This window comes from Rhinolophus sinicus, linkage group LG07 (assembly GCF_036562045.2).
Source record: "Rhinolophus sinicus isolate RSC01 linkage group LG07, ASM3656204v1, whole genome shotgun sequence".
In the NCBI taxonomy this organism is placed as follows: Eukaryota; Metazoa; Chordata; class Mammalia; order Chiroptera; family Rhinolophidae; genus Rhinolophus; species Rhinolophus sinicus.
In genome coordinates, this window is record NC_133757.1 from 93,371,667 (window position 1) to 93,515,845 (window position 144,179).

A 144,179-nucleotide genomic window follows, 5' to 3' on the forward strand; every position below is an offset into this window, starting at 1 on the left:
CTTTTCTATTATAACTCTGATTTTTGCTCACCACTCTTAATAGTTGTGGATTTCAGAGGAGATTGGCTCTATCAATAGAATGTTTATTATGATTCATGTAAGCCAGTGACTGATTTAGGGATGGACATTTCACTCAGTCCTGGAAAATTTCTGCTGTGTGTACTTATGAGAAAGATTTCCTTTCCTTAAAATAAAATACAACAAATAAACAAACAAAACTAAGGAGAAATAGTCTTCACATTTTCAGTTTCCAAATGGTAAGCATGAAGAGAGAAGACATGTGGTTGCTTTTGTTGCCTAGAGACCATGAGGGAACCCAACTAAAGGACCAAGGAGAAAATTGCTCTGTTGAAGGCTGGAGAAAAATCTTAGTACTCAATTATGCTAATTATTTAATCATTCTGGGAAACTCCCTCCTCTAGGGTTCTTGTTATGTGAGAAAAAAGAGTCCTAATGGTGTTTAACTCATTTTGAGTTGAGTTTTCTCTTACCAGCAGCCAAAAGCATCCTAACTAAGCCATTTCATTTCTAGTTGTTTGTACAACATGTCTTTATAATTCCCATCTCTTCATTGGTTTGGGAAGTTTTCAATAACGGTAAGACTTTCTAGTAATTAATAAGCCAGGTATCAAATATGATGAGTCTATTTCCAGCAGAAGAGAAATTATTGATTCTCTTTTTAAGTGCTAGTAAATTCAGTGACATGTGCATTTTATTTTAAATATATAAAATGCCATTGTATATGCTCATATCTTAGCAGGTTCTTAAAGTCCTGCTATGTGAGGGAATCCAAAGACAAGACAGTATTTACTAATTCCAAACGTACTGAGAAAAACAATCTCTGTCAAAGTACGTGATTATATACATAGACATGTCAGTCTTGAGCTAAAAAGGACTTTTAAATGAATCACAACATTAATAATGAGAATTGTTCCAAATATTTGATTTTTCTTTATGTTCTCTTTCCTATTTCTGCTAATGACACTATAATTCTTAGTCATCGAGGCTTAAAATCGCCAATTTATTTTTGGTTCTTCCCTCTCTCTTGCTCCAGAAACAATCTGTTGCCAAGCTCCTGATGATTCCATCTTAGAAATAGCTCTTACATTCCTTCCATTTATTCCCCCTTTGCTGCCTCTAACATAGTTCATATCTTTATCAAAGGCCTTCTGAACGGCTCTACAGAGAGCCTCCACTTTCTCTCCATTCATCTGTCTATAGCAGAGGCCTGTCAGGGTGACTCTCTCCTTGGTTAGTCCACGTTGCCCAAGGATAAAGCTCAAGCTCTGCACACTGGCATTCAGGGTCCCAAGAGCTGGCTCCAACTGACCTCCCAAACTCTCACCACTGCTGCCTCACATTCTACATGATAGCCCAAGAGAAGGTCTTTTATTGCTCTGTATCACCTCAACCCCTCATCTTACATTGAGTCTCATCTTCATCTATTCAAATCCTACCTACTTTTCACGATTATCTGAAATTGTCTTTTTCTTCACAACGTTTTGATTTCTCCCAGTCACAAGTATGCTATTCCTCCCTTGAATTTCACTCGGATTTTATCTGTCAGAGAAGGCAGGTATTACTTTTTAGCCATCTGTTAGCGTTATTTACTGTGTATCTTATGGACTTTCGGAAAAGGTGAAGTTCTTCAGGATAGGAACCAGGTCTTGTTCATTTTGTGTTCTCCTTGAAGCCTAATGTTTCCTCGACTGCCTGAAACACCCAGAAAGTAAAGTTGAGTTGTTTTGTGTGTCCAAACCTTATCATTTGATTAATTAAAATGTAATACATTTTTGAAAAAAAGGGGAAATTATTTGGGTCAGCTGGTCAGTAATTAACTACACGAGGACATCTTTAAGGGGTAATGAATTCAGAATCACATTAACTACAAAACAATCTCTGTCAAAGTACGTGATTATATACATGGACATGTCAGTCTTCATTTTGTATTGCAGAGATATTCTTAATCTGAGAGTTCGAATACAGTAGGTTCTTGAAAAGCATCATTTTGTTCAAAGTCGTTTTGTTATAATGCTGACAAGATGCCATAGGAACATAATTCTTGTTTATATCACTTAGCTGACAATAAAATTGGTTTTGTTATACATCATTCTGCTTAAAGTCACAGAACCTATTGACGGTGTTAAGTGACATATATACTTCAGGATTATTCTTAAAATTTACAAATACTTTGTGGTCTTTCATCTGAAGATTATTATTGGAACTTTACAAAAGAATGATGGTTTTACTTTACAGAAAAACACTTTTCAAGGACTCAAGAGATCCTATGCATCAATATCAAGATGAAGAATACTTCTATAAAAACAAATGCCTGTTTCTTCGCTGGGCAGACTCTTCTGCTTATCAAGGTTAGTGCACAGTGGTTCACTTGCAAATAGCGTGATGAGATGCACAATTATCTAGTTCTAGTTTCCAGTTAACACGAGAGGATAGATTCTTGTTGAATCTCAGGAATCTCTAATCAGTTTGTGGAAAAAACAATGCAACACATGCCCCTGCATAAGGGAATTCTGGGAAATCCTAGGATTACTTTCCACATTTTCTTACCTTTAATTTTTTTCCCTGCTATTTAGCTTAAATTTAGTACATAGTGTAAAATAGAAGTAGACCCAGAAGTTATTGGATTAGGAAAACTGTATAGTAAATACACCCTATTCATTTCCATGAAGTTATTACTTATTAGGTAAGAAGATAATGTAACATTATACTACAGTAGGATTTGTTCTAACTCAGTTAGTATAAAGACATTACAAAGGAAGCACTTGATAATTGGTAAAATTAAATTCCTGAGTACTTAGCAATAACAATTAAAATTGTATTTGCACAACATTCTCATAAAAGTAAAAAACAACTGTTCCCACTTTCAGTCCGTATCTGGATCTAACAATTCCTTTATAAGGTGGTGATAAAGAGGTCAAGTTGAGCTCAGAGAAATACAGCAATTAAATAGAAGTGATGTATAAAATGGGTTCAAAAGGATTTCTACCATGTAGTTAAATAGTACCTAGGGTCTAGCCTATCGTGACTCTGCAAATGCTAGAAAAGAGGATTTACATTGACATTGGGCAGGGCTGATGTTATTAATACTTGAGAGCAGCAGCTGAGCCACATGGCCAGATGTCAGATCAGTGGAGAGCTCTGGGATCGAAGACTCATCTCAGATTTGTGTAGCAGTGAATATAGAACTAGGCTGTTCAGGGGAGTGTGACGGAGTGGCTACAAATGGACTCTAGTTAAAATGTTAGGAATCTGGCTATGATTTCCACCCTCACTGCGGCCTCTAGAATGTAATTGAACTTTTGGATGGGGTGGCAGTGTTAGAACCAAGTCAAAGAACTGGCTGATTTGGTTGAGTACATTTCTGTCCACATAGGGTATCATGGAGGACGTGAGAGGGGGTAGGCAGACTTTCATGGTTGCAAATATCAGTCCCACTATTGCAAAATCACATGACATGTGTGTCACATAGTGACAGTTCTGCCATTATAAGATGCATCCTCTTGATTTTCCATAGTTATTCTTTCTGAGAATCATCAGAATGGCTCATAACCCTGTTAGCACTTCTTCCTCCTCCTCGCCTGCCTGTGGTTGCCCTTGGAAAGCTGGGCTGTGTGTATGTGTGAGTGTGTGCACATTGCACACACGAGCATATAAGCTGGTGTGCACAGGAAGTAGGGTACATCGGTACATAAGCAGTTTATCACCTAGAGAAGCAATCCAGAGCCAATAGCTTGAGGCCTCTAAAATGAGTTTTCTCCGTGTATGGAGAACAAGGATGAAAAAGATGACAGTGTTCTGATGATGGTGGCATGTCAGTGTGCAGGTCAGTGGAGGTTATGCTCAGGAAGGGGAGACTGAGAATGCGTTAGTGAGGTCCAGGGATCAGGACAGTAAAGAGGAGTCAGGCTAGTGGAGATAAATTAGGTCTGATCCGCTGAGAAGTTTGGAAAGAGAGGCAGAATTGAGGAAGTATGCAGACTTATCTTTCAAAGGCCCTGGTAATATATGAGAACAAAAGCTAACCCACAGAATTAAAAGCAGTTAATGTTGGGACATTTGTATGTGTCTTAGTGGATGCATATGGTGAGTAAGAATGGCTGGAGGAGACCAGAGATAATTGCAGCAGAAATATGAGAACCAGTGATAGCCAGTATCTCCTGGGGTGGATTCAGTAGTTGCCTGTGTAAACGTGAGCACCAGCCTACCTGTGAAGCATTTGGGTAACTTCAAGATAGGAGGAAAACAAAGGTGTTCATTATGCACTGGGGGCTGATACCTGGTCCAGCTTGCCCCATAACAGGACCAAGATGGAGGGGCATAAAAAGTCAAGGCAAAACTGGATTTCTCTGATGAGGTAGGGGAGGAAATGGTGACTCCTTGAGAAAATGAAGCCCCAACAAACTGCAGAAATCCTTCATCTCCCCATGAATGGCATGACTATGGCTCGTCACAAATAACAGGAGCTGGTTGTGTAAAGAGAAATGAATGAGGGCAATACCAGACTACGCAGTGTCGGGATTCTGGAGTCAATACTGCTATATTGTGCCAATTACAGGCAATGCCTTCTCGATCTTGAAGTCATTCCCTTAATGAGTCACATTTTTCCTGTTCGCACTATGAGATCCATGTGAAGTGCTGTCCTATTTGGGCTCTGAAAGCAAATTAGGGAAGAAAAACTCTTCATCATTTAGGAAAGGAACATTTAAACTCAGCTGTTTGTGGATTAATTTTCCAATGCAGCCAGTCTGCCTTGGTGAAGATTTAAGAAGAAGATAGCACAAGCTCCAGGCACCGGATTCTCCATTCCTATTTTTCACTACAATTTTATTTTGTTTTGTGTTTGAAGTAAAAGAAACCTAGAACAAAGCCAGGGCAATCTGGACAGTTAATATATTATCCTATAACTGGGCCCATTGACTGTCCCTGCCAATGTCTGCACTGCACAAAGGATGTGGTTTGATAATGCTCAGACTTCCAGTGACTGTAAAGTGCTTGCAGAGAACATGATACATAATGACACAGAAGTAATTTCACTGTCACAATTCCTTTCTCTTGAATTCACTGCTGATCTCTAATTATAAAAAATTGTCTTACGGTGACATAACTGCAGTGGACAAAAGACTTTTAAACCGCTCTTTCAAATATGAGGTTACTGTGCAAAAGAAAATTGGAAGAAATTTAAATTATAGTCTATTATTTTTTTAAAATTTGTATTAAATGTATTGGGGTGACATTGGTTAGTAAAATTATGTATGTTTCAAGTGTACAATTCTATAATACATCATCTATATATTGCATTGTGTATTCACCACCCAGAGTCACTTCTCCTTCCGTCACCATATAATTGACCCTCTTCTTAAAAAAAGAAATCCACCCAGAAAAACCATCCTGGGAATGGGGGATGGTTTTAGGTTCAAAGAAATTCTTCAAAATGTGCTTTGTATCCTTCACGTACGAAGACATTTAATCCAATTCCAATAAATTGTGGTTAGCTAGAGGATATATTTGTTTTCATTTAATTAACATTTACTAGAGGCCAGTAATCTTTTACAGTTCCTTGGAAAGCACTGTGGTGATATGAATGCAATTCCTGTCTGTATCGTGTTCACAGTCTAGTAGCTGAAGAATCTATTATGGTCTTGGGAAAAATTACTTAACTTTTTTTATTTTTTAAAACGTGATAGTTTATTAGGTTAAACTGCCTGTAAGACAGGGAGGAAGAAGGGTGTGTACTATTATAGAGAGGAATCCAAAGAAAACACTTAAGTGTTTTCCTGGCTTTATCTAAATACTCTCTGATTGAAAAAAAAATGACAGGACATATTACACCCCACTGTTAATAAATGACTATAAACAATTTGTAAGACTGAAATACAGAATATACAGAGAAAAGAGAGCAAAACGTAGGCATTACAGAATACAATTGGTTATCAAATTTAGAGTATGGTGTGCAGATCTTGTGCTTAGTGCTGAGTTTTGAATGAAAAATACAGAACAGTACTGTTTCTGATGTGGTTTAATTATAAAGAACATTTTTGAATTGATGGAGATCAAGTATCCTAATTAATGTATCATAAAATAAAAATGTATTTGAAAGATGCTTTAATATTGCTACTTAACTGGAAGTCTGTCCTCTACTAGCACGGGGAATAATTTCTTAGAAATGATTTAATAACTTAATTTTTATAACAGGACACTGCTGATTAGCTTAGACCAAAATACTTTAGACATTGAGGTTCATGTTATTGAGGAGAGAACAAGGATAAAACTGGAGGGATTCCTTAACAAGAAATTAGGTAATAATATATATATAAATATTATATATATAATTTTAATGACTGATTCAAGTAAGCTAACACACCATTTCCCATATTTTTAAAAATTCACTGATATCTGAGCATGGCTGGTTCTGGGTAACATATGAAGTAGAAGTGATTTTATAGTTTTCTCATGGTTCCCTTGGGCAACTCCTCTTATGCTTCCAAGAGTTCAGCAGGCGTGATGCTTCCTGGCTGCTCAGGACCCCCACCCGGGCCAGGCCCCCTGGAAATCTCCTTGGAGTCAACGTCACTCTCCTCTTCCTCTCAACACTCCTGTTCCCCTACATGCTCAGATTTCAGCTGGTTGTTAGGTAGAGTCATAGGATTAAACCAATCCATACTATGAATTAATAATGCCTGATGGAGGCTAACTGTGATTACAGTCTAGGGCATTTGCATAAGAAGAGAAAAATGTTACTCTGAAGACACACGACTCTTTCATGGTGGCCTTGCAGTGGTTTTGAATGAGGACCTTTCAAAACTCCTCAAGTGACCCTGTTTAGGAATCTGCCTCTTGTACCTCCCCTTGAGTTGGGTAGAGGCTCTTTACCCTCAACACTGTGGCCAGTTGTCTTAGTTTCAGTGCTTGAGATGGTAAATGACATTTTTACTAGAGCTTTAATGCTTTCGTAATATAACATGAGAATTGATAGATATCTCAATATGGCCTAGGTGCTGGGCACTTAATTCTAAGTCCTGTCTTATTAAGGGAGAAGAGTGCAAGGTTGACAAAATCACCAGTATCACAGAGGTGGTTGGAGCTTTTACTCATGATTTTCTGTCTATTATTCTATGCCCTTAGTTTTGGAACTTTTGGAGGGGTGGTGAGCACTAGACATTTTAAGATACATGAGGGAGTGATTTCTCTTTCCTTGAGACTTTTAAAGACATGTAGAAACCACACCTTTGTTCTATGTTCTGCATCTTTTGGCTGTAAGAGTAGTTTAGGGTGTGAATTGAACGTCACACATCCTCTTGCTGCCTCAGGTCCTCTCCTCAAGGGTTTTCTACAATTTCAAATATGTGGCTGTCCTTCCTTTGTGTTTCAGAAATCATCTGTCTTCATAGCCTAAGTCCTGAGACTATGCGACAGGAAATCAGGCATCAAGAAACTGATCAATTTAAATCTATTTCTATGGAAAACACACATATTATAATTGGTTCCAGGCAAGCTTCAGTTATCTAAGTAGAGTTTACTAATTTAAAAGAAACAACAACGTGTTCGGGGGCAGGCAGTAGGTAGGTGTGCTTACAAAGGAGCAACAGGAGGGATCCTTATGATGTATCCGTTCTGTATCTTGACCATGGTGGTGGCTACAGTCAAGACATGATAAAATTGTATAGAACAGAATGCACACACACAAATGGATACATGTAAAACTGGGGAGACCTGATTAAGACTGGGAAATTGTATCAGTGTTGACACCCTGAGTGTGATAGTGGACTATAGTTTTGCAAGATGTTGCCATTGAGGGAACTGGGTAAAAGGTACAGGGGATCTCTCTCTACTATTTCTTACAACTTCATGTGACTCTTCAGTTATCTTGAAATGAAAAGTCTAGTTAGAAATGTGTTTTGTATTCTAGGCTCAGAGTATTTAGAAAGATAGAATTCATACATGTAACACGAGCAGACATACATGTTCAGAAACAAGTAGTTTCAGGTCAGCTCACCATATACATTTTTAGTCCTAATTGGAGTGAGGTAATTTTATGTTTAGGTAATGGACTGAGTCTAAATTTGGTGTTATAAAGCATAGCTGTCTCTTGAGAGCTCAAACAGAATAATCATGACTACGTTATAATTTTTCTATGCTGGTGAATGTAAATGTTTAATGAAGAATGAAAATAATCTGAAGGCTTATAATTCTATATTTGTATTGATTTTATATTGAGGTGTTTTTTAAAAATCTCAAGGAAAGTGTTTAAAAAGGCAATCCAAATCCAGACCTAAGGACTTGGAGGGAACACATTGTATGTTTTATGTGTTCTTGCTCCATTTTCTACTATACATCCTGTCTTAGTCCATTCAGGCTGCTATAAAAAACAACAACACCATAGACTGAGTGATTTAAACAATAAAGATCTATTTCTTATTATTCTGGAGACTGGGAAGTCCAAGATCAAGGTGTTGGAAGATTTGGTGTCTGGTGAGACCTGGCTTCCTGGTTCATAGACAGCTGTGTCCTCACATGGGAGAAGAGGCGAGGGAGCTCTGTGGGATCTTTTTTAAAAGGGCACTAATCCCATTCATGAGGGCTCTGCCTTCCTGACCTAATCAACCACCAAGGCCCCACCTCCAAATACTATCGCAACCTATGAATTTTGGGTGGACAAAAACATTCAGTCTATTTGTGAGCGTACTATAATAACAATGTCTTATTCTTGTGTTAGAGCAGAAATTCTTCCATTTTAAGCTATGGATAAAACATTTATAGATCATCCAGCTGTTCTGCTTTTATAATCATATTGTAAATCTTTCATTGATTAAAAATGAGTAAAATGTTTGATTAATAATGTAGTCTGGTTATGGAGTTAGTGAACTTGTACAAAACACAGCAATCATCAATTTCAAAGGATTCACAGAAAGTAAAATATAATTTAAGTCAATCACTTCAATCATTATGGAATGAGAAGGTAAAATAAAATAGTTAACATGATACAAGAATAATACATATATATTTTTTAATTTGGGGTTAAATTTTTTTCAGGATTTGGCAGTTTAAGAAATATCATTAATGTATCTAAGTAATTAACTGTAATGACAAAAAATAGGAAAGTTATATTCTGTACATTAAAGTTTAATGATCACAGATTCCCTATGTTAGCTATCATTTATTTTCCCTACAAATAGAATATCATAAATTTTCTGCAATTTCTGAGTTCTTAACACTTTCAAATTTCTTCTTCTTTAGATGAAGACATTTCTACAAACATGATGCCAGGTCATAATTTTTGTGGTGTTTTAGTTTTAAAATAATTTCAGACATCACCAGCATTAAAATTTACCTGTTTTATGATAAACTGATAAAGTGTCTGCTACATGGTGGTAGATGAATTTTCTCGTAGAATATATTCTGGAATCAAGCATTTTTCTTCATGCATAGTAACTTGGTCCACTGGCCGAACAGCTGAGAGAACGCTAGCAAAGAAGCGAACAGGAAACATTGCTGACCATGTGGGCAAGCTGCACAGCTGGTACAGAAGAATTTGATCTTTCTTCAGAAACACTTGTCATGTGTTCCCCATTTCATGTAAAAACCTTGACAGCTAGAATTAGGAATCTTCTTAAGTCTTTGAGAAAACATTGTTCACCCCACCAAAAGCCCAAAGGGAGGAAGTGTGCAGTACCTGTAAACATAATAATCAGACTTAAAACCACAGGCACTGATCACGTTACAGGTCTCCAACATGCATCAGCTTTATATGAATCATGGTAAGTTTCAGGAAACAGACGCTGTACAGCATTTATACTGAACAACAAAAAGTCCCCCAATTTTGTTAGACTTCTGTGCATAAGTGATTTTTTTACATATTCACTGGGATTCCTATTCCACAATGAACTTGAAAACAAGAGTCTATTTAAAGAAAACCCACTCCATTGGTAGTGTGAATTTTTTTGAAAAATTCATATTGCTGTATCATTCTTCATATTTTTTTAACTTATTTTTTATTCTTCAGTACCTTAGGAAAATTGTTAGTTTACCCTTGGAGTCTTCATTTTACCTAATAGTGTAAATGCAATTGGTGCCAGCTCTAATCCAATTGCTAGTTCAAAATACTTTAATATGCCACTTAACACATACGTATATACACTTCCTGTAGGACGTCAATTCTAGTGGTCCTTCAAACCATAATTTACTGAGGCAATTAATCTGCTAGTTTGTTCGTTTTTGTTCTGGCTTGTTTAACAAAATAACACATCCCTTATTTAATGAGCTGTAGCCTTAGGGCATCTCAGGGCTTGGAGGGGGTGGGGAACACCTGATTCACCTGACTTCTGCCAGCTGACAGAAACCATGCACTCAAAAGGGTATGCACCTCTTGGTATATAATTTATGTGGTATCAGGAGAACCCCAAATTGTTGTAAACCTCCTTTATACAAATACATTTATAATTTTAGTTTTGTATTGACAGCAAATTTTATTGTGGCAGGACTAGCTCACATTTTCAACTCAGATCATCAAGAACCAATGTGGTACTACTTTTAAGATTTTTTTGACTTAGAGTTTAAAACCTATCAGCAACAGAATATGCTACTGCATGAGGTAGTGAGCGCCCTATTTGTCAGGTTTTCAAGCAGGGCTGAACTACTACTTGTTAAGCATGCTGTAGGAAAGCTAGGTAAACCAGATAACCTACTTATTTTGTAACTCTACGACTGTATCCTTTAAAAATCACTGATTAACATTAAGCCTTACCTCGCTCCTTTGATTAAAGCCAATGCAGAACATGGCATTCCAAAACCTGCAGAAAAACTTAGCAACTGTTTGTTCTGGGTTTGAAAATATGCACCCATCAAAATTACCATGTTAGGACAAAACTTTCCTATTTTCTCTTTCATGAGGACACAATTATTAATGGTTTTATTGATGCCAGCATAATTTTCTTAAACCCTTTATTGCTTGAGAAAAATCTATGGATGGTTAGTTACATGCATGGTTTACTAAGTAACTCACTCAGTACTTTTGGTTGCCTCTTTAGTCTACAGTAAAATAAGGACAGTGAAATACTTTCTGCCCTTTTCATTGTCTCACTTTCCCATTTGGTGGTCTCCTTTCTTGTTTCCGCTTACATGTCCCACATCTTGTCTTATGTGAGAGGAATGTGGCTTTCGAAGCTTCCTGATTGTCAGAGAAACCTATGTACTTAGCATGTTCTGATTTGACCTAGATTTGGTGTTGTCTAGGTGTTTTGTGGCAGATCTACTTCTCCCGTGAAAAGTTCTGGGTATGTGAGTTTCCTGATTTTCAGATTCTCTACAGTAAGCTTGATGTTACCTGTTAGAAATGATTTGTTGATATAGATAAAAATAAGTTGCTATAAAGTTTGTCAGGACAGAGTTAAGGTTTCTGAATTTGGATAAAGTTTGCAGTTTTACATAAAAGTTATTTAAGTTTTCCTCTTCTCCCCAAGATATGCTGCAGATGCAAAAAGTCAGGATAAGAATTGACTACAGATATCATATCATTGGAAAGAGTAAATCAGGGCACAATGACATGCCTTTCAGGTGGGACACGACACACATTCCGCACACATGTGCAATCCCTTTATTAAAGCAACAATCAAAATACAGGATGGATCACATAATTTTTTTCTACTATAACATCAATTTAAATATTACTCATTTATTTCCACCTTTAAATTATTTTTAAAAAGTGAACACTTATAGTTCACAAAATTACCAGTTTGACATTTCCGCCCAGATAAATTTTTTCATCTCATTTTTCAATTTTAACGAAGGCCATCCAGAACTAGATGTACAGCAAATCAACCATAAATATAAGCCTCTTCTTTGACCCAAACTCACAGTAGACAGATCTATGGTGTCTGAGAGATGCATTTGAAGGCTTTTGCTACTGGTTAAATAAAAATAATTTTTGCCAAAATATTCTTAGAACTATTTGATTTCTATTTTTACATTCTCTAAGAGCTTCAGTTTTGATTGTAGTATTCTAAGTATCAGCTGCCTTAAAAATGACATCTCTAAAGAATCTCAATGATCATTATCACCCTCATATGACATTTTCTTGTATAACAGATAATCACTCAGTCTTTTGGAAAACATAATAAGCAATTCTGTTTTATTTGATTTTTTTCCCCCACCACTGATTTGTTTAATCCAAACCTGATTAATCACTGTAGAAACCCTAAAAAAGTCATTAGGAAAATGAACTTTATCTGCTGAAGGAGTTTTAAATGAATAGATGAACGTAAAAAGGACTAATATCTTGAAGATATCAGGTGCTCAAAGTATGTGTAAGAATATACAATGAGATTTAGTAGATATTTAAAGAGTACCGATAAATTAGTTTAAAAGCAAGGATAGAAACAGGGATAATAGTCTTAAGGGACTGTCAAAAGGTTATGTGAAGACAGGTACAGGATAGCATTGAACTGTGCTAAGTATAAAATGGAGTAGCTGAAAGATACGTTAAATGTTCCATTTTCTTACCAAATCAAACACTGGGAGGAAACCCACATTACAGAATCACAGAGGATACCAGTTAAGAGTTTCAGCACTGATACAACACTGTATTTCAATCTGTGAATAAAAGGTATCTGATTTGTCTTTCTAAAACAGTTCTTCCAGTGGTTGGGACTGATGTTTCTATAGTTAAGCTGATTTGTGTTGGCTGTACTACACTGAGAGTGTACCTGTACAAAACACGCAAATATTCTTTGTGCCTCACATTTTCTTCGTGTGCTAGAGAAGTGAGCAGGTCCTAGATCACCAATAAATAACAATCCAAGCATTAGATTTAAAACAAATTATCAGTCCATTAAATAACTTACATAGCCATAGTTCAATTCAGTCTTTTCATCAAGTTGCTTTCTTATCTCACACTTGCCCTTTCAAGGGAAGCTTAAACAACATAGACAATTAAAAATGAAGCAAACAGTTAAAAAAAGAAAAAGAAGGGAAAGGGATTCCAGAATCCATTGTGAGAGATGTCAGGCCTCTTAGCCTTAGATTTGAAAAACGGAATGCATCTGAGACAAATCATTCTGGATATAATGACATGGCACAATAATGTTTGGGATGGGTGAGAACAATCAGATATATTAAGAATGATTTCTATATGCTATATATTACATTTGGTTCCTAGAGATTTTAGTCAAGTATTAGTATTCCTTTTTGCCAAGTATGATATACAAAAAGATGAGAATAGATGTGCCCTAAAGATACGAAAATATAATATATTAAACAAAACCATTATAAATTACATAGATTTTCAGTATAAAATTTTTTTTCCATTTAGAATAAACACCATCCAAGTTTACAGATCACCTAAGTGAATTAAATATGCACACATATCTGAATCATTTTCAGAATTTCAAGGAAAAAAATTGCTAGAAATATGATGAGATGACACAGAAACCAGAAATCGTTTGATTTTGAGAATGACTACATAAGACTCAAAGGACATGGTGTGGGATTTAGTCTTAAGCTTTTAAAACTGCCCAAATGAGCCTGACGTGTGTGTGTGCACACATGTACACACACTTCTATGAATTTCTATGAAGCTGAACAGTTTATCTTTAAAAATCAGCTGAAAGTCACGAGGTCTTCTACATTTCATGTTCTAGCAGGAGAGTCTTTCTCACTTTGTAAAGACGTTGTGGAATGGATAAGAAGAGTGTAGAATTTCTGGAAGGGGAATATCTCCACTGTAAGCAAATCTCCTTTTAGGTTGGCTATTATTATATCAAGAGCTTTTTGATGTTTTAAAGAGGGGGAAAGTTTTGAAAAATCTATATACTCTCTCTAGTCTAAAGAAGCTAAAACCAAAATTGCATTATTCTTTGGTCACACATTTCTGCTCTTGCTTCATCAAAAGTCTGCCCATTTTAAACTTTTTACCCCTAATCAATGTCTAGATGGAATAGATGTCTTCTATAATCTCCATATGGAAATCTGCACATGGGTTTGGGTAGAATAAAACTGAATAAAATGGCAGAAAGCTCACACAATATCATAAAATGAGCTTAAGTCTCTGTTGTTTTGGACGTATAGATCCATGGTAACAATTTGTTGACCTCCATTAACAGGTGGAAAATGTTTATAGTCTAAGAGTCGGCGATAAGTTTTTTCTGTAACCCAAATATATAAAATCCCAGTCCAGAGAGCCCAAAACAAACAGAAGTCATGGTTTCTCTTGATTGCTCCTTACTGATTCCTTTCTGTGACCATCCACGTCACTTCTAACTAGATGCTAACAGTTCATTCCTGACCAAGAGATGTCTAATTAAGCTCCATGTCTTTCAGATTGCCTTCCACACCAGTTATTTATGATTAAAGACACCCATCAAGGCCGTTTCTAAAGCCAAACCCACTACCCTCAGCTATAGAGCCAGATACATTTGCTGTCAAGTTTAAATAGCAAAAGCAGCCAATCTCATGTACCTATTTTTGCTCCCAATGTTGCTTGTCTCTTCCAGCGGTGCCCATCATGGGAGATTACAGACTTTCTATGAAATTGTAAATGTCTGGGCTAGAAAGGGTCTTGTGACCTATCAGGTACAACTCCTGTATTTTGCAGATGAAAAAAGATTAAACCCCTGAATAAGGAAGAGAGTTGTCCAAGGTCAATTATCCAGATAGTGACAGAGTGAGACTTAACATCTGGGTCTGCTCTCTGATTACCAGCATGGCCCACATAACCTCCCATGGCATGACCCCAACACCTGACGTGGCCATGATCCTTATAACTACTTAAAGTTAGTGTCTCCCTTGCTGCTAAGTGCAAATGAAATAAAACTACTCATTCTCACCACAATTAAATCTAAACTGTAGATTCTTTTTAGTTTAGATTTAAATCTAAACTAATGATTTTTTTGTGGGGGAGAAGATCCACAACTTACTAAGATGCTACGTTTTTCTAAACTGATCCTCTCTGAGTAAGTAACGCAGCATAAAAAAATGTTAGGTGAATCCAGAGATAAGAGGGAAAATCTTTCAAGTAATTGTGAAAACGAGCAAGGATGATAGTATTGGTTTGGTTCTGTGAGAGAGTGAGACCATTTAAATGGTGCTCAGAGCTCACCTAGTCCTGCCCCTCTAGACAGATAAGGAAATTGAAACCCAGACTTGCCCAAAGCCAGGCAGCTGGTACTGGCATAGTCAGGTAAGGTGTTGGCCTTTGGATGACCAATTTTGTCTTTTGCCCATAACATCATTCTGCCTTGCATATAACTACTTTTTTTTTTTTTGTGAAACTAAAAAAGAATTCAGTTAATTTTGGAATAAAATTTGATGGTACAGTTCCCTATACTGTTATCCTAAGCTTTCACTCCCCCTTTGAAGACCAACAAGTTAGCCATACAGTTTTTAAGTGGAACTAGTTACATGACTTTACAGATCCTTACATTTGCTGTCTCAAATCAAGTGTTTGAGTCACCCGATGGCGTATTGTCCCTGCACAACCTTCTAAGGAAGCCAATATTCTACAACCTATAGGGATTCATTGAATGCCTCTGTCTTTGGAAGCAATAAATTTCCTAGATAAAGAATCAGTCTTTGTTTGCAGGATGATGTTACTTAAACATAAAAACAGCAGTTTCCATGGGTAGTGCGCGTATATTGAACCTTTGACAATATCTCCTGATATGTCAGTTGAGCTCAGAATGAGACAGGTAAACACATTTTTATTTGGCTATTAAAGTGCTATTCCTGGGCAAAGTTTTTCTCAGTTTCACAACAGCAGCTTCACTGGAAACAAAAAAGCAATGTATGAAAGCGGGCCTGGGAAATGACAGAAATAAGGAGCCTAGTAACTACTTTGGACACCACAAACGACTTGTAGATATCAGCCTTGGTATCTGGGACTGATCCCAAAGCCTCTGAGGTAAATGTTCTAGGGGAAAATAGGACAAAGTGGCAAAGAGGACTAAACCAGAAAAAGCCATTAGTATTACTATAACAACTACTCCATCATAAAGGAACAGTGGAAGGAATAAAAACTGAGAAGATAGTGCAACAAACCCATATACGTGCATTTGCTATTGTAGCAGACCTATTAATTTTTTAAAGGAAAAGCAATGCAGTGTGCATTGGACAGAGCTCGAACTCAGAATTTACCTTACAGTAGTGTACTCTTTGCCAAAAGGGCATCGCCAATTAAGGTATTTGGCAGAGAATGGGCTCTAAAATTTGTATCACATGGACAGACACCTTCTGTCCAATATTATCAATTCTGCACCCAGATGTTTCCCACGTCCTTTTCTACTGGGGAAATTCCAGTCACATGAACTGCACGCAGATGTTTCCCTTTTAAAATGGCATCACTCCTACCTAAGGGATGAGAGTCTCCTGGTAAGGCTTAGCGGCAAGTGCGTAACTACGTCTGGACTACAGGAGCAGCCCCTGAATTTTCTTGATATGCATAGCTTTTCGGAGTTGATTTTAGACATGGCTTTCATAAATAATGCAGGTGTTTCTATCATGTGCCTCTGCCGGCTCTGTCGTTTCCAGGTGAGCTGCCGGCGGGACTCTATCTGATACCTCTTCAGGTGTAAGCTCTTCAGACGTTAGCTCCGTGGATGTTACATCCGTAGAAGGCTCCGCAGTTTCTGGGGAATGTTCAGCCGACGGTTCTGTCTCCTCTTCATCTTTGACTTCAAACTGTCCCCCCTCTTGGTCGTCCACGTGATCTTTCTTGGCCTGTGGATGAACCGACACCTTGATGGCAATCTGCTGAGGCTGTTCGTGCAGCGATGAGGCGTCCGAGTCGGCGGTGGGGGAATCGCTTCGCTTCAGAGAACTGGGGATCGTGTAGACCTCATGGTCCCTGTCTGTGGTCTCCTGGCCTTCGGGAGTGTGCCGGACAAAATTCTGCCCCTGCTCCTCCAGCCCGACCACTTCCATGATTTCTTCCATGATGGTCCTGCAGTTCATAATGAGAGGAGGCAGAGGCACGCTCCTGGCCAGCTCCTCAATGTAGCGGGCGAACTCCATGGTTTTAAACTGGGTGACTTTGGCAAGCTCCAGAGTTTTGGCTGAGGTGATGATGGGGATCCGCTTGGCGATCTCAAAGGCCTTCTGCAGCTTCTCGGCACCTTCGGTCCTGAAGAACTCGTTGATGGCTTTCTCAGTCTTCTTCAGGTGGCTGCTCATCATGCACAGGCGGGTAATATTGAGGACCATGACGATGGTGAAGGCCACCAGGCAGACCACCATGTAGTAGACGCCCATGTCTCCAGAGGTGAAGACGACGCGCAGGGTCACTGTGTTGTTCACGGTGCCGTAGACATTAGAAGCCACACACGTGTATTTACCTCGGTCTGAAAAAGACACTTTCGTGATGTTGAGGAGGCCACTCTCGTGCATCTGCCATTTTCCTGTCGGGAAGGAGAGGAGAGAATTCAAGAAAGGACCTACAGTTGCCATTGAAGTGACTACGCACACACACATTACTGAAAAGCATCCACTACTAATGGTAACGACAGTGGATATTTACTATGCACCACACGTAGGGGACATGGAGGAGGACCCCATTTAATCTTCACAACAGTTCTGTGGGGTAGGTATACACTCTAGCCCCATTTTATAGGGTGAGAACACTGAGGCCCAGTTAGACTGAAGCACCTTCCCAAGGTCACCAATTGGGAAGCAGTCGAGCTAGAAGATGAACTACCTTAAGTTCAAGAAGCTGTACTCTTAACCACCAAACCATACTGTGTAATTCCAGTGAGAAATAAGAAAAATAAACAATCTGGAAAATACTGTGCTCTTACTAGAGAATTCCTTAATGACAGCATCCGATGTTCTAACCTGCCTGACAGCCTGACTCAATTGAATATATGTTCACTACGGAGTTTAATGCTTCTCAGAATGTAGCTTAGGATCAACATAAACTCTGGAGTAAATCAATTAAATTATAATTATTTACGTGGGTTTCTCATATTTGAGATTGAAGTTATCCTTTTACGACCTCAGTTAATTAAAATATAGTTACGTCATTAATTTTGTGACTCTACAATGACTTGTCTATGCTACTTAAAGTTGCAAGCTAATAATGTGAAGATTCAGAGGCTGGGTGTGAATTAGCATCCATTTGTTTTAGCCTCACAAATAAATTATAGACTCATCAAACTGAAAGTAAGCCTCACACTATACAAAATGCATGGTGATAAGTGCCATTCTTCCTTCCCCCTCTGGCCTGGAAGGCACCTAGTATTGCCCTAGAAAATGAGATTCTGAATCCGATGAAACTCTTTAGTTGGAATTAAGTCTTTGTGTACCTGCAAGTCAGAGGACCCACGGACATCATGAGAATAGGTTTCGCTTCTGGGTCTTGGGTCTGAGCCTTTCTGAAATCCTACCACTTCCCTACTATGTCCTCTGGAGAGAGGAGAGTCCAGGTCAGACTTGTCGGGAGTTCTGAGGAGCAGAGCAGGTAGACATTTCTCCATCAAAGCACTCTAGTTCCCTAAGCCAATGAGAGGAACCTCTCCTGAAAGATGGAGAAATTTAACATGCAGTTTCCTTTTAAGTATTTATTATTGCATCATCTTTTTTATTTGTTGCTTCCCTTCTGGTAGTGACTTTTAATTCTAATGAAAAGTCTGGTATTTCCAAAAAGCAATAAGTAAAATGTTCCTTTTTCTTTCTTTCTTTCTTTTTTTTTTAACTGATGAGCACATAAGTGACCAGGGTCTTAAGGGACTAAGGAATGAAGCAACAGAGGACCTTTATGCTGGCGTCTTCTGCTATAGCATAGTGACGATATTCCAAGGTACAAACCTTTACGGAAGCAGATGGAGAGATGAGTTGCCTTCTGGGGCCTGAAGGCCCTCCTGCTTTGCTAGCTGTGGTGAATCTGGCAGGATGCCTCTAGTAGATGCTGTCACATTACTTTGCTTTCTGAAAGAACATCTGTGAAGAGTGGTTCCTGGTGTCCCTAAATAACCCTTTTCTAACAATTCAGCCAGTGTATTTTCCCCAAGGGTAGCAAACACTGGTCTGGAAAATCGAATGAATTTTCAGTCTCTGTGAAGGTGCATGAATAAACAAACCAAGCACTGAGTCTGTGCAAGTTTCTCTCATTCATTTGGGGCAGGGGCAAGCCTTACACACCTTTCATTCCCTGAACCTGAATTGTGATACGTCAGCTGCAGATTTATCCAAATGTATACTAATCAGAGGCAAGGGAAATTATCAATTCATTTCTTAAATTTTGCATGTTTCATTAAGCAGACTAGAGCAGGCATAGGGGAAAAATCTCTAGTTGACTGAAAACTTATTATAGCTCTGGAAGGTACTGGGTTCCAGAGAATTACTTGTAGACTATACTTGTAGTAGTTTCTCATGTTTACTTCACTTCTTTTATTGGAAAATATAAAAGGCAATAGGGTAGAAGAGGGTGAGAAGGTGAGATGAACTTATTCACCTCCTAATCTCCCTACGGCCACTCTTTTAATGGAGGAATTATCTGTAAATACAAGGACAGAATAGTCTGAATCTGGGTATAGAAGAACAAAAGCAGAAAAGAACACTAAACTAAGAAGGCAGACATCTGATGGTAATATAAACAGCTTTCTCCTCACACCTACATAACAATTTTAGTGATAATTGTATTCTAACTATTATAGAAAAATGACATGCAAAAATACGTATTAATTACAACATACCAATGCTTTCTTCTACTATTTCTTTTTTGAATGCATTTATTTGACCCAAATTGATGATGTATGTCAGGGAGCAAGAACTCAAATGCTCCTCCTCTACTGACTGTTTAAAAATGTTTCTGAACTTGAATTTTATAGTTATTTTCAGGTTTTTTTGTAAGTTCCTACTGACATGTATTTATCTATCATGGTTCCAAGCTATTCAATTCAGATTACAACTTAGACATTTCAGAAGTTTCTTGTCACATGGTGAAAAGAGGCATAGGTTGGAATCAAACCCAACCTTATGGTGACACTTGGGGCTCTTTATGGGGGAAACTGTGAGATTTTCAGCAGATAATTACTTAGGAGCTTATTCTACTTCTTCAGCCCAGGACAGTGGGTCCTTAGACTGACATCTTTTATGTACTTTACCCAATCATTAATTTAGTTTGTTCCTGAAGTCTGAAGCCCAGCCATGTATCTGTGAAGTGACTGTATTAGCTAACTGTAAACTATGACAAAAATGAATCTGTATGTTATAATCCTAAAACACTTGGGTTATTACCAATAATCTGAGCTGCAACACCCTAGTTAAGTGACTGAGACCACATCTCTCCCTGGCAGCCATTTCCTGTTTCCACTCTAAGACAAGGACACTAAGACATTTCTGTCGTTTTCAGTCCTTTTCTAGATTCCTCTTGAAACAAACGTGATATGTATTTTATGGAAGAAGGTAATATTAATGATTCTTCAGCTTCCTCTCAGGTATGATATGACAAAATGCATATGTGACCTGGATTAAACATTCTATTATCAGATTATAAAGCAAGTCTTTGAAAGCCAATACACACACACACACACACACACACACACACACACACACACACATCAAAAGAGCTAATATTCCAACCGCAAAGGTGATACACGCCTATATTTCTTCTTTTTCAAAAGCTGATACGTTCATCACTTCCCAGGAACTAAGACTCTAAATATTTCCTCTCAGCCTCAGCTTGACCTTTCATTAGTGATAAAGATTTCTGCATGTTTTATTACCACATGCAGCCTGAAAACTATGAAGTTGGCACAGACTCTGCTTTGGGCATCCTCCCACATCAGCTTGGTGCCCAGGGTCATGAAGAATTTCCCATGATACCTGCCCACCCGGGATGCTCTTGAGAACATTTCCTATGCTACACATCACCACCATTCACCTCAGCCTATAACTACCTGGCCCTGAGACTCATTCTGGAAGGTCCTGACTTCAGCTGTCAGAAAGTTGAAGAAATAAAAATACCCACAGTGACTGTCACAGGAAACCTTCAGTGATATATACACAAAGCGGGTCTACATAGTCCTGTTCCCATGTATTTTAAACTGTAGTTGAGTGGGAATGTCAGAGTCATGGGTTGAATTGTCATTAAGCTACATCCCTTCAGCAGAAATAAAAACCTAAAATGTCAGCAGCTAATGCCAAGTCAGTTCTTCATGTAATGATTTCAGGGGAAACAAAAGAGGCAGATGTTTAACCATTACTTTCTGACTATAATATGAAAGATTAAGTGTAAAAATATTTCCCTGACACTCTTGATGGTAGTTCACTTATATCCTGTGCCTTGCTCAGCTCCCCCCTTTGGAATGCTCACCGCCCCTCCCATCCTTTCTTTTCCCACTCTGGTCCTGTATGGTGACCAGACTGAAAACTGACACAGGCAGCAGGAGAAAGGCTGCTGCATCTCTACAGGAGACTAGAGTTCACCCAGGAATCCGTCACAGTCTCCCCCAAGAAACTCCAGGCACGAGAATCACATGTGAAAACCTCCCCCGCATAAATAGAGGTGTGGTGGTGACAGTCTGTCTTTTGCATAAAGAAAAGCGAACAGATGTTGTTTCTTAGCTATACCGCAGTGCGTGCTATGCTGCACAACAAAACTGACATTTTTAGAAGGGCAGTGATCTTTTTTTATATTGTGCATGCATGCATTAAAACAATATTATTGAATAAATTGTCTATATACAGGTTCCATGCTAGACTGTGCAAATACAAAGATGATCCCTGACTGCAAAAAGGATCCAGCCCAAACAGGGACACAGACTCCCAGCAAACCACTGGGGGGTCATGGAGCCAATGTACTGTGGTGGACACGGGAACAGGAAGACAGGCTTCCTAGAGAGGTGTGAGGTACTCTCCAGGGCAGGTGGGGGTGGTGCAGGCAGGAAGAAGCTGGGAGTAAAGAGAAAGAACTTTAAAAGCCAGAGAGAGATGGTATGTGTGGGTGGGAAGGTGGGGGGGGGGGGGCGCATATGAGCGATAGAGGGAACCCAGTGTATGCTGCTGCAGCCGACAAACCATTTTTAAAATTAAGAAGCGGTAGGGCAGAGACAAAACTGGAGAAGAATCTGGGGTAAGAATGTTCATCCTGCAAGAGAACAGAAGGCCCTCATTTTATAGGACTTTTCCCGACCTGCCTTATTTCATACCTTAAGGTGCCTTAGGACCTTCCCACGTGCTCCCTCTCTGCCTGGAAAGCTTTCCTCCCTCCCCATGCCCAAGCCCCCTACCTCACACATTCATAGCCCAGTTAAGACACCACCTTTACATCTCACCTTATTCCCTGAGAAAGCCTTCTCTGACCCACAATTAAATCAGCGGAGAAAACTTGAAAGTCCAGAAACAGATGCCAACACCATGTCTACTGAAATTCTAAATCTTTCCAGCTTTTCCTGAGGATTACTGAGCATTAAAAATGAACATTACACCCAAATGCTAAGCTTTTAGACTTTCCCTCAAATTACTTATTAGAAGAGAAGGATTTCTTTTTCCTTAGAGATAGCTTTCTGTGAATGTGTAAACAAAGTTATGTATGGTTTGTCTATACCCCCAATAAGTGGTAGAAGATTAAAACTGTTTACAATCCTATTTATACAGGGTGCGATCAAACAATATGATGAATGTCTAAATAAAAAAATATTATTACAGTAAAAGACACATTGTCATTAATCCCTCTCAAAATACTCCCCCTGGCTTCAAACACACTCATACCGTCATTCTTGCCACTTTCTGAAGCAGTTCTGGAAGCCTTCTTTCATGAGGGTCTTTAAGTGGCGCTGTCGTGGCTGCCTCGATGTCCTGAATTGATTCAAATCGGTTACCTTTCATGGTCATTTTGACTTTAGGGAAGAGCCAGAAGTCACATGGTGCCAAATCCAGTGAATAAGGTGGATGAGGACACACCGTAATGTTTTTATTTGACAGAAATTGCTGTACCAGAAGCGATGTGTGATACAGAGCATTGTCATGATGGACGATGAAGTAAAGACACTCACGAAAGAGGACTTCCAGAACTGCTTCAGAGAGTAGCAAGAATGATGGGATAAGTGTGTTTGAAGCGAGGGGGAGTATTTTGAGGGAGATGAATGGCAATGTGTCTTTTACTGTAATAATTTTTTTTTAAATTTAAACATTCACCATATTGTTTGATCACACCTTGTACTTTGGCTCTTAAGCTCCATACACTCATGCTTTTCAAGGAGGAGAGTTCAATCTGCCAAAACAAGAGGGTTATTTTCCTGAAACCAACTCAAATAAAAATTTTCAAGTGATGAGAGTTCCAGTGAATGTTTATGCAAACGTGAAATACAACATTCATTTGAATGAGTATCGCACTGAATTGACAACTCTTCACGTAAGAATAAAATGCCACGTGTGGCTTTGTGGCTCTAAATGTGGTGCTTATTTTCCAATATGTGAAATATAGGCTACAGAAGAGAAAGGATCTATGCCTTTTTACTAAACATAATTGAAAACAAATTTAGCCCTGCATGGCTGCACCTGTTACAGCACTTCTGCAGTAGATGACAGCTCCTTGAAGCCGCTGCAGAGTCAGGTTGTAAACATTGCGAGCTGCAAGGGCTCTTGTGCCCACCCTCCCCAATCCTCCCAAGGGATCTCTTCAAAGAGTACTAGGGCAGCTCTAACAAGCTATTTCCTACATAATGTGGAGCCAAAGTAGCCTGGGATAACACAGGCTTAGCTGGGCTTTCGGCTCAGGAAGGTGGGGGTGGAAGGATTGTGCTGTTGTTAAGAGCTTGCACTTCTGCTCTCCTTAAAGGTAGAAATAATATCTAAAATGAGCCTACTGTCTTTTCGTTTCCTGGTAAAGGAAATATTTGACACTCCTACTAATTTGATCTGGTAATCTTAATTTTAAAAACAGTGCCAAGTACTTTTAATTCCATGTAATTCCATGCGGGCTAGCATTAGTCTGTTCTGATAGTAGCTGTGGGTCTTCCAAGACAAGAGGACCCTACACTAGGCTCATATAAATAGCTTCCATTTTGGGAATCTCGGCTGTCATCCTTATCAGAGACGGATCTAGAAGGGTCTTTTCATGGCTAAGACTAAGGCATTCTGGGCTCACATCCCAGATGCAGCACATCTCATTAAGGAAACACTCTAAATGGTGGTTAGCTGCCAGGTTGGATCTTAATATGACTCAATTTGGAAAATAAATCAAAGTACCACAAATTAAACCACTTTTACGGGAAAACACATTATGAGTTCAAACAACTCACTTGAAGATCTACTTTGAAATGATTCTTTAGTTAGCTGAAGAGTGCTTCTTTGGATTAGATTAAGGTTTCCCAACTTGGGCACTACTGACATTTTGCCCTGGATAATTCTTTGTAGGGCTCTAATCCTGTGCACTGTAGGACGTTTAACCACAGCCCTGGCTTCTGACTGCTGGATGCCAGTGGCATACTCTCTCCCCTTCCTTCCCCTCCTCCCTCCAGTTATGACAACTAAACTGTCTTTAGCCTTTGCCAAATGTCCTCTGGGGGGAAAAGAGACCCTAGATGAAAACCACTGGGTTAGGCAAATGTAAAGTTCATCCTGTGCATAATGTACTTTGTAATTTCCACATACGCTGTTTTCCAGAGACAGAAGCATATTTCATATCAGTGGGCCCTTTGTACACAAACGTGAGGTTTTAGGAAAGGGGAAGCGAAATGATTTCCTTGCTTTACAAAACACACTATATTATAAAGCAGAGATTTAAGCACTTGGAATCTAGGATTGTGACAATATACTCGTAGGACAATATTACCCATAGAAGCAGTTGCCACTTAGTGACAGCTTGGTATAGTCCAGGAACTCTACTGAGCATTTAATACACAATCGTTTATTTAAGACTCACAACCTCACCTGGTAATAAAAAGAATTGTCTCCATTTTGCAGCTAGGAAAACTGTGGCTCAGAAAAGTTAACAAACTTGTTCAAAGAAAGACTATCATGTGCTTCTTCTGAATTGCCAATAATATTTTCATAATTACATATATTTTGTTTAATGGCTTTTGATAAATTGGTTTTTTTATCTCAAATATTTAGAATGCTAAAAGAGGAGTCAGTATAATATTTTCCTAAGTTAACATTCCACTTCATGCTGATCTTAGAGGCCGAGGATAATTTACATTTAATGCTGTGGAAACGGACCTCCTTCCATTTATATTAAGTAGGTAGGTAGGTGATACACTACAGTCTTAAAACTTGGCTGGTACAGCTTGTTGTCCCTTGCAGAAGTAGTAAAAAGGCAATTCTATTAAAAAAGTCTGAAAAGTAGAGAGATGAAAACCAGTAGTGATATAAGCTAAATGCAAAATTTATAATGATGAATTCCACAGAGCTACTAGAGTAGCAGTTGTGACAACTGTGACAGTAGCTGTAGTTCAGCTCACTTTACTATGTGTATGTTTATTTTCAAAGATAAGTCTCAATTGTTTTGGGTGACAGAATGCTACAAGAATACTGAAAACAAATTCACAGAAAAGTCTAAAACCTAACTTTAAGGAAGATTTTAAACTCACAACAAGCCAGACATGTTTACAAAGGCCCACACCAGCTGATTTTCTTGAAATGCTTGTTATTTATCATCAGATTTATCATCTGTGCATTTAAATGGTTCAAAGTCAGAGTGAGAAGCCACAGAAAAACACACTCGATAATTAGTACCTGAAATAACTGGGACTTTTTCATAGTACTTTTTGACAACTATGTATTTCTACTCAACTCTAGCAAAAGGAAAATTGAAACCAGCACATTTCGTGGCCATTTGTGGTTATTCATGTCATTTGAATTCTGAGCTATTTTTGTAATATGGTTGGTCCTTTAGTGAATGACCAAAAAAAACCCCAAAACAAACAAACAAACAAAAAAACAAAAAAAAGAAAACAAACAAAAAAAGAACACAAAAAACAAAAAAATCACGAAAGTCTTTCTCCAGAAATAGATTACACACTGGCCTCTCCTGATCTTGTGGAACTGAAATGACAAGCACCAGGGAAGGAAAGCAAAGCAGCTTGTGCCAATGACAGGAAATAGCCTCCCCGTTCTGTCTAGGACAAGTGGGGCGGGCATGAAGAATAGCGATCTCATGTTTTCAGCATACACAAGAAAGTGTTCCTTTCCAGGCTAATCACAAAGCAAGTGTTAGTGTGCTTCTGGAGCAACTCACCAGATGAGTTTCAATACATCTGTGTCTGCCATGTATACATGTTACAGCACACACCCTCCCACTATTGGACTGTTATGTAGTTACAATGCCTTTTCCACCCAAGGAGGCTTCTCTCATTCACTCAGTCTGGGCAGATGCTGGCCAACAGTTTTCACCTACTGAGACCTGAAGGATGAGCAGATATTGGCTGGGCCCAGACGGAGAATAAATACTCGCTTGCCTGCACTTTGGTTGTGTCATTTCCTCTCCATTCCTCTGGTTTTTCATCTATAAACATGAGGATTAATAATACCTAACTGTCATCCTACATGTAAGGATTAGAAATAATATATGTAAGTTGCTACAGGGGCTTAATCAATGGTAGTGGTTGTTAATGAAAATTACACTCATTTTGTGAGTTTGGTTGTAACAGTAGTCTACTGTATCTAAGTAACGTTCCAGGACATTAGCATCATTTTTCATACTATATTCAATCACTTCTTGGAGTTAAAAATGAAATACTGCTCCATTTAAACTTCTAGCCTATCATCCTGAAAACTGAAATCTATGTCCATGTTATAATACAGTCATTTTCTCCATTAGAAATGATGGGTTAAAGACTATGGGTCCTTTAATAGGCCACTGTAAGAGTAAAATTCTAATATTTTATGAGGAAGAGTCTCAATTCTACTATTTCCTATGTCTTCTATGTCTTGCTTGGTTGTTAGGTATCGTGTTTTGTATATTACCCCATGTTGCTTATGTTCTGAAATTACTATTATTAGGCATTGTAATTACAAAAGCTGAGCTGGAACATCAAGTACTAGTATCACGAGTTCTTTTTAAAAATCTACAGTGCATCTTCCTTATGAGATTTCAAAACAGCTACCTGATTTGTTAGCAAGGCTGCCAGCTACAAATAGGCTGACAGTGCTGAGTTCTGATGGAGCAGTTCTCTGTGCCAAAGGCTTTCGACTGGCTACCACTGGTTCAGGGGTCACTGGCAGGCTGCTCCTACAGACCACCTGAGCACCCACAAAACAAAAGAATATTGAGCCCAATATAACTGCCATCTAGTCCAATCTCCCAACGCAGAGATGAAGCAGGCAAGGTGCAGAGTCTGTTTGCCAAGACTGAGTCCGTAGTTACAGGACCGTTTCAATAAAGACATCACATGATCTCTTTGAAGCAGTAAGGTACTACTGCTTCAGGACAGCACTCATGATGTCGCGATTGAAATTCAGGTCCCAATACCATTATTTTCCTCTTTAGGACTCAGCATTTAGTGCCTCAACCCCAACTCTTTAATACCCGGGGATGACCTTTGCTCCAGGGTCCCTGTGAAAGGTAGATTCAGGTCTGAGTTCTTGCTCCCCTCAATTCAGTCACATGGATATTCCTTGAAGAGGCAGAAAAGAGCTGATGAATTACAGGGACCTGAGTGTGTATATGTTACCATGGTTACTGCCCCCCCCTTCACAACTATGATGTCACTTCCTTTTCACTTGTAGTCTGGGAGGAAGGAACTGTAGGAATGGGATCCAATTGTGGGCTAGATGGTGTCTCATCTTTCCAATGTCAGTAGTAACGATTCTTAGTCACAGACACCTAATAATACCAGGACCTTGGGAAAACTGAGTAAAAGAGGAATTTGGATTACATTGTTTCTAAGGTCCTTTCTAATTTAAAAATTCTGTGATCCCATAATGTTACATGGTAGGGAAAGAGTGCCCCTCTTCTAGGTTAAACAGCCAAACATACATATGATACATAATATATAATATTTTCATTAAAGGGAAGAAGCTGTATTACGCTGTACCTCCTTGCATGGCTGACCAAAAGCAACGGCAGTGAGAGCATGACAGGGAAACCCCAAGCTCAGGCAGTTACACTTTGGCAGCTTTAACTCTGAGGGGCACAGCTGTGAACCAGAAATATGTAACTGCAAGAAAACTCCATCCACTCAGCTCCTGAGAAGACATAAGGCATTAGCCTCTATTCTTTGTCAGAGCAATTAAGAAAAACACGGCAAAGAGATTAAAAATGTAGGTTTTCTTAGAGCAGAAACTCTTCTGGGGATTGTTCACTGGTTAAAGGGCTGTGGAATGGGAAGGGCGATGTGAGTGAAAGGAGGGCAGAAACTAATAAGCTGCTACTGCAGCACAATGGTCTTTTTACACCCCAGCTCCCAACCCCCTACTTCATCTCACAGGAAAGGCTAGGAAAGCACATTAACTCCTTCAAGTCAATCGGATCAGGCTTGGGTTTGCAGACAATTCTCACATCGACAACAAGAAATGTACTGATTCCCAATGATCCAGGCAATCCTCTCTCTGGTTGGAATTCTTCCTGAAGCAAGCTCAGGTGTTTAGGTAGGGGACTCACACTTTCGGCCAGAACCTCCTTCATTAAAGACCAGGCTACATGCATTCTCTCTCCCCCTTGGCCTCCTCCTCAACAGGCAAGAAACCTCCGCCAGGTCTCTAGAAGCATAGTTAGTAGTGGCTGAGAACTTGCACAGAGACTTCTCTTAAGAGGTGTGGTCTTTAAATCCATAGTCCACAGATTAACATGACATGTAGTGGTGAACAACTGCTGTATTGTATATTCGAGCCAGTTCCATGAAACAAAATCAAACTCCTTTTCAAATGGAAATCCGTTTTACATGCGTCCCCATTCCATGTGTATGCATTAAATTACAAAATGCCAAGAGGCCTTTTAAAAAACTTTCATGTTTGCCCTTTGTCTCCTGAGTTAAAGAGTGAAAGAGACATGAATTACGGCTTTGAATCCTGAAGGATATGTATTTCACTCTCTTGCCTCAGAAAAAGACAAAATGACATCTTTAAATTGATCTGAATAAGGACAACTACCATTCAGTGTGCTGGCTCCATATTCCGTGTTTACATTTTGTGACATTTGACCCAACTTGAGAACCTACCTCCTCCTCTTTCCTCATCCTCTTCTTTCAGCAGCTTGCCAATGGAATTATACCACTTGAACTGTGGGTTAGGGACGCCAGAAACGTTACAATTAATCAAGGCACTCTTCCCTTCCTTGACTATGATATGGTCAGTTCTGGCGATGATTACGGGCACAGAGCCCAAGACCACAGCAGTGCCATTTAAAGTGCTGTTAGTCACATTTTTAGCAGTCGCCAGAGTGGATACTAGGATTAAAAAGGGCACAGAAGGTAAAAAGCACACAGGCAGATGGCTCTTCAATCGATCCATCTTCCTTTGCTTGCTCTGTAAGGCAACAGAGATGATTTGCCAATGGGATCTCCTAGTGGACACCACGCTGTTCAGAGCCGGCCATGGGACACACCTGTCCTAGATCCATAGACTTGGTTCTTGATTAAGAACCTGTTTAAAAAAAAATACGTACATAAATATTAGCATTCGCACTAAAAATATTATTTATAAAATGTTAGAAACCCAGCAAAAATACAAACCTACATTATTTTTAAACAACACACAAATTCAGAACACGTTCCAAAGGTTAAATGACATTTTTCACAGAAATCATGACAAACAATTTTGTTACTTTTGCTCCTGAAATATAGATCTTTTAGTAGGTACACATCTATATATTTCAAAAACCGATTCAGGCTTCTTGTGTGTAGCATGACCAAGTGTTCATCATGGATGAACTGATTGTTCACCTGGGGTGTTCCTTACCCTCTGATCTTCCAGTGAACGTGACTTCCTGTCTGTTTTAGCGGTCACAGCTCTGCCAGCATTGGGAAGGGCCCCACCACAATCAGGCTGGCATTCTCTTAACTCTTCTCCCCCCCCTTTCATGCAACTGCCCATGCTTCTTTGAGCTTCATGCCATCCCGCTCTCTCTGCTTTGTGTAATTGTTATCTACTGACTCCTGATCACTCACTGAATTCCCTGGTTTCAGTCTTCGCCTGCCTCCCAGAGGCTGGGGAATGTCAGTATGTATGAGGTGACATTAGGAGTGGCTGCCCTGCCACGTCCAAAGAGCTAACCTTCACCTGAATCTTTAGCCTCCATTTCATCCACAATCATAGGGCCACACTCTGGACCTTTCATCTCTTCAAATTCTAAATTCTAAAGTTCCAAGGAATTCTGAAGTTCTAAATAACCATCTTTAACTGCCCCCCCTACCATTCCCCCAGATGTCTTACTCCACTCCCTTGACTTTCTACCCTTCTGTTTTGCTCAGTCTCTGTCTCCCTCCCCACCCTCACCTGTATGCTCCAATTCTGTCTCAGTCTAGACCCAATCATGTAGACCACAGTCCCCCACATCCTTCCCTTGTCCTCTGCCACAATGACTGCCAGTAAACAGCTGTGAGCCAGCCAATCACTTGTCCTGGCTCTTACACCCTGGAGGCTGGAGCACTGCAGAGAATCATACACTCATGTTATGGCCAAAATAAATGAACCATCTCCAACCCGAGCCAGGCCTTTGGTGACATTTGGCAATCTGATTCTCAGGGCTTGGTTGGTTCAGTATCTGCTTTCCACAATGCCATGGACACCTTACAGCTTTTGAATCAAGCACCTAAGCCCAGTGGTATTCCTACCCTTCTCAAAAGACACTTTTCTCCTACTCAGACTTGATGACACGGATTCCCACTTTCCCACCTTTTAAAAAGAATCCTGCATTTTATCCTAAATTCCTCCCTTGCCGTTTACTTCAAATTACTCCATTCTGTATTTTGCTTGCTCTTTATTGAAACAGCTCTTGCTCAAGTCACTAGTCACTTCTAGTTGCTAAGTTTTCAGTCTTTCTCTGGCCAAATCTCTGTGGGAATTGCTACTATTAACTGTTCTTTCCCCAAACTCTCTCTCTCTCCACGGTTTCCACACTCTGTTCCTCCTAACTGCTCTTATGATTCTTTACTAGTTCCTCTTCTTCCCAGTCCTTAAAAGGTAGCTAACCCCTAGAGTTTCATCATGGGCCCTCTGTTAACTCACAGCTCATCCTACGGTTCTATTCCTATGCCTGTATTACCACCTCCAACCTAGTAACTCCAGTCTATGTCCTCCATCCCAACTCTTTTCCTGCATTTCAAACTGGTATTACTAACTGTCCACTGGACATCTTTGCCAGAAAGCTCTGAAGGTAACTGAAAATTAACATTCCCAAACCAAACTCTCTTCTTCTTCTTCCTCTTCCTTCTCTTCTTCTCCTCCGCCTCCTTTCTCCTTCTCTTCCTTCTGTTTTCTTTTTAAGTCATCTTATCTTGTAAACACACTACATTTCTTGGATCCCTTACTTCAGTTTAGAGCAGCAGCACCTACACAGGAGTGCATGGGTATTAATCCTCACTTCGACTATTGCCCTCATCCCCTCGGAGCATCAGTAACTACACGTTGTTGAGTCTACCTCTTAAATGTTGTTTGGATTGTTCCATCCTTTCCATCTCCTCTGAGTGAGCCTCAGTTCGGGGCTATCTTCTTACCAGACATGGTGTGGTAGCTTTCTAAAGGTCTGCCTGCCTTCACGCTTTCCCCAGTTCCCAGTCCAGTCCCTCGAACCATTCTGCAACAAATTATATGCTGCCATTTCTTTACTTAGCAACCGTCAATGTTTCTGCACTGTCTATATTATAGAATCTGAATTCCTTACCCTTTCAACTCACTCAAAAAATAATTATTCAACATCTATTAGGCAGGCACTATTCTAGGTTTTAGAGATATGAGAGTAAAGAAGACAGATCTTTCCTGTTATGTGGAAATTATATTCTCGAGAGGAAAAGGAAGTAATAAATTCCATGTAAATAAGAATTATAGCTAATGATGCACACTTTGAAAAACACACCATGATGTACTCAAGTGATGAGTTAGGTGATCTGGTAGAACTTCACTGAGGAGGTGGCCCCTGAGCTGGGGCTCTTTAGGAATCAACCACGGCTAAACCTGGGAGAAGGGCAGTCCAGAAAGAAGGAACATCAAAAGTAAGCAGTGCGCTAACAAGATGGGTCAGAGAAGTAGACAGGTCCAGGTCACTTAGGGCTCTGCAGATTGAGGAGTTTGGATTTTATCTAACGTATATTGGAAAATTTTAAGCAAGGGAGTGATCGATTATGATTTCTTTTTAAAAATCAATTTACTGTGGTATAATTTATAAACAAAATGTACACTTATCTTAGGTATACCTTTTAATGGGTTTTGACAAATTGATACACCGATGTGTAACTACCAAAATAAAAGATTGAGAACATTTCCATCACCACCCAAAGTTCCCGTGTCCCTTCCCAGTTGTATTTTTTACATTGATCCATCCCAATTCTTCTCGCATCTGGCATGAGGTATGGATTGAGGTTCATTTTCCCCCCAAATGGATATCTAGTTGTTTCAGCACAATTTGTAAAAGGACTCTCCTTTCTCTAATAGATTATTTTGGCTTTCGTGTCAAAAACAGTGAGTCTATTTCTAAACTCTTTATTCTGTGTCACTGACGTTTCTGTCTATCCGTATGCCCATGCCACACCGGCCATGCTGTCTGCCTCACTTACCTTTGTATCTGCAGTGTCTGAAGTCGTCATCCCTGACACTTTAGATGCACAGTGAATTGCTGAATGAATGAATCTCTCTCCAAAGGCAGAAATGATTATTCCAGGGCTGTAGACAATAGAGCCGAAGAGGTGCCAGGGGGTGACAAATGGCTTCAGACCACAGATTAGTTCAAGGGGAAGGACAAGTTTTCTCAGTGCTGTAGACTTGCACACTCCCACCTAGATGAGTGTCTTCCTGTGCCAGGAAGGCGAGCACATTACTGCAGCAGCAGGAATCGCATGGCTACGGGAGATAGCACAGGCTGCAAGGGAGTGCAGATACCCTGCTATGACTTTGTCAACGTTCCTCTTTACTTGGCCAAATGTGTTGTTTCCTTTTAACTGGAAAGTTGTCGAATGGTTGATAAGAGAGTAGCCTCAGGTTTTGGGTAGAATGGGCCAGGATCCTGGATCTAACTACCTTTATCAGCTATGTGTTTCTGGCCAAGTACTTATCACGTACAGGACAATTATAATGATTCATGATCAAATGGACATACAACATTTACATACTGCTGGGCTTGATAAACAAGAATTACTAATAATGTATGAAGCATCCTTTATTGAAATTATGCTTCTCAAGTGGATTTTTATTTTAATTTGTATCATTGAAAAGACATGTTTTTAGTTTGGTTTAATTCATTATTGACTGCCATCCCACCACCAGAACTAATAACAAGTGATTTTCAGCACTGGGTTCTTTTGCATGGACTCACGTCTGAAAAGGCATGAGTTGCCCTGCTATAGAGAGACGCTGCAGTGAGCACCTGGAGGGCGGTAGCTGGGGCGGCTCATCTTGACTCCCTGGTGCCTACGTCAGGGCAGAGGCCTGACTACCTTGGAAGAGAATCAGAGACAAGACAAAGTAGGAGCTAGGTTCTAATAAATATGTGTAGTAAATATACTGGAACATTTTTTTTTTCACAATTAGGGAGAATGCAACAAATGGAAAATCAAACTGAGTTTTCCAATGTATAACTCAAGAGCTGTTTTCAAACCAAGGCCAGCCACATTAGTGTTATACTTTCCAAACGCATTGTGCTAGCAAGAATAAAAAGAAGGTGATACTGCTGTTCTATTATATTTGAATGTCAGTAGGTGCTCTGGGCTAGAAACATAGCAACTGTTCTGAAACTACATTTAGTTACGATGTACAGAGAAAGAGATTTTCACGTGAATGCAGGAATGTCGGTTAGCAAACTCATTCCTCCCTCCCCCCATTCATCCTCTCATCCTCTCTGGTTTTGAAAAGTTAACTAAGGTACAGAAAACATAATGTATAATTTATAGGTTGTTCACATCAAAGCATTTTTATTCTGACACTTGCTGTGAACATTTAGTTTTTGAAAATGAGGCATTTAAATTGATTAACACTAATGAATTCATCATTTTTGGTAAGAATCCACTAGATCTCACATCATGCCCTTTCAGTTTAGATATTTTTTAAAAAGTATTTATTATGCGTTGGGCACACTGCTAGGGATTTGGGAGGTGGGGCTGAAAGTCCTCCAAAGCTCAGTCATAGCATAGGCCATGGTCACAGTCTAGGAGGGAGAGAGAGACAGATCATTTCATTATGTTCCACAGGTGGTATAGGCTTAGGGGTGGGTAGGTAGAAGGAACGCTGCCAGTCTGGGTGACACTTAGAATAGGCATTTGTTGATTGCCTACCCAGCATCCATTTCGAATTCCACCTTCCCCTTCTCATGAATCTCACAGCTTAGAGATCCCAGTTCTTCTAACCTTTCCATGGCACTTGCAGCTTGTACCAAACTTCTGACACTCCTCCCTGGCATACGATCTTGCACTTGTTTCAGTTTCGTCTTGAGGAAACTCTTCAATTACAAGGCGAGCTCCTCAATGGCAGGAAGTCTGGCATAGAATTCTGCAGAATTTCCTTAATAACAGGCGCCACCGTCATGCTTACATGCTTGCCCGATGAAGCTATACTTACATGGAGTCGGAGGCAATTGTTTAAGAGTAAACTCACAATGAGTTGCCAGAACATAAAAACACCATGTCACTTGGGACATTTGGGGACATATTCTACAAATGTACTTTGTTCAGCTTGTCAGATTTTACAGGCTGCATTATAAAAAGTTCAGTTAGTAACACTATGTAATATTTTGAAAGACATTTTAGCCACTAAAGAATGAACCACATGTACTATAATCCAACAGTTTAAAATACAGTCCTTCAAAATACAAAGGCAATGGCCGCAGATTCCAAAACCAGGGTTTAACAAAAGCTACAATGGACAGATTGTTAAACTTCATGTGTTTGCTAATGGCCTTTGGGGAAACGTTCCTAGAATACTTCATTTTCTATGAAGAAAACAAAAGGGAAAATAGTTAGCAAACATCACCTGTCCTTTTTTAACTCAATCCCTTTCTTACCTCCCAACAATTGTATTTTATCTAAAAATCTTTAATAATATGCTTCGTTGAGCCTTATTTTTTGTTTCTCCACCTATAATACAACATAACTACTGACCATGTATTTCTGGAATTGGGAGGAAAAGGGCCTCTTGTTAAATGGGTGTTTGAACTAAATGAATATACATTATTGTTTTTTCTTGGCAGTGTTCATGCTGGCATTTTCCCATCAACTATGATGAATAATTTCATAGTTACACAAGTGGATTTTGTCACAACATCTACTGAGAGTTACCACTACTGTCACTTGTGCGTAAATGATGGCACAACCACCAAGGCTGCCTTTGCGTTTGAGACACATTCTTGATAGGTTTCTTCTCATGAAGCCAGGAAGGGAAATCCCAATTTCGTGTGAAATGGACAGAGGCACTAAAATACTAATTACATCCTAAATGCTAACCTCAAAATTGGTAGCCAACTGAGACTATTTTAGCTATGGATATATTTCTGCAACTTCCTTTCCCATATTATCGTTAATTAATGAAAAATATCCACACTAGAATCTTTTTTTAAACAGCATTTAAAAATGATTTTCTTTTGCAATTTTTAAGAAAAATTATAACAACAGAATACTCACTAGCCCATTCTTTCTCCCCTAACGTCTTTCAAGATCAACAGTTTTGAGGTAGATAAGGTGATGTCTGAAAACGGAATACAAGCACCAAAAGTCAAAGGCCAAGAAACTTGTAGAACAAGAATGTTCCTGTTTCAATTACTACAGTTTAGAATCAAATCATTTCACTGCTAAGTGAGCTAAAATTTATCTCAGTGCTCAAAGTCATATTATAGGAAGAGATTCATACTGTCCTTCTATCTTCCCTATGCGTGTTCTAGAATCTATTGGTGTAAAGATTCTCGATGCTTCTAGTCACAAAAAAGTAATTCCTGACTCAGATGACAAACGTGATCATTACATGAAAATATGGAAGAGCATTATTTTTACTTTCAGAAGCACCCAGACAGATCAATTCAATCCAAATCAATACACGTTGATGGAGAAATGTCCCTGTGCCAGGTACAGAGCCAGGAGTGAGGAGTACAAAAGTAAGACACAGCCTTTAACCCTGTCATCCAAGAATCTCATAGAGGAAGAGGGTAAAGTAAAATGGCAATCATAAGACAGTGTGATAACTACCCCATCAGAGAGCTGCCGTGGGTCCACTGTGGTCTAGGAAAGGAAACCCAAATGGTCTGGGGTCCAGGAAGAACTTTTTAAGAGAAGCGACCCTTTAGTTTAATTATAAAGGAGTTCACCAACTAGACCAGGAAAGAGAAGCTGACCCGAAAAGAGAAAGAGCATAGTCAAAGAAACGGTGATTAGAGAGAAACTGGCACAACTGGAGAAAATGTACATAATTAGGCACTGCTAGTGGTGTGCGGAAGAAGGGGGCGCCGGCTGGAAAGGCAGGCTGGCCCCGATAATGCAGGGATGGTATGGAATCGTAAGGATGGGGCACACTGCAGGTTTTGAAAAGGGGTAGTGATATAGCCAGTTTTGTGTTTAGAAAGATCACCTTGTTCATAGTGCGGTTGATGATACAGAGACGGCTAAGAGCGTACTACAATATCCAGGAAGGAAAGAGAGAAAGGGGGGCCTGGACTAAAAGGTAGTGGGGAAGGAAAGACACTGGCAGATCCAAAAGAGGAACAGGAATTAGAATATACGGTATTTCATGACTGACTGACTGTAGAACAAGTTAACATAACACCAGACCTGCCGAGCAGTGGGGCTTATGGTTATACCAACAGCTCTCTGAGGAAAGGAGTGTCTCATTTGCTGAGAACCAATGCCTGTAAGTGGAATACACGTGAATACATGAATTAGGAATTTCAACTAACAACTCCCTTGGGCAGCACTGTCCACTCAGGGCTACACTTGGACGAAGGCTTATCTGATGGCAGTGGCCAAGCAGAGACCATCGTACCTCCCGCCTGGTCTATTCACATCTCTTCCTAGCTTCACAATCTTCTCTCCCTGCAACCCCTGACTGATGAAGGTGTCATGATGACAAGTAGCAGCAGTGACATTTAAATTTATGAACTTGTCATAAATTAAAAGCTGTGCGGCAGCATATCATGGGGAGAATTAGGGTCTGTTTTATGAAAGTAGTTGGCCCCTAGAAGGAAAAAGAAATGAAGGGAAGGCGACCTTATAGCATTCTCGGTACACCCTTTGTTTATTGGCTGTGGTGTTAGGATGAATTCCAGCTACTTAATGGGTAGAACAAAATATATACCCTGGCTTGCTGGACTGCTGTGGATGACCACCAGATGAGCTCTTAAGTTCACTGAACAATTTAGAAGGAGCTAGAACAAAAGGTCTCATTCCTGCTTTATCAACTACACCAATGTTAAAGGCTCTACAGAATTTTACACTTTTTTTTTTTTTTTTTTTTGATACACAAAAGGCACATACTTTTAGATCGGGGGAGGGGGTTATCACTTTGTGAGGGGTTTAAACATCTAACAAGTACATTGTTTTGTACACCTTAAACTAATTTTAAAAAAACTGATCTGTTTTAAATCACTATTTTTCAAACCTAAAAATGAACTATAGGCCCAGAGATACTATCTTTGTAATACTTAATTTTTGTTAGTGCAAAATATTAAGAAACCATTCTTGGATCTTCATCAAATTTTTTTCTATATGGTGTATTTTTCTGATAAAAAAAGATGATTAAAATAAAGCTCTCAGAAATATAATGATTAAAAAGGAAGAAGAGGAAAAGAATTATATTAAAGTCTTTCCTCTACAGATAAAATGATTATCATTAGGCAAGATCAAAACAGGTCTAGCAAACATATTTGTTCACAGAACTAGAATATTAGACCTGGAAAAACTTGGATGTCTTTTTACACAAGTTTTTCTTTATACGACATTAGAAAAGGAGGACCAGAGAACATAAGCAATTGCCCAGAGCCCACAACTCAGTGGCTTAGAACCAGGGTAAAGAGCTCACTCCCAGATTGGGCCTGATATTACATTAAAATCTCTTGCCATAAAGGCAACTTTTAAATTGTTCTAGCAGTTGAGATATGCAATGAGGGCTATTCTATATCTTTTTGAGAAGTTTATTGATGTCTCAGTGTGTATTTATTTCTTCAAATTCTCATTTTAAACGAGTGGTCTGAAATAGAATTAATGTAAATGCTTAATTGATCAAAGATATGTTTCCTCAGAAATCTGATGGTCCAGGGAACAGCGTGAACCCGGGAACTGAATACAAATGGGATTGATGCACTTGGGAGATGATGCCTTTATGCTGCCCAAGCCAATCCCCAAAACACATTACAATGCAGATAAAAGGATTATTATGCTGTCTTGGCATTTTTCTTTATCTCTGACCCCATCATGATCAGATTCTGTGTCCAACCTAAGGCTGGTTCAGAAGCATCTCTAGCTCTGTCTGTCTTGCTCTGTCTCTATCATTAGATATTTTTCCCAGCGTCTCTCCCGCCCCTTTAAAAAAATTGTGCCCTTTGAAAACATTCTCCCTATTCACTTGTGTATATAGGGAGTGTGTATATAGGGAGATTAAATTTTTCACTATAGTCCAATTAGTTTCTGTTACCTGCTAATCTATAGCACCACTGCCAACTTTCAATTCTTCTTGTTTTAATTTCGTCTCAAGCCCATTTCACAAGAAGTTCTTGATGTGTTTCTAGAAGCCTGGACACCTCAATGAGTCAGAACTCTCCTCTGGCCTGGAAAGATGGCCAGAGGATCCCACACACCAGGGGGCTGTTTTATTGAGGAGCTGGCCCCTAGCTGCCTGTCTGCAAGTCCAGGTTGGCCAGCACTCTGTCTGGATGGAGGAGGCAAACACATGTCCCCTGTGCAGCCTGCAGAAACACTGGTCTATAAATCAGAGAATAATGTTCTTAGCATGCTTTCCTAAACACGATTCATGGCCTGAGGCAATGGTGAGTTTGCATTTTCTGGTGGAATCTGGCATACTTGGTGAACTCTTAAGGCCTTAATAGTGAAAGTGCCTTTCTCAATTCTCCCATTTGATTGTCCACAGATGGCTTCCCAAATGGCCAAATACAATGCATTTGTCTGGAACTTGGATGGCAGTTTCCCACAGCAACAAAAGATTGGTTATTCTGTGGTGGGACAGCCCATGATAAAGCTACTGAACTCATTATGAGTGTGAAGTATTAATAGTACCCAGCCAAGACAGAGAGTCACAACAGGAATGCATCCAGCGTACCAAGCAACAGTCACTGTGAAGAACTTGCTGCACGTCTCCCTGTGTCCAGGGAGCTGAGATCATAACACAGTAAAGGGGTGAGATCAGGCTCCTGAGATATGAAATGGGATGGGCTTTGAGGTGAAGGTCAAGAACAGAAATTTGGGGGTAAGTTGTGAAGAGAAGACAAGTTTAGCATTTTAGGATTAAGACCCACAAACTGGGAGTGGTATACTAGCTCCATTCCTCAGTTTTTCCATTTACTAGTAGATGGCCTTTGGCAGTTAGCTGGTACCCCTGAGCCCACACCCATCTCTTAGGTCCCTTCCAAAGCTACTATTCTGTGACTACAACAGACAGGGGGCTGGTGAAAGGAAGAAATGGTGAGGGGTGGAGAGAAGAGGGAAAGAGTAAGGGGGTTTGTTCATGTACAGATGGAAGATTCCCATTGGAGGGAATTCAATTTGGGCAAAGTACTGGGATTGCCAAGCCAGTTGGGACATGGCAGAGGGCCCAGGAGCCAGCTTGTGCCCCATATAGCACATGGTAACTTGTTCTCTATAGGGAATGTAACTTGAGTGTTCCTTATATCCTGGACAATATAATGAGGGAGAAAACAGATTCAAGTTTCCAAAGTCTTTGGACACCACCACCCCATCTGGACTTTCCAGATGCCCTCAGCACACTGCAGAGGTGAATCAGCTCAGATTCTTGCAGGGCTCCTTTACAGGAAGGCAGGATGGGCCAGATGGGAGGCTGCCAGGGAGGAATGCTCCTCATAGTGACAGATGCAGTTCTCTCCATCCAACCCCACTGTTGGGGACGCTCAGAGCAAGGGCTGAGCCTTGCAGCTCACGCCTTGCTACCTGGACGAATGGAGGTAATCACCTTCACACCTGTGGCCATGCCACTGACCCAGACTCTCTCCCTCAGACCAAGGACCACTGGCTGTGTAAATCCTTGCTGTACCACTGAGGGGCTGATGGTTATCACTGCCCCAGTATGAGGCCTTGAAAACTTCGTTTCACTTGATAATTCACTACTGAAAGGTCTGGTGGCTGCTCCTATAATTCTGGGCTATCATTTTTATCATGAAAATTATAAAATTCCTCTATAACAAAATGTGGTTGGTGCTCAAATATTTGTTGACTGTGCTAGGCATGAGGCATTCATTACTTTTTAAAAATTATTTTTTGGAATGGTGAGTAATAATCTGTGCATGAGGAAGCCTCAAAGAAAATAAATAAAACACTAATATTCCTAAGTTATTACAGTGTACATTTCCAGGGGTTTCTCATTCAAGGGTAAAGGCTAGAGGAGATGTTTCTATGGCCTCTACGATATTTGGCCCCTCACTGCCCGGCCCCCCCTGTTTTCGTTTCTCACTCCCCACCAGCTACATGGGGCTCTGCTAATCCTGGAATGTGCCAGGTACACCGCGACCCTTGCACTTGCTACTCCTTCCGTTTGGAACCAGTCCCCGGGGTACCCACAAGGCTCATTCCTACACTTCCTTTCTGATTCTCAGGCCTCTGCTCAAATGTCACCTCATCAGCAAGGCCCTCCCGGGTCATCTTACATAAAACAGTGTGCTCCACCCCTATCAGTCTCTGTTTTCAGGTACCCTGCCTTTTTCTTTGTAGCATTAACTATACCATGCATGTGTGCGTGTGTCTGCTGATATTTACTATGTATTTCTATTGCCCTTTCATTTAGACACATGACTAATTTACTGGACATTTACATTTGCCCTGCGTTTCCTACAGAGTCTACCCATTTCTTAGAAATTCTAGGTAAATATCTCTTTTTTGTAACCACAATAGTAACTGTAAAATATCAACCAAGATTTCTTCATAGCCAGTCTTCAGACATGCCTCCTTTCTGTACAGAGTCCTGAGCGGCAGGGGTGCTCCACACACAGGCTTAGCGGCAGCGGCTAAGACAACACGAAAGGAGGCAGAGGAAATCCAGTCTGTGAGAGCACTGGGCTGCTGTTTGAGATGAGTCAAGTTTATGGGGACTAATTTCTATGCCTGTGTAGGGAGGGGTTCAGAAGGAGTTGTCCCTAGGTGTGCCACTCTGGCATGCTGATTATTTTGATCTGGATACAATCAAGGCCCAGAAAGCTCAGGAAGAACCAATCTTTGACCTTTCCCCTTACTGCCTACGAGGCTGTAAGTTAGTGGACCTGCTCCAGGAAGGGAGATCTCCCCATAGAGAACTATAGTTTAACCTGATCTAGGTGTTATAGGGAGGAACCTAGCAACACCCATTGCATCAAAGTTCTCCCCGTGTCCTTGATTCAAGATGGCCCAACACAAATGTTTGTTTACGAAACATGAAGTCTTTTCATCTCTCTGTGATTTGCCTTACTTCCCTTTAAAGTCCGAGATCCCTACTTCCCTCACCTTAGTCCAGAATGACATATTTTCTTCATTTTACTTTATTGTCTTTGGGATGTTCATGTTTATGTGAATTCCCCATGTTTATCTTGAAAACTTGCTTTTCTCCTGTTAATCTGCCTGATGTCATTTTAATGATTCAACCAGCTAGGAGAACTTAGAGAGAAAGGGGAAAGTTTCCCCAGCCGCATCCCCTGAAATCTACATTCTTATTGCTGCAGAAATGAAAACCAACTTTGGTATTTTATGTTTATGTATTTTATGTTGAAACCAATCCTTATTCCTTGTCTTTTTGGTCGTTTGATTAAGGCCATTCAGAGTCACAGGACAGAACTGGATCCATGCAGGATTTCTTCTTTTATCAGAATAAAGTTTCATCTATTTGAAAAAATATGCTCAATAACTGCTGGAGAGGGTGGTTTAAAAAGCTTTAGTTTTTCCTTTTTTTTTTTTTTTTTTTTTAGTGTCCTTCCTCCTTCACCAGCCCATGATCACAAAGTGGAATTGCACAATGAACATTTCTCTGAAGCACTCACGTCAAGGGTTTTCACTAAGAACTGGATCTTAGTGAGAAACAGACCGAAAGAGATCCAGTACTTTAAACTCGACTTGATTTCATTCTTATTAAGAGTACGCCAAAGTCCCTTATGTGCAGCTAGTGTTTATGGCTCACAAAACACTCCCACAGACGTTATCCCATCTGAGCCGTATGGCTACCCAATGACATGCATAGGCCGATGTGGTTCTATACTCAATGACAGTGAAATAAGCAGAGGCCAAGCCACCAACCCTTGTAGAACCACATCTGCCTCTCAGTCCAGGGCTCTTGTAATTTGAACACAATCACCAATGCGTGACTACCACAGCGTGGGCGATAGTCGAAATACCATAACTACCCAAACCATCATAATTATTATCAATCACCCCTCCAGAAATTCTATTAAGAAGAGGCCTCCAGGGCCTCTTAGCAGAAATGATCCAGGGGACTTTGGGACAGATGATCCGTTACTTAGGAAGTAGAAACTACCACCTCAGTGAAAGAAGGGGAGATGGCCATTGGAGGTAGGGAGCAGATGCCCTACAAAGGCAAGAGGGAATCCAAAGTCTGCTATAGGTCCTGGGTTCAGATGCACAGGGAGAAACGCTCAGGCCCCAGTAAAGCAAAGCACTGGTTATACTCCAGTGTTTTCTGGAAATTAATTTCAAGTTCCTCAAAAGTGTTTTAGAATGGGGAAAAAAGCTTTAGGAAGTCCAACAAGAGCTAGAGTCACTCAGAGACCAAGTAATTCAAGAGTGTCCAAATTAAAGGGACAAACCTTCCCTCCAAATTGGGACTGCCAGCAGGAATGACAAAAAAATGGGCAGGGCGAGGGCAAGTGCAGAAGTGCAGGTGGCTAGTAACAGGGCGAAGCAGCCCAGGGCCTGGCTTCAGCACGAAACAGACACAACATGAAATTAACAATAGCAGCTGAGACACAAGAAAGCTCAATGGTTACTAGAAGTTTTGGGTGAAGCATGGAACCAAGCACGAATGCAGTTTTCATTCCTCTGCTGTGGACCAGGGAAAGTGGGTTTTATGCCGTTAAGAAAGCACAGTTGCTGTACATCTACTCACCTCTGCACAGGGCAGCCTGGCCTCTAGGAAAAGAGTTAGCTGGTCAGCTTGAGATGGTCTCCACTGGTACATATATTATAGAGCTCTCACCAGTTTCAAGAGGGTATGGAAAGTTACAGACCCAGAGCAGATGCATACCATCTTGATTAGGAGAAGTACTGCTTTAATGAACAGGTCAGAATGATTTGAATTAGCCGTAGGCTGCACCCTCCAGCCCTGTCTGAACTGTGTGGGCCCCTTCAATGGGTAATTCAGGAGCAATGTACTCCAACCCATTTATTTACTTAAGGAGCAAAGCCTTCTCTTATACTCTTCCTGGCACCATCAGCCAACTCAAATCCTCAATGGAACAAGAGTTGGGATTGTATTTAAAATCTGCTTAGCCAGCTTCCACTTTCCCACTGATTACAAAGAGTCAACTCAGCCCAGACTCTAAAACAGTTAGTTACCTTGTAAACCAGAATTAGGGAAGCCCACCCTGTACCACTTTCCTTTCAGTCTTACTGGCAAACCCTAAATGCTTCTGCCCAGAAGCTGGAGAAGCATCAGGGAATTAATTTCTTTGATGCCTCTCTTACAAAGTACGTGTCCTGCAATGATGAAGTTCCGACTTGTTCCCTCACACACAGCCCTGCATATAGTCTTTTCTTACTTTAGGTCCCTCTGCTTAAGCTCGTATGGTGGAAGCTTGTCTCTCTCTGGTACTGCAAAGTCTTTGCTTGGTAGGAGAGCCCTTGAGAGCAGCTAAGCCCAAAATCCCTTCACAGGGTGTGCCTTCCACACTTCTGCAGTACCTGACACAAATAACCCAATTCCATGGGAGTTAAGACAGCTCCTTTCCTTTCCTGCCCACATGGATACCTCCCCCTTGTTTATGAGCTCACCATCTCTGCCTGGCATCACTCTAATAGTCTCCTCCCTTGTTAACCTGCCTATAGTCTTGCCTGCCTCCAAGCCACATGCCATGTTGTTGCTGATGGAAGCTGACTCTGAAAGATCTGATGTGAAATATAGTCTGTCTTCATTTTGTCACCAGCATAAAACTAAAGACCTTGGCAGGACATACACGATCTTCATGGTCTGAATCCCATCTATCTCTTTAACCTTGTCTCTGGAGTGTCCCCTTCCCCACCCTTCATCATGTTGCCTTTCTTGAGCTCCTCGGGGCCCCACAGCACCTCTGTGCCTCTCACTATGCTGCCTCCCCTAACGTTGCACATCTGGTAAACCCCTGTTTAGCCTTCAGTCTTGGTTCAAAAGCCCTGCAGGACTCCCCGGGTAGCCCCAGGCACTCTTTTTCTCACTTTATATTTTCACTGTAATTGTCTTTTTGCACATCTGTCTCTCCATTAGATTATAAGCTTTCAAGTTATCAATATGTGTTGAATGAATTGATGTATTAATGGATGAGAGAGGCTTAACAGAAGATACAGATGTGGAGACATTGGTTGTATGGGTGACTGATGCAGTCGTGAGGAAAAACTAAGCCACCCAGAAAGAACACAGTGGGCTAGAAGATAAAGATTGGAACCTAGGGAAAGAAAAGACAAACACTCAGAGAAAGAACAATTAAAAAACAAAACAACAATAAAAAACAAAAGCAATACAAACAAACAGAAAAACATTTAGGGCAAGTGTCCCAGAGACCAAGGCAGAAGAGAGTCAATGAAAGAGGAACAGTTTACACTCAGCTCCTCCTCTGCCATGGAAAACAATAATTATTGCATCACTATATAAGGGAAGTTTAGGTAAAAATCTTATAAAGTTATGCAAATGAAAGCTACACAATATACAGTTTTGCTTTCATTAAGATAAATCCTTATCAAGTCTTACTGTTTCCAGTATCAGATTTTGCCAGTCAAGGGCTTCCTTTACCATGTTGTCTGAAAAATTTGTTTTTCTCTTACTCATTTTTTCTAATACATAGCTCAGTTTCAGTTCAGAGCCACTCTTGTAACACTAAGGTAGAAGATTTCTTCGGTTTAGGTGTTCCAGATACGTGGAGATGTCAATTCAATCAGACAATACATTTTCACTGGACAGATATTAAGACTTTGCACATAAAAGGACTGACTAAATATGTTTGGAAAGAATGACTACATTCCTTATATTTAAATACAGAAGTTAGGTCATCTAATACTGTAGCTGTCACCTACTCCTGGCAAATGGAGCCCACAGCAAATATTACTAATTGATTGTGGCAATTTCTCAGCTGAGCCCACAGCACTGCCATCAACTACTGCCAACTGGTGAGAGTTGGCCCAGATGACACTGCGTCATTCTCAAGTTAACTATGTTAAACTTGAGCTTTCACAGCTCTCTCTGCTCATATCTGCATGGTATGTAGCTAGCAGAGCAGCTGCCTGCTAAGAAGACAATGAGCAGAAGCAAAGTAAGGAAATGTGACTTGGCCTGTCTGTTTCACTTTCTATGTCCTTCTTCTATTAGAGATTGTGAATAAAAATTTTCTTAAGCTATTAATTTCACACATGCCTACAAATGTCATTTCAGATCAAGTCACAGCACTGAATTATACAACACGTTCATTTCAGATCTCTATCCATCACTGACCACCTCTGGTTAGACAGACACCCTTTGTCAAACTGCCCTGTGAAACTTGAGATTTAGTGATACATTGCTTTTTTAGGAAGATGAATCTGGCTGCAGTCGGGTTATTGCATGTTGCTGTTCAAAAATCCTTTGCTGGTTTCCCATTGTTTATATATAATAGGATAAAATCTCAACACCTTTGCCTGACGTCGAGTTCCTCACAATGAAAGGACTACTTCATTCCCCCCTTTACCCTGCTCAGTATTCCATCACACCAAATCCTTCTTTGTATGTGGCTATATTCACTACCTATGGCACCTTTCTGCTGCACTTAAATCACAAATTTAGTGACTTAACACACACATGTATTACCTTTCAGTTCTTTGGGTCATAATGGGCTAATTGAGGAGTTATCAGGGCTGTGTTCATTCTGGAAGCTCTGGAGAGCCTTGGCGTCCTTGCCTGTGCCTCCATTCCTTGGTTTGTGGACCTCTTCCATTTACAAAGCCAGCAATGGCTTGTAGAACCTCTCACATGGCTTCACTCTGATGCTGGCTTCTGCTTCCCTCTTTCACTTACAAGGACTCTTGTGATTACACTGTACCTACTGGATAATCCTGAAAAATCTCTTCATCTCAAGATCTTCAACATAATCACATCTGCAAAGTCCCAAAGTAAACATCTTGGGTTGGGGCGCTATTATTCTAGCTACCTTAATAGTGCTCCTTCTGCCTCCAAAATCTACTTCTCTGCTTAGAAGACTCCTACCCAATGCCGTAGACATTCCTTAAAGTCCTCTGGAAATGCCACTATTTTCATGAGGCCCCTCCTTTTCCAACCCAAGGGGCTCATTCCCATTCTGAAATCTCCTTGGTCCTATGTACAACCATCTTTCCTGCAGCACTCACTTCCCACTATAATTTATTTGTCCTCAAGCATGTTTCTCTTACTGGATTGTGAGTCACTATGTCTTATTCATTTTTGCAGCCTTGGGGGCCTAACTATAAAATATTGGGGGGAAGAAAAATGAATGTGCTATTTTAAAGAGTCAAGACCTCAGGTGGAGGCAGAGGCAAGACCAATACATTCCCAGGACTTTTGTTTTTAGCACAATTTAAAAACTAGTTCTGACAGCTCTTAACTAGTTATTATCACATAATCAACCAAACCCTTTATCCTCTAACCATTCCAGGGAGGTATCAGAGCACATTTAAAACCAGCCACTTGTATCTAAGAACATTTCTAACTTAATGTGACCTGCCATGGATCACAAAATGTTGTCAAAGTTTTAAGTGTCCTCCTGGGCTTGGCCAATAAAGGGCAGGCCGCATCCTAGGCGCTTGGTTAGACATTGAGTTAGGGAAGTGCTATTTGTACAATTTATGAATTCCAAAAAAAGAAAAAAGAAAACAAGACACTTGTCTAACAAATCTGACTGTACTATACTGGAGGTTAAAAGCAACTTTTCCACAATATTTATTTGGTAGTTCAGTATCTAGAAGTCCTTGCATTAAAAAACAGGAACAGAAACTTCAAATTAAGATGAAATAGCCTCATATATTTAAATTGCAAGCCAAACAAGGATTGAATAAATTAAGGTCATGTGAATGGGGGAAGATCTATTTTTAAAGGCAATAGTTCGCTATGAGTATCTAATATCATTAACGACACTACACAATATAGCAATCTAAAGACATGGAAATAAAACGAAAAATTATGGGACTAGCAGTTGAGCTGCAAGAACTCAACAGTTGATATGAAAGAGAAAAAATTATTGCCTTTTTCTCAATTATGGATACAAAGTCTACCTTTCTATTTTTTCTTTATTAGCAATAGTAAAACCCCTCTTCAAATCTAAATCCTGTCAATTTTGCTAGTTTTAGGTTAGGAGAACGTAGAGTTCTTGAAGCCAACAGTGATGTTTAAATTTGTCTTTTGTTAAATTTCACTGTCTTTCTTAACTGGAAAATAAAAATTCGAATTTTTACATCCAGAAGGGGCCTATTGATCTGTATTAAATCTCACATTCACAAATGGGAAACTAAGGCTTAATTGCTTCTTCTAAGTCAAGAAAAACCCAAAGGTGAGGGGAGACGATACTAACTTCTACTTGGGAATGCAGCTTGAGAACACTGAACCTGCTGTACAGGAAAAGCTGTACATATACGCATTACTTCATTGCAGATTTTTAACTTGATGCATTTTTTTATAGAAAAGGGAAGCACAACTTCCCAATATTTGTGCTGGGTTTCGCAAATGTCTAAATTTTTCTATAAATGTATTTAGAAATACATTTAAGACTCCACCAACCAAACCAACCAAACTAATTGCCTAAAAGGAAGGACTGCAGGTCTAATTTGTAGAAAAAGAAATCATGTTGTTGCTATTGTTGTTGTATGGACATTTCAAGCCTTTCCTTTTACTAAATCTCGGTTATGTATAGGCTTAGCATAGAGCCCACTTGGGGGAAACATCCAGAGTAGTTTGGTATTACAGCTGGAGTCATCACAGGCAAGAACAAACATTAAAAGCTGTTCACAACCCAATGAAAAGTCAATGTACCTCCAAAGTCTATTAACGTCTATCAAGAATGCAAACAAGAAGTTTTGTAATAAGCTTAATAAATAAAATAACTGAACCCACTAAGTGGTACTTATGGAAATAGGCTTGAGAATATAGCTTTAGTTAGCGGTAGAACTAGTTCCCACTAGAATAAGGATTGTTTACCTTGCTCTTATTAAATCCAATAATCCTAAGAGTGGTAATAGTACTAAATGTTTTAGAGAGAACCAACAGTAGAAACCACAATGGGATCTACAATTTTTTTTTTTTTTTTTTTTTTTTAAAGTAGAATGCCAGTAGTACCGTTGTTCTAACTTACTCTTTGGAAAATAAATCTTCTTCCATCTTGCATTTCATCCTGAACGATTTTACTATGTTCAGCATAGTAGCAACTGAAAAAAAAAAGTGTCTAATCTAGAAACAAAAGTGAGAAACTTGATAAAAAACATTGCACTTCTGCAACGCTAGGTTTCCAAGTTCTTAATATAAAAACCAAGATAACACAAAATAAAGATTGCCACAGTAACCAAATTTTTCTGTAACAAGTATCCTTAAATACAATGACTATTCAACCACTAAAGGTTATTTTCTACACTGTGAGCAGATAATGGAGCTGCAAACCTTCGTCTTCCTCGTCCTCTTCCTCTTCTTCTTCGTCTCCTTCTTTTATTTTGCTAGCTTTCTTTATAAATCTTGCAAGCTCCAGTTTTTTTGGAGGGGAAGGCAGGTTAATGGCCACGCTTAAAATAAATCGACTCTGCAATTACTTTGTTTTTTTAAGCCGATGATGCGCGTTTCGCCTTTCCACACCATGAAGCTATTCGATGTTAACTTGCTATGGAGTCAAATGCGACAAACTCTGAGAGCTCCAGTCGTGTGGCGGCGGCTCCAGGCACCCACAGCTTCCCGCACTCCTGCAGCATCAGGACGCGGCGCTCTCCCGGCACGAGACCGGAACCCGCACTCTGGGCCTTTGGGGCGGGAACAGTACACCCGCCCCCAGTTTCGGGGAAACTGAGGCACGGTGACCGAAGCGACCTGGAGTCTGGGGAAGGCTCCCGCCGCACCTTGGCGTCCCCTTCCCCCAGGAGACCCGGGAGGCTCCTCGGCAGCGCGTGGTACCGATAGACACCGCGTTCCACGCGGTAGGAGGCTTACGGCATAAGCCCGAAAGGCGGCTGTCCCCAACCCACCGGTCCCCTGGGTCCCACACGGCACGGATCGCCAAGCATCCTGCAATCCCCAGGAGCCTGCTGACGGGACCTCGCCGCGCCTCCCAGCGCTCAGCCTGCGTCGCCGGTTCCGCCAGCCTAAGCGCCCGAGAAAGTTCCGCGGCGACAGCCGCAGCCACGACTCGACCGCCCACCCGGTGCGGGGCTCCCTGCCACCCGCGCCCTGCCGCCCCAGCTCGCCGGGTGCCCCTGCTAACCTGACGCCTCCGCGCCGCTCAGGTGGCCGCCGTGCGCCCCTCGCCATGGCCCGTCTGAGAGCTGCCGCTTCGGCCTCGCTCCGCGCCCGACAGCACCCACTGCGGGCGAGCCGCCTCCGCCGGCGCCCAGCAGCGAAGCCGGCTGCGCCGCGGGCGGCGGGGAGTGCGGCGCTTCCCACCTACAGGAGCCAGAGCTGGCCAGTGCCGAGCATGCCCAGTGCGGCTCGCCGGGCGGCGCGGAGGCGCGGAGCCGGGCGATGTGTCACCGCCGGATTTTTGCAGCAGCCACGGGCGGGAGGCGGTGCGGGGAGGAGCTGCGGGAGTGGCGGACCCTCCCGCAGAGGAGGGCGCAGGGAGTCCCCCATTCAGTCCGTGTGGCCTCTGGGGAGCTTCCTCTGCAACTCTTCTGAGTGTCGCGTCGCACTGTTGTTCATGGACACCCAGGAACAGGTTTTTTAGAGTCACATCCTGGGACACCGGAGAGAACCGACCACCCAAGCCCTGAACCTACCCTGTCTCCAAGACCACCTGTCAAGCTACCTTGCGATCAAAAGTTTCGCCGGCCTTCCTGGGTGACTCTGCTGTCAATTCTAAAGCCCACACAGAAGAGGCTGGAAGAAAACAGCAGGAAGTTCACTGTTGGCTTCTGAGTGATAGGGCTCCAGGGGTATTAAATTTTATTTTTTGATTATGTGTAGTTTGTTTTTTTTCTAATGAACAATATGGTGTTTAACTAAGAAAGGTGGGCTATTCTAAAACACTTGCACAACTCTGGTCCCACGATCGGGTACTGTAAGTAGCCCCCCACCCCTCCTTTCTCTTTTGACTTGTCCTGGACCTTGAATTTCAAGGGCCGAGACCAAGCTCCTCCTCCCTGGCTCCTCTAGGCCCGCCCCCTTGGTTACGCCCCCACCCTGTCTTTTACTCCGGCACCGCCCTCTTCTTCGGTTGCTACCAAAACCCGGAAAGATGGATTCCACACAGTGACGCTGGGGCTCCTGCAGCCAGACTGGGCATGTTCCGCGGCCGGGTCAGGGACTACTGTCAAGGAGAGAGGAGACTTTAAGCAACTCCCAGTTTCTCTCCTCCTTCTTTCTGTCCCTGGCAAACAAAACAAAATAGCGCCTCCGACCCCCTGCCCTGAGCAAGGACCAGCAGAAGTGGGTCAGGACCTGACTGAGCATGCTCCGGGCAGTGCCAGGCTGCTGCACGCGGCTGCATCGGGTTGCCCAAGGTTGTTGTAGCTGCTCTCGCTCATCACGACATAGAAGGTCAGGAGGCCGGTGGAAGCAGGGCCCTAGAGGTGCGCGATAGCCTCGACACGTGGGCAGGTCGCACCTGCCGAGGCCCGTTAGGGGGTGAATGCGTGGGATTTGGTTTACAAGTGAATCAACACCTGATTTCCCCCTAAAAGATTGAAATTAGACATCATATTTTAACATTAGTTTTTATGGCATCTTGAATTTGAGCTCTAAGAACTGTTCAGCCTGAGTTTTTTTTCAGGAAACCTAAATCTTTCATTCTTTTGAAGTATTTAATAAGTGTACAGTTGCACTCGGAACACTAAATTTTCACCTGTTTTATCAAAGATTAAATCTTTATCCTCACTCTCAGATAATTCTGCAGTATTATATTCCTTTTCTTTCTTTCTTTCTTTTTTTTTTTAATTCAGGCAATTCTGCATTCCCTCTCAGACTCTCCAGCCTCCCTTTCAAATTCTCAGACAACCTGCAGAAGGCTCGTCAGGCAGGTGTGGGGAACTTGCTTTTAATTCTCTGTTACAGAAGAGAAGACTGAAATAGAGAAAGCTTACAGGGAAGAGATTTTTTGTAGACTTGAGATGAATAAACTCAAGAACTCAGAGAACCTTGCGTTGAGCCCCAGCAGGTGAGTGGGATTGTTGTCTGTTTTGTCTGAGGAGGCGGAAGACGGGCAGATGGGTCAGCTGCTCAGTGAGGTTTGGTGTGACAGTGGGAAATACCCTGAGTGAGGGTTGGCTTCATTTCAACCTTTTCCCCTCCTGCAGCTCCAGTTCAGCTTAAGTATCTTTGGAGACACCATGTTTAGTGGAAGATCACTCCCTGGAAGAATACATTTACTTAAGTGCCCCCAATCCCAGGGTATTACTGTAGTAACTTGTGCTGGAGTCATCCTTACCCCGGAGCTTTCAGCCTTCATTTTTGCTCACGCCTTTGGGCACTACTCTCGAACTTGCCCAGGTTCGGTAGACATCGCAAATAGTCTAGCCCAGGAAAGGATGGGTAAGACATCTCTTTAATAGTCCATATTACCACTGCACCCCATCTGAAGCTTTATGGTGCCCAGTCTCCCATGAAACGAACCTTTATTGGTTCTCTTACTTCTCTGACAGTTTCTTCTCATCTTCCTTTTCCAGGTGTTTTTCCTTTGCGCCTCCCCTCCCCCATTGCAGGTGTTCTGTTCTGTGGCCTCTTCCCTGCTTGTCTCCCTGAAGGCTCTCATTCACTCAGATGATGGTTAGTATCAAGGTGGTGTTCTGTTGGTGTATGCACATATGGCCGTGATGGTTGTTTGTTGCTGAGATCTTTTCTGGTCCATCAGGTACCTGTTCTGATTACCAGTCTGTATCTATGCCTGACCATTTGTCCATACTAGTTGTTAATATTTTGAATATTATGTTTGCCCCCAAACCATAACTTCTTTGCACATCAGACCCTTACGTGTAATCTACTTAATGGCTATCGCCCTCAGGAAACTTAAAACCACTATCTTCCAAACAGGACTAAGGAGCTGTAGTTTCTCTTCTGCCTAGCTTGGTGACTAGTAACCCCATCTCTTCAGCTAGGCACACCACAAATATGGATGTTATCCTAGCTTCACCCATTTGCCTTTCCCCTGTCATCTAGCTCATCACTGAGACTGTCACCCTGTCCTTACACACCTCTGAATATGGACCTTCCACCTCCATCTTCCCTTTAAAAGGATCCTCTCTCTGTACTCCCTCTAATTCATCTTCTTTGCCTCCTCAGACTTTTCTTTTTAAGCGAATTATATTTCAATATGTCTGCTTAAAATCCTTAAATGGATTCATAGTGCCTTCAGGATAAAGTCTAAGTTTTAACCATGAACAGGCCTCTATCTCCCGCTCCCTATCAGCCTCCAGCTAGTGTCCCCCAATGTCCTGTATCCTAGCCATCTGAATTACTTGTCATGCAAATTTGCACCTCCCTGTTCCTTTAATTCTTCTGTCTCTCCTTTCCCCTAGTTCACCCCTTGGCAAACATTGTCTTTAAGACTCAGTTCAGGCTGGGTCTCCTCTGATCTCCCAAGGTGGCTTCCTTTCGAATAGGTCACCTGGACCATATACCTTGTCTCCATTTTGACACCTAACCTTGATTTATTTTCCTTCGCCTCCTCCACTGCATTGGAGACACTCAGACCTCAAGGGCTTCCCTCAACCATCTTTGTGTCTTTGTTCCCAGTCCTCAATAGAGTTTTACTTAATAAATGAATAATAGACATATGCACCCATATAATATTTAAAATTTACTAATTTTTAAAATTCTTCCTGAGAATTATAAATAAAGTGCAAAGAAAAAATACCAGGATAGTCACATCATATCCAACCTGCTGGGTGGTTATGCGCCTGTGAGTCATATAAGCAAGATCTCAGATTTGACCGTGAAGTCAGTGATTTTCTTCAGCTTCAGAATTCCAGAAGTGTTTTGTGAGCCAGTCTGATGTACTTGTTTTGTCAGTCTGCAACTGCACAAAGCTCAGTATTGTATTCCTAATTAATCCACAAAGTCCATTGTTCCCTCTCATTGTGTTTCCTTACACGGCGTAGTTATAACCTCCTACTTATATGGTTACTTCTTAGAATAGATGCTGTTTATTTTTTCTGTTGAAAGTATGGCACTCTGAGAAGGCAGATTAACCATGTAGGAATGAACGTAATGTTCACAGTTTTACCAGCTCCCATTGTCTGCTGAGAGCACCTAGAGTTAACTGTGGAGGGACCGGCCATCTACTTAGATTCATCTCGGATGATGAACCCATTCCCTGCCTCCTGAACTGAGTGGTCCAGGGGCAGCAATTTTATTAAGCCCTCCAGTTGATTCCACACACTATACTTGAGAAACAGTTGTAAGTTTTATGGATAAAAGGGGGGAAAAGCTATTATTCCAGACGTTCAAATAGCCCCTGATTTTTTTGTTTGTTTTTTGGCAGAGAGATATACCGGGGATGCCAAAAAAATGTATATAAGTGGACACTTTGGTCAGTGTTGCTCAAGCAGTCGTTCACCATAATCAGAAATGTCTAGATGCTGATGGTAACCACTTTGAGCACCTCTTGTAATTGCAGAAGTCAAATGGGACTTGTATTCATCTTTTGTTATTGGTATGTATTGAGTATTACAATTTTAATACAGTTTTCCTTTCTTAAAATGGGTACACATTTTTTTTTGGCACCGTCTGTATGTAGATGGGAAGAGTATTGATCTATAATACTTAAAAAAGTCTGATCCTTGTTTGTGCTCATTTAATAGCCTTGGCTTATGTTAGAGAGTCTGGGGAATATAGTCCAGACGGTATGTAGTAAGATAGCTGCTTGTTTTTCTGTGTTGGACCACACAGCAATTTTACTTGGTGGCTTATGGAGGCCCAGCACTCCTTTGCTAAATTCAGCCTCCTTTGATGGAGTGAGACAATGGAAGTTCTGACCTTACTCCCTTCCTGGAAGAGGACAATTATAGGCATATGACCCTGCATTCGGCTTTTTCCTTGTTCCTGGGAGTCTGAAAGGGCACAATTAGGAAGGAGGATGGGGAAGGAATGAAAGGAAGCAAACACTTCTGTCTGTAATCTTGTGACTTCATGAGGAGAGCGAAGCTTCTTGAAAAGTCTGAGTCAGTATTAGGAAAATAGTCCCTTCCTTAGTATGGCTTTCAACTGAGCACTGATGTTGGTTGGTCCTCTGGAGGTGTGTGTGTGCATGTGTGTGTGGTCTCATCAGTTAGCCAACTGTAAAAATCAGGAGAGCAAAGGGTGGGTCTGTAGCTCACATGGAGCAGAAGACCGAGCTGGAAGGATTGCGCCCCTCCTGAACCTCCCTTTAAGACCACACGAAAGTCCCGCTCTTCCAGACAGTTTGCCAGCCTGGACAGTAATGGCTATAGCAGCCGAGTCTTCCACTCCCCAGGGCTTCATTGCAGACAGTGATTCAGACTTACGGATGTGAATTATTGGCAGCAGAAGGGGATGAATCCAGGAATCACCTCTGTGTGTAGGGACTTTCTGAAAGTGGGTAGATATTTGCACAGGATGGTTAGAAGAGGGACCCTCTTGGTGAAAGAGGTGTGAATCCGAGCTGTGGAGACTTCCCTGGGAAGATGGGGTGAGTCGTAGAGGGGACTCCTTTGTAAAGATTTGATTTTGCAGGTGCTTTGCCCTAGGATTCCAGAAACGTTATGTCTTGCATATGGCGCTTTTAGTTTACAGCTTCCTCGGGAAGGAGGGAAGGCCAAACATTCACTTTCCCACCATAGGAGAGAGAAGGTAGACGCTGGGTCATCCAAGTAATCAAACAAACAAGTGACTGGTCAACAAGTGGGAAAACAAGCATCAAAAGAAGCCAACATATTCTCCAGGGCCATGGCCCACAAGAACACGCCTTTGTCCCCACACTTGGCAGGGAGGCCACGGTACTCACTGGGAACGCTGCTCAGAGCCGAGGGCCTCTCATGTCCAGCTGAGCCTTTGCAGGTTTACTGTGACCTCAGCAGGAATAACCGAGAAACCTACATGACGAGAAGAAGTTCAAAGTGAACACGGAAAGTTGAATTGTGATTTTCTGTGCTGGTGATTTTCAAGCCTCTCTCTTGTTTGAGTCATTATTTACTAGAATTAAGAGGGAAAGGAATTTGATATTTCATCTTGTGGATATGACACCAAAAGTCTTGGTGTGAACACAGGGGCTCCTGCCAGGGCAGAGGCTGTGGAGATGCCCTGAGGTGTGGCCAAAGCAGGGAGGGCAGAGGTCATGGTTGATGATAGGAGATACAAGACCTGATGGACACAAGGAGGCTGAGAAGCCCCGTATGCGGATACCCAGCTTTCTTTCCTGAGCCTTCCCCTCTGCCACCTGGGCTTTGGATAGAGCAGGGAACTGCTATCTAAAGTCCAGGCCCTGTCTTCAGAGACCACATAGTGGGGAGCGTGAGGCCTGGGCCATCTGCTGGTGAGTTGTTACCATGGGGAAGGGCTGAGGTGGGCACTAAACTTTACTGTTGACACTCCTACAATTGTGACTTGAGCCAACCCTAGGAATGAAGTTTCCGAACAAATTGAAACTCTTCTTCCCCCTCACAAAGGACATAGTCCAGATGTGCTCACCTTCAGTATGACCCCACCCTCATCTCCCAAATAACAAATACCATTTCTACCTGTAATTACAGGAATGATTGTGTGTGGTTTGTTCTCCTTCATGGATGAGTGTGCTTATAAATAGTTTCCCTTCTCTTATGGACCATGCAGTGGTTATGATATAACCACAATCAGCCAGCTGGGAGAATAGGTGTTTTTCATTTGGACCACACCTGCTTTGCAGGCATTTATAAGCTCTGCAACTTCTCTTTAGTAGTCTTCTCAATGGAAGCTAGCATAGGTTCTGGCACATAATAGGTGCCAATAAATTTTGTTGAATTACACGCTGGAAATTGGTGTTAGAACTACACGTGGGAGTAACTTGGAGGCAGGCATTTAAAAATAAAAAATACCCATCAGTCACTTGGTTGGTCTGAAACTCCATTCAGACTTTGGCCTCAGTCTGTATGCTACTGATTCTGCTTTTTCTTTCTGAAGTGTTTCAGACCTGTTACCAGCATGTTTCTTCCTGATTTTGGTCAGCGGGCAAAAAGGCAAAGCTGATGATAAATGTGGATAAGACAACCAAATGCACGAAACATTGTAAAGGGACGGTTAAGGAAGAGTTAGGAATAGTCTTCAGTATCATGGTTCGTGGCTCTCTATTGTAGTAGAGCATTTTTGCTATTAATTGTGTGGGACCACATTGCTGCTATTAATGTCAATGAGTCCTTTTGCTTTAATAAACATTTTAAAAGTGTCTTGAAATTAATCATCCCTACATCTTGAGGAATATTGTGATTGCATGTGTGAACTAAACAGGCCAATCTCCTTAGACTGAATAAAAATGGCAATTTGCTGCTCACACGTATGGAATGTGGGGTGCGGTGACTCAGATGTACAGCTAGAATTGCTAATAAGCATAATGACATTGGCTGGCAATGACAGGGAGAAGAGTATAAAAGGACCCTGCAGATGGGTCTTGATGTGATTGATCTCTGCGATTTATCATTCTCTGTGCGTGCCTTGGCCTATAGCACTAATTACTGAAAATGGACTAAACTTGAAACAGGGACTGCCCAGCCTAGCTTTAGGAATCTTCAACTGTGACATGAATATTATATTTAATTACATGAAAAGTCCGCTGTTGCTTATCGCCTGTAAGAAACACAGTAATGCATTCACTTGGAGCAGAACTGCCAGTCATTTCTTCGGCATTTACCAACCTTTCGGTCACCTAGCCCTGGACCCCTATTCCTGAGGGCACCAGGAAAGCAGGATCTATAGACAGCCCTGATGGTGTTAGTGTTACAAAAGAGTGCCAAAATAGTCGTCCTGAAGATTATCACACCCACTCCCCTGCCTGACACTCGTTTTTCAGCTGGACGTTAGTAGTATATTGAAGTTCCTATGCTCTCATTTTAGTACTAGGAGCTTTGGTCCTAAAGGTCTTCATCCTGTTTTCTGTCTCTGTCTCTTATTTTCCCTTGTATTTACTCTCTAGCTATTTATTTTTCTTTAGACTGTGACTTGTTTTACTTGCATAAGGTTACGGGAAGATTCATGAGAAGACCAACGGGGAAATGAGGAACCAAAGTCATTACTGGAAAAATCCGAGAGCCTTCTCAGATCCAAGCCAGTCTGTAGCCCTCACACGTCATTCCTGTTGGCCTGACTTCCAGGAGAGTTCCCAAAGACCATATGCATCAATGATGGAACTGATTCATTTCTTGGAAGATTCTGACTCAGGCAGAGGTTTTTCTTTAAAGAGTAGTTGTTCTCTAACCTAATGTACTAAAAATGTGATATCACAGGCGAGTCATGCAAGTGATGTAATTCAAGGATCATCGGCTTTTTGATGCCAGCATTTTGTGTGAAAAGACACTGTTCTCCCTATTTGTGAGATCCACTTCCAAATGCATTTAATTGTTAAGACACCGTGTTGAGAATGCAGTATTGCCAGCTTCAAAGAGGCTGCTGTACTGTGAAATCCCTTCTTAGGTTCTCCTTGCTCAGCCTCCCCAGCTGCCCCAATGTTCCCCCTGACCCTAGCTCCCCAGGGTCTCACTTCTTCTAGCAGAAGGCCATGGTCCAGCAGACCTCTCTGTGGGCACTTCCTGGGGCCAACAGGCTGAAGGCCAATGCACAGGGTCCTGGGACCTTCTGGGTGCTCAGGGTCACCCTGGATCAGGAGTGCTCTGTCCTGCTTCACATTCCAGCTGCTTCCTGGCCCCTGACTACTGTCCTGAAGGTTGAGGGTGATGGAAGAATGTAATGGTCATTTGCTCCTGCCCTTAACTTCCCCTCAACCTCCCAATTCCTCATGGTGTCACCAGGTTGAAGCCTGGTATTGGGGCTCATGACTCCCCCCTACCCTCTTTTCATCTCTGCTTTCCCAAGCATGGGCTGATGACCTGCTAGTTTCTGGTGCCAGGGCAATGTTACACCTGACCTAGTCCTTTTAAAGTTCCACCTGACATGTGGATGACCCTTGGGGATCTCCTCAGAGCCCCTCAAAAGCTAGGAGGCCTCTAAGACTTGCAGCTCCATCTGGAGTTGTGGTTAGAGCTCCAAGTTCCTTGAGAAGTCTAGAGGTAAGACTGTGGAGTGACAGGAAACAGAAATTTAAGAACCGGGTATGCATATCTTCACTTCATACTCTTGTCAACTGAGTGCAGCTTTTAAATGGAATCGGTATTTTTAATATCTGTAAATACATATTGGTAGTTGTAGAGTGAGAATATTTTTCACTTGTTGCATTAACTCTCAAGCTGTATCATCCTAAACATTAAGCTGAGTATAGAGACGCAGCACGCAGATGGTGAGGTGTGCATGGGGCAATGCTGTATGAGCTCCAGTACGGTTTGCTCTTAATGTCATCACAAGAAATTCGCCATATAACTCATGAGCTTTAGAATGGATTAGAGGGAATATGTTGGACCAGTGAAACTAATATCGAAGATAAGTGGGAAAATCAAGTCTAATGCGTACATTTTAATTTATTATAAAATAAATATGCCAGATTTGTCTAACAATTTAGAAACCTTACATAATTTATTGTGATAGTTCATTTACGAAAGAAGTAGGATGCTTTTTTTTTTTTTAAAGCTATAAAACAAATTGGACAGTGACTCTTATCCCCTGAGTTATTTAGGGCAGAAGATTAATAAAAACATTAAGCATGATGAGTGAATGACTTTCAGTGACAGGGTTATAGCAAATAAATACCAGCAACAACAAAAGTGTAACGAATTGTACATTTTGAAATCAGTCTAAGGAATTTTACTAAACAGCAAATTATATGGTTTTATTTTTATCTAGTACATTAAAATTGTCTAATCATGCTAACTACCTTTAATGTACATTGTCTATGCTCCCAAACTAGTTAAAACCCCTTGAGGATAGAGGCCACGTCTCATTTTCTTGCAGCCTCTGCATCCAAGAAATAGCCTAGAAATATCCAAGAACTATCCTACACATAATGGGTACTTGATAAATGTCTGTTGAATAAAATATGAACTTAATAGTGATTTATACAGTTTTCAAAATAACTGTATTAGAAAAAGGAAGTGCATGAAAGAAAGGGAATGCCTTCCGTTTGAATTGTTGTTTACCTTAAAAATAGAAAAGAATGATTATTTGGCTAGAAGCAGGTTGGTATTAGGGGAGATGGCTTCATGTTGGGTTGGGTTCTAAAATTAGTATATCCTAAAAATTAATCAAGAAAATCCCTGACATTGGCCATAAAACTTAACATGCCTGTTTGAGTATATAATCTACGGAAGGTGCCAGAAAAGTGTATATGCATTTTAAGAAAGGAAAGCTGTGTTAAAATTGAAATAATATATACCGATAACAAAAGATGAATGACTACAAGTCACGTTTGACTTCCGCAATGACAAGAGGTGCTCAAAGTGGTTGCCATCAGCGTCCAGACACTTCTGATTACAGTGAACTACTGCTTGAGCAATATTGGCCAAAGTGTCCACTCGTATACCTTTTTTTTGGCCCCTGCACTATTTCCAACGGAAGGAATGAAAGGAGAGTTTCTATACAAATGTCTGGGAAGTCAGAACCATATATCTTTGGAAATATCTATTAAATTCCCAGGTGAATGGAGGCTAGGCAGAGGCATCCCAAGGTCCCCGCTTGCCTACAGGACTCACTCCACTCTGTCCTAATCTTAAACCTGTATAACTTCAATCCATATCACTATGAGGGTTCAACCTAATAAGAAGTCACATTGTCTGTACCTTATGTAGTAGGCAAGAGTCAGATGCTGATGTCAGAGACTCCACTGTTTTGGTTTTATAAATAGGATTTTTTGGTGTGATGTGAAGGGAAACTGAAAGTCCAGGGCAATTCTTTAATTCAGTTAAATGATTGGAGAGTTGCTATAGCTCCATGCTGTACCCACAGGGCTGGCACAGAGAGTTTTAATCCAGTTTGAACTGTTTGATGAATGCCTGTTCAGTTGGTCACTGCTTTCAGATCACAGTATACTACAGTATATACAGTAAAACCCAGATATCATTTATGTTTGGAATGTAATCTCACTTTGTTTTGGTTTTAGGAAGACTACGTCTAACCATTTTAATGCAGTCACAAGGGAGATTGCGTTAGGCATAGTGGTTTAGTGCAACTTGTCACCATTATTAGAAAAACACGTAAAATCTGGTGGGCTGTCTGGAGTTGATTATATGTCTGAAGTTCATTAATAATGGCTTGGGACAGAAGGTGTATTTCCGTTCCATTTGTGTGAGTGTACTGTACATTTCTCAGCCTTTCCTTTAATGATATCCTTACTAATGTAAGTGCCATCCAGGGCCCTGTTTGAGGTTACATCATGTAGGAATGATCAAAACCCATGAAAGATTTATCCTGAAACAACTCGATGATTTGGATGTCAGGGATCCTGACTTAAGTTTAAGCTCCAAATATCAGTGGCCATTCTGGCTGTTAGCAACGAGATTAATTCCTGGCAATACTATAGAGAGTTTCAGCTACAGAATGGTTTTCTGGGGGTCACAAGAGCACTGAGAGTTGTCATATTGTTGAGTGAAAACAGAATGATGGAGAGCATGGATTTCATGAGCTCCATGAATTGCGGAGCTCTTCTCATTTAATTACACTTGATATCTTCTTACTAGCGTGGACTACTATGAACCCTTTATCCAACAGGCCTGGCGTTCCTGGTGGCAGAGTAGCTGGGCCTCCATTTGCTGAATTTCTCAGGAGAAAGAGCCTTCTACGTACTGTGTATCCTGCCGGTATCCTCTGGCTGGCCTGCCATGGATGCTTCTCTCCTCCCCCCTGTGTATTCCTACTATCTGAGCTGCTCTTCATTTACAAAATGGGTATAGTGGTCCTTCCCTCAAGTGCTGGGTATCTTGAATATGAAAGTGCTGACTGTCCTGTGCCTACATGTTCACTGGCAAAGCTATATACACAACCTACCATCACTTCTGAGGTGACATGTAGCACCATCTTAGCCAGAGGTACAGACTCACAACAGACTGGTCTGAGTCCTGCCGGGGTGGTGTGACAGTTGTGCTCCTATGAGTAATTTAGGTGGGAGAGGACCTTGAAAGGCAAGCAAAACTGGATAAATCCTGTGTGTGTGCTATGGACTGAGTTGTGTCTTCCCAAAATTCATATGTTGAAGCCCTACCCCCCCCCCCCCACAATGCAATGGTATTAGGAGGTGGGGGGTGGGGAGTAATTAGGTCACAAAGGTGGAGCCCTCCCGATGGGATTAGTGCCCTTATAGGAAGAGATAGGAAAGGATCTCTTTCTCTGTGTCATGTGAGAATACAGTGACAAGGCAGAACTCTGCAAGCCAGGAAGAGAGAGCTCATCAGAACCTGACCATGTTGTCACTCTGACCTTGGACTTCCCAGCCCCCAGAGTGATGGGACATACATGTCTATTGCTTAAGTCACCCATCCTATGGTATTTTGCTATAGCAGCCTGACCTAAGACAGTGTTTCCAGAAGGCATTTGTCTAGAACGTAGTGTCATCATTCAGGCCAATAGTCTTACGCTGACTCCTGTCTCCCAGTATGGAGGCATCAGCTTACAGCAGGACAGCTGAATAAGTTGTTTAAGAAGGGGCCGACATTAATGTCATATTAGTGCAGTGTGCTGCCATGATGAGGGGCTGAGTTTTCCTTTTTGTAAGGATGTAATTTAGCAAAACTTTTAGAATAGAACGTGCTGCCATAGAGTAGTTTGTAAATGGTGTATATGGATTTGTGATTCAAATGCAACTGTCCCATACATTTGTCTTTTGAAGAAATAGTCCTGTGTGTGTGTGTGTGTGTGTGTGTGTGTGTGTGTGTGTGTGTTTGGTTGGGGCACACTGTAGGATAATTTATAAGATCTCTTGCAGGAAAGGCCTATGACCATTTGTTCTCAGTGTAATTCTGATTTTTCTCTTTAAATTTTCTAAACCATTAATTTATCAAAAATTTTAGATTTTGTTAGTCATTTCTCACCTCTACCTCTCTTCTTGAATTGCATTTCTCTGTGTAAAAAGTTTATAAGGAGTTACAGTACTTGAATGATTATTTCTCTACAAAAAGAAAGTATTTGCTCAATTACTTTTTATTTCGCCTGTTTTTTACACTCCTTGTTTTCCTGTTATACACATATTTGTCTCTTATCATAGGATTTTTCTGTCTTTCTTATTTTTTAGAAGTATTGTTACCTTAGAGCATACACAAAACAAATTAGAAACACACAAAAAAGAAAACGTTTTCTGCAAAGTGAGTTTTCTCGTGTAAGGAGTTATATTGTGTTGCTGTGCCTGTTAAAGGGGAATGAGGCCAGCAGATAATAAGAATGAGAAATGAGAACTTTTTTCTCCCCTTTCTCTGCCATTTACATTGATCAATTTACCTTAGATTACTTGCTATATGTACAGGATAGCGTCATGGCAGATAAAACCTATTATTTCAGAGTTTGAAAGCACCTGACATTCTAATAGCACAAATAGGCCTACTTTTCCACTAGGTACCTGAGAAAAACTTTCAGTTTCATAAAAGCAGACTTTATAAAATGTGTAACTACACTGTCCATTTCAGACCACACAGTTCATCATGTATATGTTGGCCAGTTGTTTTAAGTCACCTCAAGTCCTTTTTGGAAGTAGGGATTTCAATTAAATAAGTCACCAAAAGAACAAATAGAGGTGGAAAGGTTCTTTTGTTTGTTTGTTTTATATCGGCACAGTACTGCCACCGGAGATGGAGAGTTGTAATGTAAGGATCAGGGGTCAGGAACATTCTGGATCATCTTTCAGTTTGGCAGAAGAAAAGGCCCAGTTCTGGCACACAAAGTGGTCCATACGCCAACTGATGCCCTATTTGACCAAGAACAAGAAGAGTGAGTCGAGGAAAGTAGTGTGAATACCTAGAGTTGGGCTGCTGTTCCAAACAAGCTGATGATCGATAGAGCAGTGTTGCAACCATTCCCCCACATGACTTGGAACCTAGTCACGGTCCCTTTTGCTATTTCACTGGCCTCTACCAGCAGCCACACTTACTTTTAAACTGGCAAAAGAGGACTTACTCAGTCTGAATTTATATAGCCTCTGTAGAAAACAAATTTTCCCCCTAATCTACAATTCTCTTTTTTTGTAATTTTTATTAAATTTATTGAGGTGACATTGGTTTGTAAAATTATATAGGTTTCAATTGTACATTTCTATAATACATCATCTATATATTGCATTGTGTCTTCACCACCCAGAATCAGTTCTCCTTCCATCACCATATATTTGACCCTCTTTAACCTCTTCTACCACCTTCCCTCCCCCTTACCCTCTGGTAATCACTAAACCTAATCTGCAATTATAATGTGCTGCCTACATTTAAATATTTACCCCAGGTTTACTATATATGTTTATACATATGAAGTATTGAGGTAAAGACAGTGAATTTTGCTTGATGTGTATGATTAGTTTGCTAGGGTTGCTGTAACAAAGTACCACAAACTGAGTGGCTTAAACAGACATTTGTCTCATAGTTCTGGAAGCTAGAAGTTCAAGATCAAAGGTGTCAGCAGGGCTATTTTCTCTCTGAAGGTGCCAAGGAATGATCTGTCCCAGGCTTCTCTCCTGGATTCTGGTAACTCCTTGGCTTGTAGCAGCGTAACCCCAGTCTTCACATGGCATTCTCTGTGTGTGCTTGTCTGTGTACAAATTGCCTTTTTTCATAAGGACACCAGTCGTATTGGGTGAGTGGCCCACCCTGCTCCAGTGTGACTCATTTTAACTAATTACACCTGCGACAACCTTATTTCCAAAGAACGTCACATTGTGAGGTACATGGGGTTACGACTTCCACATACAAATTTTGGGGGGACACAGTTCAGCCGATAACAGTGTGATTGACATGAAGATAATCAACTGTGGAGGGTTAGCACCAGTAGGATCCTGGAAGATTATTGGATGCAACCATCTTATTTTGCATATGAGATCAGTGGGAAGTAAAGAGCATATTGTGTTATTTTGAAAATTAAATTAGGTTAAGGGTCCTCCAAATGTTCCATAATAATTAAAGCTCTTTCGTGTTTTCTCATGTCTCTCTGCCTACCCAGATGTGGCCCTTCTCCTCTTCTATCTTTCTCTGGCTCTCCCCCCATCCCAGCTCCAGCTTACCTTCATCACCATCAGGAAATCTTCCTTAGCGATTCTCACCAGCAGACTGCCCAACCCTGCACTTGTAGTCTGCACCACCCAGTTTAGTGACATGGCCCATTCTGACTCCTGATTTTTATTTACTGACATGTGAAATGTATATATACTGCCTTATGTTTTTTTTTTATCATGCCACACATTTATTAGATTCCTAGCATTTGAAATTTTCTGTTTCTGTTTCTAAAAGGAACCCTGATACTTAGGCATCTGAAAGTTTTCTGAGATACAAGTTGTAATCACCTAGAGTTTGAAGAGTAGATGTGTGACTGGGGGCGGGGGGGGGGGGCGGGGGGGTATCAGCCTGTGTAGGGAGGTGACAGTGAGCAGTGAGTAGCTGAGTTAATGCGTAACTAGATGACCATTCCTTACTAAAAAGCCAAAGTAGCTGCCATTTTCCATTTGGATCATGTAAGCCTTCTGCTGGGAATGTGTTTGCAATGATATATTTAGGAATTTTAGAAAGTTCCCAGGGATGTAAGACTGTATTGGTCTTGTCTCTATAATAAGGTTGCATGCAGGAACCTTCTCCTTGCCTTCTTGGTGCCCAACGTACTGCTGGGGCCAGGCCTGCTTGTTAGCTCATTATATTAATTAGTGAAGCCGGACATTGTCTTCATGTAAATAAGGTCAATAGAGAAAATGTGTTATCCTGCTGTGCTAGACTTACCAGATATTTTGAGAGTAAACCGAAATTTACCATGATTGTCCGATAGGATTTGCCATTGTAATTTTGAATAGTATATGAAATAGACTTTTAAATATTGTAAAAAAATTGCAGCCACATTTTAACCTTTCTAAAAAGTTAAAAATAAATTTTATTATTTCTCTAGAATGAATGAAAACTTAAAGATTTTTTAAAAAATTAAATGAGACAGGAGTCCATCATATACAATTAAAGAAGTCTCACACAGGAAGACAAAATATATTAAAGATCTTAATGGAAAAGTAAATATTTAAATATATTACTTCCCTCCACTATGACTTAGAATAGTTTAAACATTATACTTTCTATTTAGTGTGCAGAAATGGCTTGATGATTTTACTGAATATCTACATATATTGTCTTGTATTTTTGCAGTTAATTGAACAAATTTAGTCAACATTAGTTGTGAAACTCCAGGCCATAGAATGATTCAATGATAGTGTGTTCATAACTCATGCTAAATATGAAACGTATTTGTAATTTTGAAATTGTATCACTCAGAATGAAAAAATCCACTGTAATCCTTTCTGCAAGCTTTTAAAGAACTCATCATGAGGCAAGCCTGCCACCTGCTGGTCAAGATTTATTACTTCAGTTTGCTTTTCAAATAAAATCTATGGCTATTTCTGAAGAGTCTCTGATATAGAGTCTAATTTCAATTCAGGCTTCTCTCTCTTGAGTAATCGCCTGCCAAGAATCTATCTGTAGGCGAGAGGTCCCTAAGTGCTGCTAAACCCCTTGCAGAACTAAACTTCTCTGTCTCTTTTTTTTCTGACCAGAACTGCAGAAACATACTGGTAATGCTGCTGTGTCCCCTTCTAGGACCGCAGCTTGTGGGCTCTCCCACTCTGGCTGGCCTTGACCCCAGCCCTGGGGTCATCCATTACTCAGGCCATCCCAGAACCTCAGTCTCCATATTTGCAAAATAGGGCTAATAATTCTGCTTTCAGTTGTTTGGGGCATTACATTAGGTAACACATGAAAGACACTTAGCTTCATTATTGTTACTTGTTAGCCTTTGAGATTCTACTACTATACGTGTCTATCATCAATAGTTAGAAGATTTGCTAAGGTATGATAATATGACTTCACCTCATCTATACTGCCTATTCCATTTTTTTTTTTTAATTCTTGTTTTCTTTCCTTTTGTACTTTAACGACCTCCTTCACTGTCAGACAGATTTTGCAATCTCAGAGACTAGAAATTTAGTGCATCAACACAACATGACGGAAATCATCTGTAGGCTAGAGAGAAATGCCCCCGTGGGCCTTCTGAACATTTGAAGCTCCTCCAGTTTTACCCATCTGTGAATCAGTGTGTGCGCATTCAACCTAACTTTGTATTTGCTAGAAACAAGGGATAATCATCATGGCCATTTCAGTAAAGAGCAAGTGAGGTAATTAGTTCAATAAATATTAATTAAGTGCTAGCCATCACCATATGCAGCTACGGGGAGAGGTACTGGAAATACAGGATCAGGAAAAGAGCCCCTCTCCAGAAGCAGTTCCCCAAAATCTCTTAACTATTTTAATCCCAACAAAAAGGTCGTTTTCCTGACTATTATATAATGTCACATTTGGATTTCCCAAGGTTTCTGTTTTTTCACCTTTTTAGGTCTTACAAGCTTCAAGTTACTGAAATTTCTCATATTTGCCTTCTTTCTTCAGTAGAGTTGACAGCTTTTTCTGCTGGATGGGTCTTTGGCTAGCGTGAATAAATGGTGTTTACTGTGTAATCTAAGCATTTGGCAAGCATGCTCATGTTTTTAAATATAGTGTTTGGCAAGTTCTTGCTACGTGGAAAGTGTGCCATAAATATTTGTTTTAATTATTGAAAAGAATTTTCAAGTTGTCAGGGTACCATTTAATTTTAAAGTGCTCAGTAATTGAAGTTTGGGAACAGCAGACAGAGTGTGCGTCATTTGTGTTCTTGGGAATAAGGAGAAGGTGGAGTAGTGTCTAGGAATTGAGACTGACACCCCAGAGTTTGTGTGTCTCTTGCTTAGTACTGAACCCCTTTGGAACTCACAGTCAACTTCAGGCCCGGGCAGGTCAGTGGTTAAAGCATTAAGAGAGGACGTTGATAATAATTTTATTTTTACTTATTATAGAAGGAGTACATGTTCATTTCAGCTAATCAATAAAAAGATATAAGGGAAAAAACCTCACCTGTAATCTCACTACCCAGAGCTATTGCTTGTTCACATTTTCATGTATGTCACTAGGTGTTTCACAGTGAACACTGCTGAGTGAAATTATTTTACTCCCATTTTTGCTTTTTAAACCCCTTCTACTTCACAAAACTGCTTTTGTCCCCGTGACCAATGACCTCACTTTGCGTGATCCAGTGGGTCAGATCTCAGTCCTCAGCTAATTCACCAGTCGGCGCCCTGGCGTAGCTGGCCATGCTCTCCTACTGGCTGCCCTTTCTTCTCTGGCTGCCAGAGCACCACACAGGCCTGGCTCCTTCTGCCTCGTTGGCACCTCCTCAGCCAACTTGGTCTCTTCTGTTTTGCAGCCTGTCCATGTTAGTTTGCTCCAGGCTCAGTTCTTGAACTGCTCTCTATGATTGGTGATCATTCAAGCTCAAGGTTTAAACACCCTCATTTGCTGATGACTCCCAAATCTTATCTCCAGCCCATGACCTCTGACCTGTCTCCCAAACTCCAGATGGACATTTCCAACTACAGGCTCCACCTCTCCATTTGGATGTTTTGTCAGTCAGAAAAACAGAAGACATGGCTGTACATTCTGAGTCTGAAGGGTTTGATTAAAGGGAACTGGAAGTTTAAATAATGGTGAGAAGGACTAGGGGAGGGGTAGTCAAAATAATTGTTCCTTCTATTTCAGCCTGCAGCAAGCATATGTCTGGAAGCCATGGAAGGGCAGGATCCTCCCACCAACTCTTTCAGGCAACAGCAATAAAATCCTGAAGCTGCTGTGAATAGTAAGTACCTACCAACTATCCCTGATGTGGGCAATTTTCAAAAAGCTCACTCACAATAGTTATTCTCTGGCTTCAATAACTTCCAGAGAATAGGGTTTTAGATCTGTCCTCTCATTGTGACTGACTCTGATGGAGAAAGGGGATTCTGGGAAATGTAGTCCCCTGTCTCTTTTTACCAGATACAGTAGTCCCTCTTATCCGCGGCTTTGCTTTCTGCAGTTTCAGTTATCTGTGGTCAACTGCGGTTTGAAATATTAAATGGAAAATTCCAGAAATAAACATGTAAGTTTTAAATTGCATGCCATACTGAGTAGCAAGATGAAATCTTGTGAGTCCCTCTCTGTCCTGCTCAGGATATGAGTCATCCTTTTGTCCAGCATCTCCATATTACATACGCTCCCCACCTGTTAGTCACTTAGTAGCCATCTTGGTTGTCAAATTGACTGGCTATCAGTATCTCAGTGCTGGTGTTCGTCACCCTTATGGTAGCCGACTTCCACAACATGACATCTGTGTCATTCACCTCACTTCAGCTCATCACACGGGCATTGTATCAGCTCACATCATCACAAGAGGAAGGGTGAATACAGTAAGATAATTCGAGAAATAGAGACCACATTCATATAACTTTTATTACAGTATATTGTTGTAATTGTTCTACTATTAGTTATTTTTATTGATCGCTTACTGTGCCTAATATATAAATTAAACGTCATCATAGATAGGTATGTATAGAAAAAAACATAGTATACAGAGGGTGCCAAAAAATGTATACACATTTTAAGAAAGGAAAAAGCTGTATTAAAATTATGCTGACGGTAACCACTTCGAGCACCTCTTGTAATTGCAGAAGTCAAACATGACTTGTATTCAGCTTTTGTTATTGGTATATATTGAGTATTACAATTTTAATACAGTTTTTACCTTTCTTAAAAAGTGTATGTATAGATTTTTTTGGCACCACTGGTATTTAGTGTTCGGTACTATCCGCAGTTTTAGGCATCCACTGGGGGTCTTGGAGCTTTTCCCTTGTGGATAAGAGGGGATGACTATATAGTAATTCCTCATTTAATGTTGTTGATAGGTTCTTGGAAACTTTAAGTAAAATGATTTGTAACAAAACCAATTTTACTATAGGCTCATTGATAGAAACAAGACTTATGAGTAAGTTCCCTCGGCATATTTCTGGTCACAAAAACATTGCCAAACTTTTAAACAAAGACCCAAAACTTTTCTAATAGTAAACATTAATAAAAATTTGTGAGCTATACATATATTTTAAAAAGATTAAAAAAAACAACAGGGAAAATCATTATTTTCCAACCTGCTTATTCCACATCAGGGTTGTGGGTGGCAGGAGCCTCTCCAGCTAGTGGTGCAAGGCAGGGCCCCACCCTGGACAAGATGCCCATCCATCGCAGGACACATCACCCACACCCACACTTACTCAGACTGGGACAATAAAGACACACAAGTCACCTAATATGTACATCTTTGAGATGTGGGAGGAATCTGGAGTCCCCAGAGAAAGCCCATACAAACAGAGGGAGAACGTGCCAACTCCAAAAACCAGTGGCCCCAGGCCAGCGGGAATTGATTTTTTTTCTCATCAACATTGTAATGAAATGAGATAGAAAAAAACGATATTATTGAAGATGGACCTGCTGTATCTTAGAAGAGGGTGCCACCGATAATGTGTTGAAAACAATCTAGCACAGATCTGTAGTAGACTTCTGAAAAATAACGCATGCAAAGCTCAACTTCAATTCTTTCTTCTCCAATCAGCCTCATCCTTTGCCTTCATCTTTGTTATTCTCAACTCCATCCCGCAGTTGCTTAGGTCAAATACTTTGTTTTTTGATTCCTCTCTTTCTTTAACACTTCCTAATCCATTAGGATATCCCATTGGCTCTATTTTTAAAATACTGGACACTGACCTCTCCTCACCATCTATTCTGCCCTTTCTTGGATCTGAGCCCTCATCTTCTTTTGCCTGAATTACTGCAATAACCTTTAAACAGGCCTCCCGGCATCTCTTCCCATTCCCCTCAGCTCAGTAGCCAGAGCCATTCTCTCAAACGGGATATCATATCTCTCTCCTAGTCAAAATCGCATGATGGCTCCCCAACCCTAATAGAATGAAAGCTAAAGTCCTTCCAATGGCAACAAGATACTCTCGCCACCCCACTCTCCTAAAGCACTCCGTCTTGTTTGCTCTGCTGCAGCCACACTGGTCTCCTGGCTGTTTCTTGAACAGACCAGGCTCAAACCTGCTGTGGGGGCTTTCTGCTCCCCCAGATACCCACTTGGCTAACTCCCTATCTTGAATCTTTGCTCACCTTCTCAAAGGACAAGGCTAACTTTTCTACTTAAAACTGCGACATGCCATTGTGCCACAAGACATGTGTGGGCCATGTTATATTGAGGTCCTTTCAACACTGTTGATAAATCGATCTCTTGAACAAGGTCCCAAATAGACCTGTGCTATATTCCGTCTTCAGGGAAATAGCTCACTACACCTAATTTGGGAAATTTGAAATACGTTAAAATTATAAATATAAAAACAAAGAAAAACAACAACAAAAAACCTGCAACCTGCCTCTCCCCAGCTCTTCCAAACCTTCTTTTGCCAACCCCTACCCCACCCATGGCACTTTTTACCTTCTCACATACTATATAAGTCCTTATTCATTATGTCTGTTACTTGTGGTTAATCTCCCATGCTGTATGAAAGCTCCATGATAACAAGGATCTTTATCCACTGATGTGTCACAGACATTAGAACTGTGCCTGCAAATATGGGCATTCAGTAAATATTGGTTAAATATACAGATATATCTTTTTGTTAAGCGAAAAAAGGGATCATATTTTATAAACTGTTTCATAAAAACGCTTGCATAATATTTCTTGACTATATTCCCATGGCAATAGACATACAACCCTAATATTTTTCACTAACTTCACTCCATGCTGCTCTATGGCAATTTTCATTAGTTTAATGTTTAGTTAATGAATATGTTTGTTTTAATGGTAACCTTTTTAACAGCTTGAATGACATGTAATTCACATACCATAAAATTCACCCATTTAAAGTGTACAATCCAATGGTAACACATATTTATGGAGACCCTGCTATCTGCCAAGCACTCTGATCAACTCTGAGGATACAGCTGTGAAGAAAATGGACAGAGTTCCAGTCCTCACAGAGATTGTGGTCTGGGAGAAGGGGACAGGCAGACATTACCTAATAATTGCACAAATAATTACTGATTGTGCTACTGAGGAAAAGAGACAGGGTGCTATATGAGCAATTAACAGAAGGCCTTTAGCCTAGTTTGGGAGCTCAGGGCAAGTGTTTCTCAGAAAGTGGAATTTAAACTGAGCACTACAGGGTGAGTGGGAATTAGGCAGGTGAAAGAAGTAGGGCCATGAGGGGGCACTAGAAAGAAGGTGGTTTTGACTGGACAGCTAGACTGTTTCATTCTTTCACTAACACGGGGGTTGCCAAAAGTATGTATACAAGTGGACACGTTGGTCCACATTGCTAAAGCAGTAGTTCGCTGTCATCAGAAGTGTCTGGATGCTGAGGGTAACCACTTTGAGCACCTCTTGTAATTGCACAAGTCAAACGTGACTTGTATTCATCTTTTGTTCTTGGTATGTATTATTCCAATTTTAATACAGTTTTCCTTTCTTAAAATGTGTATACGTTTTTTGTTGTTGTTTTTTTTGGCACCCTCTGTATTTGCTGAAATGAAGGTCCTTAAATTATTTCCTTAAGATAAATTGTTGGAACTAAAGTCGTTAGGTCAAATGTGTGCAGATCTGTCCTCCCTCCCTCCTCTTTGTTCTTAATTTTTTGCTATGTATCACCTTGCTGCAAGGGTGGTGGTTTAGGTGGCTAGGGAATTGCAGAGGGAAGACTGCAATTTTGTTGCTTCCTTCCTGAGATGATTCAGATGGGGTTCACGGAGACTTGGAAAAGAAGACCCTGTGGCAAATCCCAGCCTTGTGAACTGAGGCTAATGGATAGTTGCAATGCCAGAAGCATGGAGGACATCAAAAGATCTGGACCTTCAAATCAGGTTCCAGTATTTCTGCAGTGTAAGAAATGTTTTTATTTTCTCTTAGTTTCTTCCTTAAACCATTAAGAGCTCCATTAAGTTGTAATTTTGACTGCTTTTTCAATGACTCTAATGAACACATTAGGTATTATATTCTCTGGGCAATCTCACTATTTAAATACTAAGTGTTACTGAAATTATGACCATATTTCAGGTTAGTATTTAAATTTTAAATTTCTGCTATAAATTCCAAGTTTAAAAAAAAGGCATAAAACAGTTCACAAAAAAGCACATGAAACAAAATGGGAATTTAAAAATCTGAAAGCAGGAATAGGAAAGAAAAGCAATTTAGTTAAGTCAGGTGAATAAGAGAAATAAAATGAGTTTACATATTCAAATTATATGAGAGTAGGGAGCCTCAATTGATAAGATAGCCTCTTTATATTCAGTTTTTATTGAAAAATTATTTTGCGTCTTTCTTTCCTCAGATATCTGCATTAATTGCCCCTCACTTTATTCAGATCTTGCCTTAAATGTCATGTTATCAGAGTTCTTTCCAGATCACCCTAATTAAAATAGAAGGTCCTGTCTGAAGACTTAAGTGGTCTCCCTGCTTCTAAATTTGCTCCATTCTGATCCATTTTTAATGCTCGGGTCAGAGTGAACTTCTGAATTCCAAAGTTGGCTCATATTCCAAAGTTCAGAAGTCCAGAGTGAACTTCTGAATTCCAAAGTTCTCCTGCTTTAAACCTTCCAATGTCTTCCCATTTCCAAAGAATAATTCAAATTCATGTGTGGCCTGCAAGGCCCTGCCTTGTCTGGCCACCCCCTCACCCTTATCTCTCTGGCTTTTTATCTTTTACCACTTTCCTTTCTTTGTGGGCTGAATTGTGTCCCCAAATTCATATGTTGAAGTTGTAACCCCCAGTACCTCAAAGTGTGACTTGGAGATGGAGTCTTCAAAGAAATAATAAAGTTAAAATGCGGTCATTAGAGTAGGCGGTAATCTCATATGACTGGTGGGACTGGTGTCCTTACAAGAAGCAATTAGGACACAGCTTTGGACAGAGGGAAGACTTGAAGATTCAGGGAGAAGACAGCCATTTACAGAGGCTGCGGAAGAAACCAACCCTGCTGACACTTGGATCAGCCTCTGTGAGAAAAGCAATTTCTGTTGTAAGCCCTTTAGTCTGTGGTACTTTGTTACAGCAGCTGAGCAGACTAGTACACTTCTGTTGACTCGTTAGCCACTCTGAACTCTCTATAGTTCCTAAAACAGGCCAAAGCTGTCTCTTCTCAGGTCCTTTGCAGTTTAGGTTCCCTCGGCATTGAGTGCTTCACACAGATGATCTGCACAGCACCTTTCCTCTGCTTTCTGCTCGCTGCTCATGCGTCACCTGCTCTGGGGGCCTTCTCTGGGAACTCTATTAAAAATAGTACCCCTGCGTTATCATCATCTATTCCTTAACCTTATTATTTTCTTTGTAGCACTTATCACTACGCAATATATTTCAATTAAGAGTTTTTTTGTCTGTCTTCCTTCACCAGCCCTTGCCCCCAACGTAAGAATTGATTTTGTTCTATATGTTGATTGCCTAAAATAGTAGGCACTCAATCAATATTCACTGACAGTGAATAAAATGAATATATGAAAATCTAAATCCTGAAGCTTAAAAGTCGGATAACTGTAAAGGCATGCTCATCAATACATACCATTTACAAATGACACTCTTAGTTGAAATTAGGTCCCAGAAAAAGGAGTTATGGTATTTGACTTCAGGAAACTAAAAATCATAATAAATCCATATCACCAGTTAAAAGTAGATGTTTAGTCAATATTTGATTTTCATTAAGATTTTTAGATTCTCTAAAAATTTACTTTTGATAAAGTTAATAATTGCCACCCACTGAAGACTTAAGTAGCATTTGAGAAGGAATTTTGAGATATACCATGCTGTAGAAGTATTATAGGGAAGCATGAAAGACTTTCTTACATGGAGGGGAGGAAATTCCTAAAGTGGGCAAACAAATATTCAAGTTTAAATCAGAAGAGAAGTGACAACAGTTCTGTTAGGCCAACTTGAAATAGCCATACTGAATACTGCCTAGACCAGGTGTTGCAGCTGCTTCAGTTCACTGTGGACCATGAATGGTGACACCATGGCTGCCAGAAATAAACAACAGAGAGTGACAATAAAAAATTAAACCTATGTAATTTTTGACCAGATTCAAATTGACTTTGGTTATATGGATATGGCTCCCACTTTGATTTTCCATTACAGAGTAGTTGTCACCCACGTACCATCCTGAGATATATTTTGTACCATTGCCTTCAAAAACCTCTGTTTATCCAACTGAAAAAAAAACTGTGACTAGTTGGCTGAAGATATTAAAAACAACTTTATTTTTAAATTATAAAAGGGCCACGTTAGTGAATATTTTGGAAATAAAAACATTACCCAACTGTTGCCTTTTTGAGAGATGTCGTCTTAGTATTGACAGAGTTGTAATTAAAGTATAAGTACACTTATACCCTGATCTTTCATTCCATTTTATCTATATTCATTTTACCATAAGGCTTCATAAAATGAATGATACTGCTTCCTAATGGTTGTCTAAATCTTAGTTACGTGTATGAACCATAACTGACATAACCATTTTCTTATTGCAAGACCTTTAGTCACAAAACTGTGACCACAACCCCCAGCCAGCATTTTGCTGTTTTAAATTACAATTACTATCTTTGTGTTTTTTAGTTTCTGCCATCTTTTGGGTTATTCTTTACGGTAAATGAATAGAAGTGGGGTTCCTGGTGGGTGGAAAGGTTAACTTAGCAGCTCTGAGTCATTCAAATGGGGCACATTCCAGAAAGGGCTGTTTTCACGATGCCCTTAGCTGGGAACAGAACTCTGGGAATATTCTGACCGATAAGAGTGTTTTGCATGCCATGGATCCTGAGCCATGCTATAACAGTTTTTCCAGGTGGTATATACTGACAATGTGATTTATGGTGAACACCTGCTTTCCCTCGATGGATTTGGAGCTTCAGTAACTGCTGCCAGTCATGTAGGCACAATGGACTGACCCTCAATAAAAACCCTGGACAGCCAGGCTCAAGTGAACTTCTCTTGTTGACAAGACTCTACACTCATTTTCACACATCATGTCTGAAAGAATTACGCATATCCAGTGTGACTCGGCTGGGAGGGGACCCTTGGAAGCTTGTGCCTGGTTTCCTGCAGACTTTGCCCTATGCACATTTTCCCTTTGAGATCTTACTATACTCTTTTCCTGTAATAAACTGTACCCGTGAACACCACAAATTCTGAATCTTTACAGGGAACCAACCCCTGGCCTGGTTGGCATTCAGTTGCCGATAATGGGTACTTCTCTCACTGGTTAAAGCAAAACGTGTTTATGATTATGTATTCTGTGGTTTCCAAAATTGTTGGGATGGCTGAGAAAGTAGACGGAACTTCCAGGAATAATTCATCGCTAGCTCCAAAATTTCATTTTGGCAGAAGCAGAAACCACCAAATCAAGAAACTGCTTGCTGCAAAATCATGTTGCCTCAGCTATGCCAGCAAAATGGATGCCTCGCTCCCCTCTTAACTCAGTTCTGAATCCAGGCATCTGAATGACAGAACGTAAATCATATCTGGAACTGTTGCTGCAGGGGCATCTCAAAATGCTGTATTTCACTTTTGCAGTGCTCAAAGACACAGGAAGGAAATTAGAATTTATGCCAAGTGAGTCAATCCACAGTACATTGTGTTAAAGACTGTAAACATTTTAATGTATCTCGATACTGCCAAGTTGCTTTCTGAAAAGGCTGGAAAAATTCACAATGGCAGTGACAAAAAGCAAGGCTCCAGTTTTATACTACTTTAAAAAAGTAGATTAAAAAAAAAAAGAACATCCAGTAATAAGGGGCAGCCTTATCATCGCCTGTGTTCTTTCACTGCCTTTCTCTCACTCTCAGTTGTTCTTGGAAGAAAAAGATTCCTATAGATTGCGCTTACAGGCAATCTCCTACATGAAAGCTGGGGATAATAAATGAACTTATAAATCAACTATTCTATGTTGGTGACTTAAAAAACAACAACAAACAAACAACAAAACAAGGCACTCATTTATATAGTGCATGGCTAAGCAATTTTAATTATTGTTGAAAACTACTGAATAAAGTAAGTGGAAGTCTTATTTTACTTTTATTAATCTCTCTAATTTATACTTTCTTCTTTTTATCTCAGGTTCCTCATCTCAGGCCTCCTCCAGGCTCTGCGTTTCTCCACTGGTTGCTTTAGAAAAAAGGACTTGGGCTTCGAACCAGCTGATTTGAACTCTGAGGTGAGATTTTTGCTCACAAACTTCAACTGTTGGAAGATATAACGTCTCATCTAGAAGCCAGGAAAATAAAAACTATCTATGATGCAGATGTTTGTATACACAAAAGATGGCATAAAGGACAAAGATATAAATTTCCTAATTTCTTAGAGCATCTTCTAACTTTACAATTATTGGATCTTGGAACACTATAGCAATTTCTTACACAGCTATGGAAAACTTATACAGGATATTTATGATACACTATTATAATGAGATGTTATTCTTTTACACGTTACACGTATATGCACAGAAAAACATCTAAAAGGATGAATGATAAATGCTGACAGCAATTATTAAGGGGAGAGTGTGAGACAGCAAGTGGCATTTACTTTATTCCTTCTATTTCCTGGGTTGTTTGAAAAATTTAAAGTGAGCGTATGTTACTTTGTTAATCACATGGGAAAAATAAACCTCTTGAAAGGTGACAAAGAAAATAATTTAAAAAGTATATCCTAAGTACCTCAAAGGTGGATTTAAATTACATAACTGGTAAGAATGTGTTTTTGAAAATTGTGCAGTATGAAAAGGCAGTGCAGTAAATTTCTCTAAGTTTCAATCTCTCCTTAGACTTAATAGACCTGATGCCTTCAGGTATGTTTTAATTTCAGAACTTTATTTTAAAGGGATTTCTATGACATAACATAAGGTCTGTGGTATTTTTACTGAAAATCATTTATAATGGTCAAATTTTAGTAATCTTTGCAACAATCTTTCATTAAAATTTCCTAAAGAATAGAAAAATAGTTCACATTATATACCATTTGAACTTAATTCTTTTCTTACATTTTTGAAATAATTTACTGTAAAATGTTAGTTTCAAAGAAAGTTTGTGGAAAATTATAAAGCAACTACAGAGTTCTTTACAATAAAATCCCAGATAAAAATAATTTATTTTGCAAGCTGAAAATTTATCAAAAGGTATAAGTGGATTATAAACATATTTTGGCAATCTGGTGGATTTAAGGGCATTTTAAAAGTTGTCTAGTTAAATTACTACAGAAATGACATAGTTGATGAAATCCAACCTGTTTAACATCAATGATCATTTCTTCCTGGCAAACCATAGAAATAATCTATCTGAAAAATCTATGAGTACTATGAAGAGATTGATGTCTTCATAAAGATTCTTTTATAAGTTCGGCTAATCTCTGGAAGGCCTAAAATAGAAAATAGATAAGAATTAATGAAATGAGGGTGCTATTTAGGAAAAGTCTGCCATAAGCTTAAAAATTCAAACAAAGAATATCCATCTAAGATAGGGGTAAGATAAGGCAATGAAAAATCAAGTTTAACCTCAGTCTTATCTTGGTAGGATAGCATCGATGTCATAATATATGTGGAAATAAACATATCAGAGTCCCAGAATATTTGTTGTTGTTCTTATAGCCCTCAAGGTCATCATTTTCTATATTATCTGCACCACATATTATTTTATTTTTTCATATAATCTCTCACCTGCATATACATTCTGTATAGTTTCAATTGTCCAACTCTATTCTTATATAACAGCAAGAGATAGCTTATGTAATGACATGAGAAAACAAGTAAATAAAGAACACACAAAGAACCAACCCATCTGTTGGGATAAGTATAAACTTTTCCTAAGGTTAATAGCACCATTAAATTTATGGCTCTTCTTTTTAAATTCTCAGATACATAGTCTTTAGGAACTTGTTTCTTTGCTTCTTGTTACTTGGTTAAAGCTATACTTTGTGATTAATTTGAAAATATTATTCTATTTGATCCTTGCATATATATATATAATATATGTATATATGTGATATATGAGATATATATCATATATGTATATGAGATATATATATCTATATCTCATATATATCTATATCTATATCTATATCTATATCTATATCTATATCTATATCTATATCTATATGAAGAAAATCTCTTTCATTCCTTCATGGAAGTAACATGAGCCAAAAGTACAAATTCATGAAGCCATCATTCTCTTTCATTGAGGAAAAACAAAATCTATCTATCTATCTATCTATCTATCTGTCTATCTATATTTTTTCTTCAATGAAAGAGACTGATGGCTTCATGAATGTGTACTTTTGGCTCATGTTACTTCCATAAAGGAATGAAAGAGATTTTCTTCATAACATATTATTCAACTAACACAGTTTAGTAGGTCTGAAAACTATTCATGCAAACGATAAAATATAACTCCAACTTGGTCTCTTCATTTGTCTACAGAAGTCTGGAAACAAAGTAAAATGTGTCTTTTAGTGGTAGTTCCTGACTTTTTAACTAATACCTGTTTTTCAGAAACCCGAGAAGACATTAAATCGTACTGTAACTCACAAAATGAACACATGTACCAAAAAATGGAATTGATAGCTAGTGTTATTCTGAAGAGAATATTCTACTTACCTTATCCATTTGTTCTGGAGAAGCCAAAGAGAAGGACGCTCTCAAGTAAGGGCTAGGAGAGGAGCTATCAGTGTAGAAATCACTTCCAGAAATGAAGAATATCTAAGAGTTTATGGGAAATAAGTGATACAACATTAAAGAAAAACTAAAAGAAAATACAGGGAAATCAAATCTCAGAATGGGGAAGGACTTTTTAAACCTAAAAGAAATTAAAGAAATCATAAAAGAAAAATACATTTATATAAAAATTCTATATGTCATACAGTAAACAAAACTAAAAGAATAGAAACTAGAAAATGTTTTATAATAAATATGGCAAATGCTACCTGCTCCCCACATATAAAGAATGCAAAACTTCTGAGAAGAAAAACACTAAAATTCTAGCTTTAATGAACAAAGGGCAGGTTACCAAAGAAAATGAAATGGTACTAAACATGAACAAATGTTTAACCTAACTAGAAACGTAATGTAAGTTCACATAATGAGGTATCCGCTTCCTGGGCATACAAATATATTCTGTTCCCCAGACTCTTTTTAGTTATATGTGGACACATGGATCCTGGCCAATGGATGTGAAGTAATGTGTGCTACTTCTAGGCCTAGCCCATACAATTTTTCCCCTGTGTGATCCACCATGCTCTTTCCACTTTGCAGTCATCGTGGAATCTACGTGTTGAAGACTGAACAACAGGAGGTGGAAGGAAGCAGAGTCTCTAAGTCGCTGCTTGGAGCAGAGTTGCCTGCAGATCACATCTTTGAAAATGTTATGTGAGTCAGAAATAAATTTTGATGTTTTTAATTCTTTGAGATTGTTATGTAATACAATCATGATATTCAAAAGCACTAAGTAACTGCTTGTTATAAATCTGGGCAACTTCTGCTAAAGTAAGATGAGTTGGAAGTGAAATGATTTGGGGCGATTTGGGGCAGTCTGGGGAAAAAAGATTTCAAGGCAGAAGACGGGACTTTGTGTCCTGATAAAATGAAAATCATTTCTCTTAATATAGTAGAAAACTTTTGGCATGTGAGTTGTTGTTTAGAAAGTTGGAGATTATTTAGGAAAAGCAAATGTATGTGCAACGGGATATATGGAATAGAGGAAGAAAACTGAAAAAAAAAAACTACAAGAAAATATGAAGTCTATATCCTTAGCAATAGATCAGAGATACATACAAATAGCCACTTATCAAATGTTCTTAAGATAATGGCATTGATAGAAAAGCCAAGAAAACATAAAATGGATTTATTGTACTGAAATGTGTTTCTTTGAAATAAATCAGGTTAGTATTTATTAAATATCTAACATATGCTGTTACTAGGATTTGAATGATTCATAAAGCATGAGTCCTGCCCTCCGGGGAGATGGTTAAGAGGGGATGAATGACTTTCCCAAGGGAGTGGAGCTAGCGCTCAAGTCCAGCCTGTCAGTTCCCAGGTTTAGCCTATAGACTGCGTCCTCGCTTATGCACTAGCAGCGTACATGGTCACCATCAACACCATCTGTCCTTTTGTACTTTCTGCTTCAAGAAAAAAGTGATACTAGAAATAGATCTTAGTGTTGCAAAAGACTGACAAACACGATAAATGAATGAATTAATGGAGAAAGGATTCTTTGTATGATAAATTGGAAAGCTACACAGAAATATATTTAGGTTTCTCAACTTAATGAAGGCCCCCACAGGAAATCTAAGTAAATTAATAATTTAAGTATAAAAGGAGAAAAAAATAATAGAAGGACTCTCACAGGCTAATTTGAGGTGAAACAAAGCAGGCACAAACTTTTCTGTGTAATTTTAACCATGTAAAATAACTGTGCAGCCAAAACGCTAGCTTTATACAAGCTCTTCAAGAAAATACATCACAAATAGTCATAAAATCTGGTGGTGAAATTATGGGCTATTTAAAAATTTTCCATTATATTTTTGTTCATTCTCCAAGTTTGCTGCCATGAGTATGCTTTACTTTCATAATCAAGAAAAAAACAAAACACTAAACCCTCTATTTTAAATACTAATGGCTAATACTTACTGAGCATTTACTATTTGCCAGGTCCCTTATACATATTAACTCACTTAGTTATCATAGCAACCTTATGAGACAGGGGTTCTCATTATTTCTACTTTACAGATAAAACTCAGGGAGGGTAACTTACCAAAAGCCACACATCCAGCAGGGGGTGGGATTCAAACCCAGGGTGTATGGTTCCAGAGACTGTGCTCTTAGCCACTAAACTAACTGTTTACTAGCAGAGATGAATGACTATATTCCCATTAATTTAGACCAGAAGAATAATTACATAACCCAAAAATCTATTACCATTTTAATAATAAGATAACATATCTGATATTAAAACATTATGAGTTGAGGTGCTGAGCAATGATAACTATCTCTCTTGATTTTTATTTAAGAAGTTACTTTTTAAAAAAGTATAACTCTCCCCCCCCTTTTTACCTCTTTCTTAATGGCTTTTTCTTCAATCACTTTTTTTACATCATAAATGCCCTTGACTTTAATCCATAGAAACATTCCAGCAGTAGGAGCATGCCATTCTGCCAAACCTATAAAGAGAAGAAGGGAATCAGTATCTCCTGAAGCTGTTTTTGATGATATCAAATGTATCATTTAATGACATAATTGCAGTAACTATACACTAGTATTTCCAAAAAAAGTTCCTTCAGTAATAGCATTCTTTAAAAAATATAATTTTATAAGTCCTGAAAATTGATGTTCTATGTTTTATATCAAAAAGCGAGTGAGACAGTGGGTGAAAGGGAAGGAAGGAGACTTGTGTGTGTGTCTTTACAATTTTAGTCTTAGGGTGGTACAAGAAATCTAGTGCCTGTAGCTACTTCCTTTAGTTAGAAACACATCTCAGCCAAATATGGCTCTTTCAATTTTAGAAGAGGATTCTTCAACTCTTTCTAGATTCTTCCAGTATTTCAATGAATCCTATCATTTATGTAATAGTTTAGAAGTCCAGTGGATTGGAATTTTTATCAGAATGTAATTAATTATGAAAAGAAGTACTTAAACTTCAGGAATTCCAGGTATATTTGTAGGCTTTAGGCTTCATTGAGCATTAGGCTAGAGACACCAAGGAGGGAGGATAATTATTTTGATTTTAATTATTATCTTTTTTTAAAGATGTTGATTAAAACCTTTTCTTCAACTTCACTGTACAAAATGGTAGAATAGTACTCATCAAAAAGATAATTCTATTTTTACTAAGACTTCGTAGGGAACAAGATATGACAGAAATAAGGAACTGATATATTTTGCTTTCTCTTATTCATACCAAAGGCATTTTTAATGATATAATTAAAATCATGTAATTCATTTTGCTTCCTTTTTTTTTAAATAGAAAATTAAATCTAAACCATCCTGCAATCAAATTAACAATAGATAATATTAGACAGATAACAAGATTAGTGATTAAAAGGCAAATCATTTGTAGTGAGAATCCTCTGTAGATTGTACTATTTTGTCTTTGCATAATCTTGTTAGAAAAGGAGTGTGTTGTTTGTTTCACAATGCCTCTACGATTTCGAGGAAAATTCTGAAATAACTCTAAAACCTTCCGAATGCAGATGTTAGTTAGCTTTGAGTTACTTATTGCTGGTTGATTATTAGACTAATTGGTCTATTTTTTTTTTTTTAACCACAAATTCTTTGCAGTAGACAGGGAAACTAGAGATAAGTAGAAATGTGCCAGAATTTGCAGACTATTACCTCTGAGATTATTTATAATGTAATATTTTCTTAACAAGAATACTCCTGGACTCTTGTTTCTCTTCCCTCAGGATTATTAACATTAATAATATTATTTCTATGGGGTGTTTATCACCCGTTTATATAGGTTCTATTGTTTATCACAGGATGGGATACATGTTCCACTCACCACTTAACCACTTGTCTGCAGCTGCCAATATTGCATCCTTCTGGCTCCTATAGAAATCAATAACCCTAGAAGAAGAAACCAATGAAGGGATGGGTTTAGTACATTAACTGAGGAAACTATAAGCCTCTGAAGTCTAGTCAATAAGAATCTGTTTTCTGTCTCGATTAAAATGTTGAATGCTTGTATACGAATAGAGCATATTTATTTGATCTTTCTGGTGGTAAACTTTTCTACCATGATATTTTTTCCTTTATTGTGGAATAATTTAAAAAAATGAAAATTACTAAAGCAACACCGTTTCTATGTAAAACATGGAATCTAAAATACAGTACCTGTCTACATGTGCCAGGAAGCCCTCTTCTCCCCATTGGTGTAGAAGCTGTGCTACCAGAAGCTAAAAGAAATAAAACAATAACAAATGTCATGGTTCATCCTGTAATATGGGCTTTTTGCCAATCATTCTTGATCACATGGAAGAAAATATAACACCATAAGAAAATATAACAAGCTGACCAAGCTTTATACACTCAGTGATTTAGAATAAATGTTAATTAAAAACAGTGACCTGGGCACCAATCGAATATTTTTATTTTAACAATAAAAACAAATTTATATAGTACTTGCTATGTGCCAGAAACTATTGTAATATATTAATATATTTTTGCTAATTTAATCTTGTAATAACCTTATCAGGCAGGTTATTATTTCAGTTTTACTGATGGGGAAACTGAGGCACAAGGGTTACATTAACTTTCCCGAGGTCACACAGCTAGTTACAGGGTCTGGATTCATGTTAGACTGTTCAGCTCCAGGTCAATGCCATTAATTACTATACAGTACTTCCTCTCTAAATATTACATATATATATTTTATGTACATATAGTAGAAATATAAAATTACATATTTAGAGATTTTTTTTTCTGTCTAAAATAGAAGTTCTAAATGTTTTTCATGGATATGGAAGTTTCATTGGTAACAGGTACAACACAGAAAAGGAAAAAGTCCCAAACTTGATAAATAATGTAATGTAAAATACCAAGCAAATGTCCTAGTCTACATAAACTTTTCTATGCATTTGGAGTTCTTGGGTAGCAATTCTATCCTTAAGATCTGATTTTCAAGATTGCATTTGGGGTGGATCCAATAATGTTGCAAAGCTTGTGAGGAGATTTACAGGTTCTCTGAAATGAACTTCAGTTTAATTAGAATACATACCACACAGTGTCTTTAGGACAGGTTAGCACATGTGCAGCGACGGCACACAATGAGTCACGAAACAGGTTTGGAATTCTTTATAGATTCCAGGACAATGACGCTCAAGTTACATTATTTCATCCAGCCCAGTTCCATTTTGTTCAGTTCAACAGTTCCTGGGCTAGATGCTAGAAATGCAAGATGAAAAGATAGCCTGGCTCTCAAGGAGCTTGGTCAATGCCACAAAATAACCAGGTTAATTTGACTCTCATTTGTCTTTTAGAGTACACATCTGTAGTATCTGGTTTTCTAATTCTGTACATATTAGAACTAGAGATTCAATATCAGTGATTTCCCTCTTTGCCATCTTAACTCAGTCTTACTTGCCAACATCCATTTCTATTCTTATCAGATTTAAAACATTTTTTTTTTCATTCCCTAAATAGTCCTTACCTGTGTAAAAGTGCTGGTTTGCAATGTTGAAACTTGTGTGTGTAAAACAATTCTCTCTACCAAGGGTTTTGGACCAGTGATAAACCCTATTCTCAACCTACACAAAAAAGAGAAAAGGCACAATACCAATCCTGAATTAGCAATCAATAGATGTAATTTTCCTGATTTTATTAGAAAGAGAGTTGTGACCTGGGGCAAAGGAACCTAGACAATTAAATCATTCCAATGAAACCAACTACTACTTATTTAAAATACAAATTTACATGTAAGTGTACATTTAAAATATAATGCATATCTGACCAAGTATTTCTAAACGTGCTCTTTCGTATATGAAACCAAAAACCTGACCAGTCGCTCTACAACTTTAGATCAATGGCCAGATTTCTGTGACTATTGGGGATGAACAGAGAGAAAAGACCTATATTCATATAAATAATTTAACTAGTGTTTTAAGGCAAGTGGTATACAAGCCTATTAAATGAGAAGAATTGCTTGGACTAAAAGATACTGAGGCACAGTCTCTGTCTCTTTTAGATCTAGCCGTAAGTTAGAGACCAAGGGTCTTACCCAGAGGAGAGGATTTTTGAAAAAGAGTCCGCTCTGATGACACGCCCGTCAACGTCCATGGAAAGAAAGGATGGTGTCCAGGGCTTGAAATGGAAAAAAAGAAATACTGTTGGTTTGAGAACTCTGTTGGTGACTGTATAACCACTTTGTGTAGAGAATGGGAAGGGCATGGATTTGGGTAACAGCAGCATGACCGTCTTTTCCATTACCTTTCAAAAAGGAATAAAGACAGAAATGCAGGTTTTTTTCTTAGTATCTGCGTGTCTTCATGACTTTTCTGCCAAAAACAGACAGAAGGGTTTACTCATTTGGTTAAGAAGCCATTATTATGAATTTTGGGAGACCTAAACCAGCCATTCCTTGCAGCAAGGATTGGAATCCAGGATTAACAGATTGAGAGGAAGGATTCAAGAAAAACTTGTTTGGATGAGAGGTCAATGAAGAGGGCTAGGAGCATTCAGAATTGTTTAGAGAGAGAAGGCTGATCCTTAGAACTAGAAAGATAAAAAAGATGAGAATGAAGATAAGAAATTTAATCAACATGACATCTTGGCTTCAATATCTACTTCAAAAGTAGATGTATATAAGAAAAAGGACCACGGTCATGTTGAGAGCGGGGCGTAGGTAGGGCAGATATGATATTCATTCAGGCAAACCACTATTTTTCTTTTCAGTAGATTTAAAGGGGGAACCAAATCCAAGTATATGTTCCCTGAAAGCAAATAAAAAGAGTGTTTGATTTTGAGAAATCAGGCATTGGGAGTCTGTGTCACTCCCACGGTCTATTAGAAAAAAGTGATTGTGAAAAGTGGCATACATACATAGTGAGAGGGAACCTAAAAACCCATTCCACTGCAGGTAAGATCTAGGATCTAATGAAAGGGATGGCAAACATATGGCATGCTGCCAGGAATGCTTTATCTGCTGTCAGTAATGGACATCTCTAATTGATCACGGCCCTCTTTCTCTTTTAGTGTGAACACAGCTTCCAAATCTTCTGTTTGTCCAAATGCATGGTACAGAGAGCCCGCTATTATTTTAAAGGTAAGTAATTTCTGGAAAGAGCCATAATATCCACGATAAAACTAAAAGACTAAAAGTTGAAGTGGTAGCAAATTAACAATCATTTATTTAATTTCAATGTAAAGGTGGATTAGCAGCCAGGCTAAAATCAAATGCAGTGCAATAACTTACAATAATATATCTTCTAATTGTGAAATAGGTTCACATCATCACTTACCTTGTTGAACTGGAGAAAATAGTAAGGATCATCTTCTATTATGAGGAAATCGTATTTTCTTGCGAGCTGGAAAAGGTTAAAGTATTATATTTACTTCTTAAGAGCTATCCCCAAATCAAAAGCATTTGGAATCATAATTCTTTGTATGCGTGCATTCAAGAAACTATTGACTGCCTATTTTCTAGACAATGAAGATAAAGAGATAAGGCACTGAAGGCTCTTGTTCTCAAAGACAGAATATACATAAGCTAATGGCTAATGAACAGAAGAAATATTAGGTGGGGGATTCAGGGGCTAGGCAGAACATTATACAGGATGATGTTTGAGAGAGCGAGAGAGTGACAAAGTAGCTATTTCAAGTTGAATTACTGGGAAGCTCTTCCTGACAAGTTAACCCCAAAGCACAGAATGGCATAAAGGAACCACTTGTGCAAATATCACGGAACAAGCTTCTAGACTGAGGGATGAGCAAGAGCAAAGAGCCTTTGGATGAGAAAAAAATCTTGGCATATTTAAGTGTTAGAAAAGCCAGGGTGACTGCAGTGAGTGGCTGCAACAAGGATAAGAGGCCTGAGAATAGCTGAGCAGGTCACATAGCTTTGCAAGGCAGGTAAAGGAATTGGGATTTATTTGAACTGCAAGGGGAAGCCACTGGAGGACTGCAAACAGGAGCTCATGAGACTGGCTTTACATTTACATTTCAGCAAAGGGAGGACATGAGTGGTTGCTGTTGGAAAAATGCTTAAAGCTCAAGGGTGGCGTGCAGCAGGGGTCAGGTGAGGAAACCGAACTCCGCAGTAGACGTGTGAGAAAAGGCAGCTGCTAGTGGAGTAGATGATGATGGTAATGATAGTGGAGAGAAATGGATGGCTTTGGATAAAGTGGTTGGTAGAGTCCACAGAATGGATTGGATGTTGGGGGAGGAGGAGGAGAGAAGGGAAAGAGAATAAAAGGTAATTGTTCATGCTGGCACAATTTATGGAGATGGAAAATGTGTGGATGGGAGGTTTGGGGTGTGCTGGAAAAAATTCAAGAGTTCTATGTGGCCATGTTAGGTTCAAAATGCCTGTTAGACATTTATGTTGGATGTTGGATACAGAAGTCTGGAGTTCAGGGGAGAGACATTTCCATTAGAGAATGGAATTTATAACCATAGAACCTAATGAGGCAGGCTAGGGAGAGTGTGTAAATAAGAAGAGAAACTCAGGACAGAGCCCAGGAATGTGTGAAAAATTAGAACATTTTGGTCAGTTATAGACTACATATATGAAGGTGGTCCCATAAGATTATAATGGAGCTGAAAAACCAATATGCTGTACAACTGAAACTAATACAGTATTGAATGTCAACTGTAATTTAAAAATAAAAAACAATAATAAAAGTAAACTAAAATAAAATTGAAAAAAAAATCCCATCACCTACTGACATGGTAGTCATCGCAACATTGTAACATATGCATTATTTATGTGTTTGTGGTGATGCTGGTGTAAACAAACTTACTGCACTGCCAGTTGTATAAAAGTATAGCATATACAGATATATACAGTACATGATAATTGATAATGATAATAAGCAACTATGTTACTGGTTTATGTATTTACTATACTTTTTATTGTTATTTTACAGTGTTCTCTCTCTCTCTCTCTCTCTCTCTCTCTCTCTCTCTCTCTCTATATATATATATATATATATATATATATATATATGTTCTGCTGTAAAACAGTATGTGGTGTTACACTGCCCCAGCCTCATACATCTCGTGTTCACCTTGTCTTTTGAAAGCATCATTTTCTCTTCTGCTTGATTTAATTTCATGTCGTTTTGTACAGTAACATCTGCACCGGCTTGTAACCTGGGAGCAACAGGCTATACCAAATAGTCATACCATGTAGGTTTGTGCAAATACACTACAATGTTAGCATGACTACGAAATTGCCTAATAACACATTTCTCAGAAAGTATCTGTCATTAAAAATATGCATGACTATATATATGCATATATACAGACTATATATATATACTATATATTACATTATATGTATATTATATTTTATATATGGTGTATATATTATATATACTAGACATACACACGCACACACACACAGAGCATATCCTTGAATAATGTTATTTCGTTATTATGTTGATGAGATACTGCAGGAACTTAACTCTTGTTTATATCAATTAGGCTGTGGGAAAATTGGTTTTGTTATAAGTCATTTTGTTTAAAGTTGCAGAACCTATTGAAGTTAAGTGAGGACTTACTATGTGTGTGTGTATATATATATGTAGATATATATATATATATATATCTACATATATGCAAAATGAGTAAAAGTAACTATTTGAAATCTTTCTTATGATTCTTTACAAAAAGTCACATTTCTCTCATTTTTCTAAGATTTCTGTATACCTCCATATTTGTTTAACATTTAAAAAAATTGCTTATGGTGAAAAACTTAGGCACCATAGTCAGGTACCTAAAAGAGACTTTACAAAAGGAACATGCTTTTTATTTTCAAATAATTTCTTTTTAACCTGAAATGACAAAGAATAAGAAAGAGACAAGTTGAAAATACAAACATAAAACAATGAAAATCAAACTTGGGTTCAAATATTAAATAACCCCATATCATTTACATGAGTCCAAGAATGCTATTTCTTTTTATGAAAATATCAAAGGGAAAGAAAAATCTCATAGTTAACAAAGGATGTAGTAATTTTCTTGTGTTTAAATTAGAACCCTTGGCGTAGATGACTTCCTTTTATTAAAAATCATTTTCCTTGAAAGTAAGAGGCTAATAAGAAAGGGAACTTGCCCAGTACGCTTCTAAAATTTTTTTAAAAGAATCAAGAACAAAGCCACATAACACATTTTTAAAAAAATACCTCATAGATTTCCTTTTTGCGGTTACTTGTTAATGAGTTTCCGGTAGGATTGTTGCCATTTGGGACAGTATAAAGACATTTGGGGGTGTTTTTCTGGGGGTTCTTTGAATCTTCTGGTTTCCATCTGGAAAGTACTTCTTTGAGGGAGTCTGGAATAATCCCATATCCATCACTGGCAACATTAATAATGTTGCAGCCCAGTGGTAGCAGCTGTTGAGGATAAGAGAAAAAGAAAGCTCAAGATTCAGACATGATTACAAAGTGTAAGTGTCACTGATTCTTCTTATACCTTTACACATATAAACCGAAGGTTGAGATTGTATATTCTAATTCTGTTGTTGCCCTGGGGTAGATTCCATTATAGTTCAAAAATATACCCTGTCAATTCCCAAGGGAGGGATCATATTTCCTGGCTGGTATGTCAGGCTTGGCCATGTGTCTTGTTCTGGCCAATAGATTGTGAGCAGAGGGATGTGTGTTCCTTCTAAATGGAAGCTTTAAAATCTAGCTTGCAGTTCTTTATTTTTCTTTTCCCTCTGCTCTAAGACTCACACTAGTGCAAAAAGAGGCAGCTTCTGTCACCTTGGGGCTTGGGATGCAGATGACATGGAATAAAGCTGTAGCTACCTTGCAATAGACATGTAGTGTGTGAGAGAAGTAAGTCTTTGTAGCTGTAAGCCCCTGAGATATTAGGGTCACTTGTTAAGTAAGGCAACCTAGCCTCTTTGGACTGAATTATCTTTATAAGGAGAAGCGGTTCACAAAGTAGGTGTTGGTTAATAAATGTCTTTTTGACACAGTAAATTAATCCTATAATGCATCCCTTATACTAATACATAAACTGGTTACAAGTGGAGGTGATATTCAAAATATTTCACAAGTGGCGTAGCATGGATACAGTTGCAGGCTGGAAGGGGGTCCTGGAGGCCCCCTGCCATGCCAACATTAATTCTGTCTCATGGGAGGTTCAGGGTGGTCTTAGGAGAGAGGCTAGGAAAGCCAGGGTGCTGGCCGGGCACTAAGGGGGATCAGGGCAGCTCTTACCAAAGAGTGTGGAAGTATTTCAATATTTTACCAATTGCTAAGGCTGAACTGGCAAGTAGTGGCCCTCCTTATAAACATAATTGTATAAAAATCTTGTGGAATCATATTCTTGAATGAAAACACTTGTAAAAAAAATCAGAACTTAAGAAATAACAATAATTGAGTGAGGTTCTCAGAAAAAAAAATTTCAAAGGATAAGCAAACACTGTTTTTAACAGTCACATGTAGAATCATGCACTAAGTGGGGATAATTCAGACCCTACTTTTTTAAAAGGTCTTAGATGGAAGGACACTGGAATTTGGGTGGTGAGCACACAATGCCATATACAGAGGATGAATTATGGAATTGTACACTTGAAACCTATATAATGTTATCAACCAATGTTACCTCAATAAATTTAATTTAAAAATAAATGGTCTTAGACTTAAAAAGCACATTTACAATGAATAGAACAACTAAATATTGAGCAATGAAATAAATACATATCTCCTATTGGCTTATTTCCTCATAGCTTGGCATATTGCTTCTGTTTGGGTATGTGAAAATGTTGTCCTGTGTGTATGCATGTTGTTTATGTAGACACAGGTTTTATACTCATAGGCATTATGTAATCTTAAGTCTTAGGCATTTAGGAAAATAATAATTAGTATCTAATCATTAGGAAAAAGCAATTATTTTATTTTAGTTTTTTAACTGTGGTAAAAAAAATGTAAGAAAACTTTTGCCATTTTAAAGTGTACAGTTCATTGGCATTAATTACATTCACAGTATGTACACCCATCATCACTATCAATTTCCAAAACCTTTTCATCACCCCAAATGGAAACTCTGTACCCATTAAGCAATAGCCCCCCACCTCCACCCCATTGCTCCCTCTCCCAGGACGTTGCTAACGTCTTATCTACTTTGTGTCTCTATGAATTTACCTGGTCTAGATATTCATATAAGTGAGATTATACAATACTTGTTCTTTTGTGTCTGTGTGGCTTCTTTCATTTGGTGTATCCATGTTGTAGCATATTAGAACTTTGTTCCTTTTTGCAGCTGAATAGTATTCCATTGTATGTATATAGTACATTTTGTTTATTCATTCACCGGTTGATGTATAATTGGGTTGCTCCCACCTTTTGGCTACTGTGAATAATGCTGTAGTGAACATTTGTGTTTCTGTCTGCTTCTGTTTTCAATTCTTTTTGATATATACTAGGAGTGGAATTGGTGAGTCACATGGTAATTCTGTTTAATTGTTTGAGGAACTGACAAGTTGTTTTCCACATTGGCTGCACCATTTTCCATTTCTACCAGCAATGTACAAAGGTTCTGATTTCTCCACATATTCACCAACATTTTCTATGTTCCATTAAAGAATAATAATAATAGTCATCCTAGTAGGTGTGAAGTAGTATCTCCTCGTGGTTTTAGTTTTCATTTCTCTATTGACTAATGATGTTGAGCATCTTTTCATGTGCTTATTGGTTATTTGTATATCTTCTTTGGAGAAATAGCTATGTAAGACTTTTGTCTAGTTTTAAATTAGGTTGTTTGTCCTTTGTTGGGTTATAGGTCTTTTTATATTCTGGATATTAAGCCCGTATCAGACATAAGTATGCAAATTTTTCCTCCCATTTCTTAAGAGGTCTTTTTACTTCTTCATAATGTCCTTTGATGTTCAAAAGTTTCAATTTTTGATAAAGTCCAATTTATCTATTTATTTTTGTTGTTGTTGCTTGCATTTTTAGTATTATATCTAAGAACTTAGTGCCAAATCCAAGGTCAAGAAGATTTGCCCTTCCGTTTTCTAAGAGTTTATAGTTATAGCTCTTACCTTTACGTGTTTGATCTATTTTGAGTTAAATTTCTATCTGGTGTGAGGAAGGGTCTCATTACTTTCTTTTACACGTGGAAATCCAGTTGTCCCAGAACAATTTGTTGAGAGACTATTCTTTTCCTATTGAATGGCTATGGTATCTTTGTCAAAATCAACTGGCCACAGATCTATTGGTTTATTTCTGGACTCTTGATTCCATTCCATTGGAATATTATATATATATAAAATATGTGTGTGTATATATATAATATATATGTGTGTGTGTATATATATATATATATATATATATATATATATATATATATCTTTATGCCAATACCACACTGTTTTGATTACTGAAGCTTGCAGTTGGTTTTCAAATTGGAAGTGTGAGTCCTACACCTTTGTCCTTTTTTAAAATCATATGGCTATCAGGGCTCCTTCTAATCCTATATGAATTTGAAGATTAGCTTTTCTATTTCTGTAAAAAAGGCAATTGGAATTTTGATAGCAACAGCTTTTGCTCTGTAGATTGCTTTGGTAGTATTAACATCTTAAAAATATTAAGTCTTTCCATTTATTTGAGTCTTCTTTAATTTCTTTCAGAAATGCTTTACAATTTTTAATGTACAAGTCTTTCACCTTCTTTGTTAGATGTATTCCCAGATGTTTTATTCTTTGGATGCTACTGTAAATGATTGTTTTCTTAATTTCCTTTTCAGATTGTTCATTGGAAAAAGTAATTTTTATGTTATCAATTTTATCCCCACTTAGGAGTGTTGGGAAAATATGCCTTTCATTAAGATTAGCTAACTGCTTTATATATAGATGTTTACAAAGATAATATGAAATTTGAATAAAAAAGAATCCATGAGTTTAGAATCAAGAACACAGAGCTCATCTCATTCAATTCCCCTACTTTAGGCTAGAATTACTTTTATAATATTTGTGTTGGGTTGCAATGAGCATCTGCAGGGATGTGCAATGCTTTACCTCCTCAGGGAGTCAGGTCACACCAATGGTTAGAAAGTTGTTGAATTGATATTGTTGCCCTGTGGTTTCCAACCTTTAGTTCCAGTTCTCTCAACCTAAGAACATGCATAAACAGATCTAATTCCTCTGTCACCTGGCTAACTTTATATTTGAGGACAATTCTCATGTTTACTAAGTCTCCTCTTTAGGGGGAAAACAGCCGTAGTTCCTAAAACCATTCATCCTATGGTATGGTTTCGTTTCCTCTTCACTCTGATTACTCTAGTTTGTGGACATATCTATCCTACAGTATTGTGCCCCAAACAAACCTAATTCTCAGCGGTGTGTTCTGACCAGTGCACAGCAGAGCCAGATAATCAGCTTCTTCTTTCTGGTTATTATAGTCCCATTACCTTAACACTGGAATGGAAAGTCCTTCTTATACTATATTAGTTTGCAGCTGTATTAAATTGCCATATAACATGATTATACATGTGGTAATTAAAGATGGTAATGAAAAAATAAATTATTGTAAATTGTCACGTGTCAAGTGATATATTAAGAAAACTAGACATGATTTTTCACAACCTAATTTTAGCACCTATACATCTAAACTTGGTAAAAAGAAATGTACAAAGAAGAGGGTACATTTAATATAGTTTGTATATATCATTTAAGAGTCTCCTGTTTACAGATGAAAGATGCCATTTTATTTTTCAATGGACAAATGATTCTAAAGGTGCAGTGATTTCTTCTTATTTATTATAAGAGAATTGCCTTTTGTAGAAATGTATACTCACAGCTTGAAGGGTTCCTGAATAAGCAGGTTCATTTAGGAGGATATTATCTCCGCGATTAATGATCATTTCAAACACCTAACAAAAGAAGTATAGGTTAGCTTGAATAGTATTGTTTCTATTCTTGGAACCCCCTTTTTTAAAAATTTGAGTTCACTAGAATTCCAGAAGTAGGACTTGGGAAATATTCTATAAAGTACATATTTTGTAGGCCTTGTGTTTCTAGTGCAAATACTTCTCTCTGCCTCTATAGTGGGAAAGCGCCATAGACAATATGTAAAACAATGGGTGGGGCTGAGTTCCAATAAAACTCTATTTACAAAATCAGATGAAGGCTGGATTTGTCTCTCAAGCCACAGTTTGTCAACCTCTGTTCTAGGGTTAGATGAAAAAACTAACACAACTGGTTTGGCTCCTAAAGTTCATTTTCTTTCGTTCCTTCTTTGAAAACATACTAAATATTTACTATAAGCCAGGCCTGTATAAGGTATGAAGATAAAGTGATGAGCATAATGGCATGGTTTTTACCCTCACGGAGATAATAGTCCACCAGAAAAGCTAGACACTGATCATATAATTACTCAAATAAGTGTATATTTAAAAACAGTGATAAATGCTATTAAGTACAGATGCAGAATGTTGTGAGAGCTCATCATTGTAGAAGTTGGACACTCGGGAAACTCAGGGCATTCAGAGGCTTCCCTGAGAAAGTGAGGAGTCGGTGTAGGGGGTGACAGTAGGTATGTTTTGAAACACTGAAAGAATTCTATGGCTTGAAGCAGAGCATAAAGGGAGAGTGAAGTGAGATCAGACAAAAGTGGGCAGAGGCCATACCATGCAGGCATTTGGGCCAATGAGGCCAGTAAGAATTTTAAATAGAGAATGGGAGTGAGGAATCACATTATCAGATATCCCTTTAGAAAAGATCATTCTGGCTCCAAATGAAAGAATGAAAAGAGGAATGAGACTACACGTGTAAAGTTTGGAAAGTGTTTATGATTATTTGGGACAGATAATGGTCGCCTGAACTAGAGTGATGATGGTCAGATTGGAGAGGAGAACTGGGAGGTATTTAGGAAATCAAAACCCACAGAACATAATTATGGACTATAAGGGAGTGAGGAAGAGCATGTGTGAGGAATGACTCCTAGATTTCTGGCTACGGAACTAGACAGACCATGAAAATGGTGCCATTCACTGAAGAGCAGACCCAAAACATTGTCCATGTCTGAGGGAGAAGAGGACGAGTGAGTTTTGGTTTGAGATGCCTTCAAAACATCTTGTCCACAGATGGACAAATGGATTTAGAAGGAGCTTGGAAGTTATCACATACGATCAATCACAGGGGTATGAATGGAAGTACCCAGGGAGAGTGTACAGATTAAGGGGAGAAGAGGTTCGAGGCCTGAGCCTTGAGGAACTCCAACAAATAACAGCTGTGTGGAGGAGGCCACTGCCATGGAGGCTGGGCAAATGGGCCAGAGGAGAGATGCCCAGCGTGGCGCTGAGAGGGCCACAGGAAGAGAGCGTTTCACAAACAATGGGGAGCTCCACAATGGTAAAGGATATTTAGAGGTCAAGGAAGACAAGGCTTGACAAATCTTAGATTTTGTAGACAATATGATGTGACTGACATCAATAGAGCCAGGCAATAGATATTTCCAGCCTACTCAAAGGAGTCTATTATGACTAAATTTTACGTTAAGTCACAGAATATTCCACCCTTACCCTGTGATGTTTCACAACCCCCAGGTCAAGGCTCTATTTCCTATTATTTTAACAACCTACATCTCATGAGAAACAGTACAGACATTATTGATTGAGAGGGAAGATAATACTTTTGTTTACTGATTTGGCCTAGGATGTTCAATTTACCTTTTCCCTATTAGCATTTGGCATTTTATGACAAACAGTATCGTCCTCTGAAGAGTTTCTCATTGATTTGGGTTTTATAGGATATCCTCCAATTAAACAAATTACTTGAGTGGCATGTGTATTATCAATAGATAAAATGAAAACTGAATTACATAAATTTTCATGTCAATTAGGGGACATGAGAATGTCAAATATCTTAAATGAAGAGGAGGGATGTTTATTATCTGGCAGCACTGTCTAATAGATGTAGACAGGAACACAACCACCTAGAATAATACCTATCCTGGAGAACAAAGTGGAAGAAATATTAAACCAGATTCCCACTTATAAGCACATCTATAAATAAGTTATTGATGTATTTGGCCATCTATTCTATCTTCCTTTCATATTACTGATGTTGTGATAAAGAAGACTTTGTCTTCAGCATCTTTCTGGAAAAAAAGCTCATAGTATACTTTCTTAAGAAAAGAATTTCATTGAAAAAAACTTTTTTATATTAGTCTATGAAATCACAAATGTTTCTCTTCAAGCAATAAAGAGTAGCTAATTATTTTATTTTCCTAATTAAATAAAAAGAGGGAGGAAAATTATACAGATTCTTATTCCTTCAATACATTATTTCTGTAGTAATAATTTAACAAAAATTCATGAAAGTTAACCAGATTACAACTTTTACATTTACATAAGAATGAAGAAAAAGAAAGCTACATTGGTTTAAGATAAGAGTCATATTTTAATCTAGCTGTGAAGACTGAATGGATATAGAAAATCTTTATTCTGGACTAACTATTCATGAAAAAGAAAGAGAGGAAAAATGATGAAACTGAGAACCACAGGTGTAGTCTCTTTATTGTGGGAACCGCCCAGTGGTAGTTCCTGGAACCAGGAGAGAGGCAGATGGAATAATGGAGAGAAGGAGAGAGAAAGAACCCAGAGGAAAGTCATAAATGCAGACATACTCATGTACATAGATGTAGAGAAATCCAGCCAAGAGGGAGACAAGATACAAGCAGTAGGGACCACAGATGATTACACAATCAGATACACAAAGGAATTACATTTCATCTGAGGAGTATCGGGATATGCCCTCTAAAGAATTTAAAAGTTATACTGAAATTTCATAACTAAAATAACATAAATCAAAATGTAATCTGAATCTTTGAGCCAGATGAAATTAAGCAGTGCTCACTAAGCTTCTGGTAGGTGTTGAGTAGTCCCTCAATGGGAATCTTGTTTGAATCACTCATAGCTCTGGGTCACTGACCACATGACCTATGTTTAAGGAAGATCAGGTTGGTGAATGTCTTCAAGTTCCCTGTTTATAATTCTAGGTAAAGACAAGAAAGACTATCAGTAACTGATGAAACATGATCCTCTTGTTTGTCAGTGAGAGATGACTGTATTTATGAACAAATTTGATTTTTAACGTGGGGTACCCTTTCCTTTCAGTCTTACCTTACAAAGACCTTCTTGGCTGCCAGCTGTAACACATATGTCCATTTGTCCTTGGCTGGATGGATAATGGATGGTGGGAGGATTATGCAATTTTACTTGTAACTGTTTTAGCCAGGACAACAGCTCTGGGATTCTAAAGCATAAAATGTATTTTCAAATAGTAGTAAAAATCATAGTAAGAGAGGAATTAAATGGTAGGTTTATACCAGGTACTTTATATAGTCAATTTTAAAATCCTCAAACACTTCTTGCCAATATGAATATCCCTATGTAAGTGAGAAGGCAATAGAGTTAGAGATTAAGAAATTCACATAAAGTCAATCAGCCAACGATTAAATAATTTGAGATTTCGATCTACATCTTTTTTAGTCCAAAGCCTACACTCTTTATTTTACATTAGAGCACTCACTGCATAACTGATTCTTTATTCTCCTTAGGAATATTTCCATAGGCTACCTAAAAGTCCAGGCTCAAAAAATACTTTGTATCCTGGAAAGAAAAGCCTATGTATATGTCACATGTAATTCATATATGCATAACATGTATTATATTTCAATATACTTTTCAATCACAGAACAGAGAAGGCTTTAATAAAGTATAATTTATAGACACTGTATAAATTATCCTTTATCACTGGAAGAAGATTAGCTAAGGAAAATCTTAAGTGGTGTGTGTTCTAGCTTGCCTTTAAGAATTAGACATCTGAACTGAGGGCAACATAGTCGCATGGCTGCCTATTTAGAAAGGGAATGTAATTCTTAGAAAATTGCCCTGACTTAAAATTGCTACTTCCTGGATCATCCTTTACCTCCCTTCTCCCAACCAGCTTCTTCACCTAGCTATTGTCTCATTTTTTTTCAGTCTCAGCTCAAATGGTACTTCCTTCCAGAAGCCTTCTCTGTCTCTCCTGGTCATGTAAGAGTGAGAAGCAGTCCCTGAGGAGTGTCAAGCCCTCAATATCCCTGTTCCTCTTAATTATTCTTTGAAAACTCTTCCCCAAACTGTCCTAACTGGTAAGTGCCCAGTTTAAAAAAAAGACACAAGTCACTTTATCAAATGGCCTTAGAATATTGCTCATAAAATGAGCCAACAAAATTATGTTATCTAGTTACCCAGCAGTTGGAGAATACTGAAGTGCTCTTTTCATCACCTCTTCATCAAACTGGATGGTATTTCCTTGTTTTGTGGTGATAACAGCAGTCTTAAAAGGGAACGTGTTCGGATTTGGTGATCCAGTAGCCAAGGAGATGACCGATTTCGGTGCCCTGCTCAATATGTCAGCTACAATTAATACGGAAGAGAAGAAATACTTTCACTGAATACTTTTCTAAACAGAGATAGTTTAGTATGTTGCATTATAATCAATAAAACTGTAAGGTTTAACAATATCTAGTGATAGGGTGCTAATGTAAAATAAACATAAAAGAACTTTTTCTGGACCTACCTCACTGGTGGGTGAACTAAGGAATGGGGAAGTCCAACTAAGAAGGCAGTGATCCGGCAGATGCGCAAAGTAACAGAAAACCCTCCTTCATTTAGCCCCGCCCTGCCTGTCCAGCTCCAAGGCTCCCCCCTTTCTCTCCCATTTGCCAAGCCCTGCCCACGACCCACCCATCGGAACACTGTGCCTACCCCCTACTCTTGTCATAGAAACTTTTTTAGGGACCTGGCCCCCAACAGCCTGTGCCTCGCCGTTACTTCTCCTACCACACTGAAACAGAGAGATCCGATTCCCCGCCTTCTGTTTATGTTTGCACGCCTAGCTGGGCTCAGTGAACTTTCACACTTGAATGAATGATGGCAAGCAAGTGGTGACCTGCCGGCATCGCACTGGGAAGCTCTGCGAGGACCACCTTCCTTCCCCCACTCCCCGGGAGGAGGGGCGCTGCCCCAGCACTCACCCCAGATTCGTATGGGAGAAGGCTTTCTTGCTGCGCTCGTCGCCGTGAGGAACCGTGCGTAATTCATGTCTCTGATACCCAAGCACCAAGCACCTTCTTCAGTAGTTGTAGGCTACAACCACCGAATAACCGCGTCAAGTATTGCCTCCGCACTCTGCAAACGCCACCTTAGTTGTCCCCCTGCTGCGTTTGGGTTCTAGAGCGCAGGGCTGGGGGAGAGCCGCCGAATTTCCCCGGCTGGAGGCGGCGCTGCGTGCCTGGCTCCTGAGCCGGCCTGGGGCGGGTGGTAAGACTAGCGAAATCCACCGGCAGAGGTAGGGTCCACTCCTCCCCTCCCCCAGGCCGGCGCCCCACGTGTTCAGGCCGCCAGGGGCGGAGGCCGGGTTGGCCTCGCCGCGCCCCCTCCCGCCCCGCACCGCAGCCTATAGCTGCGGGCCTCGCGTGTCTCCCCGCCCCGGGTCATCGCCCTCGGAGCACGGCGCTTGGGGTGAGGGCGCGCCGCCTGGCAGCTGCAGACCTGGGCCAGTGCTTGAATCAATTCAAAGCGAGTACAACCTTGCAGCTGGAAGTCACCGCAAGGAAGCTTCCTAGTAGGCCTACACCGGCACGGGTAGAGATCTTGCGGAGGGACTAGTGGGGGTGGGACCTGGAATTTCACCGCGATCCTAATCCGAGGGTACCATCTGGCGGCTGCTTTGGTCCATTGCAGCGGGCTCCCTAAAGTGCATTCAGCCTGGCGCTGCCCGGAGCTTTCCGTACGCTGGTGGTTACCTGGCCGCTGGTGATACAGACAGCGCATTTTATCCTCTGACCACTGTTGTGTAAAATACTCTCCTTTCATAATACAACCATAGGCACTATTCTGCGAAGTCAACAAGGTGACCATGATTATTTCCAATGTCTCTTTCTCCAACATCTGAGCCTTTTAGAGTGAGGTTTGAGTGTTGAAAGAAATTTTGCAAGAATCATTCTGAGGGTCTCCTCAAATTTGAGTGTCTCCCTTCCCCTTGAATTTTCTGACCATTCATTATGGACTTAAGTTGGAAGTGTATATCCAAAGAGCTTCATCGCTTTGGATCTAGCACCATGCTCTTTTTTTCTTACAGAAAAATCCTCCCCACCTTCCACCTTCCACCTCACACCCCGTTTTCTCTTTGATTTCTCCTTCCTGAATCACTAACATGGAATGCACCGAGTTCCCTGTGAGCATTTAGTGAGAGATGATTTTTGAGACAATCTCTCTTTGTTATGCTTAAATGGGTGTAAAAGAGCCATTCGTTTTTTAACAAATTCAAAACTGGATCCATTCATTCAGTAAACATTTATTGAGTACTTCCTGGATGAGTATTAGCACACTGCCAAAGGGCTCCCTTCCAGATATAAATAGATTGGTCCAGATAAGACCTAGATAACTGCTCTTGTCTGGGTCCTGACAGCAGAAGGATGAGATAACCCAGTGAGGTCTTGAAGCCAGCAGCTAAGTAACAAGGGAGTATCATTAGCAAAGCTGCTAGAAGCCCAAGTGGCAGTAGAGTTCTGGATTCAGAGACTTGAAGTGGTTTAAGTCCCACTTAATATACCAGTTGGGTATCTTGGGACAAGTTACTTAATCTTTCTGTGTATCAATTTTCTCACAGGGCTGTTGCTAGCAGGATTAAATGAGATAATCTATGTTAAACTCATTAGCACATTGTGAAATCACTCAGTGAACGTTAGCTGTCCTTATGAGTCGTAACAATGCTTTTAGCAAAATTGAAGGACTCAGCCTCCAAATGTTGTTAGCTAGAGAAACTAAGTGGCAACTTTTAAGGCAAAGTGTGTCTTTAGTTATAGCACATACACAATTAAGGATGTTTTTGAGATTGTCTGTTTAAAAAAGGGTTGCCTTTGAATGTTTCTAGAAATTATCTTAAGAAACTAAAAAAATACACCTAAATAAGTTATAGACGAAGGTTAATTATGAAATGTAACTAGAAATGTTGATGTACTAGAGACTTCAGGCCTTTTAATTTTTATTTAATTTTATTTTTACTGTAGTACGTAATACAAATTTAAACTTCCCTTTGGTAGGAAGAACCTATTTGGTGAAAGGAGGTGGGGTTCTGGGCCAAGAAAAACACTAAAGATTAGCCTTTACAACCACATTCATGCACAAGTCTTGTATTCTTACAATATTTATTACAGACATTTTTTTTAAACATAGAATTCATTTTTCTTCCCTTGTCAATCAGTGGTAACAAAATTAAGGGAACCAAAACTAAAGAGATTTAAAGCCATCAAGTCATAAGATGTAGCTTCTCAACCTTAAACAGTCTGTTGGATTTTCTGTTTGGCCTGAGTTGGAGGTTGAAGGTGCTGATTAATTATAAGGTGGATGATGATTTATACGAGGTAGAGAGGCAGAGAAGTAGCCCATCAGGGCAGGCTAATGGAATGTAGGAGACCTGAGGGCTGTGTTTAGAAAATGCAAGACAGAAAATGTCCACAGTGGTAGGAACAGGACAGGCAAGAGTTAAGTTGAAGAGAGCTTACCTGATGATCAGAAGCTGAAAATTGAAAATAAAATTGATTTCCAGAGAAAGCAAACAGACCTGACCTTGAATTTGTCAGGAGCAATAACAGAAGGTCTTCTCCTGAGGGAGTAAAATGGAAGAGCAAGCTTCACAACTCAGTGTTGCCATCTTAAAGACTTGTCTGATGATAGAATTAAAGGGGCCAGATCTTCTGGATTCAATCATTCTTTAAACATTTACCACATTTTTGGAATGATTACTTTGTGCTAGGAAACTATAACAGATTTTAAAAGATAACTAAGGCAAGTCACTATGGAAGAGCAAATATTTGTCCATTGAGTGGTTAATAATTTTCATTTAATTCAGTGTTTATAGCAGAAGTAAGTACAGGCTGCTAAGGAAAGCAGAGAGAAGGAAGTGGGGTTATTTCTCATTGACAGAAGTCTCAAATGGCTTAGAACCAAGCTTCTTCCTCTCATCTTCTTCTGATGATCTTGCTCACGCTCATAGTCTAAAATCAAACAGGGTCACACACAAGCTAATTGTCATCCTTTACTACTTTCACTTGAAACTCAGAAGTCACTCTTGGGAAGACTTGTTCCTCACTTGAGAGACTTATCATAGAGCCTTTTCCGTAATTTGTGAGGGAGTCAAGTTTTAGAACACCAAATTTGTTCAAAGAAATTATGCTGACCATTGAGACAGAATGGAGATGAAAACTGTGTATGTGTATTGTGGGGTGGGTGGGGGTAAGTATACTATTATATTATCTATTGTTGTATGACAAGTTATCCAAAAACTTAGTGTTCTGGGGCTGCCATAACAAAATACCACAGACTGAGTGACTTAAACAACATGTATTTATTTACTCAGAGTTCTGGAGGCTGGAAGTCCAAGATTAAGATGTTGGCAGGGTTGGTTTCTCCTTAGGCCTCTCTCCTTGACATGCAGATGGCTGCCTTTTCACTGAGTCCTCACATGGCCTTTTCTCTGTGTGTATCCCTAGTATCTATTTCTTTTCTTATAATGACACCAGTCGTGTTGGATTAGGGCCCTATCCTAACAGCCTCGTTTTATCTTAATTACCTCCTTAATTCTCTGTCTCCAAATCTGGGCACCTTGGGGTTAGGACCTCAATATATAAAGTTTGAGGGATGCAATTAAGTCCATAACAGAAGTTAAGACATCAAACATTAATCTTATAATTTTCATGGGTTGGGGATTCAGGAGCTGCTTTCCACATGTTTCTCTCCATTTCTTGAATGTCCTCATGACATGGGGAGCTGGTTTCCCTCAAATTGAGTGACCCAACAGAGAAAGGAAGAGGCCTCAATGCCTTTTGTGACCAAGTCTTGAAAACTGCACCGCCACTTCTGCCATATTCTATTCATTAGAAGTGAACATTTAAATCTACTCCATTTTCAAGGGAAGGGAATCAGGCTCTACTTTTTGAAGGAAGAAATATCATGTAATTTGGATATATTTTAAAACCACTACAAAAAGGAAAGAAGAGTTAGGTCAAATTAGACAGAAATGTTGGTCAGGGTAGTGTAATAAGATTAAGGTAGGAATCAAATCTTAGAGATTGTACCTATCATAAATACTAGAGTCAGACACTGAATACCCAAGAAAGAAGGAATCGAGTAGTTGAATAGCTAAGGTTAGTTATCAGAGAAATGAAACTAAAGAGGTTATAAAAAGAGAAAGAATTCTTATGGGGAAGAAAGTTCGACCAGCAAGGGTTCCTTTGTAATTTCAGAAAATGCATTTTTCAGTTCTATAATTTCCATTTGGTCCTGTATAAAGTTTCTATTTTTCTGTTGAGATTAACTATCTTTTCGTTGATTGTAAGCATATTTTCTTAGAATACGCTACGCTAAGGAAAACACTAGTGGTTTGTTTAGCATATTTACAATAGTTACTCTCAAATCCTTGTGTGCTAATTCAAACATCTGGGTCATCTCAGAGTTAATTTCCTTTGTCTTTTTTCCTGAGACAAAGTCATATTTTCATAGTTCTTTTTATGTTGAGTAATTTTGAATTTACCTTTGCATTGGCATTGTGAATGTTATGCTATGGATTCTGTTATATTCCTTCAAAGAGTGTTCAGCGTTTTTTGTTTATTCATTTGTTTTGTTTTGTTTTTAGCAGGCATTTACTTTGGTTGACATCAAAATGCAATTTCTATCTTTTGGACAGCTCTCTTATCTTTGTCCGGGCTCTTTGAGTCTTCCCTGGGCATGCATGGCTCAAGGATAAGCCAGGGACTCAAGTAGAATTTATACACAGAATTTGGGGTGCCCCCTCTCAGGCTCTCTCCTTCCTGGGATTTTGTCCTTTACTTTGTGGTGCCTGTAGTTGCTCCAAACTCTATCCTTTCATTCTTTAGACCAGAGGGACTGCAGATTTTCCATTGGAGTTAGCTGTCACATGAAGTGTTGTTTTTGGTTTGTTCTTGTACTGGAAGTTGTAAAAATGGAAATCTCTTCTTCCAAATATAGATTCCCTCCAGATTTTTCAAGCTTTTGTTTACTTTCAAGAAACTTCAGCTTTTCTTTTCTTTCTTTCGTTTTCTTTTCTTTTCTCTTTTCCTCTCCTCTCCTTTCTTTTCATTTCCTTTCCTCTTTTCTTTCCTCCTTCCCTCCCTCCCTTCCTCCTGTTTTGTATTTTGTACAGAATTTATATTTGTTATCTGCAGGAGGATTGGGTCCAGTAGGAGCATACTTGATTATATCCAAAGTGGAAACCTATGGCTGTGGCCTATTTTAAAAAGGGATGAGAGACAGTATAGTGCAGTTAATGATGATGGCTTTAGAATTAGACTGCCTGGTTTCAAATCTTCGCCTTACTACATACCCACTGTGAGTCCTTGGACAAATTTAGTTAACTTCTTTATATCTAAGTCTCACCTAGGGTATAAAATAAGATAAAAATGTTACCCATTTCACAGGATTATTATGAGTATCAAGTGCATATAATTTGCCTTGCAGTGTCTGATATATAATAAATGCCTAATAAATGTCAGCTTAACTTTCACTCTTATTATTAGCAATATTAATAGTGATAAAAGGGACAACTCAGACTACTTGGAGAAATCCTACTTAAGAAGGATTTATCTCAAGGATTTCTTAAAGCTTAAGGGTACTAAATTCATTAGTTTAAAAAGAATTATTAAATGTTTACCAAATACAAACTGTAGATTGAGTTTGCTAAGACAAATAACACATACCGTGTTTCCCCAAAAATAAGACCTAGCCAGACCATCAGCTCTAATGCTTCTTTTGGAGCAAAAATTAATATAAGACCCAGGTCTAATATAATATAATATAATATAATATAATATAATATAATATAATATAATACCGAGTCTTATATTAATTTTTTATCCAAAAGGCACGTTAGAGCTGATAGTCCGGCTATGTCTTATTTTCAGGGAAACAGGGTAGTTCCTATTGATGAACAAGTATATGTGTGGGTATAGTCAGTGAGTATTAAAAGTTAACAAATAATGATAGAAAAATGTGAAAAGTATAATTTTTTTGAGCATAGTACACATATAAAGCACAGAGATGGGAGTGATTAATTTAAAGGAGATCCTTGTTCTTCATTCAACACATTTAACACAGAATCTATCCATGATCTGAGAAAGATTTAAATTTTAGACAACCAACTTCATTGGTGAGAATATGGGCTTTGAGTCCGTAGTAAAGAGAGGTGTATAATATTATCTAACCTACCCAGTTTTTAGACCTGAGGTACGGACATACGAGGTGTGATTAAATGATACGATGAATATTTAAATTAAAAAAAATTATTACAGTAAAAGACACATTGCCATTAATCCCCTTCAGAATACTCCCCCTTGCTTTGAACACTCTTATCCCATCATTCTTTCTACTTTCTGAAGCAGTTCTGGAAGTCCTCTTTTGTGAGTGTCTTTGGTTGCACTGTCATGGCTGCATCGATGTCCTGAATTGATGCAAAATGTTTACCTTTCATGGTCATTTTGACTTTGAGGAAGAGCCAGAAGTCACATGGTGCCAGGTCCAGTGAATAAGATGGATGAGGACACACCGTAATGTTTTTATTTGACTTTAACTGCCGTACCAGAAGTGCTGTGTGACATGGAGCATTGTCATGATGGAGGATGATTTACAGCACACTTTATTTATTTATTTATTTAATTAATTAATTAATTCTATTTTATTTATTTATTTATTTTGCTTCAGGTGTACAAACCAATGTAATAGTTAGACATTTATACCCCTCACAACGTGATAACCCCTCTCCCACCATCTACTACCCCTCTGACCTCATATATAGCTGTTACAATTCCAGTGATGCTATTCCCTATGCTGTACTCCATATCCTGTGAGTATAATATATATATAATTATAGTTGACATTCATTATTATTTATCTTCAGCTTCAGATGTACACTTTAGTGGTCAGGCATCTACACCGACCTTGAAGTAGTCTCCCTAATACGACAAGTGTCCATCGGATACCCTACAAAATCTTTACAACATTATTGATTATATTCCCTAAACTGTCTTTCGTATCCCCATGGCAATCTTGTGGTTACCAATTTGTGCTTTCTAATCCCCTCACCTTTTCTCTCATCCCCACCCCCCTCCTATCTAGCAATGCTCAGTTTTTTCTCTATATCTCTGACATTGTTTCTGATTAGTTTGTTCATTCTACTCTTTAGATTCCACATATAAGTGAGATCATATGCTATTTATTTTTCTCCATCTGACTTATTTCACTTAGCATAATGTTCTCTAGGTCCATCCATATCATTGGAATTGGTAAGATTTCATTCTTCTTTATGGCCGAGTAATACTCCATTGTGTAAATATACCACAATTTCTTAATCCAGTCATCTGCCCATGGGCATTTCAGTTGTTTCCATGTCTTGGCTATTGTGAATAGCACTGCAATAATCATAGGGGTGCATAAATTTTTTTGAATTAGCGTTTTGGATTTCTCTGGATAGATACCTAAGAGTGGAATTGCTGGGTCCTAAAGTAGTTCCATTTCCAGTTTTATGAGATACATCCATACTGATTTGCATAGTGGCTGCACCAATCTGCAATCCCACCAACAGTGCACGAGGGTTCCCTTTTCTCCACATCCTCTCCAGCACTTGTTGTTTGCTGATTTATTGATGATAGCCATTTTGACTGGGGTGAGGTGGTATCTCATTGTGGTTTTTATTTACATTTCTCTAATTATTAGTGAGGTTGAACATTTTTTCATGTCTGCTGGTCATCTGTATGTCCTCTTTAAAAAAATGTCTCTTAATGTTCTCTGCCCATTTTTTAATTGGGTTGTTTGTTTTTTTAGGGTGGAGTTGAATGAGTTTTTTAAAATAAATTTTGGATATTAACCCCTTGTCGGATATATCATTGACAAATATCTTCTCCCATTCAGTAGGATGCCTTTTTGGTTTATTGATTGTTTCCTTTGCTGTGAAAAAACTTTTTAGTTTGATGTAATCCCACATGTTTATTTTTCTCTTACTTCCCTTGCCTGAGGGGATACATCAGTAAAAATATTACTAAGGGCAATGTCTGCAAATTTACTACCGATATTTTCTTCTGAGTTTTATAGTCACATCTTACATTGAAGTCTTTAATTTATTTTGAATTTATTCTTGTATCTGGCATAAGGAGGTGGTCTAGCTTCATATTTTTATAAGTGTCTGTCCAGATTTCTCAGCACCATTTATTGAATAGACTTTCTTGCTTCCATTGTTGTAGATTAAATGATCATATAGGCATGGATTTATTTCTGGGCTCTCTATTTTGTTCCATTGATTTATGTGTCCTTTTTTATGCTAATACCATACTGTTTTGATTACTGTAGGCTTGTAGTATGATTTGATGCCAGGTATCATGATACCTCCCACTTTGTTCTTATTTCTCAAGATTGTCATGGCTATTCGGGATCTTTTATGGTTCCATATAAATTTTAGGATTATATGTTCTATTTCTGTGAAAAATGTCCTTGGTAGTTTGATAGGAATTGCATTGAATCTATATATTGCCTTAGGCAGTATGGACATTTTAACTACATTAATTCTTCCTGTCCATGAGCATGTTTCCATTTATTTGTATCTTTTTAAATTTCTCTCTTCAGTGTCTTATAATTTTCTGAGTACACACTTTTACTTCTTTGGTAAAATTTATTCCTAAATATTTTATAGTTTTTGAAGCAATTATAAATGGGACTATTTTCTTAATTTCTCCTTCTGATAGTTTATTATTGGTGTGTACAAATGCAACTGATTTCTGGATATTAATTTTGTTTCCTGCTACTTTACTAAATTCATTTATCAGTTCTAATAGTTTTCTGGTGGAGTCTTTGAGGTTCTCTATATATAGTATCATGTCATCTGCATGTAATGATAATTTTACTTCCTCCTTACCAATTTGGATGTCTTTTATTTCTTTTTCTTGTCTGATTGCTGTGGCTAGAACTTCCAGAACTATGTTAAATAGCAGTGGAGAAAGTGGGCAACCTTGCCTTGTTCCTGATCTTAAGGGGAATGGTTTTAGCTTTTCCCCTTTGAGTATGATGGTAGCTGTGGGTTTGTCATATATGGCCTTTATTATGTTGAGATTACAACACACTTTAAAACACAGCTTATGTCAACTATAGCTCACACTCAACCCACTGCACCGAGCAAGTTGAAATTTGTCACACATTGTACTAAGGTTCAATGCACCGCTACCTGTATTGAAGATCCTTGCTTTTCCGTTGGATGGAACTTGGCAACAGCATTCACTGTATTTTTTTATCACACCACATATATTTAGACAAGATAGGAAGTTTTGGACTGTTGACTTTTTTTTTTCTTGGCAAAAAGAAATATGTAGTTAGCAGCTGACACAAGATTCAAAGTAGGCAGCAAGATATTGTTCTTTTGGCCAGTGGAAGTCCCTAGGGCAAGGATTGATTTGAAAAATATTTTTTTGATTTCTTATGTCCAGTACTTTAAAAGACACTGGTAAGGGCTGAGAAGAAAGGCAATATATATGTGGAAATATATAAGGCATAGTGATATAGTCATGGGTGTTGAACAAAGAGAGTCCTCTGAAGAAGTGATGTTTCCACTATGATCTAAAGGTTGAGTAGAAGTAGGCAAAGATAGAATGGATGAGAGTTGAGAGCACTCTTAGCAGCAGAAACAGAATGTGCAAAGGTTTCCTGGATGAGTGAAACCTGGTATATTTAAGGAGGTGAAAGGAAACTAGAAATTGAAGCGTTGAATGGTAAAAGTTGAAACTGAAGGGATAGCCAGAGGGCAAATCATACTGGTCCTTGGACTATCATCAAAAGTTTAGCTCTTATCCCAAGAGTAAGGCAAAATATTGAAGAGTTCAAATTGGAGGATAGAGGTGGGATAGAAGGTTGGAGGGACAACATTATAAGTGCATTTTGCCATGCAGGATGGATTAGAGGAAGCAAAAGTAAGTGAAGGGAGATCAATTAAGAGATTACTATCATAATCCATGTAAGGATTGACTTTATTTTGGCTGAGAATTGGTTGTGATGATGGAAATTAAGAGAAATGCACAGATTATAAAGTAAAATTGGTAGTACTTGATGGATTAGAAATGGATTCAAGGGAGAAGGAATTGAGAAATGATTTCTAGGATTCTGGTTGGCAGAGCTGGGTGGACCATGGTACTGTTTACTGAGTTGGAGTCATGGGAAGAGGTTAGATTTGGATTTAGAAAGGACAACAGTGCGCCTATTATTTTTATGTATTTCAGGACACCAGGCAAAGACTGGTGGGCATTATCATCAAAATGTATTGAATGGAATGGGTGAGAATGTAGAGCAAGAATTGCATTAGTTTTTCTTGCTAGTGTGGGCAGTAGAATGGTACAGTAAAGGAGAAGAGAAGAAACATGGTGTATTTATTTGCAGAGATACACTTCTCTTCCAACCAATCAGCTGACGTTAGTATTTGTGTGGAGTATTTGACTGAATGTAAAGAAGGGGAAATGGAGTGGGTGATCCACAGTCAGGCTGAGAAATATTGACTTAGTTTCTTTTGTCCTGGTTCCCTGTCTTCAAACACTCTTACCATTTGCGACAATATGGATGGACCTAGAGAACATTATGCTAAGTGAAATAAGTCAGACAGAGGAAGACAAATACCATATTATCTCATATGTGGAATCTAAAGAAAAGAACAAATGAATGAACTAATCAGAAACAGTCTCAGAGACAAAGGGAAAACTGAGGATCGCTAGATGGGCGGGATGGGGGCGGGGTTGGAGATCAGGGAGAAGGTGAGGGGATTAGAAAGCATATTCAGTAACCACGAGATTGCCACGGGGATACGAAAGTCAATTTGGGGAATGTAATCAATAACGTTGTAAGGATTTTGTAGGGTAGCTGATGGACACTTGTCTCATTAGGGAGACCACCTCAGGGATGATGTAGATGCCTGATCACTGCACTGTACACCTGAAGCTGAAGCTGAACAATAGTGAATGTCAACTACAATTATATATATATATAATTTACAAGAAGTGGAGTACAGCATTAGGAAAAGAGACAGTGGAAATGTAATGGCTATATGCGATGTCAGAGGGGTAGTACATGGGGGAATAGAAATGATAAATGTCTATTACACTGTTTTGTACACCTGAAACTAATAAGAAAAAACACTCTAGGGTAGTGGTACCCTCTCTGAGAAAGGGTTAAGATCTATGGTTTCACCTGGCATTCCGAAAGCATGCAGGTGTATGTGTTTAGCTTGACGATTTGGCTTAAATGATAAGGTAAGGTGATCATGATTAATGAGCATGCTTTGAGTAGAGAGAATTCTTGATTCTCAAACAGCTGGTGGACCAAAGTTTGTTTTTTAGCTGTTTGAATGAAACTTAATATTTTATTCCCCTAGAAACAGTGGTTACAAATGTGATTTTATTTTTCAAACAGTATTTCTGTTGAAATGTATTCTGAGTTGAAATTTGGATTTCTGGAAAAATATATCTGATTAGGTTTGGTCTAGTATAACCTGAGGGAATTTGATTGCATTTGGTGTCATTATTTCAGAAAGTGTTCACTGAGCACTTTATATTTTCGAGGTACTGTGTTAGGTACTGGGGATATACTAATGAACTTGACATACGTAGCCTGTGCTCTTGCGGAATTTGCATATTAAGTGCTTAACTAAAAATGTGTTGAGCAGTAGAGGGTGAGTAAGAAGAGGTGAGAAAGCATGGTGAGGTTGAGGAGCCTAAAGAAACCCCATTTGACAGGTGTTGAAAGAGGACTGAAGAGGGCACTGATGGTCCCCTTGGGGTGGTAGGTGAGCTACATCCTAGAAGGATTTATTATCCATGTTGAAGGTGTTAGAGTTTATCCTATTTGCAGTGGATGTGTTTTGTTCAAGAGAACGGCATGTTCATGTTCGTGTTTTAAAGGTCACTCTGGCTACTGAGTAGGAAATGGATTGGAGAAGAGCAAAAATAAGCACGTGGAGCCAATCAGGTGTTTTTTATAGTAACAAGATGAGAGATGATGGAGGTTTGTAGGAGATAGTGGCAGTGAGGATGGAGGAAACCAAAGCATTCAAGAACGCTCAGTGGATAGAATAAATATTTGTGATAGATTGATGGGGAGAAGGAGAGGCCAAGGATGAGTTGGTGTGGTAATTTCCTAGGACTGCCATAATACCTTGCCAGAAACTGAGTGGCTTGAAATAACAGAAATTTATTGTTTCACAATTTGAGAGGCAATAGGTCTTCAACTTGTATGACCTCAACTTGATTACATCTACAAAACCCCTATTTATAAATAAGGCCACACTCACAGTTTCTGTGTAGACATGAATTTTTCCTTTTTTTTTTTTGGGGGGGGGAGCACGATTCAACCCACTACAGCCAGTGACTAGAAAAGCCTAAACTATAATAAGCTGAGGGATAAGAGGACAACTGGAAGTTTACAGTGAGAAAGACAACAAAGGAAGAGAGATTTTGAGAAGGACAGAATGGCACTGAGAGGATAAACTTCTCTCTCTAATCTTGGAACCCCAGGGCCACTCGACACCTCCAATTCAACATATCAAACTGTGCTGCTTTCCCCCAACCTGTTTCTCCCAGTTTTTCTCACCTTAGGAAATGGAACCATTGTGTAGCCAGTTGATCAAGCCAGAATATTCTAATGGGAGCCTTCCTGAAATTACATCCTGACAGTGTCTGTAGGGGCTGCCAACAGCATGCACATCACTATCATGTTATATCTTTCTCTCACAGCCTCTAAACCAGCCTTCCCATGTCTACTGTAACCAAAATAAACTTAAAAATGCAGATTTGATTATATCCCTCCCCAGTTAAAGTCTTCCAGTGACTTCCTTAGGAATCCAGAGTAAAATCTGAAGGTCAAGAGTAAAAGGCTTATGGTGACCCTTGAGAGTGTACATGAGCTAGCCCTTCCCTGCCCTTCTAGGTTCAGCTCTCACCCCTGTCTCTCTTGCTCCCTCACTCCAACCACACTGGTCTTCTAATAGATCTTACACTATAACAAACTTGGTCCTACCTCATTACTTTGCACATGCTGTTTTCTCTCTTGGAAGCTCCACTCATAGCTGAACCTTCTAACATTTCCTTTGGAGTGCTATTCCCAACTGTAATTGAGTAATTACTTTTGAAATTATTTTATGTTTATATTTCTTCTGTGAAACAGTATAGCCCACCAGAGTAGGTATCATATTTGTCTTACTAACCACTGAACTGTGCCACTGCTTTGCATACCATTCTAGGTGAATGGTCCCCTCTGCAGTCATGCAGTGCAGTGGCTCTGCCCCTGATTCTGCTGCCTGGTATAGTGTCTGTCCCATAGGGAGTGCACATTAAATATTTTTTGGAATAACTGAGCCAATGAATGAATAAATCGAAAGATACTAGGAAAAATAGAACGGGCTAAGCTCCACCAGGGAGAAAAGGACAGTGTCGGAAGGGGCTCTAAAATGTAAGGGTCACGTAGAGTAGAAAAGGCTAGCAAAGGAAACTGAGGCATTGTCTGTGTGGTGGAATAAAATCAGGACAATGTGGCAACACAGGCACAAAAGGGAGAAAGAGCTTAGAGGAGGTAGAGTGGTCAAGAATATCAAATATGTAGTTTTAATCAAGATAAAACAGAGAAGTTTTCTTTGAATTTTGTGATGTAAAGTCATTGCTGAACTTGACCTGCATAATTTTGTGCAGTGTTCCATGCAGAAGCAAAATGAGAGTGGGCTGAAGATTTGTAGGATATTAAGAGATGAGACAACTCTTTTAAGGAGGTTAGTTGAAGGGGAGGAGAGAAATTGAGCAATATCTGAAGGTTTATGTGGGTTTGGAAAGAGGGTTTTGGTTCAGAGCAAAATGGAGTGATTGGCCTTAGATGGAAGGTAGGATGATTTTTATTGGGAAAGGCAGTCATACACAACATCTCATGCCCTGCCCGGCCCATAAGAATGGCCATGGGCTTGGAACATTTCCTTGCAAAGAGATAAAAAGCCCTTACAGCCTGTGCTGGTCTTATCGTCTTGTGAGGGAATAGCTTGCCCTGTTCTGAGCTTGATGTACGTTCCTTTGTTCTGCGGAAGTGCATGCATCAGTGGCCCTCAGACATGCTCTTAGTGTTCCATATTTCAGACCCCATAGGGGAGGACTTGGGGTCCTTCTGCTGCAGCACGAAGTGGGTTGTGTGCAGTCATACTGCACACATTGGCAGCAGATCAGATCTGCTGGCCATGAGGGACCGACACAATGCAAGAAGCTGGATCTTGTGCAGGTCTTGCTCCTCTTGCTGTAAGTAAATGCTGTCCCACTTGAGCCTGTTGTACAAGTCGTCTATTCTCAATGACCTTGAATAACACACTGGTCTCTTACTTGGGAGGCACTTATCTTTTAACCTTGGCTGAATAGCCTGGCCATCCAATGAACAGCAAACTACTTTTTCTTTTGTAAATGGGTGTGGAAATAGGAGGAAAATATTGATGCAGGTAGGGTGTATCTATTTATTTTTCTAGAGAAGCAGGATGTCCTATTCTGAGAGAGAAGTGGGATGTGGAAAGATTGGTGTTTGATGAGAAGAAAGAATATTTAAATATTTGTTGTGGAGGATAGAGAAGCATCGTAGCATGGCTGATCAGTGTTATAGGCCCATTTGAGGTCGGTAACTACAGGTCAGGACTAATCTACACTGTTAATGAGATTTTTCTTTATCAACATTTAGAGTAGCACTTAGGGTGCAAACACAAGGAAGAAATACAATCGGATCCATCCAGGATTGAGGTTTTTGCATGTGGATGCAATGAGAGATCCGTGGAGCAAGAGAGTTGAGAATGTTAGAAAAAGAGGAGTTGAGATTATACTTAAGAAGAATAAAGAGGGAAGTGAAGAAATGAAGCATCTGATAGATAAAAAGAAAGTAGAGAGTTTTATGGGCTAGAGGTGCTCTGGAAGTTGAACCCATGTGGTAAGTCATAAGTGAGTGAGCTGGAAACATGGAAGATTATGGGCAGAGAGTGAGATGTCTGAATCAGTGACATCAGAGATAGGATGCTTCCAACTGATGACAAGTTTCAGGGAATGTCTATAGAGTGCAGCTAAAGTGATGGAAGAGATAAAGTCATGAACGTGAGAAGTCAGGGAGTAAATCATTTGTCCACATGGAGAGTGACGTGTTCCAGCATGACAGCAGGACTTGGCATGGGAGGAATATTTTGAGCTCAGTGCCATTGGCAGTGAAAGAGGTTGGTATACAGCAGTGGCAGGAAAAGTGGTGGTAGAGCATGTGTGGAGATAGAGGTATGGCCAAATTGCATGAGTCTCAAGGGAGCAGGAGCTTTTGTAAGAAGATGCAGGAGTAATGGCATGGTTTTGGGAGAAAGGAAGACACCAGCCTCACTTTCCAAATGTGGGGTAAATGGGATGTAGGAAGATGAGCAGTTTTTACTAGAGAGAGCTACAGAGAAACTGATGTCTTCTGTGGGTAGCCAGGTTTCAGCTAAGCCAGAGTTTGGTAAAGTCAGGAAATGTGGAACAGAGTTTAATGATCTATAGGAGTTAATGATGACCAGTTATTCCAGAAGCTTGGGAGAAGGGAAGAGGGATTATTTGATCAACAAAGAAGTCATAGGGAATATTTGAGTGACGGGAGTATTGGAGAGTGTAAATAACCAAAATATTTTAATTTTGGATGGGAACGAAGGAAAATAGGGATGTGTGTTTTGTGGTTATCATTTAGATATCTTTTTATCTCAGAGCATCGTGTATGGGCCACTTACAGCAGAAGCATTTAGAGGTTTATTGAAAATTCAGATTCCTGGACTGCCACTGACTACATTGGAATCTGATGGGAGGAGTGGGGTGTGTGATGGAAAGATACTTGGGAATCTGTATTTTCTTTTCTTTTTAAATGTTTATTGGGGAATATTGGGGAACAGTGTGTTTTTCCAGGACCCATCAGCTCCATGTCAAGTCGTTGTTTTTAATCTAGTTGTGGAAGGTGCACCTCACTGGCCCTTGTGGGAATTGAACCGGCGACCTTGGTGTTATGAGCACTGTGCTGTAACCACTGAGTAAACCGGCCACCCCAGAATCTGTATTTTCTAAGCTCCCTTTCACAAATGAAGTAAGGAAAGCAAGACTCTAGGGGGTAATGGGCACATAATTCATGAGAGGGTGCTTGGACCACTGGATGATGGAGTGGAGTGATGTAGTCATATGTGGTTAGCCAGAGAGTGAATTCAGTTAGTCCTCATAGTAATGGCCATGGATCAGGCCTGATTAGCTTAGACAAGACTGGGGTTTTTAGTTATAATAGTGGGAAATGAGACTGTCCTTAAAAATTGAAAATGACCAAAATCTTTGCGATCTGCCCCAGATATCGTCAAGGGGTGGGAGTGAGAATCTCACAGAGTCTGTTTGGAGGAAGTGGAGGGAGAAAAACATCTGCTTTTACACATAGTCCATCAGTTTTAGCCCCTTTAAGAAAAGAGTTACGATTCCTGTCCTTCAAGCTTCCTCCTCTCCCCAGTTAAGTTTCGACCAGCAGTTCTGTCATCCCTTCAAAGATGTCATCTCATTCATGACCTTTCCAGAAAATCAGATTCCAACCTTTTACCTTCTGTCCAAGTTTTAGAAATGATCGACTGATGTCACTCCAACTTACTTGTGCTGGTTCTGGCCTGGTAGAAGGTGATTTCATGAGTTTTGGTGACCTCCCATTACCTGAACTGGGCACCAGCAGTACATATTCCAGCTGGAGCGCTAGAGGATTTTGCTGCATCTGCACCAGTTGCTGCTATTGGTGGGCCAGTAAGACTGACATCTTTCTGTGGTCGTGTGTGGAAAACTACCCCTTGTAATGCCCCAGAATATTTGTAAGCCCAAAGGTTGAGGAAAGGGGATAAGACTCCTTGTGGGTGGTGGACAGAAAAAACCCTAGCTGTACTTGGCGTGCTAGGGCAGAGTTTACTGGCCTGGGACACACATGGGTCACTAACTACCATGTAACAATTATATTGTTATGATATAACTGTTATATATGAGAGCTCTTCTGGGACGCTAAACATTTGTCAATCTTCATAGGACTAACATTACATCATATGTATAGAATACTCTTAGACTAGAGCCAAGAATATTTCTCTAGTTTCTCTCTAGAAGGACACAGATTGTTAGAAGACTGGTACATAGAGGTAGATAGCATTTTGTCTCACACAGCTGTGATCTCTTAATCAGGAGGATGGAAGAGACATTAGTAAAGCAAAATTAAACCCAGGGAACATAGATTGAAGGTAGTGCCTCTCAGGCAGCTTTATGTACATCAGGCCACTGGCCCTAATGAGGCTTTTAAGAACTAGTCTTAGGGGCGTGTAACAGACAGCTGTTTGTCGTATTTTCTCCCCTTCTCTGGAGCGTATGGTCATCCAGCTTTAACTCTATTTTCCAGCTTCTTTTGTGACTCAGTGTGGCCATGTTGACCAAGTTCTTACCAATGGAAGGTGAACCAAAAGGATGTGCTTAAAACAAAATTGCTTGCTCTGGACTCCCTCTGTTCCCCTCACCTGAGCTGGATCATAGATACGCCTGTGACTCACTTTCAACCGTGCAGATGGGGACAACCCTGTCATACAGGGGTCGGCAAACAAAGGCCCAGGCACCAAATCTGGCCCTTGGCCTGTTTTAAAATTATTTTTATATTTTCAAATGGTTGGAAAAAAACAAACTCAAAAGAAGAATAATATCTCATGACATTTGAAAGTAATGTGAAATTTCAGTGTTTATAAATAAAGTTTTATTGGAACACAGCCATGCTCCCCCCGACCCCCCTAATCTTCTGTGGCAGCTTTTGTAGGAGGGTTAAGTAGTTGCAATGAAACCATATGGCCTGCCAAACCTAAAATATTTACTATTTGGCCCCTTGCAGAAAAACTTGCCCACTTCTGCTTTAGCATATGGCTAAACACAAAATAAAATAATGAATCTGCGTCCCTAAATGTCCTTAGGAAGCAAAGTGCCATACCACACGAATGGCCAGACCACTATCTTCTTCAAGCCATTACATTAAGAAAAAAAAGAAATTATAGCAGCCTCTGCTTTTCCCTGATATAGAAATTAATACTGGAAGTGAAATGTTGCTGTAACAAAAATCGAAGATATATGACATTGGCTTAATGTTTGGGCAGTGAATGATGAGGAATAGATTATGTCTAAAAAACTGGGACCAGGTGACTCTTGTCATGTTGTGACAAATCATGTGGTGAGTTCCCCCTGGCATGCACAACAGGTCAAAGCAAAGAATAGACTCTAGACCGAGCCTAGGATTTCATTATTGTTAAAGTGTAATTTTCAAAAAGGTAAAAATCATGACACTCATACACATGTAAAATGAGCCCACGTCAAAAATTTTATTTAATTCAGTATGAGGGAACCCATAAAACATTAAAATGTGTTGAATTGATATTATGTCTTATAGAGCTTTATATTTTAGGCAGGGACAAAATTCATTTGCATTGCCACAAACAGGTTTCAACAGGTAACTATTTGAGGTGATGGATATAACTAATCTTACTGGGGTAATGATTTCGCAATATCTAAGCATATCAAATCATCATGTTATGTACCTTAACCTTACACAATGTTATACATCAATTTTATCTCAATAAAACAGGGAAAAAATAGAATTACATGTGCCAAAGACATTTGTAAGGCATAACGGTTTTTTTCTTTAGCAGAAGAAAATGCTATCTGGTGATTAGGAGAGTGTTGGTCAACGTCTGAGTTAACAATTTAAGGTACTGTTAATTTACAAGATATCAGACTTAGTCAGGTGGGTTCATAGGGTTTGCATGAAATTTCCAATTTGACTCTGAAAACAGCTTGCTTAGCGATTGTGGAGAAAAACACGCTGAAGCCCGGAATAAGATATTTAAAAATGGGCTGCTTTCACATCTAGGAGAAGGAGCACAGAAATACATGCTGTGGTTTTATTACTGTAAAATTTAAAACATGCAGATGATCCATGTGTATTATGTGCTTCTCCTCAGTGAGTTTGTGTAGAAGCAACAGAGGAAATTAAAACTGGCAAAGCATGGCCTTAATCCATGTGAGCAGCTTGCATCTAGACAACAATGGGATTTATTGAACGATAGGACAGTGCTCTCACTTGCCAGGTTCTCGGGTTTTTGTTGTGGCTGTTTTTGTTGGATGTGTGGGAGCTGGCAGGAATAGCTCCGTTAACATGTTCCATTGATTTCCAGGTTTGGCTCGGTTGACTTGGCTGGCCGGGCATTGGTGCATCTTTTCCTTTTTAGCTGCTCCATGCTGGTCGCTATGGCAGCTGTCTCTGGTGAAGACAGTCTAACGTCGGTGTGTTGTTATTCAGAAAAGCATATGGAGCCTTTCCAGGGGAGGCTGGATCTTACCTGTGACGTGCCAGTAATGCACGGAGATGCTGTCATCAGCCGAGTCTACCTTGTAGGGTGACTGTTTGGGACTGGTCTTGAGATGGGTGAGGTTTTCAGTTTGGGCTTTATTGGATTCTGTAGTCTGATCTTTAGAAACCCGCAGAGGCTGTCCACCTTAAACAGTGCGGGTTTGAAAATTCAGACCAGACCTGCTACAGAATATCTTAAAAAGACTACAGAGTGTACCCGACAGTTTGTTGCCCATGATGGGTAGGACATGAGGGAGTAGGAGGAAGGGAGGGGGGTGATTATAGAAGGAGGTGGAAAAGAAGTAGGTGTGGCCCAGAACAATGACTTACTGGAGCAAAAGACACACGTATAATAACCGGTCTCAAAGTTCACCTACCTCTTTGAAGCTCACATGAGTATCCTCCCTGAATCTAATTGACCACTTCCTGCCCCTCTTCTGTAATGGCTAAATTCCTTGAGGGCAGCCACCCTTTCTTAATTCTTTCTCTTATGTTCAGAACTACCTGCTTTGTTTAGTGCCTGGAACATCTGAGGTAGTAATACATCACTATTTCTGGAATAAATGAGTAATTATTTTACACAGTATTTGGTAACAGGGTTCTATAGGTAGGGGAGGCTATGTCCCAGAGAAAATGAAAGGATAGACAGCGAAGTCAAAAAAGAGTCATGGTATATGTAAAAAGTGGGCAGAGAAGTACAGAGGACAGCAGATCCGCGAATGTCATGTTGTTCAGTGGTGTTCCATATAACGTTGATGATACACCATGGGAACTTAACTCTCATTTGTATTAATTAGCCTATGGTAAAACTGGTTTTGTTACACATCGTTTTGCCACCGTTCCAAGAACCTAAGAACAGTTAACTGAGGAGTTACTGTATTTTTGACTTGGTAGTGTCACTAACAGGAATTGTGACTTTAGGTGATATAAGTTAATTAATTTTTCTTTGGAACATTAGGGAGCCTTAATTGAGAAGACTATTATGTATTTATTTGAAAATTAGTGTCGAGATAAATGCTAATGAAATCATAACAGTTGTTAAAATGAGATTTGGTGTATACTGATTTGGAAGATAAGAAATAAGTGGAATGACTAAGAGAGACACACAACTTTCTACTAAAGAGATGATGAAGTGTTCGTGGTGAAATGTTTCCTTCACACCAGTTTTCCCGCACTGAAATAGGTCTGGAGAGGCAGTGGGGCATAGTGGGAGGCACTTGAGTTTTGGGAGACAGACCTAGATTTAAATCTGCAATTTAGATATGTGTCTGGGTAACTAGCTCACACTCTCCAAGTTTCAGTTTCATTATGTAGGATTTATATAGAATAATACCTGCATTGTAGGGCTGCTGTAAGGATTTGAAATAATACTTATCAAGGCTTTGGTACAGTGTATGCTAGCGACTCAGTATTTGGTAGATACTGTTACTGATAGTTGTCCAGAAAGCAATATGCCTGTACTAACCTTATGCTTCACGAACTTCTCTCTTTTAAACTGCACTCATATTTGGCATTGCTGTGGAGGCAGGTGTTAGCTAGCTCCAGTTTTCGGAGGTGAATGTGAAAGTACAGTGGTAACTTTCCCACACATATTTAAGTAATGAAGTAGAAGTTATGGTTATAATACCGTGTTTCCCCGAAAATAAGACCTAACCGGAAAATAGGCCCTAGCAGGATTTTTCAGGATGACATCCCCTGAACATAAGGCCTAATGCGTCTTTTGGAGCAAAAATTATTACAAGACCTGGTCTTATTTTCGGGAAACACAGTAATATCCTCTGAAGGACAAGAGAGGAAATTGAAATTTATTTCATATAAATATGTTTTATCAACCTTTTATTGTTATTATTACTTTTCATGGTAGGCCACTGGGGGAAAAAAAAACTGCTTGAGTATTGGAAGTGGCCTAGTAAATAGTAAAAGCTTAGGGCAAGCCAGGGAAGACATTCTGGGTTCTTGTCCTGTGGTTTTCTGGTCTTGCTACCATCCAGCAAGCTGTTTTCTCTTTTGAATTGTTTTCCTGTATCTAAAGAGAATGGAAGGGCTAAATATATCGCTGCATGCCTTAATTTCCAATACATCAATTTGTATCTCCTTTTGTGCCCACAGAGGAGAGTTTAGCCTACTGGTGGAGAATGGGATGTCACTTGGGAGTGAGGCAGATAAGGAAAGGAAGCTGTGACACGGAGAAGCATTTCTGTGTTGGAACACTAGGTGTCTCTCCCACACTTGCTTTTAGCTGTGCAAGTCAGCTAGGCTGTTTCAGGCTTAGACCTTACACTTAGTTTATAATTCTTCTGAGTCTTTCCCCAGTACTTAAACATTCTTCTCTGATGTTTGAGCCAGGCTCCTGCTAGTCCATAATCTCTATTTAAACCTCATTCTCATCCTTCAACTCCCTGGTTGATAAAGGAGAGAACTCTTTGATTCTCCCCATTTCACTGCTTCCTAGATCCCAGCATTCTTGTTCTTCTTTTCTAAGAAACGTCCTGCCATATAGACTTCCACCCATAGTTCTTTTTAACTCACTAGAGCCAAAATATCTTCTATAAAGTATATCGCGTCGATTCAACCACTGAGCACTTACTGAGTTTTTGTTTTGTGTGCAGCATAGGCTCAGCTTATATTTTGATGTGAAAGCACAGGTTTTGTTCCCCAAGCATTTAGAAGAATCTTTGGGGAAAATGGAAACTCCACCAGCCATCATAAAGGATCCCTTTATCCACCAGAGTGTGTAGGCTGGACACTGTTTTCTAAATAACATGCATTCTTCACCATAGAAAAGGAGAAATATGTTCTGTATTGCTAATGCTTTGGGGAATGAGAACATCGAGTTCTATTCTGAGGGGGGAAAAAGAAGCAGAATGAGGAGTTTTGTGTGGGAGGAGTAATGAGAGATTGGGCAGAACAGGAAGAGACCACTGAAGGGGAGGAGAATTAGGCAAAAGGATGCGAGGCAGAGCCTGGATTCATACCCCCAAGTGGTCTCATCGATAGTGATCAGTTACCTGGAATGGATATGCTATTTGTGTGTCTAAGCCCTGTGGTTCTGGGATGGCCTAGCTGGGCCAGTCTCAGGTAAAGAATCATTACTGTTATTGAATGGAGGCATTATTGTGCTTCGTTCAAAGTCCTCTACAGCTAATATGGATGACGAAGATGTTGACTGCATAGTTGTTAGCAACATCTCCCTGCCTAGACATAGAGATATCTTTAGCCAGTTACTTCACCGTCTGTTAGGTGGAGAATGTTATGCTCCACGCCTTGAGCATGACACATACTTTGGCTAACCTATACATGTGCTTCTCTCTGCGGTGCCAGGTGAATAGGAAGCTTGAGTGACTCCTGGACTCTTAGTGGAATGGGTGGTGGCAGGAGGTTCTATTTGGGCAGGGGCATCCTGACCTGAGACAGGCAGGGAGTATACTCCATAGTGTCATGTATGAAGCTGTGTTCTAGGCATTGAGGGATAAATACAGATGAATAAGAGTTGGTCCTTCTGTCTGATTTTTATATACGTGGATCCACGGTGAAATGTCAGGTCAGGAAGTGAATGCATTCAGATAAGGCTCAACTTTGTTTTAATAAAGTTTTGTCCCCTCTTAATTCATTGGCATATTTGTGAAACAAAAAGATCACTTTCTAAATTTCTTGAAAAAGCCAGATACCCTCTGTAAAGTCTTTTAGTGAAATATGATATTGCACAGAGGGAGAATTACAGTCTGAGTCATAATACTGCTAGCTGGATGAGTTTCTGGTTGAAAACCTACATCCAGCAGGTGTTAAATCTGATGACAGCTTTCCGCTGGTAAGTGTCATGGCTCTGTCCTGGCCCGTATTCTGTTTGATACATTTGTCAAGGGTTTAAATATAGGTGTGGAGGACATACTCTTCATATTTGTGAATGATGCAGAGTTAAGAGGATTAAAAAAACTGAATGACAGGATCAGATGAAAGAGGTCTTAACGTGGTAGAGAACTGAACCAAACAAAAGGAATTTGACAGGGATAAATAGATGAAATAGTGATAGGGATATATAGTATTTATAGCTTTAGTATTATTGAGTCTTAACATTAGATGCATAACAAAGCAAAAACATGCAAAACATACCAGAATATAATAGTTCAAAACATATGTATTTATAAACACATATAATTACATTATTAAAACACATATAATTATATTATATTAGCATAATAGTCCAAAACACACTATTTTGCAGTGGCCCATGGCTAAATGCGTAAAAAACAGACCTTGTGCATTCTACATTGCCTCACTGAGATCATTGAAACAACAACAACCTGAATCTTGGGCGACTGTTGCCTTTTGTCCTCTTTGGGAACTGTGTTTTTGACATTGACAGCATCAAAGTCAGCCTTATTTATTCTGGAAATAGTTGGCCAGAGAAAATTACTTGAGTAAGAATATCTTAAACTTTCATATCCCTAGTCAAGAGTAGCTGGTCTACAGTGGGACATATTGGCTACAAGTATCAGTCACACACTTTCTGACATCACCAAACAAAACCACCCTATCCATCTCATTGACTTTCTCTCTTTGTTAATCAAAGTAAATTCAGCATTGAATCTGTCTGTCTGCAATTAGGTAACACTTTTGGAACCACTTGTAAGAGGGGAAGCAATGCTACAGTCTCTCCACTCTGCAATATTTTCTTGCATCCATTGCAGACTGGAGATTCTGTGTATAAATTATCCGCAGGAATGTTTTTTTTTTTAAATCTCTGTGAGAAATGTATATTAACCCTAGGTACTGAAATTGTGTGGGTTACAAGTTTTTCAGAAATTGGAGCATGGCTTGTTTTTTGTTTTGTTTTTTTTAAATCTTGTTGGGCATATGGAAACGTCCCTCTGGGTGACAATGAGATTTTGCAAGTGTTGATCGTGATGGTCGGTTCCACAGAGTTATCTTAATTTCTTCACAGTCACTCTCTATGATACAGATAGCTTTCCTCTCTTGTGCTTTCACCAGTGTCTATTTGGATGTCCTGATTGCCGAATTTCCTGGTGATTGCCTTGCTCAGACCTAAGCCCACCTCTTCCCCAATTTCTGGGACAGGTCCTGGGGTGAGCTGTTACTGAACCCTACCACGTTGGGCACGATGGAGGCTCGGTGGGGTTGGTGGGGGTGCAAGGCAGCAAATGCAAGCCACTTATTTTAAGAACAAAAAATTTATGAATTGCAACAAAACAAAACAAAAAATCAACTAATGTTCAGGCACAAGGTGAGAGATTTGTGCAAATGTTTTAGAGGCTGTAAATAAGAAACTTCTCAAAATGAATCAGCTGTGGGATGTGGCTGCAAACACATTGATGTGTTAGGCAGTATTACGGAAGTGGGTTAGAGTAAGGGAGTGGTAATACACTTCTATGAGTTGATCAGTTCACAGCATTCAATTTTTGCTTTCTGTTTTTATTAATAGAGTTTTCTTTTAAAAATAACATTATTTGTTTTTATTACAAAGCAATGTATTTTCACTGCAGAAAATCTGAAATGTACAGAAAAAAACATTGGGTAAAGATCATCTATAATCACATTGGTTAGAGGGAATGACTGTTAATATTTCCTTATGTATTATTCCAGTTTTATGCACACACACATACACATACATAAATGACCTTAGTATACATTTTTTTGGTAATCTCCTTCTTTTCCCACTTGACAACACAAACATTTCAATGCCTTTCAATTACTTCTTCAACATGCTTTTTAATTTTATATAGGTATACTGTACCATACTATTATTTTAAAATACTTTACGTAATGCTGTGATGTACATTATAACATATGAGTATTTGCTTTTATGTTCCTCATCATTACCTTAAGGAAAGTTCTTGGAAGTGTACATTTCAGATAAAAAGGGTATCGTAATTTTTCTTTAAGAGGTACATGGATAAATGAAGTATGTTCAGAGGAGAGTGATTTTATTTTATGAAGGGACTAGAAGCTATGTCATTTGAGAAAGTTGCAAGAGAATAATTGAAAATAGTTGCAAGAGGAATAAAAGGGATCCAAAGATTCTCCACATATTTCAGGGCCTGTCCTAAAGAGAAGCGGCAAAAAATATAATAAATATAGTATTAATGGTTTGAAGTTACAGGGAGATGGCTAATGCGATGCAGAAGCACTTGTCACTGCCAGAGTTATTAAAACTTGGAGGAAAGTGACTCAAGCGGAAGAGTGGCCTGAACTTGGAGGCACAATTAGAGGCCTGTGGTCACTTACAAGAAACGTGGTCACGGGTATTCAGGGGCTGAAGGTGGATTGGGTTCTTTTAACCTTCTGAGTCAATGATTTGTCCTAAGCAGATGGTTTTTGTAAGAAATGAATGCCTGATTAGATCATTTTTTGTTGTTTGATTCATGTTGGTAAAAAAACAATTTGCACGGGGTTTTGAAAAAACCGAAACCAAAACCAAAACCAAAAACAGCTGCAAAGCTGTCTTATTTCAAAATTCATGTATAGTTTGTCCTAAACTAATTTTAATAGAAATTTGTTTTGTAAAGGAATTGATAATAATTTCCATCATCTCTGTGTTCATTATCACCTGGACATTTTAAAATTGTAGACAGTCTTTTTTGTGGTTATTTATAATATACTCACATATGTAGGAAGGTCCCGTTTATGATATATTTTTTTCTTTTATTCTAGGGAGAGATCGGTCAGAAAGGCATCTTGTCACCCTCTGTTGGTATGAAGGCAGCTTCCTCCATTAAATGTCTTCCTGGGGGCGGTTGGGGCTGAGAGCCATGCCTGACACAGAGAAAGTGGTCAACACGTATTTGGTAAGTGAATGAATGAATGAATGAATGAATGATGCAATGCCTTTTGGGTGTTGAAGAGGATACTTCTATTTTCTAAGAAGAGAGGCATAAGCGAACTCTTTGGGTGTCCCAGGTGGAAAGGGAACCCCTGCCTAATGTCTGCAGATATGGATTCTTAGAAGGAAAGTGGGGTAGTGGCTCAGGGTTACAAAGGGATGATACCTAAGCTTGTTACTCCTGAGCTTGACCCCTTGGGGAAGACTGAGGATTGGTGACTAAGGTTGTTCAGGCAGTAGAGAGCCTTGTTCTGGCTTGTTGTAATTTGGAAGGAGTTGGGTTATCCTCTCTTTAAGATCCACTTGTGGATCCGCTTCCTATGTGGGAACTCAATGAATATCAGCCCAGCTAATCAGCAGGAAACTCAGAATCAGCATCAGCCTCACCTGTTAAAATGGGACTAGGGGTATCAGCCACTGTGTGCCATCAAGAAGCCATGACAATAATGGAATTGTCAACAGAATACAGATTCTCTGTGCTTAGGTACAGAAGTTGAACTGACATTCTCACATTTGGACCGAGAAAGCTGTTAGGTTTAGGGTAATTCAGGGAGGATGTTGCCTCCAAAGAAAGATCTGGTTGAATACAAGCTAACCGAAGGCAGGCATTCCTGGTGTTTTGTTTATTTATGTGTCCCAAGCATAGAACAATGACTGGCACTGTCACTCAATAAAAATTTGATGAATAAATGAATACTGGATTTCCTGCTAATAAGGCAAATGGTACTTAAGCTGTTAATTAATTAGAAAAATAAAGATGTAGCCATATATTTATTCTGATTTGTGGAGTAGTTTGTATAGTTTCATAACTAACACACACATAAGGAGATTTGAGGATGGATAAAAGGCATCCATCCTGTTTTATTCTGAAACAGGAATTCTTTTCAACTCACCTCAATTCTGCAGCCATCATTTTGTCAGTGTCATCACTGTTATCAGTGAGTAGATTATCATACTGACTTATCTTTCAAACCAGTGTTTTTGTCTGTGTTATGAAAGCAGAAAGATGGAGCGAGGATCAATAAAGGATTCAGCTAATACACTGTAGTGTAAGTAAAATTACAAAGAATAAGAAGTTAAATGACTTCTTCCAACAAATGCCAGTGCAAAAACCCTCAGGTTGTCATTTGAAATTGATAAGGTAGGGAAACTCTAGTTGCAGCATGGACTTTAATATATAAATCTTCATGGCACAGGTGAATTCCAAAGGTGCTGGCTGTTATGAAGTGAGGTATGTTTCTGATCATTTCTGGCTCATTTACTGATTCAGATATCTGTTTCTTAGTCACACAACGTGGTGAAGAAGGATGTTTATTTTAGAATTCTAGAATGCTCTTTTGTACTTAAAAAATTAACCATAATTAGGTGTTCCCCATCCCCTCACTTTTCTTCTTGTAGAAAGGCTTCAAGATAGGTTTGAAAACACTACCCAAAAAATGAGATTATTCACCTTGAAGTCTTTTGGAAAAAGAAATATATTTTTGTACTACATTTGATACAGATGTATAAAAATATTTTTGATGGACAGCAGCCATTAGGTGAGTTAAAACTTTATTCTTCAGAAGTGCACACAGTTGTACTGTAATGTGCACCACTGGACAATAATTCCCTGAGGAGGATAAAGAGAAATGGAAATTTTCTTTGAAAAAAAAAAAAGACTTAATTTAACAAGAATTTTTATAAAGAAGTTGAGGAAAATGCATATGGATATTATAGATTTTTGACCAATTCCCAGGCCAAAAATATTGAAACTATAAGCTGAGGAATCAACAAAGATAAGAATGATTTTTACACACATCTCTAATGATTCTAAATGGATATAACGTGAACATGTTCTAATGAGCACTGTAATATAACTAGGGGCTGTTTCAATACGGGGGAGACAGAGTCTGAAGTTTTTTAACACCTAGCAAGAGAAACTACTCTTTTGAGGGTAGACTATTTTTTTTCTTTTTTTTTTTAAATTTGGCTGAGTTCACATGTTCAAATGCCAGAGAATCATTTGGGACAAAGACTTTTTCATCTACTTTAAATCCAAGGGTGAATCCAGCATTTAGAAAATACTCAGATTGGCTGAAAGTTAATGCTCAAGCGAGCATGCATGCTGAACCAGTCTCTTACATGATGTTCTTTTTGATAATGTGATAATCAGAGGTGTCCAGTCATCCAGATCTTGCCAAGAAGCTTCCATTTGACGTTGTTAGGAGAATAAAAGATGAAGGACAAATATTTTGAACTGAGAATTTTTAAGCTCGTGAGAAATTGGTATTGTTCTTTTGTCAATTACTAAGTCTTCAACCTAAGTTTTCTTTCCCCCCCCAGCATTAGGGTCTATCTATCATCGATTGATCTGTCTGTCTGTCTGTCTGTCTGTCTGTCTGTCTATATCTATTTTCCAGCTTTGTTGAGATATAATTGAAATATAACATTGTGTAAGTTTAAGGTGTATAATATGATGGTTTGATAAATTTACATATTGAGAAGGTTAATACCTTTATCAACCTGACATAATTACTATTTCTTATTTTATGATAAGAACTTTTAAGATTTATTTTCTTAGCAACTTTCAAGTATATAATACTGTGTTATTAACTGTAGTCCCATGCTGTACTTCAGATCCTCAGAACCTATCCATTTTATAACTAGAAGTTCATACTCTTTGACCAACATCACCCCTTTTCCTCCATCCCCAAGCCTCTGGCAACCACCAATCTATTCTCTGTTTCTATGAGTTCTGCTTTTTCAGATTCCACACATAACTGAGATTATATAGTATTTGTCTTTCTCTACTTGACTTATTTCACTTAACATAATGCACTCAGGATCACAAATTGCAGGATTTTCTTCTTTCTCATGGCTAAACAACATTGCATTATATATATATATATATATATATATATATAATGCAATGTTATATATATATATGGCCAAATATGTGTATACATACTTCCACGGACAGATACTTAGGTTACTTCCATATCTTGGCTATTATAAATAATGATGAAATAAGCATGGGGATGCAGATGTCTCTATCAGATCCCAATTTCATTTCATTTGGATAAATACCTGGAATTGAGATTGCTGGATCATATGGCAGCTCTGTTTTTAATTTATTGAGGAACCTCCATACTGTTTTCCACAGTGGCTGTACCAATTTACATTTCCACTAACAGTGCACAGGGGTTCCCTTTTCTCCATATCCTTGCCAGTACTTCTTATGTCATCTTTTTGATAATAGCCTTCTAACAGTTTTGAGATGATATCTCATTGTGGTTTTGATTTGCATCTCCCTGATAATTATTGGTGGGGAACATCTTTTCATGTACCTGTTGGCCATTTGTATGTCTTCTTTGGAAAAAAAAAAAAGCGTCTATTCAGTTTTATTGCCCATTTGTTAATTTAGTTATTTGTTGTTGTTGTTGAGTTGTATGAGTTTTAAAAATATATTTTGGTTAATAACTCCTTATCAGATATATGATTTGCAAATATTTTCTCCCATTCTGTAGGTTGCCTTTTCACTTTGTTGATTGTTTCTTTTGCTTTGCAGGAACTTTTTAGTCAATGTAGTTTTACTTGCTTATTTTTGGTTTTGTTGATTGTGCTTTTGTTGTCATACCCCCCAAAATTGTTGCAAAGACCAATGTCAAGGAATTTTTTCTCCTGTGTTTTCTTCTAGGCGTTTCATGGTATCAGGTCTTATGGTTAAGGCCTTAATCCTCTTTATGTTAGTTTTTGTGAGTGGTGTAAGATAGGGGTCCAATTTTATTCTTCTGCATGTGATTATCCAGTTTTCCCAACACCATTTATTGAAGAGAATATATTTTCTCCATTAAGTATTCTTGGCACACTTGTAAATATCAATTGACCATATTTATGAGGATTTATTTCTGAGCTCTTTATTATGTTCTATTAGTCTGTGTATCTATATTTATGCTAGTACCATACTGTTTTGATTAGTATAGGTTTGTAATATAATTTGAAATTAGAGAGTGTGATGCCTCCAGCTTTGTTCTGCTTTCTCAAGATTGCTTTGGCTATTTGCAGTTTTTTGTGGTTCTATATGAATTTTAGGATTTTTTTTTTCTATTTCTGTGAAAAATGGTATTGGGCTTTTGATAGGGATTGCATTGAATCTATAGATGGCTTTGGGTAGTATGGACATTTTTAACAAAATGTATTCTCCCAATTCATGAACATAGGACATCTTTCCATTTATTGGAGACTTCTTTAATTTTGTTTGTTTCCAGAATTTTTAAACTAATGAAAAACTCATAATTTTTTTTGTGCATTTCAAATTGAGTTTCCATTTTACCTAGAGACACCTAGAAACAGTACCATTTACCTCTGTATGTAATGTGTAATATACCTCCATTTTTCATGACTGCTCATTTATTTCTTTTTATAGTTGTTTTTTTTATAATGACTCCACTGTCCATGTCTTTCTATATATGCAAAGCATGTGGATTGAGGACCTTTGATGAGATCTGGGTAGAGAGATGAGATCATATGGAAATTCTCAGAGTGCAGAATTGTGTTTTGAGTAATATAAATGAACCCTATGGATAGTAACTTAATTTGTAAGCTATGAGAAAAATTATGTGAGCTGTGATAGGGGACATGTGATCTCCACAGTGGTAGAATCCATTCCACTCAGAATACAAAGACTGAAATGCTTCATAAAGGAGGGGACTTGAGCATAGAGAAAGCAGCCTTTGGAAAGGTATGAGACAGTGGCATTTCAGACTTCTAGATCCTCATGCATTTCTTCAAATCAGGTTTTCAGTGTATCTTACCTGGGCCCTTGGAATAGCCTCTAATTCTGTCCTTGTTTTTGTCTCTCCACAAGAAATTCATTTCTTCTCAGCTGCTTCCATAGCGATATTTCCAAAACACAGATATATACATTGTCAAATGTGTCTGCTTAATAGGGTTTTAGAATCTTGGGGACTACATCTGATGAGGAGATTTGTAAGCCAACACAATCCTTCCTAAATTTATGTGGAAACATATCCTCAGAGTAATGGTCAGCTATAAATCATCTTCTCCCTACAGTTTACAGCTTTCATGAAATCTTGGGGTCATGACCACTTAGTTATTACTTAGAATGACAGTTTACTGCTTCGACAGAGATTTTAACAACTATTTTGTGCTGTAAATCTTTGGTAAGAATGGTCCCACCTGTTTTACTATCTGAACATGGTTCAGAAATTGCAGGGTGTAAAAAGGTAGTATTTGTCAACAATTTTAGTGTCCCATTTTTAACCGTCTGAGTATTTACTGGCAATACATTTTGTGTTCAGTACAATGTTAGGAGTTTTGGAAATTTGAGGAAAACTAGATAGAATATTGCCTTTACTCATGTTGGAAATACGAAGGATACATATAATGCAATTAAAGAAAACATCAGAGTTTAATAATAGCATAAAATAATATAATAAGGATAAAAATCAGAAATAATCATAATAATAGTCAACACCAAAATCTTACTGTGTGCCCTAAACTGTGCAAAACACTTTACATTAATTATTTAAGCTATCAATTCACTTTTTACGAGTATCCTATGAAGTGCATAATTAAATGTGAACTATAGATTCAGAGGTGCTCCACCACTAATTTGATTAAGTCCATAGGATGGAGAAATCATTTTCAGAATTGTCAGAGAAGACTTTTAGATGAATTTGAAACTGTATTTGAGGGCTGGGTAGGAATTGGATAAGCAAATATAAGTAGGAAGCAGTTTATTTTTTATTTTATTTATTTTATTATTATTATTTTTATTAGTTTCGGGTGCACAAAACAAAGTAATAGTTAGACGTTTATCATTTATATCCCTCACACTGTGTCAACACCCCTCCCCCCATCTACTACCCCTCTGACATTGCACACAGCCATTACATTTCCACTGTCTCTATTCCTAATGTTGTACTCCACTTCTTGTAACTATATACATATATAAACTTGTAGTTGGCATTCATTATTGTTCAGCTTCAGCTTCAGGTGCAGTGCAGTGATCAGGCATCTACACCTAGTAGGAAGCAGTTTAGATGAAGGGTGCCATGAGCAAGTTCCCAGAGGTAAGGATCTAGATGAATGTTAGTGGGAGAGTATTGCAGACCATAGAGAATTTGCAAAGGATGATGAAAGAAAACAAATGAAGCTAAACAGGCTGGGAATAAAACATATACAGGTGTACAACTCTGACTCCCAGGCAGTGAATTCTCACTTTTCTCTGTAAGTTCGGAAAAACAAAGAATTAGGCTCCTGAACTTTTCCAGTTCTACCCTTAGCCTTTTCAGAGTATACTGCCTACTGGAATCACTCCTCAGGAGCAGCTTACAACTGGGAAATTGCTTTGTTGTGTAGTCTCTGTTGACGTCAGTGTAGGTACGTTCAACCTTCAGTTAGCGTTCAGACATCCTTGAGGACTGTTATTTGAAAAGCCCCCAGATTTGGGGATCAGGATTTATGGCTCTAAACATCTTTCTCAAACCTGGCAGTTCCTCATGGGTTCAGATGCTTTGTGTGCCTACCCCCGGATAAGTACTCTGTGGTCCACCATGCATGGGGTATAATCTGTAGCAAATTGCCTGAAAAGGAAAAACTATATGGATTCCTGGCATTATTCTTGACACCTTTTCTCTTTGAACTGTGGGTTTTCTGAAATGGCCCTTATGGTCTCACTTTGTTACTGACTAGGCCTTGTATTTCTCTACAGCTTAGTGTAGTAGCTAGGAGTATAGACCCTGGAGCTGAATTGTTTGGGTGCAAATCCTAGCTGCTCTTCTGATCCAGTGTTTGTTTCTCTTTCTTCATATTCTATAATATCTACTTTGAGTTATTTGATTAGAATATTGAGTCTCTGGACAAGTATACTCTTTCAGTTTTTATCAGATGTACCTAGTCTTTTATCGGGAATGTGTTATTGTTTTATAGCTCAAAGTTCAGGAAGCCAAACTCTTTTCTTTTCATATCACATATGTAGACCATTATTACCTTCCTGCCACGTTTCTCCTATAGTTACAGTCATCATGGGACAGGACTGATAAAACAGATAGTTGTGTTTTTGAGTCCTTCTGTCCTACCCTGAGCTTCAGAGTTCCTAGAGATGCTTGCTACTTTTCTGGATTTCCTTTGTCTCCACATCAGTAAGTACGGGTAGGCAGTGCCCCCTGAGTCAGATGAGGTGTGGCCATGGCTTGGGCAGATTGTTCCTGCATGAGTCTGGAGTGTGCAGCATAGTGGCCTTGCCTGGGATAGGCCTGATTTTTACATCCTCCTTCTGGTAAGATAGCAGGCCTTCTGATTTCTCCAGTAGTCTGTTCGGGGCAGACTTATGCTTATTGGCAAGAAGTAACCTGCTAACATGAAGTCCTTCTCTTCTTGAACCTTCTTAGAGGTCTGTGGAGCATGAAGTCTATTAGGGAGTCTGAAGCTCTTCTCCATAATGCAAAGTTTCTCCTTTATTTACAATATCATATATATTTTTTCCCTTTGCCTGCCAGGTTGATAATGATTTCTGTTCACCCTTCGTAATATTCTTTTCCAGCTCCTTCCCATGTTTTTGTTTCTAATTTTTAAAAATGCTCATTGTCTCAGTCAGTTTGGGCTGCCATAACAAAATGCCATAGACTGGGGGACTTAAACAATAGAACTTTATTTTTTCTCAGTTCTCGTGGCTAAAACTCCATGATCAAGAGGCTAGCATGGTCTGTTTCCGGTGAGAGCTCTCTTTCTGTCTTGTAGACCGTGGCCTTCTCATTATGTCCTCACATGGTAAGACAGACAGTGAGTAAGCTTTCTGGTTTCTCTTCTTGCAAGGGCACTAATCTCCTCAAGAGGACCCCACACTCATGACCTCATCTAAGTCTAATTACCTCCCAAAGGCCCTAGCTCCAAATACCATCACACTGGAGGTGAGGATTTCAGCATATAAATTTTAGGGGGACACAATCAATCCATCGACTCACTTCTCTCTAAACAGGAAGTGTGAAAAAACATTCCTCACCGGCTGGGAGAACAATGGAACTTGGTCTTGTGGCTGTGCTTGACTGTGCGTCTCTATTGTATTGTAGTCCTTTACTTATTGTTTTTGGTTCGTTCCTCTGTCTCCTTCCTAGACTGTGAACTCCTTGAGGGCACAGAGTATGCCTTATTTGTAGTTTCTAGCACAGTGACAAGGTAATCCATACCGTGGTTTAATGTTAGAATAAGTCAGTGGTCTCAGTCTTAAATAGCCCCTCAGTGTTATCACCATGGTTTTGTCAGGGCTCATTATCTTGGTTGGACTTCAGTTCCTCTTGGTTTTCTCATCCCCATTTTCATGGTGCTGGCTATTTTTCTTTTCTTTATGTGACAAGCAACACAGGAAATCAGGCCTTTGAAACTGCTTAGCACAGTTTTTTCCCTAGCTGCTCTGGCAGATTAGCAGTTGTGGGTTATGAACGCTTTTATTTTTCTGTATTTCTTTTTTATTATCTATTATTGTGTGAATATAAGTCATATAAAGGGATGGAGGGAGGATCAAGCTCATTCTTGTCATGTATACTCACTCATTGAGCTTCCCTTTGGTCACTTTTTCTCCAAATATAAAGATAATAAGTTTCTTCCATTTCAGAAATAACAGGATCTCTGATTATTAATCTGATGGGCTTAACATTTTTTCATAAGCATAATTCTGTAGAAATCATTTTATTAAAAGCACCTACAAATTCCAAAATTGTCAAAACAACACCCAACAAAATTCAAATTTGAACCAAACCAAAACACAATACAAACACATACACACATGCACACAATGGATGAAGTTGTCCTTAGTTTTACACTTTGATATATTTGTAATTGTCATATAGTTGGTAAATTTTGAGGTTAAAAAGATAGAAATCCTGATCTCCGAATCAAGACCAGAGGAAATAAAATAGAAAGCAAAGTAATGAATTATGTTAAAAACAAAAGGCCTGTGAATCCAGACATCAAATATGACCAAGTGCGAGCTATTTTATTTCCTTGAGTGTTGCAGGTACATGAAGCATCTCTGATTTCTCACAATTCAATATGAAAAGTCAGTCAAGTAGCTGGAGTTCTATTTCTTTGATGGGAAACTAGGCGAGTCTGGAGAGCACAGCAGAGCAGTTTTTGCATATTTTTGAGGTAACAATTGAAAGGGCATGTCTCTCATTAGTATTAGTCACGGACAGCTCAACAAGCCTGGGATATGACAGAAGAGATGGGGCATCGGAGCAGACTTAATACTCTTTCATGAGAGCATCTTGACTGTGAAGGCACAAAGCAGGCTCCAGTGGCACATCTCTACCCTTTCTGCATCTTGGCAGCATTCTTTGTTTGGTCTGGCTTTTTGTTTTTTGTTGGTTTTTTATTTTATTTTATTTTTTTTTTGAAGCAAGGTGACTGTTTCATTTTATGTTTGTACTGCTACAATGGTCTTAGCCAGGCATCAAATAGTAGCATGTTTTTAGTGATTCAATTCCACTGATTTTTCTTACATTCAACTTGGCTTTAATTGAGAAAGCAACCCCTCTCCTTTGACATTTCATCTTGTCCGTTTATATCATATGTAATAAAATGTTAGTTATAACGTGGTCTAGTGACATGCAATTTTGTGAACAAACAAAATTGGTAAGCAGTTGTGGATAAAAGGAAAAGTATGGAATATAAGTGAGAAATATCCATGGGTCATAAGCAGTCAGAATGTTTTACAGAGCAAAATGAAAGTCAGATATTTAAGTAAGTTGGTAAAGTAGAAGGCGGTTAAGGGATCTCTTTTTGTATATGGACTGCAAATAGTATTTAATCATTTATCTTTAGTGTATATAATACTCGTCGAAGCTATGTAAGTGAGCAAATATGGATTAATTTATACAGACATTATTATACAACGGTTTTCTCAAAAAATGTGTTTTATTGTGTATCAGAGGTTCGTCTGCCCTTAACTGAGCAGTCATGTCTTGTTACACTTAATGAATTGCTGTATTTAGCATTTCTGCAATTATGTCTCAGCTGACTTCCCAATCTTTTCTTTTTTGATTTGTCTAGAGCAGGGGTGTCTGAACTTTTTTCAACGTTTTTTACCAAGGGCCATATGCGGTAAAATACACAAGCAGCTGGGCCATTCACTCGAGGTGAAGTACTTATTGCCTCACCTGGTTTATTTAAGTAAACTAAATATATTTTTGGAATTTGCTGCGGGCCAATAAAAAATGGATTGCGGGACGCAGTTGGCCCGTGGGCCACAGTTTGGACACCCCTGGTCTAGAGCATGATTCAAAATCTTCCATAAAGACAGCTCTAGCCAAGCAGTTTTATGTTCCTGTGTTGTGAAACACACTTGAGTTGTTTCGTACTTCAACAGATTTAAAATATAATAGAGAGTTCTGAGAGCAGTGATAATCCATGGACTCATGCAGATCTGTCAAGGTATCGAGAGGTAGCAGTTGCTTCTTTGGTGAAAACGATGACATTGATTGTACCCTAAAGTCTAGGAAAAACATTCTAATGGCAATTTGACATTTATCAAAAGATTTCAGCTTTGTACCTGGCTTTGTTTGTGCTCAGCCATCTACAAAGTTAGGCGTTGATGAAATAGCAGCACTACTAATAAATGGTGATATTAACTATTTCACCTGGCAAAGTCATGGCTACTGGCTGGATGACACCACAGACAACACTTTAAACTTTGTATAGGGCTAATAGCGGTTAGGTGCAAAATAGGTAACACTTGGATTCTTTCTTGCAGGAATAAATATGAAAAACCCCGATGTTATAATTTCACCATCGTTAGCTGGGTCTATACCATGTCAAAATGCCCAGATAAACAGGAAAAAAAAAAAAGCAGTTGTTCATCAGTGCATAGCATCAGGTGCATCTTCATGTTGCCTAATTTTTTTTTCAATGGTTTTAGGAAAGAATCCAAAGAAAAGCCAATAAATGTATGCTTTGCTGCCGACTTCAACACATTCCTGCACACCTATAAAACATGGAAATATACTTTAGGGAGCAGTTGAATTATCTCAGGCAATGGGCTAGATGTTCAGAATTCAAAATAAAGGAGATGAGAATGCAATCTGAGAGGAACTCACATTCTAGTGAGGCAAACACCAAAAATACATGGAAAATATGTATGGTAGATAGAGGAACAACTACCTGATTGAGGAAGGGAAGAAAGCTTTCATGAAGGAAGTGACCTCTGAATTTCAAAGATAAGTAAACAATTATGCAGACTAAGGTGCCAAGATAGTAGAGCATGAAGCCCAAATGCCTAGTCTCCTGGGACTGTATAATAAAGACTATTTTCTGTAAAGTGAAAATAGCTTAAAACGTTTAAATCACTTTTCTTCAGTTACCTTTGATAACCATAAGATAAGTAATACATACAGAAAAACGGTTTTAACCAAGCAACCCATTAAGAGCGTTTTTGTAAGAGAGATTAGTAAGATAGCACTTACCATGAAGGCAAAGTGGATGTGATGAGATCTGCAAAGGCGTTCTAGGCAATGTAGAGCCATTACATATTTTTATGCAGGATTGTGTGTGTGTGTGTGTGTGTGTGTGTGTGTGTGTGTGTGTGTGCGCGCGCGCGTGTGTGTTAGAGAGAAACCTAAGTGGCAATGTGAAAGATACACTTTGATAGGGGTTGTAAGAGTGTGGAATCAGACACCCATTAGGAATCTCAAATAGTGTAAATAAAGAGGGTGAGTGAATGAATGACAGCACTGCCAAAGGAAAAAAGAAGATAAAAAAATTAAGTTGAGTTATTCTGCAGGTAGAATTGACCAACTATTTATTAATTGACCAAACATTCAATCATTCGTTTAATATTTATTAAACACGCTCTATTTTTAAAACATTGTTCTTTGAGGAGTATTTTGAGGGGCTTACAGTCCAGTAAGGAAATCAAACATCATAATCTGTTAGTCAGGGTTTTCCAGAGAAACAGAAATAATAGGAGGTATATACCATACACACACACACACACACACACACACACACACACACACACACACCCCTTATCAGTGTGTATATACAAATCTCTTTCTATAAATATTTATCTATCTACCTATTTTTGTGGTCTATTTCTATTGGTGTATTTACTGAGAAACACATATTTATTTTAAGGAAAAAAATATTCCTTACGTGATTTTGAGGCCTGGCAAGTCTGAGATCTGCAGGGTGGGCCAGCATGCTGGGGACCCCGGAAATACTTGATGGTTCACTCTTGAGTCAGGAGACCTCAGTCTTCTCTTTTAAGGCTTTCAAATGATTGGATGAGGCCTACCCACCATGGAGAGTAGTCTCCTTTACTCAAAGTCTACTGATTTAAATGTTACTTTTACCTAAAAAATACATCCACGGCCAATATCTGGACTGGTGTTTGACCTAAAACTAGGTATTATGGCTTAGCCAAGATGACATATAAAATTAATCATCACACATACAAATAGCTGAGAGACACCTCTGTGTGTGTGTGTGTGTGTGCGTGTGTAAGGAATTGTATTGAAGATGAGCTTTGAAGAAAACATGAAGAATATTTGAAATGGAAGGCACAGCATTAAAATAAGGATGGGAATGAGAAAAAAAAACAGGGCATGTGTAGAAAATTATAGAGTTTTCTTTAGCATGAAGGGAACAAAGATGGGAGCGATAAGAATTAAACTTGAAGGAGGAATCATGGTTTTCCATGGGATAGATAGTTTGACTTCCTGCTGCAGGCAGTCAGAATCCAGTGGAGCTTTTTTGCTTAAAGGATTGATATTCCGTGAGTGGCTAATCTGACAGCAAACCCAAATCAGGGCCATCATAGAGTTGTTTGACTTCTGTGGGGCAGTTGTTCTTCCGTCATGTTGTATAACTTTGCAGAGTGATTCACTTGAAAGATATTTGTGAACAAGACCAAAATCTTAGAGTTTCAAGTCCATTCAACATGACTATTTTTGGAAAATTACTTATAATCGTTTTATAAAAATATATGTTATAAGAAGAGGGCATAAGTGAACAAAGAACCTAAGGGTATAATGTAACTTTTTAAAAATTAAGTTGGGAAATAAATTCCTTTATTTTGCCTGAGTTCTTCCTTTAAACCCTTGGTGAACATGTTGATAAAAATTTATGTAACACTGACCAAAAAAGGGCAGATAGATCATTCTCCATTATTTACTCTTTGATACCAATGATTCTTTATTTCAAAATATTTATAGTTGATTAATCAATTTGAGTTAAGGCCTTTGGTTAATTGTAACCCTCAGGTCAAGCATGTTTTGTACTGTTTAAGTGGTAGACTGTTTCTCTTTTTGTGTCTTGGTTAATTTCTTACGTCTTAAGGGTATTGAGTTGTGGTACATTTTTTATTACGCCAAATCATGGATTATCTTAAAGGAACACAGAAGTTTGGTTATGCTTATCTAGAACAAAATACAGGTTTTGGAAGAAGTGTGTGTGTATGTGCGCGCGTGTGTGTGTGTGTGTGTGTGTGTGTTATTAGAGTTTTAATGGTAAAGGCTTTTCCCCTTCCCAAATTTGCTTTTCGTTAAGGATTTTTTTTTATTACAATAATAAGTAGGTTATACAAAACTAGTTTCTAAAAATCTAAGATATACCCTCAGCAGTTTGTCGGGGAGAATAGTGTTACGAGAAAGGACTTTGGAGCCAGACTGCCTGGATTTGAACCTGGCTGTGTTACTAGTTGTGTGCCCTTCAGTAAGCTACTTAACCATTTTGCCTCTATTTCGACATGTGTGAAATGAGGATAGTAATAGTAACTTACTTAACGAGGTTGCTGTGAAGTTTGGCTTACTTAGTGATGTGCAAAATGTTTAAAACAGTGCCTGCCACATAGTACACACTCCATAAGTATTAGCTCTTATCATTTGAGATGAAAACTAGTGAGGGCATCTCAGAGTTATTCTGAAGAATCTTGTATCATTAACAGATGTTGAATGACTGTCTTCTGCTGCATATATGGAATTTTACTTCTCTGGGAAAAACAGTGTCCTAGGCAAAGTTGTCAGTGAATGAAGCTGTAATTTTCTCTTTCCTAGGTCCTCTCTCCTTTCAGCTATTGTCCAATAGTTATTTTAGTTATTGTCCAATCAGGGATGGAGTCATAAAAGAAGCAACATGCAGTGTTTAAATGATGGAAGAGGTTAGGATTTCATGGAGTGGTTCAGATAATAACCAGTACAATGACTTGTAGATAGGTAGAGGAAGGCATGAACAGTTAGGGTTTTTGCCAGGAGGAAATGGAGATTAATTTTTCTGTGTACCTTCAGATTCCTGAGAACATATTGATCTTCAAAAACTGATGCAATGATATTTAATTCTCGATAAGTAAAATTGATTTTCCAAACATCTGATTTTTTATGGCCCGACCGATAACTTATCAGGGATGTTGTACAGCATGGAATATACAAGTTCTGTAAGTCTATTAATATAATCAGAACACATGTATAGCAATTTACTTTATTTTCATGATGATAGTCTAGAAAAACATGTATAATATGATAGCCAGAATAGGCAGTAGTTAAGTCTCTTGAGAAAAATTCAAGTGTGAAAAGTGACTAGTAAAAATTTATTCTTGGCATAACTAACTTCTATGCTTTCTAGAACTAGAAAAGCAAAGAGAAGGAAACAAATTTGTTGTAGCTCCTATCCCTTAGAGCCAGAATAGATACAGAAAAACAAAGGAGGAATTTCTATTTAATTGGTTTTCTTTTATATACCTTTCTGTATTTCACAAATTCCATTTTATTTTTATTGGTGTCTTAGCTCCTGTGTTCATGTGCCCCACAGCTTGTGACTGTTTTTTGTTTTTTTTTTTTAATATTCTCAGTAACTCTGGCTCTATTTCTTTTTCTCATGCTAAAGCCCTTAAATAACTGCTAGGTCCTATTCTCTTTACACTTTTATCCCCCAGATGATTCTTTAGTTTAATTTCCTCTTCCAATCAAAATTCCTTTGCCTGGATGACTCCAAATTAGATATATCTAATCTTGATGATTCCCTGAGTGACATTTCCACAAACTTTTCATCATACAGTATTCTGCAATTTTAAAAAATATTAAAATGTCAGGCTAGTTTTGTCAGGAAACATAAACATAAAGATTCTTCTATGGGCAATGCTAAGCAGTGTATAAATTTGACCAATGAATCGTGGTGAGAGTTACAGAACTTAACAATAGGTAATAAAACCTCGTGATAAAACACCTTGTTATTCCATTATTTTGATAATATTGTTGATCAAATCATTACCCTCAAGAGCAGAGTGAAATACCATGACTGTACATATCTCTTTAATGTAGTCCACATTCTTATGTATCAGTATTTTCCAGCAAATGTTTGAGTGCCTACTCTATGTATAGCATACCGATGTTATGTGTAATTCTTTTGTTTTGTTTTGTTTTTTTAATTTATGAAGCATGTTTTCCTTTCGTGACTCAGAATATACCTTTAAGCTCATCTTCATAGCTGTTTAAAATGGTAAGATCTTCAATAAAAAAATAAAATATGGAACCCACTGCTCATTCAAGAAACATTCATGAAGTACCTCTTCTGTGTCTATTCTAGTGGCAGACACTGTAGAGAGGTAGAATATAAAGAAATCAGTTCCCAGCTTCAGCAGTCTATGTCTTAGACAGAAGAGATTAATCTTTATTGAGCAATATGCAAGATCTCTCACAGAATGTTCTCATTTAATCTTAACAACAATATTGTCATATGCCTAGTATTATCTTTATATCGAGACAACTGAGTCTCAGAGAGGTTAACTAGCACCGCCTTGGTCACAGAACCAGTATGAGTAGGAGCAGGGACTTCAACTCATGTTTGTCCTCTTTTACCGACTGTGCTTTGTCTGGACACTGCATTGGCCACTAATAGGAAGAAAAAAGTTATCATGACGAAACGATCATAGGAATTCATAGTAGCATGCCTTTATGGAGGAGGAAACAATTATGAAAAGAGTACACACACAAAAAAGGGAACCGATAATCCATCAAACTGGAGATCAAATGTTTTCATATGGTAAAACATTGAAAAAAACACCTGGAAAACCATTGGCACTTGATTAAAGCAGAACTTCTCAGTCTCTGCTTGTTTTCAGTTTCTCCATAGCCTGACTCTGCAAATGTGCTCCATCTAATATCAGCAGCTCTTAAGGTGCAAGGATGGTAAGTAGCTATGTGGACATTCCCAGTGAGTAGAGTTACTTCAGTATGTAGATTTTAATGGGAACGATTCTTTCCTGAGGTCTTCGTTTTACAGGCATGACTTATGGGAGAATACCAATTGTGAAATACAAGCTAAGTTTTAAAATGAAAATGCATCTGATAGCTCATATATTATAGAATCCAGTCATGAGGTACTAATGGTACTCTAAAACAGGTTTGGAGATACACATAAACACATAATTATTTGTCCGTCCTAAATTTACTTGTCTTTCACCTTTTGTTGCATTACTAATCTGAGAAGAATATATGTGTGTGTGTGTGACAGTGTGAATTCTTCACTATCTGAAAAGAAGTTATTGTTCCTGAAAGTATTTTAAGTTTGATGTTGTTAGAAGATATACCAGATGAATGAAAAAAAAATGAGACCAGTACTAGTAGGTTGTAAACTGTGCTTAATCTCCTAAACTAGGCTTTGCCTCTTGAAGTACTGATAATTTCTAGTCTTCAAAATCTGAAAGTCATTACATTGGGCAAGTTAAACATTCTTCTTCTAACACAGTGATTGGAAAATTACAGCTGCCTGTTTTTGTAAGTAGATTTTTATTGGAACCCCAACACACACATTGGTTGACGTAGTGTCTATGCTGCTTTCATGCTATGGTGGCAATTGATTAGTTGTGACCATATCATCTGGAAAGTCAGAATTTTTTACTACTTGCACCTTCAAGAAGAGATTTGCTGACTCCTGTCAGAAGAACCTTTGTCTAAGTTTTCCTGGACTCAATTATAAAATAAATTACATTATACTAGAGCTTTCCAATACCAATGTTACATTAATGACACTTTGCTTTAATCATACTTAAAAAATAAGTCAAAGTCTTTTGGATGTAGAGGATGAAGAACGGAATATTTACAATTTCTGGATTTTCTCTTGCCCCAAATTTGCATCCATAGGCTTCCAAATACACATTCTCCTTCACGTAAGCTAAAATGGCCTCAGTTCTTTTTTTTATTAAAAAATATTGGGGTGACAATGGTTAATAAAATTATATAGGTTTCAGGTATACAATTCTGTAATATATCATCTATATATCACATTGTGTGTTTACCACCCAGAGTCAGTTCTCCTTCCATCACTATATATTTGTTCTCCTTTACCCTCTGAAATCTTTAAAGAGGATACAATGTCTTCCAGTTTCACTGAAGACCCTTCGTGATACAATTGCTACGCAGACATTTTACGAAACTGAAGCAATTTCTTGTCTAGTAATAATATCAGCATTAATATAACGAGAACAGCATAGAGAGATTTTCAAGTCTGTTTTAAGATGAAAACTCATATGGCAGGAGGAAATAAACCACAAATAACCTGGAGAATTTAATGACAACAACTACCCAGTTTTAATTACAGCATTACAAATGTACAGATATAATAATTGAATGGCTTTGGTATATATACTCAAAAAGAATCCATAAAATAAATTTGAAGGCAAGCAGATTGCTATCACTAAGAGTATTTCTCCTTAAAAACAATATAATTGTTTCATACTGTTTTGTAAAAAAAACAAATTAATGATACCATCCCAAGCCACAATACAACATTTAAATATTTGCTGCATTTCTTGTTTAAACTGTTTTTCTATGTGGTGTTTCGCTGAAGAGTTAGAGTAAAGTAAACCCATCAAGATACTAGATTAGCTTGGTTAACTTCCATATCTCTAGTCTTCTCTAGATGGCAGTCAAGTCACAGGGTTTTAAAAACTGTTCTTATTGAAAGCCACATTAAAAATGCTCCTTTAATGTGGCTTTCTATAAGAACAAATTAGTAGTTATAGTATAGCCATGGGGATATGAAATATAGTTTCGAGAATATAATCGATAATATTGTAAAGATCATGTAGGGCGTCATGGGCACTGGACTTATCAGGAGGATCACTTCATAGACTGTATAGCTGCCTGACCACTGTGCTGACACCTGAAGCTGAAGTAGAATAATATTACATGTCAAATATATATGGTCATGGGATGTGGAGCACAGCATAGGGAATAGAGTCAATGGAATTGTAACAGCTATATACCATGTCAGAGAGGTAGTAGATTGTGTGTGGGGAGTTATCACTTTGTGAGGGGTGTAAATGTCTAACTATTACATTGTTTTGTACCCCTGAAACTAAATAAAATAGAATAAAT

The 144,179-nt window shown here is 39.0% G+C and overlaps 2 protein-coding genes and 1 long non-coding RNA gene across 8 annotated transcripts; 1 reads left to right on the plus strand and 2 right to left on the minus strand.

Annotated features, from left to right (window-relative positions):
- Positions 1-11,584: 11,584 nt before the first annotated feature.
- Positions 11,585-50,131, minus strand: MFAP3L (microfibril associated protein 3 like). Of its 5 annotated transcripts, XM_074338314.1 has the most exons (4): positions 49,880-50,017; positions 48,770-48,842; positions 29,103-29,526; positions 11,585-17,402 (listed from the first exon to the last, which is right to left on the minus strand). In XM_074338314.1, the coding sequence occupies exons 3-4, from the start codon at positions 29,392-29,394 to the stop codon at positions 16,468-16,470; spliced, it is 1,227 nt and encodes a 408-aa protein (XP_074194415.1). In that variant the 5' UTR covers positions 29,395-29,526; positions 48,770-48,842; positions 49,880-50,017; the 3' UTR covers positions 11,585-16,467. The 5 variants fall into 5 exon arrangements, with proteins under 5 accessions (XP_074194415.1, XP_019570725.1, XP_019570726.1 ...); XM_019715166.2 differs by lacking the exon at positions 48,770-48,842 and having other exon boundaries at positions 49,880-50,077; XM_019715167.2 differs by lacking the exons at positions 48,770-48,842; positions 49,880-50,017 and adding an exon at positions 32,655-32,938.
- A 689-nt stretch (positions 50,132-50,820) lies between these two features.
- On the plus strand, positions 50,821-86,764 carry LOC141572719 (uncharacterized). The gene is made up of 7 exons (XR_012498125.1): positions 50,821-51,182; positions 51,552-51,766; positions 52,275-52,374; positions 68,478-68,574; positions 76,892-76,988; positions 80,073-80,186; positions 86,505-86,764. It is a non-coding gene; the product is annotated as an uncharacterized LOC141572719 (long non-coding RNA).
- Positions 77,899-99,863, minus strand: AADAT (aminoadipate aminotransferase). Of its 2 annotated transcripts, XM_019715165.2 has the most exons (13): positions 99,509-99,863; positions 98,720-98,888; positions 97,608-97,740; positions 94,281-94,355; positions 89,657-89,866; positions 86,771-86,836; positions 85,531-85,613; positions 84,964-85,060; positions 83,649-83,710; positions 83,317-83,381; positions 81,870-81,976; positions 79,419-79,520; positions 77,899-78,184 (listed from the first exon to the last, which is right to left on the minus strand). In XM_019715165.2, exons 1-13 carry the CDS (start codon positions 99,573-99,575, stop codon positions 78,143-78,145), a joined length of 1,278 nt encoding a protein of 425 aa, XP_019570724.1. In that variant the 5' UTR covers positions 99,576-99,863; the 3' UTR covers positions 77,899-78,142. The 2 variants fall into 2 exon arrangements, with proteins under 2 accessions (XP_019570724.1, XP_074194418.1); XM_074338317.1 differs by lacking the exon at positions 99,509-99,863 and having other exon boundaries at positions 98,758-98,889.
- Between the last annotated feature and the right edge of the window lie 44,316 nt (positions 99,864-144,179).

What these genes read in the sequence shown, in the direction of transcription:
- MFAP3L (XM_019715166.2), bottom strand. Translation starts at nt 29,394, where the DNA reads ATGGATCGATTGAAGAGCCATCTGCCTGTGTGCTTTTTACCTTCTGTG. An exon ending in GGATGAGGAAAGAGGAGGAG is followed by an intron (nt 17,403 to 29,102) that starts GTAGGTTCTCAA and finishes CCTTCCCGACAG; the next exon opens with GAAAATGGCAGATGCACGAG.
- AADAT (XM_019715165.2), bottom strand. Translation starts at nt 99,575, where the DNA reads ATGAATTACGCACGGTTCCTCACGGCGACGAGCGCAGCAAGAAAGCCT. An exon ending in ATTCAGGAACCCTTCAAGCT is followed by an intron (nt 89,867 to 94,280) that starts GTGAGTATACAT and finishes TATCCTCAACAG; the next exon opens with CTGCTACCACTGGGCTGCAA. An exon ending in TGCAGACAAGTGGTTAAGTG is followed by an intron (nt 81,977 to 83,316) that starts GTGAGTGGAACA and finishes TTCTCTTTATAG; the next exon opens with GTTTGGCAGAATGGCATGCT.